This window comes from Panthera tigris, chromosome B2 (assembly GCF_018350195.1).
Source record: "Panthera tigris isolate Pti1 chromosome B2, P.tigris_Pti1_mat1.1, whole genome shotgun sequence".
NCBI lineage: Eukaryota > Metazoa > Chordata > Mammalia > Carnivora > Felidae > Panthera > Panthera tigris.
The window spans coordinates 80,583,944-80,728,122 of NC_056664.1; the positions used below are offsets into that span (position 1 = coordinate 80,583,944).

General features: G+C 36.4%; 2 protein-coding genes across 8 annotated transcripts; both read right to left on the reverse strand.

The window, feature by feature from the left end:
• Positions 1-5,130: 5,130 nt before the first annotated feature.
• MAP3K7 (mitogen-activated protein kinase kinase kinase 7) lies at positions 5,131-101,965 on the reverse strand. 7 transcript variants are annotated; one of them, XR_006217745.1, is made up of 19 exons: positions 101,632-101,965; positions 86,107-86,217; positions 82,125-82,190; positions 81,588-81,633; positions 80,374-80,512; positions 71,423-71,547; positions 65,517-65,645; positions 63,590-63,720; positions 61,931-62,012; positions 59,408-59,538; positions 58,649-58,778; positions 55,624-55,704; positions 46,939-47,003; positions 33,508-33,613; positions 28,144-28,205; positions 27,270-27,385; positions 23,270-24,903; positions 17,245-17,351; positions 5,131-5,167 (listed from the first exon to the last, which is right to left on the reverse strand). XR_006217745.1 is itself a non-coding variant. In XM_042986814.1 (17 exons), exons 1-17 carry the CDS (start codon positions 101,749-101,751, stop codon positions 24,723-24,725), a joined length of 1,821 nt encoding a protein of 606 aa, XP_042842748.1. In that variant the 5' UTR covers positions 101,752-101,965; the 3' UTR covers positions 21,895-24,722. The 7 variants fall into 7 exon arrangements, 2 of the variants coding, with proteins under 2 accessions (XP_042842748.1, XP_007076997.1); XR_006217746.1 differs by lacking the exon at positions 5,131-5,167 and having other exon boundaries at positions 17,139-17,351; positions 23,270-23,325; positions 24,137-24,903; XR_006217744.1 differs by lacking the exon at positions 5,131-5,167 and having other exon boundaries at positions 17,139-17,351.
• A 10,493-nt stretch (positions 101,966-112,458) lies between these two features.
• Positions 112,459-112,872, reverse strand: LOC102964009 (peptidyl-prolyl cis-trans isomerase NIMA-interacting 4-like). The gene has a single exon (XM_042985320.1). It carries the CDS (start codon positions 112,852-112,854, stop codon positions 112,459-112,461), a length of 396 nt encoding a protein of 131 aa, XP_042841254.1. The 5' UTR covers positions 112,855-112,872.
• Positions 112,873-144,179: the final 31,307 nt, after the last annotated feature.

The window sequence follows — 144,179 nt, forward strand, 5'->3', positions numbered from 1 at the left end:
ATGATGGCTTCAGAGAGTAAATAGATCTGCAACTGTTTGAGAATATGAAAAATTATTAATAGGTGTGGGTGATGAATCTGTTGGAGCATTCATTTTTAAAGGTGATAAATCTAGCTCTTCCTTGGCATTGTCTGTGGAGGTGGCAACCATCTCCTACTTGGTATCACGGCTGCCCTCAGACCTCTGGTGAAGTACTAGGTCATTAAAAAGAGGACCAAGAAGTTCATCTAGCACCAGACTGATCTATCAGAATGAAGCACAACTGGTGGAAACCCAGAGGCATGTGGGTGTGCATAGGGTGTGCAGAAAAATCAAGGGCCAGATCTTGATGCCCAGCATTGGTTAGGGGAGCAACAGGAAAACAAATAACATGCTGCCCAGTGGCTTCTGTAAGTTCCTAGTGTTAGAAATAAGCCCATCAACCCAAAGGAGGGACGCAGAGTCTCGGAGCACAGTGAAGTGAGGCTTTAATCAACATTCTTGCAAGAGCAGGTGTCTAACAGGCACACTTCGGCCAGTTATAGCATACAATTTATTTCTTAGCCTGAGTCCCTCCCCTGGTTCCTCATTGGCTGAGTACTACAGAGGTTACAGCCTTACCCTGATGTCATCTATGTCCACATAAGGCAAAAAGTAGTCTGATTAGAACAAATGCACATTCCCGGAGGTGATGCAGAGACTTTCAGTCTCTCCTCCCTTTGTTCTCTGGCACATGCTTATTGCAAAGCCCATGAAAAGAAGCCCGCAAAACAGAGAGGGAAAGAACAAGGAAGTGTCTAAGAGTTTGGGACTCCATTGTGGCCGGGGGTTCATACATATTTCCAATAGGTTGTTAAACCTGTTGTTAATTAGACAGCACAGCTTTTATTTGGTATTTCTGAAAATGAATCATCTCCCCTACTTCTCACACTAGTCCATAATGTGAGGGAGCTTGAAGTGCTGCTGATGTGCAACAAATCTCACTGTGCAGATTGCTCACCATGTCTCCCCCCAGAACTGCAAAGCCATTGTGGAAAGAGCAGCTCAGCTGGCCCTCAGAGTCACCAGTCCCTATGCCGGGCTGTGCAGCAAAGAAAATGAACAGACAGCTTATGTGCATGTTGTATTTGTGTTAATAAAACCATAAAACTACCAAAAAAAAAAAAAAAAAGTGATCATCTATCGACAAATGAAAAAAAGTACTAGGAGAAACAAATGGTTTTAAGAGAAAGGCAATATAATTACAGTCAGACCTTACTTGGCTTAGTTGTGAACACTAGTTATATAGTCATAATGCAATACTGAGTGATTTGATCCAAAATTGATCTAACTATATTGGGATGAAAGGGTAGGGGAAATGGGAGAGGTGTGCATAAATTGGTTAAATCCTCCACTACAATATGAAGTCGAAATTTTGGTGTGCAGAATTCAAAAGTAAATAGCAGTATAAACATACTATTTACAAGCATGGGGTTGTTAAAAAAGAAACAGACCCCAAAGGGAGTCACCTGTGCTAAGCCCCATTTCAGCATAATGGGTTAATACCTAACCTAACTGTGGTTGTTGTCTCTCCCAGGAGTGGAATTTGGAACCAATCTGTCAGAAATTCCTGGTCAACACTAGGGAGTTAATCTGCATAATAGACTCCTGCCCTTCCCCCTAGGGAAAGTGACGTTGCCTGAAATAACACTTTTTAAAAAATGACTTCCTTGTCCATACCCCCTTCTGGCTATAAAAGCCTTAAATTTTGTAGAGCTCCTCAAAGCTCCTTTCTACTTGCTAGATGTGATGTTGCTCAATTCATGAATTGCTGAATAAAGCCAATTAGATCTTCAAATCTACTCAGCTGAAAATGGATTTTAACAAGGTAAATAGACTGATAGTGAGAGGTGGGGCAAAAGTTGCTCATTTTGCTGGAAGATAAATTTGATTTTGAAACTAGGTGCACATATTACCTTAAAAAATTAAAATCCATCTGTAAAATGCATTTAAAAAGTCAGGCAAATTGTTAATTACTTGCTGAGGTGTATTCTGCTTCTTTGCTCTTGAAGCTCGCACCACCCCCTCCCCAACCTGTGGTCAGGCCACCATGGATGTGCTATACAATCAAGACCCTTAATGAGCTGACCCAGCAGGCAGAAATGGAGGAGGCGTCAGCATTTCAGGGCTTGTTTGGCCCTCTAGTTAAGCCGAGCTGAGTTCTGAGGAGTTTTAATTAAGCTCAAATTGGGAATGAAGGAAGGGGAGGAATTGGGAGAAGAGGGGGAAACTCCATGCCTTGTTCCAGCTTGCCTTGTCATACATTATTGCTTACATAGCAACGATCAGCCCTACTCAGCTACCACCAGGGAAATTATCATATGTAAATAAGAAACTCGGGATTACAAAAGGTCCTTGAATGCTCAAAGTGATTAGTGTTCAACTTAATCTTCAGGGATTACAATTTATGCCAAGTTAATAACTGAAAGGATATTCTGTAAATGACTCATTTAGTCATAGTGCACACTTACGGTTTTACACAAATAATCACTACAATTTATGATGATTAGAGTATTAAGTTCAATTTCCACTTATGTTTGGAGGCAGCTGTTTCTCCTGGCGTCCCTCAGGTTTAATACAGCAAGACTTACAAGGGGTCATATGCTGTATCTGGGAATGCTACCCTGCCATTTTATCAGAGACAGACTCTTTCCATCATGCTGGTCTTGCAAGCACATTCCTTGTGCAGAGCAGCAGTGATTTGGCCCAAATCCAGGACTCTCCCTACAGTCTTAAGAGATCTTCATTGGGAAGCCTGACTTTTACATCTGTTCACAGAACATTTACTGATTCCTAAATCAAGGTAACATTTTTAAAAGGACTATGAAGAATTTCTGTTAACATTGTTATTACTGTAAGCGAGAGGACTTAGAATCTTTCCGGAAGTGAGGAATCTACAAATACACATTCAATTCTATTTCCCCTCCCAATATTTTGATTCATTCTTCCTTATCATCAACACCTTGGGTCCATGTACTAGAAGAAAGGAATTTGCCCTAGTGGAGAAAGGAGTAGGTAACATTAATAATACCGAGGGTAAAGGCATTTAAAATCTGGCCTAGGCCATCCTGTGTATGGAAAGCAGGGCCAGCACCAGAGTCTGCCTCCCAGATCTTTTTCCTCCAGGGAATTGCTATTCCTTCACATAGTCAGCTATAACCCTCTCATTTTCAGGCTTGAAAGCGAAGCACATCTGATGACTGCACTTCCTTCCTAGCATCTGGGAGCAATCTGATGAATGCTGATACGGGAGAAAGCAGAAATGTACTTGTTACCATTACATCTACATTACATCCTACAGAATAGGATACCTATCTTGGAATTACAAATAATAAAAACTGGAGATTGTCATGTCAGTGAATAGTATGACCTTGTTCTCACTACTATGGTTCTCTTCCCTCCATTTCTTTATATATTAAAAAAAAAAAATCACTGAAAAAGCGAGATGGCTATTCACCAAAGTTAAGAAGTGTATCCACGTTTTCTTGAAATCAGTTTGTAGAGGAGTCTTATGAGATGAAATGTCACATTTTAATGGATAATAAAATGCCCCATTCCTAACAGCCAGCAGAATAAGAGAATTTGGAAGAAAAGTGGTAAAGGAAATCTTTTAAGGAACAAATATTTAATACTTCTAAGTCCCATTTGACTATTTTTAAGTATAAAATAAAACATTTCCCCCCAAATAACCAAAGCACTGTGTCTGAGTAGGGGTAAATTTTATTCTTTCATTTTAATGAACCTGCCTCTTGCTCATACATGGGCTGCAACAGACTACTTTTGCATTGCGGACCAACCACCTACACATTTGTCACTGTGACAGGTTGTTATTTAAGGGAAATGGCAGGTTGTTCAGCTCCCAAACAGTTTTAAGGGACAATTATAGCAATGTTTAAACATTTCAGGCAGCAAAACTGGCTCAGGTACTAGCCTGTTTAGGCAAAGAAAACTGTAAAAGCAGATTTCCTGTATTTTTCGATATATCAACCTACACGAAGGGTAGGTGCATTCTGCTGTTTTAAGATAGTCACTTATGTTAGCAGCATGTAGTTCTAACCGTGATAGTTGGCATGGCTAGTATAGGAAAAAGTAGACTCATCTGATGCTTCCTAAGTGTGAGAATAAATGAAAATAGCTTTAAAACTAAGGTATTTCTCTGCAGTATTTTCTCTGGTCTTTTGTCACATCCCCAAGTGGTTGACAAGTATCATCCACTGGCGGGGCTTGAAGGACAGCAGGAAACTCCCCCTTTACCACTTAAAGGGAGAGTAAGCAAAGTTAAAGGCCATTTCATTGCTAGTAAAGATATGTGCTCATGAAAAGGAACCAGCACCAGCTCCTTTGGTTCCTGGTTTCAGAGTCTGATCACATAGGCACAAAGGTGCTTTATCTATGCAAATTTTTTTGTCTACACCTGTATTCTGTTGATGGAGTCTGCTCCATCAACTCTATAACTCTATAAGCTGAGTGTCTCAGTGGCAGGCAGAGATTGGGATTTATTCCTCATTGATTTATGAATTTGTCTTCATTTCTTTCTCCCAAGGGAGACAATACACCATCCTGAAGCTTTCCTCATGTGCTTCAAACCAAAAACCTTATTGGGGTGCAGAGAGATTTATGATTCATTATATATGTGGCTGCAGAAGTACTCTGAGAAACTGCCAGTTGTAATTTGTTCTCTTCTAGATGGTTATAGACCAATTCATTATACTGTGCTTTTTTTAATATTTTCCTTCCTTCCCTCTTCATTTATTAGACTTTTTATCACTATTTATAGACTGTGGTAATCACAGAAGATCTATTAAAAAAGAAAAGAATATTCTTGATTATCTAAAAATAATTATCTTTGCAGGCTTTCCTCAGGTTGGTTACCTTATATATGCTATAAATGCTTATGAATACACTTTATGAAGCCCTATAATTATCTGATACAACTACTTTTAAAAGTATTATAATTTAAGGGGATCCAGAGTGGCTCAGTTGGTTAAACATCCGACTCTTCATATCAGCTCAGGCCATGGTCTTACAGTTCGTGGGATCCAGCTTGCACTGGGCTCTGTGCTGACAGCACAGACCCTGCTTGGGATTCGCTCTCTCCCTTTCTGCCACTCCTGGGGTTGCTCGCGCTCTCTCTCAAAATAAATAAACACTAAAAAAAAAAAAAAAAAAAAAAAAAAAAGTGTTAGAGAGGCACCTGGGTGGCTCAGTCAGTTGAGCTTCCAACTTTGGCTCAGGCCATGATCTCACGGTTCAGGAGTTTGAGCCCTGAATCGTATTCTCTGCTGTCAGCATGGAGCTGGCTTAGGATCATCTGTCCCCCATTTTCTCTGCACCTCCCTTGCTTGCTCTCTTTCTCTCAAAAATAAACAAACATTAAAAAAAAAGATTGGATTAACCTTAATATTAAAAAATTTAAAAATGAGGTATAATTGAAAACATTTAAAAAATGTAAATCTGGGATGGAGAACCATCTATCATGCTAATGGTCAACAAAAGAAAGCCAGAGTAGCCATACTTATATCAGACAATCTAGACTTTAAAATAAAGACTGTATCAAGAGATGCAGAAGGGCATTATGTCATAATCAAGGGGTCTATCCACCAAGAAGACCTAACAATTGTAAACATTTATGCGCCAAATGTGGAAACACCCAAATATATAAATCAATTAATCACAAACATAAAGAAACTCACTGATAGTAATACCATAATAGTAGGAGACTTCAACACTCCACTCACAGCAATGGACAGATCATCTAATCAAAAAATCAACAAGGAGACAATGGCTTTGAATGACACACTGGACCAGATGGACTTAACGGATATATTCAGAACATTTCATCCTAAAGCGGCAGAATATACATTCTTCTCCAGGGCACATGGAATGTTCTCCAGAATAGACCATATACTGGGACACAAATCAGCCCTAAGTAAGTACAAAAAGATCGAGAACATACCATGCATATGTTCAGACCATAACGCTATGAAACTCGAAATCAACCACAAGAAAAAATTTGGAAAGGTAACAAATACTTGGAGACTGAAGAACATCCTACAAAAGAATGAATGGGCTAACCAAGTAGTTAAAGAGGAAATTGAAAAGTATATGGAAATCAATGAAAATGATAACACCACAACCCAAAACCTCTGGGATGCAGCAAAGGTGGTCATAAGAGGAAAGTATAAAGCAATCCAGGCCTTCCTAAAGAAGGAAGAAAGATCTGACACACGACCTAACCTTACACCTTAAGGAGCGGGAAAAAGAACAGCAAATAAAACCTAAAATCAGCAGAAGACAGGAAATAATAAAGATTAGAGGCGAAATCAATGCTACCAAAACCAAAATAAACAGTGGAAGATCAATGAAACCAGGAGCTGGTTCTTTGAAAGAATTAACAAAATTGATACACCATTAGCCAGTTTGATCAAAAAGAAAAAGGAAAGGACCCAAATAAATAAAATCAAGAATGAAAGAGATCACAACCAACACAGCAGACATAAAAACAATAATAAGACAATATTATGAGCAATTATATGCCAATAAAATGGGCAATCTGGAAGAAATGGACAAATTCCTGGAAACATATACACTACCAAAACTGAAACAGGAAGAAATAGAAAATTTGAACAGACCCATAACCAGTAAGGAAATCAAATTAGTAATCAAAAATCTCCCCCAAAACAAGAGTCCAGGGCCAGATGGCTTTCCAGGGGAATTCTACCAAACATTTAAGAGTTAACTCTTATTCTCTTGAAACTGTTCCAAAAAATAGAAACGGAAGGAAAACTTCCTCTTTCTATGAAGCCAGTATTACCTTGATTCTGAAACCAGAGACCCCACTAAAAAGGAGGACTATAGACCAATTTCCCTGATGAACATGGATGCAAAAACACTCAACAAGATACCAGCCAACCGGATCCAACAATACATTAAAAAAATTATTCACCATGACCAAGTGGGATTTATACCTGGGATGCAGGGCTGGTTCAATATCCGCAAAACAATTAAGGTGATTCATCACATCAATAAAAGAAAGGATAAGAACCATATGATCTCAATAGATGCAGAGAAAGCATTTGACAAAATACAGCATCCTTTCTTGATAAAAACCTTCAAGGAGGGATAGAAGGAGCATACCTCAAGATCATAAAAACCATACATGAACGACCCAACACTAATATCATCCTCAATGGGGAAAAAATGAGAGCTTTCCCCCTAAGGTCAGGAACAAGACAGGGATGTCCACTCTTGCCACTGTTATTCAACACAGTACTGGAAGTCTTAGCCTCTGCAATCAGAAAACACAAAGAAATAAAAGGATGCTAATCGGCCAGGAGGAGGTCAAACTTTCACTCTTTGCATATGACATGATACTCTATCGTATTTCACCAAAAAACTTCTAGAATTCATCCATGAATTCAGCAAAGTTGCAGGATACAAAATCAATGCACAGAAATCAGTTGCATTCCTATACACCAACAATGAAGTGACAGAAAGAGAAATCAAGGAATTGATCTCATTTACAGTTGCACAAAAAAACATAAAATACCTAGGAATAAATCTAACCAAAGAGGTGAAAAATCTATACACTGAAAACTACAGAAAGTTTATGAAAGAAATTGAAGAAGACACAAAAAAATGGAAAAAAGATTCCATGCTCCTGGATAGGAAGAACAAATATTGTTAAAATGTCAATATTACCCAAAGCAATCTACATATTTAATGCAATCCCTATCAAAATAACACCACCATTCTTCACAGAGCTAGAAAAAGTAATCCGAAAATTTGTATGGAACCAGAAAAGACACCAAATAGCCAAAGCAATCTTGAAAAGGAAAATGAAAACAGGAGGCATCACAATCTTGGACTTCAAGCTATACTACAAAGCCCTAATCATCAAGATAGTATGGTACTGGCACAAGAACACTCAGATCAGTGGAACAGAATAGAGAACCCAGAAATGGACCCACAAACGGATGGCCAACTAGTCTTTGACAAAGCAGGAACGAATATCCAATAGAATAAAGACAGTCTCTTCAGCAAGTGGTGCTGGGAAAACTGGACAGTGACATGCAGAAGAAGGAACCTGGACCACTTTCTTACACCATACACAAAAATAAACTCAAAAATGGATGAAAGACCTAAATGTAAGACAGCAAGCCATCACAATACTCGAGGAGAAAGCAGGCAAAAACCTCTTTGATCTTGGACACAGCAACTTTCTTTCTTTTTATCTTTCTTTCTTTCTTTCTTTCTTTCTTTCTTTCTTTCTTTCTCTTTCTCTCTCTCTCTCTCTCTCTCTCTCTCTCTCTCTCTGGCTGCAGCAACTTCTTACTCAACATGTCTCTGGAGGCAATGGAAACAAAAGCAAAAATGAACTACTGGGACCTCATCAAAATAAAAAGCTTCTGCACAGCGAAGGAAACAATCAGCAAAACTCAAAGGCAACTGAAAGAATGGGAGAAGATATTTGCAAACAACATATCAGATAAAGGGTTAGTATCCCAAATCTATAAAGAACTTACCAAACTCAACACCCAAAAAGCAAATAATCCAGTGAAGAAATGGGCAAAAGACATGAATAGACACTTCTCCAAAGAAGACATCCAGATGGCCAACATATGAAAAAATGCTCAACTTCACTCATCATAAGGGAAATACAAATCAAAACCACCATGAGATACCACCTTACACACCTGTCAGAATGGCTAATATTAACAACTCAGGCAACAACAGATGCTGGCGAGGATGTGGAGAAAGAGGATCTCTTTTGCATTGTTGGTGGGAATGCAAGCTGGTGCAGCCACTCTGGAAAACAGTATGGATGTTCCTCAAAAAACTAAAAATAGAACTATCCTGTGACCCAGCAATTGCACTCTTAGGTATTTATCCAAGGGCTATAGGTGGCTGTTTCGAAGGGACACGTGCACCCTAATGTTTACAGAGGCACTATCAACAATAGCCAAAGTATGGAAAGAGCCCAAATGTCCATCAATGGATGAATGGATAAAGAAAATGTGGTGTGTATACAATGGAGTATTACTTGGCAGTCAAGAAGAATGAAATCTTGCCATTTGCAACTACTTGGATGAAACTGGAGGGTATTATGTTAAGTGAAATTAGTCAGTGAGAGAGAGACAAATATCATATGACTTCATTCATATGAAGACTTAAAGTGAAAACAGATGAATATAAGGGAAGAGAAACAAAAATAATATAAAAACAGGGAGGGTGACAAAACATGAGACTCATAAATATGGAGAACAAACTGAGGGTTACTGGAGGGGGTGTGGACTAAATGGGTAAGTAGCACTAAGGAATCTACTCCTGAAATCATTGTTGCACTATATGCTAACTAATCTGGATGTAAATTAAAAAAAAAAAAAAAATGGAAATCACTTTTTTGTAAACCAAGAAATTCTTATTTTTGTTGCAGAATCCTTTAGAAAATACAGACATACAAGGGTGCCTGGGTGGCACAGTTGGTTAAGTGTCTGACTGTTAATTTTGGCTCAAGTCATGATCTCACAGTTTATGAGTTCAAGCCCCACGTCAGGCTCTGTGCTGACAATGCGGAGCCTGGGGTGGGATTCTCTCTCAAAATAAGTAAGTAAACATTAAAGAAATACAGAAATACAAACCACCTGTAATTTCACCCTCCAACAGCAACCAGTGTTCCCATAGACCACTGCATCTTTTAATGCATGACTTCCCAATGTTGTCACTTCTGTCCTTCTTCAAACTTGCTGAGCTTTTTAAATTATAAAGTTATCTATTCTCATTAAACATGTGAAACAATTCACAATTACATAAAAAAGGTAATAATCTGTCCACTGTCATCTACCTTTTCTGGGATCACTACTTGTTAAGAGTATCCTTCATTACTGTTTTCAGTATTCAGATGCATGTCATATTATACACACAGGCTTTTTGTTTCACTTTAATTTTTTTTTTTTTTTTCTTCACTCAAACAGCATCATATATATGCTCTTCAGTGTCCTATTTTCATGTAGCCATAGGTCATGGACATTAATCCAGATCCACATATATAGACTTAATTCAGTCTTTTAAAAAAACTACATAGTTTACCATAACTTAATGTTTTCCCTATTAATAGACATTTTTGAGGTTTAGGGTATTTTTTAAATTAAAAAATATATTTGGTCATTATATAGTATTTCAAGTAACTTCCTGGTATTTATATTTTTATGTACAAGTGTTCTTAATCCTGTATTTCTCAAAATGGGAATGTTCTAAGAATATGATTTTACTTTGCATAGAAGCTACTAGACTACATGTCCAAGATCTCTACACTAAAAACTATAAAAACACTGCCTAGATAAATTAGAAAAGGTCTAAATAAACAGAGAAAATCACCCTGTTCACAGATTGGAAAATTCAATATTGTTAGTATGTCAACTCTCCCAAACTTGGTCTATATATTCAAGGCAATCTCAATCAAAAGTCCAATAAGCTAAATTTTTTGGTAGTAACTAGTAAGTTGATACTAAAATTTATATTAAAATTGTTAAAGCTTTAATTTTAATAAAGAACAAAGTTAAAGGACTAACCTTGATGATTTTAGGACTTGTTCTAAGGCTACAATTTGATATAAATCAATGGAAAGGAGTAGGAAAACCACGAACAGATTCACTTATATATGGTCAGTTGATTTCAACAAAGGTGCTTACTTAAGGTGATTCAATGGGGGAAAAAAAATCTTTTCAAAGAATAGGGCTAGAATACAACTGGATAGCTGTATAGAAAAATATGAACATTGATCCTTATTACACAATAGTCAAAATGGATCATAGACCTAATGTAAAAGCTAAAACTGGGAAACGTCTAAAGCAACACAGGAAGAAAAATCTTTTATTTAAAGATACTTTATTTTACTTTATTTAAGTAGGCTTCATGCCTAGCACGGAGCCCAGTGTGGGGCTTGAACTAATGACCCTGAGATCAAAACCTGAATTGAGATCAAGAGTCAGACGCTTAACTGACTGAGCCACCCAGGCACCCCCTTTTAGATTTTTCAGAACACAGAGAATGAAACATAAAATAAGAAAATTAATAAATAGACTTCATCAAAATTAAGACACTGAACAGCCAAAACAATCTTCAAACAGAAGAACAAAGCTGTAGGTATCACAATCCCAAATTCCAAGATATACTACAAAGGTGTAGTGATCAAAACAGGACAGTGCTGGCATAAAAAGAGACACAGACATCAATGGAACATAACAGAAAGCCCAGAAATAAACCCATGCTTTTATGGTCCATTAATTTGCGACAAGAAAGACAAGATATACAATCGGAAAAATGTAAAAAAGTCTCTTCAACAAATGGTGCCAGGGAAACTGGACAGCTACATGCAAAAAAAAAAAAAAAAAAAAAAAAAAAAAAAAAAGCTGAACCACTTTGTTACACCATATGTAAAAATAAACTCAAAATGGATTAAAGACCTAAATGTGAGACTTGAAACTATAAAATTCCTAAAAGAAAATAGGTAGTAATTTCTTTGACATCAGCTTTAGAAACATGTTTCTACATAGGTCTCCTTGGCAAGGGAAACAAAAGCAAAATTAAACTGCTAGGACTACACCAAAATAAAAAGCTTCTGCAAGTGAAAGAAACTATCAAAAAAATAAAACAGCAACCTATTGAATGGGAGATATCTGCAAATGATATATCCAATAAGGGATTAGTATCCAACATACATAAAGAACTTAACACCAAAAAACCCCCAAATAAGCAAATTAAAAATGGGCAGAGACCTGAACAGATATTTTTCCAAAGAAGACATACAGATAGCCAACAAACACATGAAAAGATGCTCAACATGACTAATGATCAGGTAAATGTAAATTAAAACTACAGTGAGATATCACTTTACGTCTGTCAGAATGGTTAAAATAAAAAACACAAGAAATAACAAGTGTTGGCAAGGATGCAAACTGATACAGCTACTGTGGGAACAGTATGGAGGTTTCTCATAAGATGAAAAAACAGAATCATCCTTTGATTCAGTGATTCTGCTACTGGGTACTTACCAAGGAAAATGAAAACATTAATACAAAGAGATATGTGCACACATGTTTATTGCAGCATTATTTATAATAGCCAAGATATGGGAGCAACCTATGTGTCCAATGATAGGTGAATGGATAAAGGAGATTTGGTGTATGTATGTGTATAAATACACATGTATACATATACATAGACACACACACACATGCACACACACACACACATGTGCACACACACACATACACACAGAATTATTACCTAGCCATAAAAAAGAATGAAGGCTTGCCATTTGCAACAACATGGATGGACCTAGAGTATATAATGCTAAGTGAAATAAGTCACAGAAAGACAAATAACGTATGATTTTACTCATATGTGGAATTTAAGAAACAAAACAAATTAACAACAACAACAAAAAGAGACAAACAGTCTCTTTAAGTACAGAGGATAAACTGGTGGTTGCCAGAGGAGAGATGGGTGAGAGGATGAGTGGAATACATAAAAGGGATTAGGGGTACACTTATCTTGATGAGCACTGAGAAATGTACAGAATTATCGTTTATACTGTACACCTGAAACTAATATATAACACTATTATATAATAAAAACTAAAAGCTTTTTCTCTTTGACAAATACTAAGAAAATGAAAAAGGCAAACCATGGACTGGGAGAAAATATTCACTGCACCAATATCAGACAAAAAACTGTAACAAGAGTACATAAAAGTCTTACAACTCAATATTAAGAAGAGAACAACTCAATTAAAAAACTGACAAAGGATTTTAACAGGCATTATGCAAAATAAACTATATGAAAGCCCAACAGGCACATGCCAAGATTAGTCATCAGGGAAATATTCAAATTAAAACTGCAGTAGGAGGGGCACCTGGGTAGCTCAGTCGGTTGAACGTCCGACTTCGGCCCAGGTCATGACCTCCCGGTTCGTGGGTTTGTGCCCCACGTCGGGCTCTTTGCTGACAGCTCAGAGCCTGGAGCCTGCTTGGGATTCTGTCTCTCCCTCTCTCTCGGCCCCTCCCCCACTCATGCTCTGTCTCTCCCTCTCTCAAAAGTGAATAAAGATTAAAAAAAAAAACTGCAGTAGGATACCACTAGACACTTATTCGAATGGCTAAAATTAAAAAAGACTGATCATACCAAATGTTGACAAGGATGTGGAGCAACTGAAACTCTAATACTGCTCTACTACTGCTGGTGGAAACATGGAATTGTACAGCTACTTTGGAGGTCTGCAGTTTCTTAACACGTTAAAACATATACCTACCATAAAACTCAGCTGTTACATTTCTAAGTATTTACTCCAAAGAAATCTACGTGAAGACTTGTACACAAATGTTCATAGATGCTTTAAGAGCCAAAAAGTGGAAACCGAAAATTATCCATCAGTAGTTGAGTGCATCAACAAAATTTGCTGCATCTGTACAATGGGACCCAGCTGAAAATAATAAAGGGACAAACCACTCATATACGCAGCAACTTAGGTGAATATCAAAATCATTATGCTGAGTGAAAAGCCAGCCAAAATAGACTATATTCTATAGGATTAAATTCTAGAAAATGCCAAATAATTAGTTAGAGCAAGCTGATTAATGGTTGTCTGGGAAAGGGGGTAGAGGAAGGATAGATTATCTAGGGGTACAAGGAAATTTCTGGAATTGGGGAGACTCTCAGTACCCTATGGTGATTTCACAGATGCATTCATCTTGCAAAACTTATCAAATTGTACACTTAAGTATGTTCAATCTGTATAAAGATTATATCTTAACTATTGAGCACTTATTTCCTAAGAACTTTAAAATCATTTTGTCCAGTTCAAACCAAACATACTCTCAACTCCACTGGATTTTTGACTAAAACTACATTAAACAAATAATCTGTAAGTACATACAGCTATGTAAGAATTTAATTTATTTTTTTATTTTAGAGAGAGAGTGCACTTAGGGCTGAAGAATCTCAAGCAGCCTCCATGCTCAGCACAGAGCCTGACTTGAGGCTTGATCCCACATTCTGGGATCATGACCTGAGTTGAAATCAAGAGTCCAATGCTCAACTGACTGAGCCACCCAGGTGCCCTTATGATATTGTTTTCTCATTTAGGAAAATGTTAATGTCTTGTTTTATATTAAGGCTATAGTGTTCATCGGCCCTATTTCCTTTAAACGTTTTCTTTGGTATTTTGTGGTATTATTGACATTGTCAGTAGGGCAAAGGAAAATCTCATTTCTACTTCTGGTTGTTATTATAGAAAAACTAATTTTGATACATATCAGATACAATCAATCAAATTAGTTTTGTGGGTTTTCTATATAGTTTTACATTCTGCAAATAAAGATAATCTTCTTATTTTCTAGTTATTATACTAATTATTCTATTTTGGGGTCTTTTCATGAGCTAAAACTTAAAAAAAATGTTGAATAATGACAGGGCATCTTTGCTTTGTTTCAGATTATAATGTTTCAGATTCATTAAAATGACAGTAATTTAACTATTTAATATGCTGTTGGTTTGGAGGAGTGATCTTTATCAAGTTTGGGAAATTCCATTTTAATCCTTCTCTTATTTGTAAATATTATCAAATATCCTTTAGGCATCTATTGGTAGAATTGTACAGTTCCTTTAATACATATAATGAATTACACTGGATTTTTTAAAATGTTACCTTTTTGCTATCAGTACTATTTCTTCATGTGCCAATCTTTTAATATTTTGAAGCACTCAATTTGGACAGCTTTATATACCAATTGTAGAACTATATTATACTGTCAACCTTAACACAGTTATTTTGCCAGCAAAAGGATTTGGGAATAGTAGAGGAATTGCAATTTGGGTCATGTAAGTGATGGCAAACCATAAATAAGTCAGATTAAAGGAAAATAATGATACTTCATAGAGAAAAGAAGGAAGTTGGGAGGGGTTGTTTTGAACCAAAGTCTATTGGAGGAAAGTGAGAGTTCAGGGTCGTGAGCGTTTCTCATTGGCTGAGTTGTGGTATTTTCTTATTGGCTGGGGTAGTTGCTGGCATGGAGAAATTCATTCTTCCTCCTGCTGGAGTAGTCAAGTAGGCCTCTTCCTATTGCAGGGAATGCAAGGTATGTCTCTCCCTGTTGGGGTGTGCAACTGATGGTGAGTGGTAGGGAATAAGAACACCCTCTTCTGGCTTCCCAACTTTTAAAGATTTTAAGTGATATCTACACCCTATGTGGGTCTTGAACTCACAACCCGAGATCAAAAGTCACATGCTCCACTGACTCAGCCAGCCAGGCACCCCTCCCAATTCCATTTTAAATGAGGTCTCCTTTATTCAGTTTCACAATACTTTTAAACAGACATATAGTATTACATGGTATAGATCTACTACAGTTTACTTAACACTGATTAACAGCTACTTAGGTTGCTTTTTAAAAATTAAAAATATTTTTTTAATGTTTATTTTTGAGAGAGAGACAGAGACAGAGCATGAGCAGGGGAGGGGCAGAGGCAGCAGGAGACACAGAATCCGAAGCAGGCTCCAGGCTCTGAACGGTCAGCACAGAGCCCAATGTGGGGCTCGAACCCACGAACTGTGAGATCAGTGACCTGAGCCAAAGTCAGACGCTTAACTGACTGAGCCACCCAGGGGCCCCTTAGGTTGCTTTTTAAAAACTCGATGCTGTGATAAACATAATTGTGTAACAGTATACCTCTAAAATGATTTCTGATTTCACCTTTACTTTTATGCTTCCTCTATAGAGAATGGAGTGGCGGAAAAGACAAAGTTCATATATTCAAAACTTCTTGAATTTCTGATGTTCAGATATCCCTCCTTATATAGAAAAGGCAGTTTTCTCCCCCAGGCTCAATTTACCTAAAGACATTGAGTTGACCTTCTATAGTTTTTGAAGCTCTGTCTCTACATCTTTCCTAATCTTTTCCTTATCTCCATGCAGCTACTTTTTGTGTATCTCAGGGATATGGCACATTTTATCTTTCACAGATTCATTCATGATTGTGAGTCCAATGTGTGGGCGTTTCCCCTCATGCCAAACAATTTGACACCAGCCAGATATCCTACAATTCAACTCAATTGTGATGTGATCTACTCAAGAGACAGTATAAGACTCCACAGGTTAAGGGTTCGGTCCTAGAAGACTGCCCCCCGCCCCCCTCCATTTCAGGCACAAATTGCAAGTCCAGGTTGTCACCTGTGCTTCTGACTGGCTATATAGATCAGAGGTTCCAACATCTGTTCCCTGGATTTGATTAGTACGCCAGGGCAGCTCACAGAACTTGGGAGAAACAGTTTACTTTTTAGGTCACCAGTTTGTTATAAAAGATAATCCAAGAACAGCCACATAGAAGAGATGCACAGGGAGAGGTATTTGGAAATGGTGTAGAGTTTCCATGCTTTCTGTGTGCATCACTCTCCCCACTCCCACCCCATCTTCACATGTTTACCAACTCAGGAACTCTATGAACCCTGTTCTTTTGGAGTTTTTATGGGGCGCTCCATTACACAGGCATGACCAATTAAATCATCGGCCTTTGGTGACTGAATTCCGTACCTCCAGCCCTTTTTCCCCTCCCTGAAGGTGGGGGTTGGGTGGGGCTAAGTTTTCTCACCTTCTAACTGGGTAGTTGGCTTCTGGGGCAACTAGCTCCCATTCTCATCTAGGGGCTTTCCCAAAAATTGCCTCATTACCATAACAAGACATCTTTATCGTTCTCACCACTTAAGGAATTTCAAAGGTTTTAGGTGCTGTGTACCAGAAACAGGGAAGAAGACCAAATATAGAATTTATTATAAATCACAATGTCACACTCCGCCTCTCAGCTTTCACAACACTAGATGGGTTAGAATCTAGAAAGTTGACAATGGCAATACCCTTTCTATCCACTCTATGGTATACGTAATTCTCAAATCTGTCGGTGTAACAGAATCACTTCAGGAACTGGATAAAAGTTTATATCCCTGAATAATAACCTGTCATTGTGAAGCAGAATTTCGAAGGTTGGCGCCCCTAGAGTGTGCATTGATATAATAATAATAATAATAATAATAATAATAATAATAATAATAAACTTAAAGCCATTAAAGTTCTGATTTATTTATTTTTTTACTCCTCTTGTTGAGACTATGCTTCATCTTCACCAAATCCATGGGACAACCTTTGGAAGCACTCCCTTTGGGTCCACCCCTACCTGCAGGGATCCAGGTTGGGGCCAGTAGTGGGAAGGGAAGTTCCTGCCCCTGTAGGATTCATGCAAGGGGTCCAATGGTTGTGCCCATGGCAAAGGGCCCTGAGTTCCTGCCAAAGAAACATGGTTTGTGTAAGGCTTTGTCCTCCTGGTTTTAATTTTTACTATGCAGAAAACAATAAAAAGCTAAAGAACTCTTAAAAGGAAAAAAATTACCACAATGTCAATACCTGAAGACAACCACCATGTCACTTTAGTATTTTCTCTCACAGTCTTTGTTGGAATTGTTCCATTCAATGGCATTATGATTTCATTTCCATTAAAGACCAGACTTTTATAAATATGCTTAGGAACCTAGTTTTCCTCCCCTTTATTAGGTCTATAAGAAAATGTATTCCAAGTTCTAAACTATTAAAATGAGATTTTTGTGAGCCTTGAAGCTAAGAAGACCTGGGTTTGAACTGCAGCCCATCATTTACTAGCTGGGCAAGTTTTAAACATCTCTGTTCATCACTTTATTTCTAAAGCAAGAGTAACATTTACAAAATGCCTAAAACATAGTATACACTTAGTAAGTGTTACTTTCTTTATGATACCTCCAAGTTTAAAATTTTTTTCCTCATAATATGGCTAATTTTGTTTTCTCATAATTTGTTCTACCAAAGTTTCTATTACTTCTTTCATTCGAGATATAAAGTTTCTTTTCTAAGGTGGATTGTCATTACTGAATATCTAAATTACTTCAAGTCTGATTTCCAACCAGTGTTCTAACTAAAGTGCTCTAACTTCACATTTTGAAGTTTTATTTTTCTTTAAACATACTATTTTTTAAATTTTTATTTTTGAGAGAGACAGAGAGCGAGCAGGGGAGGGGGAGGGAGGGAGGGAGAGAGAGAGAGAGAGAGAGAGAGAGAGAAAGAATCCAAAACAGGGTCCAGGATCCAAGCTGTCAGCACAGAGCCTGACACAGGGGTTGAACACACAAACTGCGAGATCATGACCTGAGCTGAAGTTGGTGCTTAACCGACTAAGTCCCCCAGGCGCCTCTGAAGTTTTATTTTTCTAAGCTGCATCAACTGTAAATATAGGGAAATCTTTAAGTATTATACACCATATTGATTGGATTTTTACATTAATGTCCATTCTTGTGAGGGGCCAGCTTTTCCTATTTCCATTTTTATTGTGGAGAACAGGGGCAGAGAAAATGGGGGAGGCAGTGGTCTATTTTCCTTTCCAAGAGTGTGAAGAAGGCTACTCATTGTCCTCTAAATCTTGATCCTTCGTTTGTAACTGAATTCCTCCCTTCCAGTTAGGCACACAGCTGCCCATTCATACAGACATTTCAGGCCTCAAAGAGGGTAGGGTTAAGGTGTGTGATTAAATTCTGGCAAATGGATGTGACCATAAGTGACCTGAACCTTTGGTGCTCTTGCCCTTTCCCTCTCCTCTTTGGCCAGGATGCAGATGAGCAAAACTATCATAGAAGCCATTATTTTGGGCAGCATCCAAATTTATGTCATTATGAATCATAGGCTACATGCAGCAGCACCAAGACTGGGGAATTTTCTGATATTGCTGAAAAAAAAAAAAGTGAAAAGGGAAGAAATATTCAGCTTAGGTCTAGGAACTTGGTACCACTTCCTCAAGTCCTATACATAAAATGTGGAATCATGAATGGGAGGACAGAATTAATGTGGTCAGACATGAGTTTTAGTATGAATTTTGAAGTTAAGACTATTGTCCAACAATGTACTAGTATATATTAGCCCTACTGTACAGAAACAGATTGTTTGTGAGCATATAAATTATAAATTGCATATGTGGCTTACAGAATAAAGACATGTTTCCAATCCTTAAATGATATCTGTTAAAAGGTTCTCATGGTATATGCAAAAGAAACAAATGGTACTGATTTTTGCAAGTAATATGCTCATGACATATGGATATTTAGGTAAGTATCTTTGCAGGAAATGGATTAAAAGTCAAAAAGGTGTATGAGGGAATATCAGCATTTTTTCTTCAACCACAAAAAAGTTACACTTGTTTTTAGGTTTCTTCATTCTCTAATTTGAATTTGGTAAAGTTATCAATGATTAATGTAGTCGTTCCTTTAATAACTAAAGAAGAGATTCCACAAAGAGAAACAGACAATAAGTCTGAGAAGCAACTGCATTTTGCAGATGACTTTTGCTTTTCAGAAGATTTCTGGTGTACTCAAAGCAATTATCGTGATGTTATGTGGCATCTATAAGATATCACTGACCATTAAATTACAGGATAAAAAATGCATTTCATTACTTGGAAATGATTTCACTGAAAAAACTGACATCAAGGGCAGGTCATTTCAACAAACTCAGTTTTGGTGGGACCTCATGGCAGGGATGAGAAGCTCTGAGAGCAGTTACTCATTACTGATGGAAAAGGAACACAGGTCCCGGCAGTAAGCAGTACATGATCTACCAATGTCATCTTAGTTATTCCCACGGGCACCGCAATAGTACACAGGACCACAGAGAGCATCAGTATGAGAGATCCCTATCAAATACTTTTTACCAAAGACTGTTTTGTTCAGTTAGAATACTGTCTCCCAGGTTTTTGAACGAGCAAAAAAGCAGCTGCAATCTAAATAAAAATGAAAAGCAGGATTTTTTTAAAAGTGACACTGGCCAATGACTATTTCCTGAAAACTACCATGAACCTACTAATGTGCTACTGTCCATGTCCATGTTGCATTTCTAACACCCAAATACAGAGATAAACGGGCTTACTTTACCAAACAATGCGAGGGATTTTGTAAGCAAAGTGTTAAGGTTCCCTAAAAACAAAAATAAAGCAATCTTAAATGTTTCAGAACCTGACAACAATGCACAATCAAGCTGGCCACAATGGACACATCTATAGCCTCTTAAAACCTATGTTTTCTCTTGAAGACTGATACTGAAAGGTTTTCAAGTATCACTAAAAGTGGTTTAATTAAAATTTCCTGTCAAAGGAATTAAAACAACTGTTCAAGAGGAGGAAAAAAAGCTTAAAAAGAATACATATTGAATGATTTCATTAATGTAACTAGAAAATGCAAACGAATTTATACTGTTAGAAAGCACATCAGGGTCTGGGGCTTAGGGCCTAGAGTGGAGGGAGGCAAGGACTACAAAGGGACATGGGAGACCCTGGGGAGGCGGGACGGAAATGTTCAGTATCTTGCTTGTTGGATGGACTCCCAAGTGTATACACATGTCAAAACTCAGTAAACTGCACTCATTTAAGTGGATGCAGTTTAGTGTGTAAATATTACATCCCAATTAAAAGACAAAGAACAAAGAGGTAAAAACAAAAATACAAAACAAACTAAAAATGGAAAAGCCTGAATTAAGCCTTTCCTAAGAGCAGAGAACAAATCTTTCTAGACCAAGCCTCACAATATCATTATTCGTATTTCCATTTTTAGCAGGTCTTTCAGCTGAGGGGAGTGAAAGAGTGACGACACCCCACCACATTGAATAAATAATGTGGAAACTGAAGCACTCAGCAAGTTTTAAATTATGGCAAAGTGGTATAGAGCACAGACTTGGGTTTAAAAGTGTTGGCTAGAGGACCTGGGTGGCTCGGTCTGTTAAGCATCTGACTGTTGGTTTCGGCTCAGGTTATGATCTCATGGTTTGTGGGATGGAGCCCTGTGTTGGACTCTGCACTGACAGATAGAGCCTGCTTGGGATTCTCCTTCCCTCTCTCTCTCTGCCTCTCCCCTGCTTGTGTTCTGTCTCTCAAAATAAATCAATAAACTTAAAAAAAAATAAAGTGTTGGTTTTGTTGTGATCTATAGAGTGGTCACAAAGCCTCTGTGCCTGCAAGTTACCTCAAATCCCCCCCTTCCCCCACTGACCATCTGCTACTCAGTTTACACATTTTCCCATGCTCTTCTTCACATCATGGGCTTATAGTGGCTACAGAGTCCCCTTGCATGAGATTCTGCCTAAAACAGCTGACGGGGGAAAAGTAGACTCAGGCCCAAGTCTTAACATTTAGGAGCCCATTTTTCCATCTGTGAAATGGGAGTACAATCTAACTACCATGTGACTAAAGAGAACATGTAACTTGGCATTAGCCATATGGGCTTCACTTATAATACATGCTCAATAAATATCTGTTAAAGAAATAAGTGAATCAATGAGCTGATTTACTAAAATGAAGATCGAGTTTATAAGAATGTGTATATGTGCACACAGGTGCTGGTTGGGGGGTTAGTAGGTAGATAATGGAATGAAATGCTTAATGTAACTTAGATATACTACAGGAAACCAGTTTCCTAATGAGAAGAATCACTCAGTGATGTATATACCATGTTGTACCTCATATAAATCATGATTTAATGAAATTGTGAAGAGCACCCATTTAACAAAAACTTTGAATGGTTAGATAGATTATGTTAAATGGCCAATCATCTAGCTTCTCAAAAATCATGATTATGTTACAACAGTGTTGAGTACTGTAAGAATACTCACTACTCAGTTTTTATTTGACTTTGTGTGAGGTAAACATATTGCAGAGCAGAACACCTCACAGCTTATTTGCTGATATAAATCATTAACCATTTTTGTAAACAAGTTTAGAATAACAATCTGAATTTTATTACAAACAAAAATAATCTAAAAAGCTTCCTTCAATTATACAGTATGCACAAGGATTTCTGCATTACATGGTTTTACATAAAATGTTTTGAATGATACAAGTGGGACTTCCTACCATTTGAAGAGGAGTTGACTGCTGAAAACCATACACTTAACAGAAAGAAAAAAGTTTCACAGGCAAAACCTATGATCTCTGGCTACAGGCAGGAGCGGAAACTAGGAACATAAAAGAAGCTTGGAGGAAAAAAAAGACAATAAATACTCCAAAATGCTTTAGCAAAAAGAGTCAAACATTTGTAAACAACTTTTAAACAAATCTCTTTACTATGTGGTGTTGCTATAAAGTCAAGTCTTAACTGATTTTCATTTGACTCAGAAAAGTTACTTTTACTGCTGAGTATTTCTCTCTAGACTTTGTTTTCTTTCCCTGGAGAATAAAATATAACTAGGTATTGTTCGAGATTCTGAATTTCTTAGAGGGGGGCCTTTGAGCCACTTGCTTGTCTTTTTGCTATTTCCACCCAAAAATGAGGGTTAGAGTGAAAGGTAAAACCAGAATCAATAAAAATTTTGGCTCCTTATTAGTCTCTGTTTGGAGGTTTAATGGGTGAGGATGCTGATAAAACTAGCTGTGGATTTTAATGATCCCTGCTGCACTTTTATGCCATCAGGGATAATCAGGACTTAAAAAGTATGAGCTTTGCAACACAACTACTTACAAACCATGTAGGCTGAGCTGCACTCAGTGTCTAGGACAATTACTGTTTGAGAACCCCCAGGAACTTACTGTAAACAAACAAGCAAGTGTTCAAGAGCCTGTTTTTGTACTTGGTACCATGACGTAACACTACTATTTTCTTTCGTTTTCCTACTTGAGACTTTTATGAAGTGATTACATGTAACAATAATAAATTTTCCCTTTAAGTATATATGATATATAGTAAAAACACATTAATGACTAAAATAAAATCTGAAGTCAAGCATTAGCATCCACACTTGAATGTCTTGTGCTCTGAGATAATCAGAAAAGTCTCTAAACACTGACTAGGTCCCTCTTGGTGAAGTGACACATGTATGTAACAAGCAGCAATGCTAGGAGTTATACTTTTCCTTAGTCTACAGGTATTTTCTGTGCCAATTTTATTTTACTATTAATGTGTTGAGACCAGTATCACTTTCAGCTAGGTAATCAAATTATTTGGGAATGATAACCTTTCTTTCATTTACATCAAGCAATGGTAGACATTTATTTACTGGAAACTTTCTAATAATAGATTTTGAGGAAGCTAAAAATGACACAGTTTAGTACAAACTGTCCTTTACCTTTATTGCTTGTATACACAGGAATACATTATAAAACTCAGTGGAAGGAGGAAAAAAATAACAGAAGAAAAAGTTACCTGCTTTAGCATTTTTTAAGAATAGTTTTGATAACTTCTTAGATCAACTTGCTTATCTGAAACAGAGCAGAACTACAATACAATCATGATATAATTCTAATAATCACAGAAATTATGCTTTCATTTTTAATTTTCTCTTCATAAAACATTAATGCTATAAAAATGAGGTTGATGACATCCTTATTTAAAAGACACCTTGTACTGGTATCAAAATGTGATTTATTTTAATACCAACTGAAAAAATAGAGCTTATATAGTCTATTATTTCAATGAATTTTTTTATTACTTTTATTTTCAAAGTTTACGGTAGCAAAGTTATTGTTAACAATATAAATTTTCTCTTTATAAGTGTTGAAATTCCCTTAAAAGTGTTGAAAGGCAGCAGGCATTCTAGGATGGGCTTGTAAGGAAAATTAATTATTCCAATGTTGATAAAGAGTATACTTGATGAATTTATATTTACTTCTTTAACTTCCTTACTAACTTCTCCTGATTTGCCAGGTTTTTTTTTTTATTTTTTACTCTTTTGGTATCATAAAAGAAATCTAAGCCCAAGCCTTTTAGTTGGAGCAATTATTTCCATTTTCCATCATTTCTCTTCAGTTTTTCAAATATACACTACAACAATCCAATAATCATTGCAGGAAGGAATGATCATTTAAGCTGGATCGTGTTCATTTACCTTTTAATTTCATTTAGGAGATATTAATATTAGAGTCATAAAGTCTTTACAGTCTCAACACACATACACACAATCACAGAATTAAAAATCTTTATATCTTAAAAAAAGGGTTCCATTTTGTTCAATGTATCATAATTTCAGTCCAATGAAATATGCTTTTATTAAATACAGCAGCCGCCACTTACCTTTAAATATTTTATGGATGGAACTAAGTTCAGTACTGATTGAAGGATGCTGGCATCAGAGCCCTCACTTTGGAACTATCTCTAAAGGTTCTGCATTTCTATAATGTACCACTGATTATTTTAGATTTTATAATACCCTGTCTTTAACTTGGTATATACCATCTTTTGGAAAAAAAAAATTATTTGTTTTTTGAGATGAGATACAAGAACAAAATCATTCTTGAGGTTCCACCTCGAAAAAAGGCGATGTTTGCACATAGCAGCTAGTTTGATACCCCGTTTTGTTAGGCTAGCCTTCACACAATGAGCATGCATATATAGCCATGGTTCACTGCATCTGTTTTGAAGTTGAGAACTGCTGCTTATTCAAGTCACAGATGCCCCCATGTTATGCAAGGAGACAGTTGAACTGCATGTCCACCATGAGAAAAAGAAAATAAACGATGAAACAAAATGCAGCAAATATAGGCAGTTGGCATTCAGAACACGCCCAAAAGCTAACACTCACGAATTGTCATTAGAAGGGCTTTTCTTTCCTTAAAAAAAAAAGTCTTTCTTTGCATATTTTAAAGAAGGTCCCAGAGAATCATGAAGTGCCTTGTCGTTTTTGCTGCTGGCTTCTGATGACCTCTAGTTGTTTTTTACATTGCTGGTAGTAAGTAGAAAGGCTTTTGTTTTCATCTAAAAGCTTTTTATGTTCCTGTACCAGACGAGATGTATTTTGCTGGTCCTTTTCATCCTGGTCCAGTTCTGCAACTAGTTCTTGCCTAAAAACAAATACCACATAATAAAATATAGTAAAAGATACACGATAGAAAAAATTTATACACTAATAACCAATGAGCTCAACTAATTAGAACTTTTATTCTGGCTCTGTCATTATGCATCTCAGGGACACCATGCAAATGTAACTGCGGGCTAGAATGGAGACTAGCATCCACTCTTCTGGTTTACCCATACAAACACCATAATCCTTTTATTTTAATAAGTAACTCTACTTAGACAATTAGTGAATACAGATAAAATGGTATAATTAAAGTTTCAGAAAATTTTATCTGGTATCCTTTTTGTGTAGGAAGAAAAAGGCTGGGGAAGGGCTCTGACCACAGGAAAATAACATGATGTTTTTACCATTCACATTCCACTTTTACACTCATGAACTTTTATTCATGTTTTGAAGTCACAGTTTTATTTAACCACAGTGCCAAGTGGGGGCTAATACAACATTTGCAAGCTAATTAAAATAGATGCTATCAACTTAAATCTGTTTCTTATTTTAAAACAGTGAGAACAATACAAAGTACCACTTTCAAATGAGTTATTCACTTTTAAGAACATTTTCAGGAAAGACCCTTAGAGACTTTCATAGCCTGATAAACTTTTTGAAGCCCTCTTTTATTTGGGAGATGTTCAATATTAGCTCCTATAGTGAAGTTACTGGATATAACTGAATAACGAAAAGCCTCCAAATGGTTTTCTTGTAATACTTCTCATTTTTAAAGTATTCAAGGGGTGCCTGGGTGGCTCAACTGGTTAAGTGTCCGACTTCAGCTCAGGTCATGATCTCATGGTCCGTGGGTTTGAGACCCATGTCAAACTCTTGTCCAGCTCAGAGCCTGGAGCCTGCTTTGGATTCTGTCTCTCCCTCTCTCTCTCTGCCCCTCCCCTGCTTCTGCTCTCTCTCTCAAAACTGAATACACGTTAAAAAAAAAATAAAGTATTTAAAATTGATTGAAACCATCATAGTTTTCACATTCCTTCAATCCACCATTTATTTTTTCCAGCACAGAACTCCTCTTTCAAATGAATAAAATATGAAAAAAAGTATAGGTTAAACATGTGAAATAAGAAAGTTTTTTTTTTTTTAAATAAAGTACTAACAGTTCTATAGTTAGCTCCATAATTTGCAGACTCTAATATTTATTTCCTATAAAGCTTTTAAGGTACTGAATTGAAATCATTTACATTGTTGTAACAATAAATTGTGATGGAGCTACTTTTTGTTTGTTTGTTTTTTTGGAAGTACAAAAAGAAATTATTCCAGGAAGCAAGAAATTTTCACTTATTTAGATTAAACTTAATAGAGGGAATCCTATTACCATATATACATATAGTTGCCATGAGTTTTTCCTATAGCACTTCATTTTAGTTACCACAATAACTCAGCTTCAGAGGTACAAAATTTCATGAGGTACAAAATTTCATGAGGTTCATGTTTAAGAAAACTGAAGTTTTGGGTTTCTTTAAGAATTTCAAATAAAGGAGTATGGGAATTGTAGTTCTTAAAAAAGCGAGGAAGGCAGCCTCCATAACTCTTAGAAAGACACATGTGAGTATAAAACTCCCAAGAAAAACACTCACAGGTATAAAATAAAGTAATTCTATTCTCCTAAACAGATACCTGGAGAGAACAGATCTACAAAATGTTTCTAAGATAAAGCACAAGTGAACATTAGTAAATCAAATTATTTCACTTATGTCCAAGGAAACAATAAATCTTTACAATTATAAATCTAAACAGCTTTTAATTTTAAAATTCTTAGAACATAAAACATGTTTATGTAGCACCAGTTTATTTTCCTTAGTTTTAATGTATGTAGTCAAAAAGGTTTAGTTTTGCAATAAAAATAGCCAAAAGGTGCTACAAACCGAAAGGCAGAACATATGTAGAACCTTCAAGTTACAAATATAGTTGAACAACATGGGTCTGAACTATATGTATCCACTTATACGTGGATTTTTGTATAGTACTGCAAATGTATTTCCCCTTCCTTTTGATTTCCTTAAAATTTTCTTTTCTCTAGCTTACTTTATTGTAAGAATACAGTACATAATACTCATAGCATATAAAATATATGTTAATTGACTGCTTATGTTATTGGTAAGGATTCTGGTCAACAATAAGGCCATTAGCAGTTATGTTTTTGCGGAGTCGGAAGTTACATGCAGATTTTTGAATGAGTGGGAGTTCACAACCCCAACCCCCAAGCTATTCAAGGAAGTCAAGTGCATGCTTAATGATTAATTCTAAAAATTAATACAGTTTTCATGTCTTTAAACAATATTTCACCTTAACATATTTTAGACCCAAAATACTAATGTGTTTTATTTTTATTCATAACAGTCAACTTACTTTCTCTGTAATAACAATGCAATTTCTGTTTGAACTTTCATATATTCTTGTGCCATTTTACAATGCTGCTCAAACACTGCCATAGATTCTTTGGAGTTTGGGCACGGTGCTAGAGGCTGAAAATAAATAAATAAAGTTAAAACATAATTAAATCAAATCTCAATATCAAGCTGAGAGTTAATATAGTGACTGTGATATATTTTTATAGCACTAAAGCAATGATCTTTTAAAAATAAGTGTTAACCCAGGGCCTAGAAAATTTCAGTGTCCTTTTGTCAGAGTTCACTCACAGCTTAAATTCACACCTGTGGTTTTAACACTTTCATTGTTATAGCGGATCATGACTAAAGTGATCACTGGCCTCTGGTTTTACATTTCAGGTTGCCAAACCGTATTATACCAAGAGGGTTTATGGCTCTCATACTCATGAGGAGACACTGAAGTGTATTACTTATATTTTCAGTCACAATGAACGTGACAGTGTATTACAAAATCTACTAAGTAGAAATGAGCTTAAGTAAATTTTATATTGTAGTGCACTGAAAGAGCAAAAATGCTATTCTTGGCATCCTTAAAGATATGGGAGTATTTTAAGACAATTGTTAAGAACATGATTTTGCCAATTTTAAACTTGATTAACTTAACTGAATGAATTATTTTAACTTGAATTTAGAAAGTTTGGGGAAGCCAACTAAAAGCATAAATAAATGAATATACGATGACAAGATATGAACACTTTCTAGGTAGATTCTAGAAAGATTCTCTAGCTTAGATAGCTTTCTAGATAGATTCTCTAAACTTTTTCTGGATAGATTCTCTAAACTTTTTCTATAAGGAAAAAGTAAAAACGGTCACTGAGAAACTACTCCTTTACCTGTAGTTGGTGATCCAGTGTAAGATAAGCCATTGGGATGGAGTTATCCGATCCATTGGTATCTGGAATTCAAGTATGTGTTTATTTATTTTCTATCATAAATAATTATAAACAAAAAGCAAGAAAGCTTCATGAGATATTGGCATTTTGTTCCTAAAGTAAACAACACATAAAATAAAAGTTATTGCTACTGGTAATGAAGAGTCTATTTCTGAATTTAAAGGTAAACACAGAACATCCAATTACCAGATAATCAGAATGCAATCATACTCTCATACAATTTAAGTTGGCTATAAATTACATAATATTAAAGCTTACAAATGCTTGTTCAATTAAAAACAAAAACAGTGGTATGGGACCTTTTTTAAATTTGGTCTTCACTCACCCCACCTAATCAAAGCTCGTATCTCTTTCTTTCCTTGACCATGCTAAGTTTGCTGTAAGGCTGTGTTAACCCCTTGAACATTCGTGCTCTTTAACGAAGAAAGAGGGGAAAATAAGAGATACATTCTCTTCCAATGGATTACCTTCAATTTATATATATTCTAGTGTGAACCCTCAACCCACCTCCCCTAATGAGAATCACTGCAGAAAATGAAAGATGTTTTTGATGGGAGTATGTTAAACACAGGTATAATGAACAGTTAGGTATATGGAAACTGTAGTTCAGTGTCCTGTGTGAAACAGTTAAATGGATTAAATCAAACAACTAGTCGATTTTACCAAATTGTTTGGACGGCTTTTGTTTGTATTTCATAAGAGGTAAACTGTCATAACTTGCATGAGTCACATGGGATTAACATTTATGCCTCCGGAAGCAGGCAGGATAACTGTGAAGTAATATGGACTTTTTATTTCAGAAGTAGCTGCCTTCCCACAGTTAGGAAAGAGTAAATGAGCTACACAAGTGAACTGTTCAGCCCTTTTCCTGACAAGTGACTCCTTGAAAGAGTGGTATAGATAAAGACAAGGTCAGGCTGACAGTAAGGCACTATATGCAATGCAATAAAAAACTAGGACAGTTTGATGGTTCACTAACCTCAATAATTTATTGTTGACTGATGAATATTCTAGTTTCCTTTTTTAAAGCCATTGAGAATGTGCTTGCAAGTAACTCTAAAAGCCAAGCTAAATCAGATGAAATAAGATAATGCATGTAAGAAATACCATGCAATGCTGGCATATGGTATGCAGTCAACACATGGTGGTGATGGTTACTATTACTGTAGTCGTTGTTGTTACTGATATAAAATGGGAGCATTAGAAAGGACAGGCAATTTAAATTCTAAAGTTTGTTTTTCCGATTGAAAAAGTAATGCTTATTAAATACCGGAGTGCAATAAAGAAAAATAACAGCATATTGCCTAGTAGAGTCCTACCTACCTTAAAATCATATACACTATCATAAATGTTTCCTGAAATGGTTAAACAAGAAATACACTTAATTTGTTATTTCCCTCACCAATTCTTTCCCCACCCACAACAAGACTTTCAAACTATGCTCCCATGGAACACTATTTTCCACAAAATTACAACTGATTGGGGCACCTGGGTGGCTCAGTTGGTTAAGTGTCAGACTCTTGGTTTTGGCTCAAGTCATGATTTTGCAGTTCGTGAGTTCAAGCCCAACACTGGGCTCCATGCTGATAGTGCAGAGTCTGCTTTGGATTCTCTCTTTCACTCTCTTTGACCCTCCCCTGCTCACACGCTCTCTCTCTCTCTCTCTCTCTCTCTTTCTAAATTCATTCATTCATTCCTTCATTCATTCCCCCTGGGGCACCTGGGTGGCTTAGTCAGTTAAGCACCTAACTTCAGCTCAGGTCTTGATCTCACGGATCGTGGGTTTGAGCCCCGCGTCGGGCTCTGTGCTGACAGCTCAGAGCCTGGAGCCTGCTCCGGATTCTGTGTCTCCCTCTTTCTCTGCACCTCCACTACTAGCACTCTGTCTCTCTCTCTCAAAAATGAATAAACATTAAAAAAAATTTTTTTTTAAAATTATTTCCCCCCGACTTTATAGGAAAAATTAAGTGTCTTGAACTCTTTTAAAAACACTTCTAGGGGCGCCTGGGTGGCTCAGTCGGTTGAGCGGCCGACTTCGGCTTAGGTCACGATCTCGCGGTCTGTGAGTTCGAGCCCCGCGTCGGGCTCTGTGCTGACAGCTCGGAGCCTGGAGCCTGTTTCCGATTCTGTGTCTCCCTCTCTCTGCCCCTCCCCTGCTCATGCTCTGTCTCTCTCTGTCTCAAAAATAAATAAACGTTAAAAAAAAAAAAATTAAAAAAAAAAAACAAAAACACTTCTATTCCTATTACTCTTTCTTAAATCTTTGGTATTTGAGGGCGCCTGGGTGGCTCAGTCGGTTGAGCATCCGACTTTGGCTCAGGTCATGATCTCGCGGTCTGTGGGTTCGAGCCCCCCATCAGGCTCTGTGCTGACAGCTCAGAGCCTGGAGCCTGCTTCGGATTCTGTGTCTCCCTCTCTCTCGGCCCCTCCCCCGCTCATGCTCTGTCTCTCTCTCTCTCTCTCTGTCAAAAATAAACATTAAAAATTTTTTTTAAATCTTTCATACTTGATGTATCTTATTAAATAAATACCCTGTATCTGATATGTATTTTAGAATTAAGTATACCAGTGTTTCACAGTATTCAGGGAATGGAAAAAAAAAGCCAAGGATTGTTATTAACTATTAAAGTACTCAGCTTACACTGCAAATATAGTAGTTTATTAAATTTATTAAATAAAGCATGCTAAGTTTATTTTTATTTTTAATGGGCCAGTATTCTGACTCTAATAATATTACAAGAAGTGGGCTCCATGTCTTATACTTCTGTCTTTGCAAACATTGAGTGTTTTCCCCCTCTGTGGCTCCCTCTACTGTGTCTAGCCATCTCTCTCACTAACTGCTCTTGGGTATGTGTCTGTCTTTATCCCCACTATTATAAATAGAAACCCAAAGGCCCTCATTATGTGCTGTGATTATTAAACTGATGTATGCTTTTTACTTTTCTCTGAAAATGCATAGAAATCCCTTCTCTTTTAAAGTAAAAACATCTGATTAATTTTTTTTAACTATGTATGTATGCATTTGTAATTTTTTCCTAAATCAGGGGCCTTCAAAGAAAAAGGATTTGCCAGTATCTCTTCCCTGTAATTTACTGTATTAGCTTGATCATCGATACTTTTCTTAGAAACAGTGCAAAGCTGAACTTCATTAAATATAAGGCTTAAACCACTCTCAACTTTTAAAATTATAGTAAAAATTATTTAAAAATGCCAAAGACAAATTTCAGTTGAATTCTGGACCCAGGTACAATTTCTAACTATTGGCATTTTGTGGTATCTTAGGTCCCAAAAAGAAAAAAATGAGACTGGGGTTGGAAGGTTGGAAGAACACGGGAAGCAGAAAAAACACAGCAGTTAAGTGAGAGGGACGTAAGAGGATTTTAATTTTACTTTAATGAGTTCACATCTGCCACATGGTGACTGGTATGTCTAGATCAGTCTAGGCTGAAGTCAGGAGGCCGAGTTGAGTACCTCCCTCACCAGAGGGCTGAAGACCCAAAAAGAGCTAACAGTACCTGAATGTTAATGATCAAGTCTGTCAAGAGCATTTCCCTATGTACCTCTGAGGAGAAGCACACAATGATGAATTCTGCACATGTGCTGCTGAGTACTGGTTAATGTTCTGGACAGTCCTAGGTTGGGCAATGCTAGGGGTGAGACTTAAAGGAGTTTTTGCCACCACTAAATTTAAACTTGCTAAAACTAGAGAGTACACCCTTGGCTAAAGATAGTTGTATCTTACACGAAACAGAGAAAAGCTACTCAGTTAATTTTTTATATTAAATTATGAACTTGACTAAGCCATGCCAAATATCTATAAATATTTGTAAGTAGTGTTTTTGTTTATAAAGACAGAAAGCTGACTTTTCAATTTGGATTTAATTGCCACTATTAATAACATAGTTGATCTTATACAAGATCCCAAATGATCTGATTTTCTAAGGTCTAAGAGATCATCTTTCCCTCGCTGACATAATAACATGTAATTAATAAATTTTTATAGAACCATACTGCTGAGTATTTATTAAGGAATTCTCTTAATGCTAAGGAAAAGTTAATTCCACTATGGCACATAATTTCCTGCTTGCCCATAATAAACCTATTCCATCATTAGATTTTATTTATTTTTTTTATTTTTATTTTAAAAAAAAATTTTTTTTTTCAACGTTTTTTATTTATTTTTGGGACAGAGAGAGACAGAGCATGAACGGGGGAGGGGCAGAGAGAGAGGGAGACACAGAATCGGAAACAGGCTCCAGGCTCCGAGCCATCAGCCCAGAGCCTGACGCGGGGCTCGAACTCACGGACCGCGAGATCGTGACCTGGCTGAAGTCGGACGCTTAACCGACTGCGCCACCCAGGCGCCCCCATCATTAGATTTTAATACTAATATTTTAACCAGTTAGTCATTCATGTTAAGGATTTTAGTGACTCTTCATAGGCTTTTTAAGGTCTAGTTAAAAATTTAGACATTTATTTATTTAAATTTAGAAATTTAAATTTCTAACTAGAAATTTATGTATCTGAAATGAAGTCTCCCTACCAGTCTCCCTACAAGTTAAAAACGATTCAAAAGGTCAATGGTCAGAAATTTTTTTTTCACTGAAGTGAGGTACTGGCATCTTGTGTCTTTAAAACAAAAGACTGAGATGAAGAGGATTATTATTCTGATTTTAGTTCTTTAAAAAATAATGACTTTACTACTATCATCTAGTAGGATGGATCAAAAATAGGAAAATCAGAGATGTAAGTTCAAGAATACAATATCTTCCTGTCTGTAAAAACCCCAAATCAAACCATGTTCAAAATACATGTTTAGTATCTGGGGGGAAATGAAGTATCTGGGGAAATGAAGTATCTGGGGAAATGAAGAGGGCAAGACAATCTCAGTACTCATAAAGTCATCTTTAAGTTTATTGCTAAATATTTGATTTTATTAGTATAAAAATCTAACCTATTGTAAAATGTCTGCCTTTATTTAAAAAAAATTTTTTTAATGTTTATTTATTTTGAAGAGAGAGGGAGAGAGACAGCGTGAGAAGAGCAGGGGCAGAGAGAGAGGCAGACACAGAATCCAAAGCAGACTCCAGGCTCTCAGCTGTCAGCACAGAGTCTGACGTGGGGCTTGAACCCACAAACCATGAGATCATGACCTGAGCCGAAGTCGGATGCTCAACCGACTGAGCCACCCAGGCACCCCCCAAAATGCCTGCCTTTATAAAGATCAGAGTCATAACACAAAGAAATGAAAACAAATATGATAAATTCAGCTTCGTAATTATAATGAGGAAATACACTGGTCACCTGTGGAATCATCAGGAGTCCATGGATGACTTCGACTTGGCTTTTCTGAGGTTGGTCCTGAGGTAGTGATCATTCTGACACTAGGACTGGATGACCTACTGCTTACCTGTAGGAAGAAGTAATAGAAGGAACAAAATGTGATGTTTATGTGGGAATAAAAAAAGGCAAGAGAAAATTTTTATTATAAAGCAAAAGACAGGCTTCCATTTCTATCAGCAGAGGTCCTAAAACACTCTTGCAAAAAATATATCCTCTAAAAAGATACCTCTTAAAACTTGGTAAGCTTTCAGAGCACCCAAGGTGGCTCTGTGGGTTAAGTGTCTGACTCTTGGTTTTGGCTTAGGTCATGATCTCACAGTTCATGAGTTTGAGCTCTGGTTCAGGCTCTGTGCTGCCAGCATAGAGCCTGCTTGGGATTCTCTCTCTCTCTCTCTCTCTCTCTCTCTTTCTGCCCCACCCCTGCTTGCACGCTCTCTCTCTCAATAAATGAACTTAAACAAACAAACAAAGAAACAAAACTGCTGAGCTTTCAAGAAAGTAAGAGAAATGCTCTGAGACCAGAAATAAAGCAGGAGCAGGAGTCTAGTAAGTGCTTAAGCTATTAGACGGGAATTTCAGTTGAACACCAATGACCTAGAGCTTTTGTTTTGCCTACTTTCTGTACTCAGAGGAATAAGCATAAAGTCTTGGGCCTTTGTAGGAAGGGAGTGAGACCAGAGAACTGCCTTGCTTAAAGCTAAAACCCAAGAAAGTCTTCACTCTTGGGGAAAAAGTAAACTAGGAAAAACATCTACCCTATAAAAGCAGATAGCAAATAAATTTGTCTGCATTGGTAGTGGCTCTGGGTGAAGGGGAGAAAATGTATACTGTGAATTCATAAAACATTTCCATAATTGATAGAAGATACAACAAATCCCAATGACAACCAATCCCAAGCAGAAAAAATAACAGAAAAGCTACAATAACTGAGTTAAACATGGGTCATATCATCGTCAAATTCTAGAAAACAAAGACAAATAGTAGATAGAAGGAGGCAGCCAGAGAAAGATTATCCACAAAAGAATACTAGTCAGATTCTAAACAGCAAAAAGGAAGCCAGAAGCCAGAAGAAAGTGGAATATCTTTAAGCTGCAAAAAGAGATTAACTGCCAACTTAGAATAGGTTAGCCAACAGAAATGTAAAGAATGAGGTCAAAATAACGTTCTTAGACAAGCAAAAAGGGAGTCTACCATCCATATACTCTTATTATAACAATATCTAAAGCATGAACTTTAGGGGTAAGAAAAGTTTTTCTCTGATGGAAGGGCCTAGTTACAATCAGGAATGTTGGTAAACACAAGGATGAATCTATACACAGAAAATATTAAACAATGGAAACATGACTAATTTACAAAATTACCAAGCAAAAAATAAATAAGATGGAACTAAAAACTGAACAAAAGCATAAGCAAAATAAGGAATGCTTTAAAAATGCTTATATTGTTGAGAATAAGAATAAAGATGTTAACTTTAGGTTCAGTATGAGTGTTAAAGTTTCTCAGGTAGTTACAAAACATAATACATATGACTCCAAATAAGAAAGACAAATAATGGAATGAGAAATGTATTTGTTCAATTCAAAGGAAGGAAGGCAAAAAAGGAGAAAAAAAGAGAAAAAAGCATAAAATAAGGAGGAGCAAACTTATCGATAATATAAATGGATTAAACTCTTCAGTTAAGATATTTAAAAAAATCAGAGTGTCAGGCTAGATTAAACGTTGTTATAAGAATTAGATCTAACAGATAGAGAAAACAGGAAGTTAAAGGATAAAAAAGGATAATCAGGCAAACCTACCCAAAATAAAGTTATTCAGCTATATTATATGAGAGAGGATACGTTTTAGGGCAAAAAAAAAAAAAAAATGATTAGAGAAGGAGATAAAATGATAAATGAGTCAATTCAGTCAATTCACTATGTAACAACAATTCAAAACTTATGTGCTCTACCTATTATACTACATGCTGTATCTATACATCGCTTCCAAATAGATAAAGCAATAAAACTGCAAGGAGAAAGGGACATATTCACCATTATTGTGAGATATTTTAATATTCCTCTGTAAATATTTTATAAAAGCAGACCAGGGGTGCCTGCGTGGCTCAGTCGGTTGGGCGGCCGACTTCGGCTCAGGTCATGATCTCGCGGTCCGTGAGTTCGAGCCCCGTGTCGGGCTCTGTGCTGACAGCTCAGAGCCTGGAGCCTGTTTCAGATTCTGTGTCTCCCTCTCTCTGACCCTCCCCCATTCATGCTCTCTCTCTGTCTCAAAAAATATAAATAAATGTTAAAAAAAATTTTTAATAAAAAAAAAAAGCAGACCAAAAAAAATATATATATAACACTAGTGAAACCTGAACTCCAAAAAAAGCAAGCTTGATCTAAACAAAAAGATATGACTAAAAATTGGAGAATATGCATTCTTTTTAAGCACCATGGAACATTTATGAAAACTGATCATGTACTAAACTATAAAGCAAATCTCAAAAAAGTTAAAAAAAATTATTACATAAACCATGTATTTTTGTACTGATTCAAAATTAACCTTAAAAATCTCATGTTTAGACATTAAAAAAATCTTTTTTAATGTTTTTATTTATTTTTGAAACAGAGAGAGACAGAGCATGAGCAGAGGAGGGGCAGAGGGAGAGGGAGACACAGAATCTGACGCAGGCTCCAGGCTCCGAGCTCTCAGCACAGAGTCCGATACAGGGCTCCAACTCACAGACTGTGAGATCATGACCTGAGCCGAAGTTGGACGCTCAACCGACTGAACCACCCAGGCGCCCCTGTTTAGACATTTAAAAATACTTCTAAATAACTCACTGGTCAAAGAAAACAAAGTGGAAATGAGAAAGTAAGTGATTTTTACCATGGAACACAGTAAAACCTGTGGGATGCAATTAAAGATGCACTTGAGAAAAATATTTAATTCTAAATATTTAGATGAAAAAAATCAGAAGTAGTGACAATTTACAAGATAGACATTTAACTTACAAAGTTAGAAAAAGAACAAAGTTACCAGTCCCCCCCTCCGATAACAAAATAAAAATGAGAATACTACAAAAATTTGGTGGTTAGTAAATTAAAAATAAAACAAAAAAAAATCAAGTGTAACAAATTCCAAAAAAATATAAATCACCAAAATTTCTATACATTAAAGAAAACACCAAGCCCAGAGGATTTTACAGTTGAGTTCTATCAAACAATCAAGAAAATATCACTTTCCATCTTAAAGAAATTATTCTAGAAAAAAGAAACACTTCTTGACTCATTCTGTGAAAGCAATAAACCTGATTAAGAAACAACAGAATAAGAAATACTACTAGCTAACCTCACTGATGAAAATATATGCAAAGTTAAAAGTCCTAAAAATTACACTAGCAAATTAAATTTGGCAATGTAAAGACAATAAAAATAATTTGAAAAATTGAGGGTATCCCACAAATGCAAAGGCCACTTGATGATAGGAATTCTATTAATCCAATTCATTATATTAACAGATTAAAGGAGAAAATTCTCAATAGATATATAAAAAGGCATTTGACAAAATTTAACAGCCATCTATGAAACTACATTTAACAAACTTAAATTCCATTTAAGAGAAGATAATTTCTTAACTGGAGATATTTATAAAAAGTCTAGAAATGTGGTCTGAGAGAAAAAGGTACTGTAGGCTGGTGGATGACAGGGAGGCCACAGGCAAGGAATACAAAGAAAAGACTCCTAGGCATCGATCATGTTCCATTTCCTAAGCTGTGTGGTGGATTCATGAGTGTCCATTTTATAATCAGCTTTCGCAACTTACATATTCATATATTCTTATCTATGTATTGTTATTTCATATATTAAAAAGTCTCAAAGGACATATGAACTAAAATGGATTTTATAAGAATCTTTTTTTTTAAAAGCACCTGTTTTTCTTGAAGTGTTAGTGAATACCCTACAGAAGACACAAAAAAGAATATGGAGTTATACAAAGTAAAACATAAAAAGCACATACATTCATGAAGAACCTTATGTCCAATTTCAATATGTAAACACAGAAAAACACTCAAAGGGCTGCCTGGGTGGCTCAGTTGGTTGGGCGTCTGACTTCGGCTCAGGTCATGATCTCACAGTTTGTAAGTTCGAGCCCCACACTGGACTCTGTGCTGGCAGCTCAGAGCCTGGAGTCTGCTTTGGATTCTGTGTCTCCCTCTCTCTCTCTGCCCCACCCCTGCTCACACTCTGTCTCTGTCTCTCTCAAGAAATGAATGAACATTAGAAAAAAAAAAAAGAAAAAAGGAAAACACTCAAAGACTGTATTAAGTAAAATGAGGGGCAATACAGCAGTGGAAAGTACCCTTGAGTAGAAATTAGCAGATGTGAAATCTAATTATAGTACAACGTCTGATTTAGTTTATTTGAAGAAGTCTCCTTTCTCTACAGAGGGGTTGGGGCTGGGTTAAAGATGTGATGACTTTTAGTGTATCATTCACTACTAACGTTCTGTTAAGTTTTGACAACTCACAATGAATTGAGGGTACTAAAAATAAAAGGCACTTTTATAACAAGTTCGGAAATAAATCATAAAATAATTGAAGAAATGACTGGTGGAATGTTACTCTCATCTTGGGTACCTACTGAAATTCCAAAAAGCTTTTCTATACCATAAACAATTTTCAACTCAATTATCAGACCGGTCTTTTCCAAAACCTTAGTTTATGCATGCCACACTTACGAAGGTGCCCTGTGTATAACAATACTCATTCAGTTCTCTCCTCCTTGCTAATTCCTCTCCATTCTGTAAGGCTCACCTCAGAGTCCCTTCCACATTAAATGCTCATTCTTGTTATATTCTTGGTTCTTTGAGCACAAAGCCAAACCCTGTGTTTGAAGACTGCTTTATTCTAGCAGTGTGTAAAGTACAAAATGTTCATTTACTGGTTGTTGTGGAATAATTCTGAAATTTTCACCCTGGCATTCCTGACCCTCCATTGGCAGGTTTTACCTTATCCAGATGTTCTCTACTCTGACAATTCCTTATGCCCCTCTTTCTCTCCCTGTTTTTAATCTTGACTCCATATTCATCCAAGGATTATATGGTCTAGTGCAAAGACCAAGTATGAAAACTGAACTATATGAAACTTTTTAAAAAAAAATGTTTATTTTTGAGAGAGAGAGAGCGCAAGCGAGCAAGCGCACACAAGCAGGGGAGGGGCACAGAGAGAGGGGGACAGAACCCAAAGCAGGGTCTGTGCTAACAGCAGATAGCCTGATGCAGGGCTTGAACTCACAAACTACAAGACCATGACCTGAGCTGAAGTTGGACGCTTAGCTGACTGAGCCACCCAGGAGCTCCAAAACTGACATTTTTAAACATCAAAATATCAGCAAACTCACATGATTTAGTCTAAATATATTTTGCAGACCTGGGCTTAAATCCCAGTTCTGCCATTGATAGCTGTGTAAACTTGAATAACTCAGCCCTTAAGCTCATTTATCAAGTGTGGATGAGAAGTAGTAGTAATAGTTTAAGAAGTCAGGCACTGGAGACAATAAAACACAGAACTGGAGTCTTTAGCTTGCCATTTATTAGCACTGTGGCTTTAGGTAAGTTATTTAACCTCTAAGACTCAACAGTAAAATGAGGACAGTATTACCCACTTCATCAGTTTGTAAAAAATCAAATGAAATAAAGTACCTGAAGGGGTTCTTGACACGATAAAAATGCTCACTAAATGAATGATAATTAGGTTGTATCACAATATAGGAATATATGAGTGCACTTGCAGCACCTAACAATTCCCTCTCAAGATCAAAATCACAGTTCTTTCTATAAAACATATTTAGTGACTAATTCCTATCACAAAGACATTTTTCTCCTTTGAAGTTTGGCTGTATTTATAGTCTGCTACTACATAAACTTAAACTTGAGCTGGAAATAGTTTATATTACCCTCAAAGGTTGCTATTCCTCAAAAGCATTATAATATCCTAAGGGGAGAAATCATGTATACTTTTATTTTGTACTCCCCAGGATTTAGGATATTGCTGAATATACAGTAACTACATAATAAATACTCACTGAATAAAATGATAACATAAACTGTTAGCACTCAGATATAAGATGGGTGTTTAGACTCGTTTACCTTTTGTACTCAGGAGAATTAGAATACACACCAAAGAGAACCAGTGATGAAATATGTAACTCTTCCTCTTAGGAAGTTGTTACCCTTGGTAAAACAAGTACAGACTCTATGACATTACTCACGAGTTCTTTAAACCTTCTCTGACTAAAAGAAAGTTTTGATGACTTAAGGATAAAATGATTTGGCCATAGTTATAATTTCTATTATAAACCAAGAACAATTTTTCTTCAAAATGCTGGCAGAGGGGGGTTTCAGAGTCAATCTAATTTTGTGCTAATATTCTTACTTTAATATTTTAAGAGGAGAAATAAATACAAGTGTTTGTGGACACGTGAGACTCAATATAAGTTATGAGAAATTAAACAAGATACAGTATAAGTAAGACTTGGGCTTACAAAAGATAAGAATGAATTTGTATTCAAAAAAAAAAAAAAAAAGCGGGGCATCTGGGTGGCTCAGTTGAGCTTCCGACTTCAGCTCAGGTAATGATCTCATGGTCTGTTGAGTTCGAGCCCTGTGTCGGGCTCTGTGCTGACAGCTCAGAGCCTGGAGCCTGCTTCGGCTTCTGTGTCTCCCTCTCTCTCTGACCCTCCCCTGTTCATGCTCTGTCTCTCTCTGTCTCAAAAATAAATAAACATTAAAAAAATTTTTTTAAAAAAGCCACTGACCATTTGTCATGTTAAAACACATATTCCTATCTGGACCTAGTACAAATTATAGTACCGTATTCCTTAAGTTTAAATCTTTCCCAGGAGAACTACTCATTTATTTTTCACTCTCTACTTTCCAAGAACATTTAGCACCCCAGGTGCATAATCATTTGTTCTACTTGAGATTTCCTATGGCTATAAAAACTAAGAAATAAGACTAATATTCTTAAGTCAAGTTTCAAAACTAGTCTTTCCTTAAAACTACAAAAAGACATGAGCTAAATTTATATCCTTAAATTAAATAAGTCTTCCTATTTCAAGAAATTGGTATCTCAAAGAATAACAATATGCTAAAATGTTCATATTAAAAAACTGAAGAAATATTTAAAAACAAGCCATAACTGTATTTTTTGAACACGTGAAAAATACATGATATAAGTAAGAGGATCAGGTAATATTTGACAGTGAAAAAAATCAAACGATTTTATGGGTTAAAGTTATGTTACTGCTTGCAAACTAAGGTATAGTCTTATTTTATAGTAGCTATTAAAAAAATCACTGGTGAAATTCTTACGATTATATATACTCTCAAACTATTAAAACTCATTTGGGTTCCTCCTTCCTTCAGGATATTTACAATTACTTTATTCTTATACAAACTGTAAAGTTTAAGCGAGACAGAGAAACTTGACTTACCACAGGATTGGATATGAAAGTGGTTACGAGAGTTCAGAAATGCCACAGTGCAATTTAAGGCAGCAAAAGAATACTAGCCCAAAATTAAACCAGAGGGCAAATTACCATCAGTGGACATGAAACAGAATTGGACTTTGCCCAGAACTTTATCGCTATATTTATAAAAAGGAATTGGGAGTTATTTTACAGACAAAAATAAAGCTTTGCTTTTTATGTCTCACCTGAACGACTGGGAAAATATTTTTATAAGAATTTATGGCCAGAGATACTATTTAGACTGAAATTTAAAAGCTATTTAAAACCCTTAGAAATTTTCTTACTTGCTAAGATTATACAAACACAAAACACAGAGATTAAATAGTGATTTATATAATAATTTTGCTGAAGTAACATCTGAATAATATAAACATTAAAAAGAAATGGGTATCAAGTTGGTGATGTGGTTTTACAAGGGTACTTCCTCCATTATAGCAGTCACAGATAATTCAATTAAATCCATACATGACAGGTAATACTGATAACATTCTTTCTAATCTGAAGGTATAGGCTCAGTCTAATTCTAGCTTCACTATAAGGAAATTCATTAACGAAATTTTAGAATTTTATTATTCTTATATGGTCTTTTGGTCTTTAAATTCTCCAAGAGAAAGGTGTACTATGAACCAGGAATTATTTAAATTTTTTTTAACATTTATTTATTATTGAGAGACAGAGAGAGACAGAGCATGAGCATGGGAGGGGCAGAGAGAGAGGGAGACACAGAATCTGAAGGAGGCTCCAGGCTCTGAGTTGTCAGCACAGAGCCTGATGTGGGGCTCAAACTCACAAACCCAGCAAGATCATGAGCTGAGCCAAAGTCAGACGTTCAACCAACTGAGCCACCCAGGCACCCCTGAGCCAGTAATTATTTAAAACTATTAAGGAAGTCTCTGATTTAGACCTTTAACAGAAAATTATCCTGACGGAGATGCAGACTGAGGATAAAGAAGTAGTATAATAAATTATATCCCTTGAATAAATAACAATTGATATGTGATTAAATTAGGTCTTTAAGGCAAATACTTTCTATGATCCTTAACAGAAGCTTCTCTTTGATATAGAAATAATTGAATGCCAATGGGATTTTACTTCTTTCTTAGTGCTATTTTTGTTTTATTTCTGGATAGTAATATACTATAGTGAGACATGTATGGAATCTGAGAAACTCAACAGATGAACACAGGGGAAGGGAAGGTACAATAAGATAAAAACAGTGAGGGAGGCAAACCGTAAGAGACTCTTAAACACAGAGAACAAACTGAGGGTTGCTGGAGGGGCAGTTGGTGGGGGGATGGGTTAAATGGGTGATGGCCATTAAGGAGGGCACTTTTTGGGATGTAAGAGATGAATCACTGGGTTCTACTCCTGAAGCCAAGACTACACTGTAGGTTAACTAACTTGAATTAAAAAATTGCCCCACTCCCCCCCCCCCAAAAAAGCCCCAAAACCAAAAAACTAAACCAAAACAAAAATATACTATAGTGAGAGCAAGGAAGTGGTAAGTACCCTGGGAAGTATACTATGGGGAGGTGGGTATACATTGCTAAACATATACAGTGTGTCTGGTACTTTTGCATGTTGTAAGAACCCCATGGGGTGAGTGTTATGGTCCCCGCTGGTACATAAGATTGCTAAACCTCAGGAAAATTAAAGAGCTTGCCTTGAGGTATATATCTGACTAATAAAAGTAGATTTTAAAGTCCATATAAAAATACAGCATGCCTAGTTCTCTAAGTAATCATAATCACATCATCTTGCAGTTGTGATTTTTACTGACTGCTGCCCCCTCCAAGAGACATCTTGAAAACAGATCTATATTGGATACAATTCTAGAAAGGACATGCAGACATACATGAAAATATTTAATTTTAGTAAAACATAGAAAGGCTTACCCAGATGTATAAAAAATAAATTTGTGCAGCCATCTGTAGAAATTTATTATCAAGGTGGATTAGCCTTGCTCAATAATATGGTAAAGCTAAAACTCATCATCACTGAAAACTACTTAAATTAGTAATCATGATGCAGACTACTGGAAGTCAAAACACTTGAAATGGAAGAGATATAGGATTACTTTAGCACACAATACATGCAGTTTTGCACGCAAGACAGAAGGACAGCGTAGTTTGTGTGTTCTGGAATTGATCTGGATTCATAACTTGGTTATACCCATTACTGGCAGTACAAGGGAAGACATTTAGGAATGTTTCTCTAGCCCTCAGTTTATTCATCTGCAAAATGAGGAAAATAAAAAGTACCAAATTTACAGGGTTAAGATTTAAATAACATAAAGGCCTGACTGGCACAAGGTGGTGCACAACAAATAAATGGTGGCTGTTACTACTATAGTTCTCTAATTGATCTGGGCATACGTCTGATGTGCCCAAAAACATCAGGGGGCTGGGACTTCTTAGGATTGTCAATGTTTCCTAGCCAAAGACCACCAGGAATATACCCATGGTGGGATGCAATGGGTTTAACATTCATTGCAATGAAGCACAGTGCTCACTATGGGGGACTGTGGGGTCTCTCTGAGAGGGTTTGAGAGAGAGCTTATAGATTTGGGGGCAGGCTCCAAGGAAGGAGGGGTTCACTCTAGATTGGCTACTGTCAGAAAGCAGAGGCAATTCTACAGGGAAGGCAGACTAGAGTGAGGATAAAGCTGCAGCTGGTAAAGTAGTCACTCACATCAGCTAGAAGGCAACGTTTGGTATTTTGTGTGTGCCACAGCGACCTTGGTTTTGTCTGTGCTGAGACAACATTATATGTTCTTGTTTTGCCTCATCTTATCATGGTCCTAGCATAACACTGTCTACTGGTGTTCTGAGAAATTATTATGTCCAGATTCTATAACAGTACTTGAGGCCTCAGTGTCAGATCAGTCCCTAGACATCCTGGGGCTGCTGTTTTCCTTCTCAGTATGTTTTCAAAGTATCTAAGATGCCAGATCCATTATGCGTGCTTAATAAGTTTCCTGATTAAATACAAACCTGAATTAATTTAAAAGTAAGTTGTAAGGATGCAATATTTTACACAAATACTTGCAACTACCTTTAATTCAGAAGCTTGCTTCATTCACTGTTCCACTCAAGAGAAATGGCAGTATGAAAACAACCAATTTAATTTTAATTTACGGATGTAAAGTCTAAGTGATTTTAAGTTGTTTTTTTTTTTTTTTTTTTTGAGAGAGGGCACAAATGAGCAAAGGGCAGACAGAGAAAGAGAGAGGGAGGGAGAGGGAGGGAGGGAGGGAGGGAGGGAGGGAGGGAGGGAGGAGAGTGGGAGGGAGGGAGAGAGAGAGAGAGAGGGAGAGAGAGAGAGAAGTGGGGCTGGTGCTCATCCGATGCAGGGCAGGGCTCGTGCTTACCTGAAGCAGGGCTTACCCGAAGCAGGGCTCGAGCTCACCCGATGTGGGACTCAAATTCACAAACCATGAGATCATAACCTGAGCTGAAGTCAGATGACTGGGACACCCAGATGCTCTAAGGTCAGTCTTGAATCAAGCTCCAAAGTATAAACTCTACTCACTTTACTTTTCTGTATAAGATGTAATCTTAATTTCTATTAATAAGTTTTCTCTCTTCCTCTGATGACTATACAGGATGGGCAAATTCTTTTCTTCATGTTCTTTATCAATTTCCATGGCTAAAACCAACCAACCAGCCAACCAACCAACCAACCAACCAACGAACCAACCAACCAAAACCTCCCATGGATGTTTTATCACTGTGTAGCCAGACTTTAAAAAGAAGTATACCTTCAATTCTGAAAATCCAGATTGTGCATACTTTTCTTTTCATATAATTAATGTTATTTTCATGAGTAATTAAAAAGATTTAATGGTCATTTGCCATTAAACATTTCAAGGGAAAATGTTTAGGATTTTCTAATCATTAGGATTATTATTTGCCATCCTCATCCCAAACTGACATTTTAAGTTTATAACACTTAAATAATTTTGAAAGAGTTGATCAATATTAACAACTGGCTGTACAATGGCTACATATCATCTGTCTTAGAACACGTTGCACTGCCACCCCAAATTCCCCCTCACTCGAAATCTATAGCGGTCCGTGACAATTCAGGCAAATGACTATCAAACAACCGTAGTGTGTCTCAGTTCCAGGATTTTCCTACTGAAGGTCTTGTAAATGAAAAGGGTAACAATCATAATCTCAAGAAATATAAAACTTATGAGGAAATAAGTAATGCTTGCTGTTGGTGAGGTCAGTCCTGAATTACAGCCAATGCCATTACTGTTGAGCACAGAGAAAAGCACTTGCACTAGCAGATGCTCCTGAATTGCCTTAGAGCAGGCTTCTCATTCCCAGTTGAAGGGAGAACACTTGGCGATAATTTCTCATAACTGGAATATCAATGGCAATAGTAAACAGAGTTTAAAAGGCTGAGCTCATCAAGCCTCTGAGGAATCAAAGCAAATACCAGAGGCCGAACTATCTGTTACTAAATGCCCTCATTAATACTTGACGTATTTGAGGGGGAGAAAGTGGGAAATTTCATCCAAAAGTTCTGGAGTTTCATAAAAGCAGATATACAGAAAAAGTCATAAAATAAAATAAAATAAAGTAAAATAAAATGACTGTATTCATTTACAATACCTTCAGATTTAGGGTCACTTACTATCATATATAATAAGTTAACATATATGTATAATGTATGTGTGTGTGTATAGGCATTGTGAGAAATAAAAATATTTCCAGATATAAATGAAGATCAAGGATCTTTATCATTTAAATATCTCAAGTGGTTTTTGTTAGTTAAGTTGATGGCTATAAAGGGCTTTCAAATTTTCATTAATGACTACAAAGATTCTCTAAAATTTAAAAGATTTATAAAAAATGAAGTAATAATAAAACACCTTTCTGGAATGAAAAGTACCACTACATTTTACCATAAGTTAAGTCACTTTGTTTATAATATATAATCCTGTAATTTTACATAAATATGGACTATAACGTGATATTTTTATGACTTCAGATATATGGCATACTCAAAATTTATTTGAACACAACTGAAAACAAATCAACAAATACCTCGTAATTCTCATTAATTTTAAAAATATATAAATTACATATGTCAAGTCTATTGATCTGAATAACAGAAAAAACAATGGCTGAGCTGCCACTTTTATATACTTGTTGGTTAAAAGTCTGTACTAGTCACTAATGGTTTAAATTATAGCACTGTCTGGATCATTTTGAAAGAAAGTGATAAAAAGGTAAGAGGAGTTTAGAAGAGCATCCAGAAATGTAAGATGAAGAAAATCTTAGCAAGTGTGATAGAAGCCTTTCTAGAATTTACCCATGTGCTTAGTAAACAGTCTTAAGCATATTTCACAAAAATAAAAATCCAGTGGATATGACAAAAATGAAAGATGTTAGAGTCATCTAGGTATGTTACTGCCTTATGTGATGCTACAGGAGTGACATTTTGTTGCGGAAATATTTATTAATAAGTATTAGTAATTATAGTAAAATAATTAGTAAAAAAAATCTTTTTGACCTTATTGCTAAAAAGGAGTCATTATGATTCACTTTAGAGACAGGGATAATGACAAAGTGTTGTATTACACAGTTGATACTTCCTTATTAAATCATATATAAAAACCATATAATATACATGGAGCACTATTGAATTAATCAACTTAGTTTGATAAATTATCCTTCAAGTTAACCTAATAATGGCATCTATACTTTTTTCTCCTAAGTATTTAAATTCAAGTGCCAATGAACTTTTCTACCACAATTTTAGATGAACTCATAAAATTACTTTTGCATTGTATATATATTATAGTTAATTCTTAACTTCTGCCCATTATTCTCCTTCAAAGACAGAGAATTCAAATGTCAAGTCTTACCTGACCAGGTTCTGTTCCAGTAACAGTCAAGTCTTGGATGGACCTACGTCTTGGCTGTCCGTTGCCTTTTAAAAGATAAAAAAAAAAAAAAAGTAGAATACTGAGATGTATTCAAACAGATAACAAGGTTGCTACTGCTATGTAGGAAGTTGGAATTTGTTGCTCCTTGGATCTACACAAAATGTTTGTGGGAAAAATAATTGAGTTTATTGCTTAAAAAAAAAAAAGAGAGAGAGAGAGAAGAGAATGATGTAAGAAAAGGAAGAGAAACAGCTGTAGAGTTTTAACTCAAAAATTGCTGGTCTACAATAAAGTAGGTTCTAATACAATAACCACTCCTACCACACGAATAGCTGCTGAACTCTCTTGCACCATCTTCTGTCATGTATTTAAATAGATAAATGCTTGTGGGCCAGGGCTGATGATGGCATCTATTTCAAGGGTCTTACGTTACAGTTTCTACAGCAAGACAGCTAGCCAGCAGGTTGTATGATGTGACTGACTTTAACCAACAGCAGTACCTTGTTCATTCAAGGCCAAAAAAGATGCTTAGGCTTAAACTTATTACAGAGTCACACTTACTTAATCCCATTAGTCTTTGTCAGAACCTAGCAATTTATTATTGGAGAACAACTCTTAATTTCCTACTGAAAATCAATGACTCTCATTCCATTCTCAAATATACAGCTTGTTGAAAGTTGTATATTGGGCTGTTGTGTTAATCTTGCTTTAGGAACTTCCATGCAAATAATAATTTAATCTAAAAATCAGTTTATGAAAAAATTCTACAAATGTAAGTTTTTAGCAAAGTAGAATGAATTAAGCAATAGCTTCACTCAGCACTTTTATTTGGGAATAGGGCTGTTTATATGGTATATCCAAGATGAGAGATCAGCTGTCTAAAAGGAAACACCAAAATATTGTAACAGCTGACATAATACTCAAAATTCTTTTGACTCTGAAAGCTATATTATATAATTTCTTAGCGAGGAGGCAGCACTCAGAACATGCGCTCTAACAGTTCTGGCCTGATTAGCAGACAGAATTTGTTCTTATAATTTTATATTTCTCTAATCCTAAATTTCTTATTTTAAACCAATCAGCAATATAACTTAGCATCTTAATCCATACGACTCCATTATTATTTTGCATGTAAACTAAAAGGACCTTACAAAAGAATAATGTTTAACGCAGTAATATATGCAGTAAGCATAAAAACTCAAGTTTATAGCCAACTCAAATTTATAAGGATATCATCACTTTTTTTTTCATTTTAAGCTATGTTTTAGAATTCTTTGCATAATTTTAGCTCAAATTTACTCCAAATTTCATTTTATTCCAAGTTCCAACTTTTGAATACGAATTAAAATAACAAAAAAATAGCACTTTTATTGAATCAGGCACACTAATATACTTTTGTGATAATTTTTAACTACCCCCTTTTCCCGGGGACAAAAAGATCCCACCACCATGAGTAATAAGCAATTTTAGGCACATTTCATTCAACACAATCATTCTAAAATTAGCCTAGATGAGACAGGCTTGTAAAAGTGTCTGGAATTCTCTTTTCAGATTAGCAACATTTGTGAATCTCAGGAACCACCCAGCACATGTGTCTAAAAATCATTACATCACCACTACAATAACACCAAAAACAAAATCAAATCTAGGTGGGGGTAGAAGGGGAATAAAAACTTTTAAGGAAGTAGGGTAAATAAGAGGTGACACAGTTAACAAATGCCATAAAATGAGAAACTTCAAGCTAAAACATGAGTCAAAGCAAGCAATATTAGGCAATGCATTTTAATTAGCATAACCATGGCAGAAACCATCTGGCAAATAGTTTAGACAAAGCAAAAAAGGACTGCAATCAACAAATACTTGTTGCTCCAATATTGTTTTTAAGTTTTAGAAATATGAATGTAAAAAAATAAAACTATTATTGCAAATGAACACTGGGTGTGTTCTTAGTAAATTTAACTTAATGCTGAATTTTCTTTGCAACTAAATACTAATTTAGAAACTCTCTTATTTTACATTTTTTTATGGTTCTTTGAAATGTACATACCTATATAACACATGGTAGTATAAATGAAAAAAAAGTAGAATCGAGGGCCAATATGATGTCAACAGATGCCTGATCAAGGAATCTGAATCCTGCCAATGATGTCCCGAGTATTCATTGTGTAATAAGTTCCAGAACTTTCATGACTTATGATAGAGAACGAGTGATATTTTTTTAGAACAACTTTTCTAAGTAACAGCAACAAAACAGCTACATCCCTAGCCCATCATAAGACCTACATTCCCCATCCCCCCCAAAAAGAAAGGGCAGTTGAAATAGCTTATAGGTCAATTCAGTTGTTTTTACAATGTCACAAAAACAGAATCAGTCTCTTCAAAAAGCTGCTCTTATAAGTACAACTTATTTCCTGAACTGGTATTTAAACAGAGTCCTTCCCAGACAGCCACTTCTGTGTTTTTTCTTAATGGTTTAAGTAAGCTCAATGTTTTCCTTATCTTAACTACTCTTATTTTTCTATCTCCCAAACTTCCTGAGACCCTTTTCATGTAAAAATCAACACTACATTTTCCTGGAGACATCTCTTAACCAAATGTTGGAAATTTTGAGATTCATAAGTTTTGAATATTGAAAATTGTGGGACACTGTTCTCTTGATGTGTAAAATACATAAGATTTTAAAAAATTGTATAGCACTACACTGCATTATATCACTGCTTCATGGTAAACTGAATATGTAATTTAAAAACATATGTTCTCATTTAAGCTACCACAAATTTCATTTTCTTTTACTTATTTCTACAAATTCTGGCTTATTCCTTAGAAGGAACGCCCTTCAGGGTGGGTTTTTTCCTCCTATCAAAGGAAAGTATTATTGATGAGTTTTGCTTTCTGATAAACCACCGTTATTAGGTTAGAGATCAACTTTTTATATTACAAAAAGTGATCTTGATACAATATAAAGAGACTACCTAAACATTCTCTTTAGGGTTGGTTACATGAACTTTCCTATTTAATTAGGCACAAATACAGAATTTCATTGAAGGTGAGGTGGCTACACATGGAGAAGCAGGTATATTTCAGCATAGCTCTCCTTGGGCCTCAGAATCCCTAATTCAAAGGTTTACAGCTGTTAATGACACCGTATGTCCAAGGTACGTAGGAACTTGAAAGATTTAGAAAAGTTTACTTCTTTTTATCTCACTGTTTCTTCACATTAGCACTACACTATTCAGGGGGAAAAACTACACCAATAATTTATGTACTACAGTTAAAGGATTTTTTAAACAAATTTTTTTAACATTTATTTATTTTTGAGACTGAGAGAGACAGAGCATGAACGGGGGAGGGTCAGAGAGAGAGGGAGACACAGAATCTGAAACAGGCTCCAGGCTCTGAGCTGTCAGCACAGAGCCCGACGCGGGGCTCGAACTCACAAACTGTGAGATCATGACCTGAGCCGAAGTCGGACACTTAACCGACTGAGCCACCCAGGCGCCCCTAAAGGATGTTTATAAACATTAGTACCTACTGATTCTTGAACCAAATACAGTATTAGAAAGGTTATATTCTTAACCTGATGGGAGAAAGCAAGATAGTGCCTAAGGGTCCTTGAACAGTATCAGCCTCCAGCTGTCCAGCATTCTACAAAACCCTTACTGCACCCTGCCTCATCTGTTTGCCAATTACCTAAGATATTTGAAACTTCTAAAAGAAAAAAAACTTTACATTAGTATTAGAAACTCAACTACCCATTTATGTTTGTTAAATATATTTGGGCTTTTCCATACTCCTCTTATGCTACTTAACTACTCATCATATTCTTGAAAAGCAACTAATAGAGGACTAAATGTGTCTGATTGAAGTTAAAAGTGAATATTCATTAAATTTTTGATATCTGAATGCAGCTGAAATCATAAGGACACCTAAAATTTCACTTTTAAAAAATTAAAAAATAAGTTTAATGTTTATCTTTGAGAGAGAGAGAGAGACAGAGAGAGAGAGAGAGAAACAGAGTGCAAGTGGGGGAGGGGCAGAGAGGGACAGAATCTGAAGCAGGCTCCAGGCTCTGAGCTCTCAGCTGAGAGCCAGATGCAGAGCTCGAACTCACAAACCATGAGATCATGACCTGAGCCGAAGTTGAATGCTTAACTGACTGAGCCACGCAGGTGCCCCCCCTCTTTTATTAGTGTTTATTTTTTGACAGACAGAGAGAGAGAGAAGAGAGTGAGAGAGTGCGCGTGCAAGCTGTGAGCTCAGAGCCTGATCTTTCAGCTTTAAGAATAATATTACAAACAAAAAAATATCAATTAAGTTCAGGCTCTTCAGGGACCTGGGTAAAAACATTTTATATGATTGACTAAAAGACATTTGTATATTCAATATTCTTTATTATTTAATATATCCTTAAAAACAGTATGTAAGAAAATCATCTTTGGTCAAAGCATTCTACGATTCTAAAATGTTATGCCATATTATTTTAGCTTTAAAATACATATACTACTAAAGTATCACTGTTCAAGGTTCTCAAATAGCACATTAAGGCAAATTCTTATTTACAGAATAAATGAGAATTTTCAAGTGTTTAAAATGAAGTCAAGCTCTATAATTAGTCTGAACTAAGAAATTCAGAAGTACTGAGTAAAACAGCATAAAAACTGTTTATTTGGAAAAATTTACTTTTGTAAGTCTCATATTGGAAACATATATCATTTCAGGGTAGCAATTAATCTGGTATAAACTATGTATAAGGAATTTCATATTAGAAAGGAAGTGCAGAAGACTAATGTTTCAATTAAATCTTTTACAGGTGGATATATATGTATGGATTTGTTAGTACCTTTTTCAGTGGCTTTCAAAATGCATTACAACAGGTGATTTCCTGAAGTGCTCTAACTACTCACACAAGGACTCCAGAATAGTTCATCTTTTTTGATTACCAAAGCTAGAGCCACAAACAAAATTTGCATAACTATCAGAGTCTCCTACTCCATGCTTTATTTTTTTTTTTTAATTTTTTAAAATGTCTATTCATTTTTTGATAGAGACACAGAGCACGTGGGGAAAGGGCAGAGAGAAGGGGAGACACAGAATCTGAAGCAGGCTCTAGGCCAGGAAGAGGTATAGAAAATTGTGTAGCTTGATCCGTAGGAACTTGTGAGGTATTAAAGGTCCATTTCTGCATGACCTGAGTGACTACTAAATTAATAAATGCTAGCCATAGGTTGCTTGCTCCTCCTCATTTGAATGATGGCAAGTATAAAATAGTGCTGAAGAGCAAGCAAACAACATGATTTGAATTTGTTTACCTGTGACTAGAATAGGGGTTTTAGTCACTCTAAAGATGTATTTAAAAAAAAATTCTTTAGAGTAATAGTGTGTATTTTACAATTTTAAAAACTTGGTAACTTTTAAAAAAATTCAAGAAGCAATATACACTTTAAAAAGATAGATTTGTATATTGCCAATAAGTACACATAAAAATTTTTGTGATGCTTAGATGAACACTCTTACTAAAAGAGGCAGTTCAGGAATGCCTAGGTAGCTCAGTCAGTTAAGCACTCGACTCTTGATTTTGGCTTAGGTCATGATTTCATGTTTTGTGGGATCCAGCACGGAGCCTGCTTAGGATCCTCCCTCTCTCTCCCTCTCTCTCTGCTCCTCCCTGCTCATGTACTTTCTCTTGCTCTTTGTCTCTTTCAAAATTATAAACTTAAAAAAAAAAAATCAGAATTAAAAAAAAGAAAAAGAGGCAGTTTATTCCAAGAAGTACATCAGACTCAGTATACTGCACTTGGCCAAAGGAAAGTTATTATTCAAACTACTTATTCATAACAGATAAGATAAAAAAAATCTATATTAAAAAAATGCTTACAACTGGGATCCAGTGCTAATGAATACCAGATTGGGTATATCAAGAGGCACTGTAATACCACACAGAACTTGTGGGAAACTGACTTCGAGGAAAAAAAAAATTCTAGAAGGTACTAAGAAATTTTGGGAATTAAGTAATGCCCTCCTTTATAGTTAAAATGGCCATGTAAGACATTTGAAATATTCCCAAAGCATGGGTTATATTTTCATATTTAATTCAATTTAAAAATAAACCTAAGAACACATTAATGTTTCGCTTTTATGTAGTAATTCGCTTTTATGTAGTAACAACTGTAGTAATTCCAGTGGTTATATTCTTTCATTAAAGAAAGCGAAGCTGATTAAGTTAATATTTGGATATCTGGGGGGAAAATCAACAAGAATATTTAATAAAATGTATTAATGAATACCATTTCTATTTGAACAGCATTGTTGCTCTGACAAATTAAGAGCAGAATTAAAGTTTCCTGACTCCATAAGGACTCAGTTACCATAAAAGAGCGTCTGCTGGCCAAAGAGCTCTCTTTAATGTGGACACTAAAGAGGAGCGAGGCAGAATTGCTCTATCTTCTCTGACTCAAACAAAAGAGGAGAAAATTGATGTGATTTGGTGTCAGATCTAAGTTGGGACCCTAGCTATGTGTTTCTGGGAAAACCACACAAAACCCATTTGATCGAAGTTCCTCATTTGTAAAATGGCTGTAATTTTATCTGGTAATCCAGTTATAAGACAGCTATGGACATCAATTAAGATGATGTACTTTTATTTAAACTACTTTAGAGTCACATAGAGCATCTATGTGAAACCAGTTTCTCAGCCTTGCCACTGTTGACATTTTAGCTGGATAATTCTTGGTTTGTGGAAGATTGGTACATTGCAGGATGTTTAGCAGCATCCTGGGCTCCTGCCTACTATATGCCCCCTGCCACTTGTGACAACCAAAAATGTTTCCAGATGTTGCCAAATATCCTGTAAGGAGCAAATTCATTCTGGTTGAGAACCACTGAGACTATTCTTTCTCTTCATTCTCCCTCATTATTGTGTACAGTACTGGCTACATCATTCGTTATGTGTGTATTTGTTAATGCTTATTCGTTAAGACATGGATTAAGATTATATTGCCATTTACCTAACTTCTCCTGATTCACTCAAACATTAATGATAATCACAGTTTAAAAGTTTAAATGTTGCCACTTTTTTAGTCAAAATATTATTCCCTTAAACATAGCACCTTTTGGTATGGAGGTAAAATGATTGCAAGTTAATTCTGCAAGCAGGCCATGACTCAATAAGTAAAACTACTATGTGAGAAGTGGGTTAACTCTTCTCTGAACAGCAATAGTGGTATTATAAAATAAATCACTTTGAAAAAATAAACATTAATTACTCTAATATAGTTTTATACAGACCAAATGCCAGGATCCTAAGAATTGTGTAATTTCTGTATTACACGTATTTATAATTTATACAGATTTTACATGTATCCTAGTTCCTAGCCATGGGAGGTCAATAATAGTTTGTTCAGTTAATAAGCACATATTTATTAAATGCAATGTGTGAGGCATCGTGCCAGATAACTCTGATACAATCAATAATAAGTAACAAAGGCATGGTGTCTATTCTGTTTTCATTTTACTATGGGAGAAAAAGACCTCTAGATATTCAACTACAATGCTATGCTAGAAATACAATCACAAGCAATACACACAGTGCTGAAGAATTCACCAAAATCACATCCATGAATGTGTGTAGGGAAAACTGTGTTTCTTTTTGGGAAGAGGTGGAGGAAAACCTAAAGCAGAGGAATAAATAAAAGATATATATTACTTTAAGTTTATATATTTATTCGGGGGGGGGGGAGCAAGGGCATGTACACATGAGGTGGGGAGGGGCAAAGAGAGAAGGAGAGAGAATCAGCACAGAGCCTGATGTGCAACTCGGTCTCATGAAACCTGCACTGAGATCAAGAGATGGATGCTTGCCTGACTAAGCAACCCAGGTGCCCGAATACAGGATCACTTTGGTGACATACGTTAACCGATATATGCCATTTAAATTTCTATCAAAAATGGTGATTTAGATTCATCTATGAAATTATCACCATGAGAAGAAATAAAAGCAATTTACCAATTTTAAGACACTGAAGTACCATGTGTGACTTAGGTATAAAAACATGTAATTTGCAAAAAGATTCTCCTAATAACACATAAGAATCAGAATTGACCACGATTCTTTGTCAAGACACCATGCAAAACAGCAAATCTCATTTAATTTTACTCTGTTTCTATTTTCTATGTTAAGGCAACATGGTATTTAGCAATTCTCTTTTCTCAACTTCATATTTCACTTGCTACCAACAGAAAGAGGCTTGGATAGGAAGCCTCAAGAGAGTCCAAAAAGGAGAAACCAAGGAAGGAAAAGAGCCCAGGACATCAAATATTTTTAAATAGTTGTTCCCTCTTTCTGCTGAGAGAAAACGTCTTGGTTCAGCTCATGTGCTCACTTAAAAGCAGGGAGGACGATGGTAGAATTCTGGGCTAGCATTCTCCCTTCTGTGAAAAGGTTTACTTTGCCTTCTATTTTACTCTCATTTTTGGAGATTTAAGGTATCCTGTCAAGCCTGCTTCATTGTATATAAATGTATAGTTTTCAATCTGTCTCCCTAGTTACTGTATGCAGGTGTCTATTTTCATGTCCTATAAAGATTGGAGCAAGAAGCATTTTATAAGTACCAGGGATCATTATTCCGGTCCCACAGCTATTAGACCAACTCAGGTGGTCTTTGATACCTGATATGACGATCTCAGGGACATCCAGAATGTTGCCAAATGAAGCAGTTTTACGGTGGCCCCGTTTAGGCTTGGAATAGGCTGCAAAAACATATATATACAGTATACATGCAAACAACCACAAACAGTAACACAGAAAATGATTAACTATAAAAACAGAATAATTTTCAAATAGCTATGTTAATAATACTTCATGCAGAATGGCATGCAGGACTGTCTAACTTTTCATCCATGCTTGGAAAAGGCGTGATTTAGGAGAAAACTATCAATAAAGACGTGTCACATACTGGTTTTAATTAGGAGAAAAAAAAAAGGACAGAGACACACAAAGCTGCAGGATAATGAGGAAGCAAAATTTCAAACATGTTCATAGAAACAATCTACCTAAGTGAAATCACTGATAAGCAATGGGGAGCTAGGATGAAAGTGGGAAGGGAGAGAGGAGTTAAAAAGAAATAAGCTGCCATATTTTTTTAATTACACAAACACAGGAATATATATTCCAGATAGACGTTTCTTGAAGTGTGCTATAAAGTAAAATTAGGTGATTAAATAGTAATTATTGAATCAAAGAATGAAATGTATATGCTTTTATAAATATAAATATTTATACATACTTCTATTAAACTGAATGTTACACATACTTCTATTAAACTGACTGTTTACTGTAGTTCTCAAAGTTCAAGGTGCATTCCCATTACATGTGAACAGTGTTAGAAGCTGGAGAATTCAAATATTTCAAAGTAAGACAATTCATTTAAAAAAATCTGAATTGTATGAATTCAATGGATGTGCAACAGCATCTATTCTACATTTAGAGAGTGAGATAATCTAAATGTGTGTGGTTGTTTTTTTACCTAGTGAAATATCACTTCTGTAAAGAATAATAATAAATCAGTACCTGACTAGAAAACTGACACTAGCAAAGATACAAAACTGTAATAATGACACTTATTTTAAGGCCATTATCTTAATAATGCCACTAGCCATCATAACTTAGCTGATCTAACTTGAATGACATCCCTGAAGGGAAAAAGGTTCCCCAAGTGTGAAGGTATGTCACTGTGTGCGCTGTTCACCTGACACCACACTGAGAAGCCCTCACTTGACAGAAAAACACTTATGACTCAGGGACCATGAAGGCTTGTTAGTGGCTAGTGAGCTCCATTCAACTTGATTATTTATGAAGATTCATCCATGTGGCAGAGACTCCGAGTCCCCTTCCAATCTCTATCTTTCCCATCTTTCTTAGCAACAGAACTCTGACTTTACTCAAGGCAGCAATGTTCCCAGATAAAAGATCACAGATCCTTCTTTCCTGTGCAGCCATCTGTAGCCATCTGACCATATTATGATGGCCAAAGGCATATATGGAAGTTGTTAGGGGGAACTTCTGATAAAGATCTTTGAAAGAGCTTGGGCATATACCCTTTGGCATTCCCCTAATTCTCCTTTCTTGCTGCCCTGACTGTGGATGTGATGACTAGAATTGTAATAGTTATTCAGCAACACAAAGTCTTTGAGGAGACAAGTCACGCAATATGGCTTGTGGCACAGAGACAGAGAAATTCAGCTGCCTAATGATCATGGAGCCTACCTTCAAATTTCTTTATTTAAGAAAAAAAAAAAAAAAAGCTTAGGTGTTAAAGACATAGCTATTTTGAATATTCTGCTATATCTAACTGATTCTAATGCTGATACAGTCAGTGATCATAATTAGATGAAGACAAGTACAGTATGACATTCCTCTGGAAAACTTCTTTCTGAAAAAAGCTCCACACAAAATGAGAATATTCCATTTAGAAAAAAAAAAATAAGAAAAATACCTAAAAAACAAAACAAAACAAAAAGCACACGAACCTGGTTAGCTAAGTTAAAGAATATATACGCTAATATACATGAAAATACACATGTATACACATATATGGCTTAAAAGACCAGAGGTAAATATATAAAATTGTTAAATGCTTCTCTCTGAGTGGGACAATTATAGAAAATTGTGGGTTTTTTGTTGTTTGTTTACATTTCCACATTTTCCACAAAAGAAATGTATTTACTTTTATAATTAGCTCCCCTCTACTCCTGGAAGAATTGGAAAGAAAACAAATTAAACCAGTATTACGACCCTTGAACAACATGAGTTTCAACTGCATGTATCCAATTATATGTGATTAAAGAAAAGATACAGTATAGTACTATAAATGTATTTCCCTTATAATATTCTTAATAACACTTTCTTTCTCTAGCTTATTTTAAGAATACAGTATATAATACATGTAACATGCAAAATATGTGTTCAGCAATTGTTTGTATTATTGTAAGGCTTCAGGTCAATGGTAGGTTATTAATAGTTAAGTTCTGGGGTAGTCAAAAGTTACATGTGGATTTTTGACTGCATGGCGGGTTAATGTCCCTAACCTCTACAATGTTCAAGAGTCAACTGTAACTGTTTTTGTGCTGACCAGTACCTCTGTAATTAATCATTTTAAGAAGTGAAAAAATGGAATTCAAATGCTAACTTTTCCAAGATTGAATGAAATTACCGTGATCTTTTATATTACAATTAGCTACACACAACTTATCTATTTTTGCTACCAGAAGGAGAAGGAGCAGACAGTAAAGCCAAACCACACTTGGATCTATAGTATATTTTTCTGCTAATTTCAAAATAAAATATTTGCCATTATGTGAAGTTAGCACAAATTCTAGTAGAATCACTCAAAATCCTCTAAACATACTAGTTGTGGCAAAATTTCAATTTCCCACTTAAATTTTCAGCTCATGTTTGAGCTGAATTACATTTGATAAAAATATAATTTATGATCCAAATAATTTTACAAGTCATACCTGCCTTATTTGGAACTGGAGAAAAACATAAATTATTGTTAGTAGCTTAGAAAGTCTACTGTAAGCCTACTTCCTGCTTTAAAAAAATTCATAACACAAAAAACCCCTGACATCGCCATAGGTAAAACAACTGAAACTACTCTTTCCACTCCTCTGCAGATTTTTACTTCCTTTTTACCTGTTGTCGCAGCAATCCTGGCTTCTATTTCAGACATGTCAGCACTCATCCTCTTGCCCTCAGAGGTGGGGGGCAAGCTCTCCACGCTGCTCCCACGGGAAGCTCCCAGGCTTAAACGTCCCGATTCACTCTGTTAAAATTACAGGTCAATTTGAATTATTGAAGTTCTTTAAATTTAAAAATCCTGGGCAACCTAGGAGGAGGAAGATATCAACTGAGATTCTTAGAGATTCTGTGCTGTTATGAAGGAAAAAGGAGGTTCTAAGGGAGAGCAAGCTACAAACACTGCCTTTAGGAAAGGGCAGTCACTAGAGTTGGAAGTTAAATGCTACGATTATTCTTTAACCTAAATGTATCATGTAAGATGAATAAAATCACTACTTAACATACTTTTAAACCAGTAACAGCAAAAACATAATAAATCTGAACAGTATGAAATGACAGACTGAGGACAAACTCCTTTAACTGAGTAGTAGAACCAAGAAATAAGCATCTTACATATTTAACCATTAAAGTTAGGGAACATCACAGGGAGGGAGTTGCGCTATTGGCAAAGGCAGCCATAATCAGAAGACAAAACAATTTGATCGGTAATAAACAGTAGGAGAATCTCATTTTATGTCTCTATTCTTATCTGCTTCAAGAATAAGACTCAGCACTTGTATAATGGAAGATGCCAAATAATTAATTTTAGTTAGCATAAAGTTGTGACTACTAGTAAGGTCATCACAGAATTTTACTTTTAGTAACAAAACAAACCTGTTGCTTTGCCTGATTTTTCAACAATTTTGATTCTAAGCGTTTAATAGTATCATTTGTTGCAGGAATTTGCTCCATATTAGTGTCACTTTTATTACTGGTATTTGTAGAAGCGATGTCCATGAATGAGCCTAGGAAAGCAGAAACATTTATGACTACAGGTTGGAATAATACAGATGCTTTATTCAATAATACATAACATAAATTATTTTCTAAACTAACAAGACATGAATATGAACAAAATAAGACTTTTCAAGTCAATAAAGATATCCAAACAAATCCATTTTAAATGGAATTTAAGGACAGCACAGAAAGGGAACCAAAATGCTTATTAGTCTTCTAATAGTACAAGGATGACTTTAAGGTTCTTAGCCTGAGCTGGTAAATCAGAGTGGCTATTAATCAAGATGGTGAAGACGATGGGAGAAGTAAGTTTGAAGGGACTATCAGAAGTTTAATTTGGAAAACATAAGTTTGATTTCCTATCAGGTATCAAGCAAGTAGGTGGATATAGGAGTACAAAGGTCAGGTCTGGGATGGAGCAAAATACCAGCAAATAGATGGTATATAAAACCATGATACTGGATGAGATCATGAAGGAGATGAGTGTAGAGAAATAAGCTAAAGGCTCAATGACTGAGCCCTAGGAATACTGACATGTGTAGGTTAGGAAGATAAAAAAATAACCAGCCTAGGAAACCATCAGAAAAGTGGCCAGAGATGGAAGATGAAATCCAGGCTACTATGGTATCCTGAAGATCAACTGAAGAACATGCTATAGAAGGAGAGAGTAATGAACTGTGTCAAATGTTACTGAAAGTCAAAAAAGAAGAGAACTAAAAATCATTCATTTCGATTTAGTTATGTGGAGACAACTGGTGACCTTGACAAGAGCAATTCTGGAGTAGCGGTATAATAAAAGCCTGAATGGACTGGGCACAGGAAAGAATGGGAAGAGGTAACAGAATGTAAGTACAGACTATACATGCCTTGGGAATGATTCCAGTAGAAAGGCTAACACTGATGAGGCAACAGACTGAGGGAAGAACAACTGGGAAGAGCAGATGGGATATAGTGCACAAGCAGACACGCCTGCCTTTGGTGAGAGCATGGAGAGCTTAGCCATTTTAACAGAAGAGAATGGAGAGCAGAAGGGCCCAGATACAGGTAGGTGGGCAGATGTAGTGGGGCAGCTTCTGGAAGCTATCTTTTCTGATTACTCCAATTTTGTCAAAGAAATAACAAATGGGATCAGCTGAAAGTGTGTAGTGAAGAGATGTTTGAAGTTTGAGGAGAGAGGCTAAAGTATACAATTAAGTCATCTAAGAGAGAGGAGATAGACTAAAATATGGCACAACTATCCAACGTCACTAAATCACTAAGGCATTTGAAGACCTTAAACATGAGTCGTCTCCAGACACATTCAGCTGCACTGCTATAGACAAGGGGAAACTGAGTGTCAGATTTAACAAATTAAGTTTAGCCAAACAAGCTTAAGATAAGAAATTATAATAACCAGCTGGAATTAAGTGAAGGGAGGATGAAAGGACGGACCTAAGAGAACTGCGGCTCAGTAAACAGAAGAATCAAAGGACTGAAGGTCACAGCACTTAAACAGAGAGAGGGTTTGGAAGCAGTGGTAGAAACACATGATGGAATTTTAGAGAAGTGCATTTAAGAATTCAGTGCAACTCCTTTTGGGATGAGCACTGGGTGTTGTATGGAAACCAATTTGACAATAAATTTCATATATTGGGGAAAAAAAAAGAATTCAGTGCAACTCAAAAGATTTTCGGTAAAAATGGAATTTGGGAACAACTATTAAACCAGATTAAAATAAATGCAATTATTTAGATCAGTAAAAATACTTGTCGGTAAAAATACAATTTTAAGTACAGGATAAATATTGTATATATACACACACAAGCCCTTTTGTTTTAATTAAATTAACAATGAATGCTTAAAATGCCATATAATTTGAGAGGCACAATTTTTCTAAGAGAGTTATTTCTATGGTCTTTTTTGATGATCACAAACTTCAATCCCACTACTACTTGATATTTAGAAAAGTAAGGAACTTTGAACTAAAAATAAGAGTTCTTAAATAAGAGTTTCTATAGACTCTTCTACAAAGACCAAAAAGTAGGGTGTTGTTCATGATGAAGAAATACGTTGTTTTTTATATTTACAATAATTTCTAATATTCTTTGATGTAGCAGTATCTGTGTAAAAACGATTTTTATTTTTCAAATAAAGAATGACATTCCCAGCAATACAATATCCCATCTTTTTATATATAACTATGCAAGAATTCTAAGACTTGGAAGCAAGTCTTTAGTAACTCTTTAATCTCGGTACCTTCATGAAGAATGATGCACCAGGAAACTCAAATTGCAGTCAATCATATGAAATGAAGAAATTAAAATGCAAATAGAGACATCATTCATTGCCTCTTGATTATAATTTCATAGGAACAGAGACACAAAAAAATTAGGTTATTACTCTTCCAATCTATCCATTTACCTGTACTGGTGGCAGAATTGCTCTGTCCTTCATCTGAGTACTGACAAGGATACTGTAATGGCTCATCTGCTCCTGGAAAGTACTATGTATGAAAAAGTAAATTACAATTTAAAATTTCTTTAATACAAATTAAATCCTGTAAGAATTAACTTGGAGAGTACACATTAATTATTTCTTTGTTCTGGGATTTGAAAGTAGGAAAGTGCTGCTTTATTTTCTGTAAGGCATACACTGAATTTACAGATACCTAAACTCAGTATGTTCCTTAAGTTTTTGATTTTACAAAGATGACGATAATGTGCTACTCTTTTGAATTTCCACTATGATCAATGCCATATATCTACTTAAGTATCTATTTTACATAGAGCCTAGATAGTTTTGAAGAAAACAACATACATTTCTGTAAAGGAACACAGGAAATAGTATGACTCCTCACAATGATATAAAACGTACTTATGTTCTCATAGTAGTGATATAAACTTCCAAACTGCTGAAATTATTGTTAGTCTGGCAACTGAGCCTGTTATGTCATAGAATAATTGTTAGAACTAATATTTTGAATATCAGAGATAGATTATGGCTGTTTCTCTATAAACTGGAGATGTAATATTGGAAATTTTTGCTGGATAAATATTAGAACTTAGGGGAAAAAAGGAAGGTCTTCTTTTCAAATCAGACAAAGCAAGTATAAGTACAATTTTAATTTGAACAATTTATGTATCCCAATGTTTTCAAGTATCTGACTATGGCGACTAAGTTGTTTTATTATGACCATATCTTTAGGGCTTGATGTATAGCTGGTATCCACATATGATGGGAAGTTTTAATCAGAGTAGTTCATGCTTGGTTTCAATAGAATAAACAGATCTTTGGCCATTTAGGAAGTATATATTTAAGGAGTTTGAAGGGTTCTTCTAGTGAGCAAATTGTTGTGAAATTCAGGGACTTTTCATAAGTATGTGAACTTTTAAAAGTCAAAGTAGCGTTTGATAGATTTTGCTAGTGCACCAAAAACCAGAGTCCTAAAATTATTCAAATAATTCTAAAAGTGTTTGTTTATAGACTAAGAAATTTTGATGATCATTTAACAGGGTTCTTCTAAATTTAAAAATTCCATAAATCCTAGAAGTTTAACTTTTTAATGGCAAATGAAAAGCTAAAAATATGCAATGAAAAACCAGAAGGTAAAAATCATTTAAATAAAGGTGTCTGGGAATGCAACCATTCTATTGTCCTGCAGATAAGTGATTGTTTGAAGAAGATCTGCACTCAAGAAAATTTAAAATTTAGTTTGGCAAGTATTAGAGTCAGAATATACCTAAGTCCTGTAAAGACATTTAATTCAGCTTCTCTCACATTACAGATGAGGCAACAGGCCCCCAAAACAAACACATCTGTCCACTAAGTTACACAGGAGGAAAAACCAAGTCCAGAAACCTAGTCTAGCTATCTTTCCAGTATAAAGAACTAGACTTTTTTTCTTTTCCAAAATAACATTTCTTCCTTTGATTATAGGAGTGATAAGTACCCATTCTAACTTGGACAATACAGAAAAGTATAAAGCAGAAAAAAGCAATAATGTCTCTTTATTTCAAAATCCCAAACTCAGTATATATCAAATTCCCCTAAATCCAAAACCCCTCAAGAGAAGGATTATACCCGCATCAAGTGAGTCATTATTTTCACAATCTCCTCCATTGAAGGGCGCTGAGAAGGATCTTTAGACCAACAACGAGTCATCAGGCTCTCAATGGGCTTAGGTAAATTTTTGATCAGTGGTGGTCGAGTACCTATAATTGAAAATTAGAGGGGGGGGGGGAAAGAATGTATTTACCCAAAGAATGGTGTAAGCTTTTTATATGTATTTCCAATACAGTAGTTATTTTATAGTTCTTGTAATTTAAGATTTATTTTGGAATAATAAAAGTACATTTCTTTTTGGTCTATTAGGTTAACATATTTTCATAAAGGGGAAGCTATACTTTTGGCAAAGTTAAATTAAAATTTTTATATGCATTATGGTTAAGAGTATATTATTTCTCATACTTATGAAAAATAATATTTCATTTGTTCTAATATTGTTCTTTTAACAAATAATAATGGCTTAGTGAGTGTTTTATTAAGAAAATAAAATGGTGGCTTGAGGTAATCTTCCTTGAACTGTATTTTCAGATTTACTGTAAAAATTTCAAATGTGTTTGAAAAATCTTCCATAGCAGAAAAGTCACATCACTGTGGTATCATACTCACTGACCTCCAAATGACTCTTTTGTTGGTGGCAGACATTTTTTGGCTGCTGTGAATCTGTCATTTCATAAGCTGAAAACTATCAACTTTTACGTAACTACCAAGACTGTAATATTATTAGTGAGGTCCCTATCTTAAAGAAAGCCTTAAATATAATGAAATTTTTGTAATTTCACCAACTAACAAGTTAGTTCTTTTATTCCTTACTTCACTGTCAATTATTTACTGACAACTGACAGAGAGAACATGAAACACTGTCTTGTCAGTGCTCTAGTACTCTCTACAATGACATTAAAGGTAGTAAAATGAAAGGTAGTACGGGAAACTGGTAAAAACACTTAAGATTACTCAGATGATGGCACTGTTTGACAAGTCTATTAATAACCTAATTAGGCAGGTATTTGTATGATTTGTGGAACAGTGTATTAAAATGCCAATAAAACTAAAATGCCATAATCAGAATGATTACAGCCAAATGATAAATTAGAGAGTGATGCAAAAATTAGGAAGGTTAAACAAGGTTTCCCTTCATGAAGAGTTTATTTTTCCAAATAAAATGTGAAGTAACTAGATTATGAAGAACATGTATTTTAACATCATAAGTGGTTAGAAACATAACTACAGGTCTAAAAGGAGCGGGAGGGATGCAAAGAAAGAGTTCATATATCAATATAATTTAAAAATATGGGCACCGAGAGTCACAAAGATCTGGATATGAATCCCAGCATTACCACTTACTAATCTAGTGACCTTGGGCAACTTCCTTTTCCTGTTTAGGTCTCAGTTTCCTAATCTATAAAACTGTAAAATGAGGAATAGTACTCCCTTCATAAGGATGGATGAGGAGATAAAAAGAAAGAGTATGTGATGAACTCTGTTTTGTCTTTGCGAATAGCTTAAGTAACAACTCTTATTATTATTCTTTGCTTCCTCAAGAGAAAAGGTTATACCTCCCTCAACTACCTTGATCATGAGAAGAGATTTTACTTATTTATTTAATTTTTAAATTTTATTTTCTCCACAGAGTCCAACCCAATGCTTTTCCATCCCCTGGAGAAAGCCATCCTAGGTAGTTGGCTCTGGCTGTACTGATGGCCTTTCCCAAATCAGCAGAATCAGCAGACCTCCTCAGCCTTGTTCTAAGGACAGGACCAGTCTCGGCACTGCCCTGATTTGGGGGGTGTGGGGAGGAGTGCAGGAGACTGATGGCAGCAAAGTATTCTGGCAACAAAGAACTGGATGTTTTAATGTTAGGGATAAATGATTTTCTTTGAGGTAGACACAATTTTCCAGACAGAAAATATGCAAAATAATTAAAGAAAAATTTCTTTTTACGAACCATTATGAACAGCCCACATGATACGGAAAGCTGGGCCACCAATCTCATCAAAGGGTTTCCGACGTGTTATTACTTCCCAAAGGATAATACCCCAGCTGAAGACGTCACATTTTTCACTGTAATTGCTACCTAGAAAAAAAGGTGGTATAATTTCAAGACTTTTTTCCACATGACTTACAGAAACAACTGTTTTCATAAATTTTAAGAGTGAGCACTGTGTACAGGAGGATGCTGCATGTAGAGCTGAGAAATTACTCTTTGTGAAATACCTTAAGTCTCTGCAACAAATATATTTATTTAATGAATTGAGTGTTAATGCACTAAAAAAATCACCTTAGAAAGTTGGTCATTTTCTACCTTTCATTCAGAGGCATAGGACCTTTCTTCTATTTTAGACTTATACTTTCCCTGGGACACAGTATGAAACATCTGTACATTACTTTCTGTAATTTTTTAATCTTAAATTTTCTTCTCCCATTCATTCTTTTGATGGATAGAACTACCCTACTAGCAAAGCAGGAGAAATTTCTAATTTAGTGATAAGATTTTCTTTTCAATATCTGGCAAGATAAAATTTAATTTGCAAACTTAAAAGTTGTAAGCAGTGAAAATTATGCATAACAAATTTATAGTAAGCAGATTACGCTGCCAAATTTGTAGGATCACTAAATCGGTGGGTGAATCAGCACAATAAACAGCTAAAACCCACAAAAAACCCACTGTAACAACGAACAATTATTATAGTGATAGCTACACATGTACTTAGCACGTGTATTACACATGCAACTAAGCTGCACACTGTAAGCATTAAGATGAGATTACAGTCGGACTTGGGCTACAGGTGCTGACATCTTTCAGAAATGAAGAAGTCTAGCTTAATAGTACGAGCTTTGTTACTCTAAATATTAAAAGTAACTTTTATTTCTGGGCTTTTTTGAATAAACAAATCTTTTTGCTTTCCATACTATAGTAATACTATATTATTTTAACACACAAAAAAGTATTTTAAATAGTTTTAAAACAATGTATTCTGTATATGAACTTAAAAACAGGAGGCATTATTTAATTTTGTATAATTTAACATTTGCTGGTCCATTCACTTTTTGATTGAATTTTAGGGCAAAATAGGTCCACTCAAGTGACCATGTGCACAGCAAATTTCTCTTTCCCTCAAGTGGCTATAAACAAAGAAACAAAAATCTTTAAATTCATCAAAAATAGAAGAAATAAGACATAAGCAGAACCTGATTACTAAACTGATTCTAAATTTTATGGACAGTCTTACTTCCTAATATACAAATCACACATCTTCAGTTCAACTTTACTCATTTAACAGATAGCTTGATGTTTTCATACAGAAACCTATCATGAATTTATAGACCATTCTTTTAGAACTTGCGTGAAATACAGAGATGTAAAAGAAAGCGAACAGGGGTGCCTGGGTGGCCCAGTCAGTTAAGCGTCTGACTCTTGATTTTGACTCAGGTCATGATCTCACGTTTCTTGAGATTGGGCCCTGTGTCCAGCTCAGTGCTGACAGCACTGGAGCTTGCTTGGGATACTCTCTCCCTCTCTGTCCCTCCCCCCACTTGTTCTTTCCCTCAAAATAAATAAACTTAAAAAAAGAAACTAAACATAAGATTTTTCTTTACTTGTCTTTCTTAGTTATCATATTTCTGCCAAATTACTTGTATTCCAAAGGCATGCTCATTTCAACTTTAGATGTCAATTTTTAACTGCTAGGAAACCAATACAAAAGTACAGTTGAGTCTTACTATTCCTGGTATTTATGTTCTATAAAGTTTCTGCGAAGACTGAAATTAGTGAATGCTGAATCATTTGCTCATAGGGGCAATCAGAGTTGGGTTCCTGTGAGGCTCTTAATGTCAACTGGTCAAAACATGGAAGTCTGGAAAACCTCCAAAAGCATGGAGGTTAAAGAACACCCTACTAAAGAATGAATGGGTCAACCAGGCAATTAGAGAATAAATTTTAAAAAATATGGAAACAAAAATGAAAATACAACAATCCAAATGCGTTGGGATGCAGCGAAGGCAGTCCTGAAAGGAAAATACATTGCAATCCAGGCCTATCTCAAGAAACAAGAAAAATCCCAAATACAGAATCTAACAGCACACCTAAAGGAAATAGAAGCAGAGGAGCAAAGACAACCCTAACCCAGCAGAAGAAGAGAAATAATAAAGATCAGAGCAGAAATAAACAATATAGAATCTAAAAAAACTGTAGAGCAGATCAATGAAACCAAGAGTTGGTTTTTTGAAAAAATAAACAAAATTGATAAACCTCTAGCCAGGCTTCTCAAAAAAGAAAAGGGAGATGACCCAAATAGATAAAATCATGAATGAAAATGGAATTATTACAACCAATCTCTCAGAAAAACAAGCAATTATCAGGGAATACTATGAAAAATTATATGCCAACAAACTGGACAACCTGGAAAAAATGGACAAATTCCTAAACACCCACACACTTCCAAAACTCAAACAGGAGGAAACAGAAAGCTTGAACAGACCCATAACCAGCGAAGAAATTGAATCAGTTATCAAAAATCTCCCAACAAATAAGAGTCCAGGACCAGATGGCTTCCCAGGGGAGTTCTACCAGACATTTAAAGCAGAGATAATAACTATCCTTCCCAAGCTATTCCAAAAAATAGAAAGGGAAGGAAAACTTCCAGACTCATTCTATGAAGCCAGTATTACTTTGAATCCTAAACCAGACAGAGACCCAGTAAAAAAAGAGAACTACAGGCCAATATCCCTGATGAATATGGATGCAAAAATTCTCAATAAGATACTAGCAAATCAAATTCAACAGCTTATAAAAAGAATTATTCACCATGATCAAGTGGGATTCATTCCTGGGATACAGGGCTGGTTCAACATTCGCAAGTCAATCAACGTGATACATCACATTAATAAAAGAAAAGAAAAGAACCATATGATCCTCTCAACTGATGCAGAAAAAGCATTTGACAAAATTCAGCATCCTTTCTTAATAAAAACCCTCAAGAAAGTCGGGATAGAAGGAACATACTTAAACATCATAAAAGCCATTTATGAAAAGCCCACAGCTAATATCATCCTCAATGGGGAAAAACTGAGAGCTTTCTCCCTGAGATCAGGAACACGACAGGGATGTCCATTCTGACCACTGTTGTTTAACATAGTTTTGGAAGTGCTAGCATCAGCAGACAACAAAAGGAAATCAAAGGCATCAAAATTGGCAAAGATGAAGTCAAGCTTTCACTTTTTGCAGATGACATGGTATATACATGGAAAATCCGATAGACTCCACCAAAAGTCTGCTAGAATGGATACATGAATTCAGTAAAGTTGCAGGATGCAAAATCAATGTACAGAAGTCAGTTGCATTCTTATACACTAATAATGAAGCAACAGAAAGATAAAGAAACTGATCCCATTCACAATTGCACCAAGATGCATAAAATACCTAGGAATAAATCTAACCAAAGATGTAAAAGATCTATATGCTGAAAACTATAGAAAGCTTATGAAGGAAATTGAAGAAGACACAGAGAAATGGAAAAACATTCCGTGCTCATGGGTTGGAAGAATAAATATTGTTAAAATGTCAATACTGCCCAAAGCTATCTACACATTCAATGCAATCCCAATCAAAATTTCACCAGCATTCTTCTCGAAGCTAGAACAAGCAATCCTAAAATTCATATGGAACCACAAAAGGCCCCGAATAGCCAAAGAAATTTTGAAGAAGAAGACCAAAGCAGGAGGCATCACAATCCCAGACTTTACCCTCTACTACAAAGCTGTAATCATCAAGACAGCATAGTATTGGCACAAAAACAGACACACAGACCAATGGAATAGAATAGAAACCCCAGAACTAGACCCACAAAAGTATGGCCACCTAATCTTGGACAAAGCAGGAAAGAATATCCAATGCAAAAAAGACGGTCTCTTTAACAAATGGCGCTGGGAGAACTGGACAGCAACATGCAGAAGAATGAAACTAGACCACTTTCTTATACCATTCACAAAAATAAACTAAAAATGGATAAAGGACCTGAATGTGAGACAGGAAACCATCAAAACACTAGAGGAGAAAGCAGGAAAAGACCTCTCTGACCTCAGTCGCAGCAATTTCTTACTTGACACATCCCCAAAGGCAAGGGAATTAAAAGCAAAAATGAACTATTGGGACCTCATGAAGATAAAAAGCTTCTGCACAGCAAAGAAAACAACCAACAGAATGGAAAAAGATATTTGCAAATGACATATCGGACAAAGGGCTAGTATCCAAAATCTATAAAGAGCTCACCAAACTCCACACCCAAAAAACAAATAACCCAGTGAAGAAATGGGCAGAAAACATGAATAGACACTTCTCTAAAGAAGACATCCGGATGGCCAACAGGCACATGAAAAGATGCTCAACGTCGCTCCTCATCAGGGAAATACAAGTCAAAACCACACTCAGATATCACCTCACGCCAGTCAGAGTGGCCAAAATGAACAAATCAGAAGACTATAGATGCTGGCGAGGATGTGGAGAAACGGGAACCCTCTTGCACTGTTGGCGGGAATGCAAATTGGTGCAGCCGCTCTGGAAAACAGTGTGGAGGTTCCTCAAAAAATTAAAAATAGACCTACCCTATGACCCAGAAATACCACTGCTAGGAATTTACCCAAGGGATACAGGAGTACTGATGCATAGGGGCACTTGTACCCCAATGTTTATAGCAGCACTCTCAACAATAGCCAAATTATGGAACGAACCTAAATGTCCATCAACTGATGAATGGATAAAGAAATTGTGGTTTATACACACAATGGAGTACTACGTGGCAATGAGAAAGAATGAAATATGGCCCTTTGTAGCAACATGGATGGAACTGGAGAGTGTTATGCTAAGTGAAATAACTCAGAGAGAGAAAGACAGATACCATATGTTTTCACTCTTATGTGGATCCTGAGAAACTTAACAGAAACCCATGGGGGAGGGGAAGGAAAAAAAAAAAGAGGTTAGAGTGGGAGAGAGCCAAAGCATAAGAGACTCTTAAAAACTGAGAACAAACTGAGGGTTGATGGGGGGTGGGAGGGAGGAGAGGGTAGGTGATGGGCATTGAAGAGGGCATCTTTTGGGATGAGCACTGGGTGTTGTATGGAAACTAATTTGACAGTAAATTTCATATATTAAAAAAAAACAAAAAAAAACCCCGCATAACCTTGTTTTATGTGTGTTTCTGTTTAAAACACCTTATTCATACATGACCACAAATAACCATGAAAGCACCATGAATACTGATTTTAGGGTTACAAATAGGTGATTTTTACAGTTGCAATACGTAGAATATGAAAATGAGGATTGAACATATACTTGAATTTGCACAGAATGTTGCTAGACAATATAAATCTTACTATGATCTAGGGCTGTATTTGTTTACTACCTCCTTAGACTTTAGTACAGCTGACCCATGAATACTAGATTTATACACACATTTTTTTTTTTTTTTGACAAATACAGTTTAACACCATAAGTGTGTTTTCCTTATTATCTTAATAACATTTTCTTTTCTCAGCTTACTTTATTGTAAGAGTACGGTATATAATACATATATAAAATATGTGTTAATCAAATGTTTGTTATTACTAAGGCTTCTGGTCAACAGTAGACTTTCAGTAGTTAAGTTTGGGGGAGTCAAAAGTTACACGTGGATTTTCAACTGCATGGGGCAGTGGTGCCATTAACCGTCTGCATTGTTCAAGGGTTAACTGTATACTTTATGATATGTACTATGCAGGAGTAAAACCATGGAAACAGGGTAAAGCCATAAACACATACTGGATATACACGGAGTAAGAAGGAAGATTATCAATCACAACATGCTTTTGTCATTTTACCTTCAAAAACTTCAGGTGCCATCCAAGCAGCACTGCCCTTGTTATTGGTCATGTGTGTCTGAATGTCACAGGCTGTACCAAAGTCACAGATTTTTAAAACTGTCCCCCCTGCAACCAGCAACAAGCTGTTTACAAAAAAACAAAAACAAAGGGTATTAGACCAATACTTGATTCCTACAAAAAAAGAAGAGACATTTGTGGAAACAGAAAGTGTTAAGCAAAATGTCACTATTCAACTTCTGTCAAATGCTTCCTGGTCACCCTAACAGCTTAACAGTTCAGAGGAATATTAGCAAAGATTAACTGACCTTAACCTAGTTCTCTTAGGGAGACTGCTAGACCCACATTTTGATGTCTCCATCTCTATCTCCATAATCTTTCCTGACTATATGTCTCTCTGGGCCAAAATTAAACATGGGGTTTTAAAAAGTTCTAGGTCAACGTTACGGTGTCCTGAAATGAAAGTGGATGGATTTCAATACCTTCATAAATCACTTGCACCCTAAACTTAATCTACCCTTTGCAGTGTTTTTCAAGCTGCAGGCAGAAACCTAGTCATAAAATATAGATCATAAAATCTAGCCCAAAGATCTGGAAACCTAGGTCACAAAATTGATTCAGTAGACTATGACAGCATTTTAAAAAATAGAATAGAAAATACCAAAGTGTGTCACAAACAGATTAAATACCGTTTCATGTATGTTGTTTCAGTTTTATACACATTAATATGTACACGATAGACTATGAAGTATGTCTTACCATGGATCATGGTCCAAACGTTTATAGACTTGTTATTAATCTTATGGCGAAACAGATATGAATCTTTAGTTTAGCGTAATGTATCCAGACTGGTTAACTGTTCACTGACCCTATTTCCTTTCCCTCCTGGGCAAAAAGATTAGATTTTTTAGATTTCTGAGCAGTTAGATGGGGCTGTTCGTCCATTCTAGCCAATGGATTGTGGGTAGAAGTTATGTACTTCACTTTCAAGCCTGGCCATAAAAATCTCCCACATACAAATTTACTCCTTCTTTTCCTCATATGCCACTGCATGCAGAGGATTTTGAATTACAAGACAGAAGAAGCCTGGGATTCTGAGCCACCAATGTGAAAAACTCACTAATCAGAAACACTCATTTTGGACTTCATACGAGTGAAGGAAAAAAAAATATTTTGTAAAGCCATGAGATTTCAGAGCTTACCTATTATAACAGTGCCACTCTAACTAATACGAGAAAATGGTACAGAAGTGGGTGGTGGTGTAACAAAAATCTAATATACTGTATTTGATATGAGCTTAGTAGTAGGCACAAGAAAGCTAAAATTGGAGGCTGGAAAAATCCATGTAATGACATGGCAAAACATTTGGTAAAATCTGTCTCCTACGATAATTTGTGGTCCTAAAGGACTACAAAAGCTGACTGCTTCTGGATTCCAAACAGAAGGAAGTAAGACTGACAAAGGTCCACGAAGACTCAGTACTGCAGCAAAAAACACATTAAAAGAGAGTACTTCCCACGAAATTTAATGGCTTCAGGGTGCCACTATTCAGTTGAGAAAATGCGATGTGGCCAGAAATCAAATAAACCAGGTTCAAGATTTTGCCTAACAAAGAATTCTGGTAATAGTTATAGGCACATGAAACTGACTGGAACCAGAGATCACAAACCTACTTTTGAAGAAATTAATATTGCCAAAGGAACAAGTTTCTAGTTAAAAGTTTGATTGTTTTGAGTCTTAACAACAATCCTCAGGACCCCAGATCTACATAAGCAGATGTAGGTTATATAAACTGTAGGGCTTCTGAGGACAGTCTATGCCAAAACCCACGTCTGACGTGGTATGAAAATGCACAAGGAGTCTAGATAAGGGTGAAAGTTGGAGTCATGAGCAATGGATAAGGGAGTTCCTTTCCAAGGGTAAAATCAAGGTCTGATCAAGACCACACTCACAAATCCAGGGCAGAGGGACCAGACAATGCAGGACTTCATTCCTACACACCAGTAACTGCTATATGCCTCCATGCTTCTCTTTTCCCAGTGGAAATTTTACTGATTGTCCTGTCTTTCTGCCATTATGTATTGTGTGAGTTGGGAGAAAGAGGTGAAGAGGTGACAGATAAACTTGTCCTTTTAATTGCTTTCCAAATGAATTAAACGGACCACACCCAGACCAGTTGGAGAGCACGGTACGTCATCCTGAGATCCTGGATGGTGAACTAGATGGTGACTGGAAGAGCCTTTGGGATGTTTAACTGGCAAAGAACAGTAAGCAGTTCTAATCTGTGGTTAGAGCAGTAAATAAATACTTTGGGTGACCGGGACTGGCCGACTGCTCATAAAAGCCACCCCCAACTTCCTCTACTTTTCTGAACTTCTAGATGTAGCTAAGACTGAGTTGTGGCCACTGATATGTGGGTAGAGGGAGGGTTACTTCTAGGTGTGGCCCAAAAAATCTCTCACATGATCTCCATTCTCTTTATCTGCTGGCTGAATGCCTACGTTCCCAAAGTCCTGGAGGATAGCAGAAATACAAGATGGAGGGAGCCTAACTGGGTCCTTGAATGACTACATGGAAGACCATCTGCCAAAGAAGAACACCTGTTTTGGATTTTACATGCACAAAAAATACATTTCGACTGTGATAAGCCCAGTATGAGCTACAGCAGCTGGTGTTAAAATAGCTAATATTCTCAGCTATTAAGATTCCAAAGACCCTGATACTCAGAGTCTTAAGCTTCTTATATCCCAATGTAACTTGTTAGTCCTATAAGAACTGAAATATATAAAGCATTCTGAAAGTGTAAAAAGACAATTTTTATTAGTTTGTTATTAAAGAGTTAATTAAACATTTAAAAATAAATGTGTGAGACACTCTCTAATATCCTTACCTAAAAGACTTATAGTCATGTTGGTTAATCTGTAAACAAGTAGAAATAATTCTTTATTTTGAATCCCCTTCTTACACGCAAAAAGGTATTTGTTTTATATGGCCAACATTTATCTTAATGTATGTTTACTCATTTTGTTTCACCATTCCTTCTTGAACCTTATACTTGTCTACGTAATCATTTTCTTTCTTTCCCAAATACCTTCAATTAAGGTCCATGTATTGTAAATTCTCTCAGGTTTTCTATCAAAATGTCTTTAACTTGCACCTTTCTCCTTAAAAATAATTTAGGGCAGGTACACAATTCTGCGTAGGTAACTATTTTTTCTCAGCTCTGTGAAGTTATGATTCTAGTTTTCTAGCTTCCATTAATGGTATTGGAAACTATACTTCAGTCTACCTGACAATCCTTTGTAGGTAATCTCTTTTCTGATTAGCTGATTTAAAAATCTCCCCTTTGTTTTTGTTGTTCTGTAGCCTCCTTAAGGTGTGTCACAGGGTAGACTCCTTTTCATTTATCCTATTTACAATTCATAACTTTGTCCAGAAAATTCTTGGCCGATACCTCTGAAGTTATAATATCTCCCCATCCTATTTTCTTCACTGGAGTTCTATGTTGTTAGTCTTTTCCTTTTTCCTATGTTCCTTAACCTATCATTTTTCTCATCTATTTGTGTTGCATTCTGGGTAACCGCAGATATCTTACAGCTTACTGATTTTCTTGTCACCTATTCCAGATCTATTGAAATTTTTTAATTATTCCAAAATGTTGTGTTTAGTTCTTTTGGTCATTTTGAATAGTTTTTACTCCTTGAACATTTTAATTCCTTTTTTTAAATTAGCATACTTATTTTATATTCCATATTGATAATTTCAAATATTTGGAGTCTTAATATTTGAGGGCTTAATTCTGTTCTATGTTATTTCTACTGACATTCACTCATGGTAACCTGAATGCTTACGGGTGCAGTAATTTTTTTTTTTTTTTTTTTTTGAGAGGAGGGGGGGGAGAGAGAGAGAGAGGGCATAGCACACGTGAGCATAAGCATAGGAGGAGCAGAGGTAGAGGAAGAAAAAGAATCTTAAGCAGGTTCCAAGTTCAGCATGGAGCCCGACACAAGGTTTAATCCCACAACCTGGGGATCATGGCCTGAGCCGAAATCAAGAATCGGACGCTCAACCGAGTCCAGCAGGCGCCCCACAGGTGTCATAATCTTTATTGTGGCTTTATGATTTGATCAGTTTTAATCTGCAATAATTAACAGTCTGGACTGAAAGAATAAGACTTTAAAATGGAGTTTCACTTACTATTAGATGCCCTCCCTGGTACACTACCAATCCCCAAAACAGTTTTAACCTGTCTTGCTGGGATTTTTCTTGATTGTGCAAGTAGGGCAAATTCAAACTCAGGACAGCAGGAAGGGAGACAGCTCTGTTAAGAAATAAGAAATAAAAGCTCTGCCTAGTTAGAAAACTGATTTTTTTCCTAGCCTACTTTTAAGTTGTTCTCTCCAAAGACACTGACTTTATAGAGAGGTCTCAGGTCTGCTACTTTACCTGGTGCAGAACAAAGGACCTGTCTCCAGTTACATAAGAGCCATTAAAACTGGGGACTCTACATTTTTTATACTGAAAGAAGCTCACAGTAGACTCCCTGGCTTCCAGGCCTGGTTTAGTTCTTTCAGGATTCAGTTCTCTCCATCTTTTGCCCTGATGATTTCCCTCATCTTCTTGTGAGATCACCTATGCATGTAAAAAGATGTTTGTTGCTGGGGCTCCTGGGTGGCTCAGCTGGTTGAGCATCTGACTTTGGCTTAGGTCATGATCTTATGGTTGGTGGGTTCAAGCCCTGCATAGGGCTCTGTGCAGACAGCTCGGAGCCTGGAGACTGCTTTGGATTCTGTGTCTCCCTCTCTCTCTCTGCTTTTCCCCCACTCATGCTCTGTTTCTCTCTTTCTCAAAACTAAATAAACATTAAAAAAAAAAAAAAAAAGAGGTCTGTTGTAATATGTAGTATCTCTGGGTGTTTGTTGTAGGATGATTTTTCAGTTGATCTGGTTTGCCACATTGCTGGAGGGTCAAAATTCTTACCATGTGAGCATAAGAATCAAAGCCACATTTGTATACAATTTCTATCAGCACACATAGGTTGTCAGGATTTAAATGCATAGCTTTAAAGGCTTCACTTTATGTGTTTTTCAAACTAGGGTATGAAACCTTGCAAGTATGTCAGTGTATGCCAAGGTAAGTGGTAGGGAGCCCACAGAGCCCCAGGTCAAAGCTAGCACTTCTCCCTGGACTATCACGTTTACACAGCTGTGAGTATTTCTAACATCCCAAGATTGACTTGAAAACAAACTACACAATATATGAAGTTGAATGCAAAATTTGCACGCAATATTCCTTAAGAAGGCTTATTGGGCTCTGTCCCTAGTAGAACACTGAAGTTATATCATTACTTTGTTCTAGGCAGTGGGAAAGTTTGAGAAGCACCAATTTTGGGCATTGAAAACTATACAGAATCTCAAAATGTCAAGTGATTCAGTAGCATTGTATTTTCTGAAAACAGCTCTATAAATCAAGTCTTCCAAGTCTAAGATTGCTTACATGAACAGAAATAGTTTCAAATACTTGCTTAGAAAGTAATAAGAAATTCTGTTTATTAAAAATAAAGAGGTAAATATCTGAATATACTGACATGAAAAGATGTCCATGTAAGTGAAAAAAAGCAACATTATATATAACATAACCCATACATGCTTAAAAAATGAAATAAGACCGAGGTTACCTTTGAGGAGCAGAAACAGGAAGCAGGAAAATATTGCTTTATATTTTTCTGTGCTTTTTGAATTTGTTTTCAATCATGAATATATTTATTTGAAAATAACAACATACACTTTAATTAAAGAAAAAAGGTAAAATAAACCAATATAGAAGGAAAAATGATCTTTATTTTAAATGTCCTTATTATTAAGAAAAAAATTTTTTTAACGTTTATTCATTTTTAAGAAACAGAGACAGAGTGCGAGTGGGGGAGGGGCAGAAAGAGGGGGAGAAACAAACCAAAGCAGGCTCCAGGCTCTGAGCTGTCAGGACAAAGCCTGACGTAGGGCTTGAACCCACAAACCATGAGATCATGAACTGAGCTGAAGTCAGATGCTTAAGCAACTGAGGTACCCAAGCACTCCTTAAATGTCCTTACTTTTAACGTCCTTCTAAAAAATTTTTTTTATGTTTAGAACGTGTGTACAGGAGGAACATAACTCTATTACAGTTAAAATGACCTAATGAAAGATTTCCAGAAAAATTTTCTGAACTTAAGATTCTGCCTTTCCTAAGTGCTTTATTAACCAAGTACAATCACCAAGTAGCATGCTCTTACTTAGGTTTTCCTCTTCATGACAAACAGGAAATAAAGATAATCTGTACCATCACATTGTAGTAATATTCGAAAGCAGAAATGGAATTCATTCAAATTATAAATTTTATAAATTCTTTGTATATAATTTTATACTAAAATTCTAACTGGAGAGTTTCTTTTCAGTCCAGCATGACTAGGATAAACCAGATAAACTACTATATACATCTGCATTAGGTCACAAATACTTCTATGCTAACTGAAGTGGAAAGAATGTTAAATGCAATTTATCTTTATATGTCCTTCAACAAAAAGTTTCCTGTTTTACTGTTCTTGTTCCAGCTCTACTCTTTACCCAAGATAAGAACTCTAACTGGTTTCCTTGTTTCATATTGGTATATCAAGGTAGTTTATTCTGAATGACTTTTATATTATTATTATTATTATTATTACAATTAGTACTCCTTTACTCATAAGATTTTGATAGGTCATCAGCCATGAGCATGACATTCAAGGTTCACTGAAATATGAACCTAAGTGATCTTTGCAGGCTTACATTCATTCACACAGCTGGGACCAAAACACATTTTTATTTCTGAAGTATTACACAAATGAACCTGCAAAAGAAGAATAAAATAGGGGTACAAACACAAGTCGATATTCTATAAAACACCTAACCAAATCATCAGTTGCCTTTTTTTTAAGTTCAATTATTTTGAGGGGGGGGCAGGCAGAGAGAGAGAGAGAAAGAGAGAGAGAGAGAGAGAGAGAGAGAGAATATCTCAAGCAGGTTCCACACTGTCCATGCACAGTTTGATGTGGGGCTTGAACTCACGAACCATGAGATCATGACGTGAGCTGAAATCGAGTTGGAAGCTTAACCGACTGAGTCACCCATTCTGTGGAACTCCTCTCGACCACAGAATTCAGTTTTCCAGTGATAATAATAGAGCATGTGGACTTGTATATATAATTATTTATGTAAGCATAGCCATTCCAAAGAATTTTCTTCTCCCCACTACATTCTGAAAAATCAATTCTAACTCTAAAGCCCAATTTGTGCATTAAGTGCCCCAAAGACAATCTGCAATACTATAGGATGAGTACAATCAGAAGGATGACCAAGAGGAATGAATGACTTAGGCCAGACTTCTTGTAAGTATACTGATGGTATTTAAGACAAAAGGAAGAGTTCCTATTCACAAATGATTTTAGTAGGACATATCCAGTCTAAGTAGGTTGGCTAAATAAACCTAACATTTATGGATTTATGGGGTATAGGTAGATGGAGAATGAAGGCAGTCACTTAAGTTGTATAATTATGGAATAGAAAAGATATTGGAAAACTGAAAGCACTTCCTTTTGTATTTTCATGTACATTGTTTTGTTATTCCAAAGCCAAAACATGCCCTAATAGAAGAAAAGGGATATTTTTGGAAGTTCCATCTGATGGTTTCTGGCTTCTCCAGAAAAAAGATGCTTTGTACCTGATGCTTGCCCGGATCCTTTGAATCAATAGTCAATTTGTTGTTGGATAAGAGCTATGATTCTCATGAGTTTGTTTTGATAATTCAGCTGTATGTTAATTAAGAGAGGAAAAACAGGACTCGATCTTCATAAACAGGAAAAAAAAAAGACAAAGTGATTTCTTCTTCACTAGGCAAAACAGGTTGCTAAGGTACTAGCCTCTGGAGTCAAGTTAAAAAAATAAAGGTGTCATGAATCTGGGTCTTAAACATTATTTGACCAGGGACCTGGGGAAAGAGAAATCAGTTTAAGCCTGGGAGTAGAAATAAGGTACACTAGTGAGAACAAGTGATTCCAAGAGCTGAAACCTATGTAGAATGTATCAGATTAGACATGAGAGTGACAAGTTGTACCCAGAAGGGGCACTTTAATGCTTTAAACCTGCATCAAGAGAACGGAATACTTGAAACTGATTTCCTAGGGGAAACCTCTTATATGAGGCTGATGTGGTGGCTGGGGGTAGAGAACGAGAGAATGGCATGTGGAGACTCTGTCACAAGTGGATAAAGAAGAAAATAATCAGAGAGAAAAGGGGACAATACCTGTATGTTTTCTTTAACTGAATACCTATATAAACAAAAAAAACCCCCAAAGTTTCACTCTTTAAAATACTTATTCAGGGAATTGTGATCCTAGGATCCTCAATATGGAGAAATCCAGAAGATTTTCAATTTCTACCCAGATGCCAGAAACGTTCTTTTGCCTTCCTCTAAAAGGGCAAATAATAACCACTCTGTAAATTTTTGTAAAATGTCTACTATGTGTGGACATTGTGCTAGCTGTTAGGGATATAGTAGGGAACAAGACAAACTTGTCTCTTATCTCATGGAACTGTCTAGGGGCAATGATATATACAGCAGGCACAAAATAAATTTATAGCCTTACCAATTCTAGAAGTTTGCAAATCCATAGCAAGAATTATTAAAAATAAAAATTCAACTAAAATTAAAATCCTACTAAAGAGAACATTTTAAAATGCAAGCTTAAATAACTAAATAATGAAGGTGAGTTAAAAATAAACACTCTCAAACAAGCCAAAGGGAAGAGAAAAGAGAATATCATGTGCAACAATTAGCTTGAATTAGAAAGTGGTGGGGGGGAGGGAGTGGTGTGGTGGAGGGATGGAGAGAGAGAGAGAGAGAGAAGGAGAGTGAGACACGGCACTATTAGAACTTACTTTGGTGGTTTCAGGTCCCTGTGAATTAGAGCTTTGGGTTGCATGCTGTGAAGATAAGCCACTCCTTGGGAACACTGTAAACACCAACTCATTGCGTGGGCAGCAGTGTAATATGGCAATGGTTCAGCACCATGCAGCACTGCAAAAGAAAGGCACAAACTAAAAAGAACTTTATTGCATATAACAAAAGACACAGGGTGAATGCAAGCACTGTCGGAACACATGACCAGGTCTATTTCTACATATGTTCCCATCAGTCCTGCTTTTAATTATTTTCTAAATATAAAGATAGAAATATCTAGTAATTTCAAATGGATACATACCACATAAATACCTAAAATCTAATAGTACTTCTAGTAAAGGTTATATATATGCTCTATCTAGCAAAATCAATATATATTACCACTTTTCCACTGATAGATACTGTCTTTCACAAAATAATGTAAATTATAAACAATATGATAGTATACTATTGTAACAGAAATATAGAGAAGTAGTACAGAAGGAAATAAAACAATGTAAATCAAGATGTTTACAATTATGCTTTCTACAATAGCTAAAAACTAGAAATAGTTCAATCAAATAAAACAATGGAGTATGAGAGCTACCCATTAACAATGATGAACACAGTAAATATAAATAAAAATTTAAATAAAATACTAACTTAAAAAATAGAATGCAACAATTTATTTTATATAAATGCAACAATATATTTACTACACTGGTGTTTTGCAAGAGTGAAAAAGTTAGCTCTGTTCTATAAAAATAACTAAATGACACAGTGTCCTTCATTGTTAAAACGTTCTGTGAAGGGAGTTTTCACAATTTTATTTTTCTAAAGAGAGCAAATTATGCAGAATGAAATGGAAGTATGGTTAAAGAGTTCTCAAATGAGGAGGCTCAAAGCTAAGAGAGGGCAAAAAACAAAAACACTAAAAGTATGAAGATATTTTAAAATCTGTTTAAAAAGCAAATTTTACCTTACTTAAATGCTTTTAGTATTATGAAAAGTACCACTTAGACTTCTAAATTTCATATACCAATGCTGTAGCATTTCATCTTTTCATTTCTAATCTTTAGCAGCTTTTTTTTAATTACCTCCTTTTGGGATTCTGAGGGTAAACTGTGAAGAACATTAAGCAACTAACAGTGTATATTAAGATCTCTTCAATGATTTTATTCTACTAGATAAAGACAAGTCTAATGACACTCACCATTATATAAAGAGCCCCCTTCAGCGTATTCCATCACAAGACACACCTAAAAGAAACACATGTCAGAATAATTAACTACAGTGTTGTGGCACCTTACGTGATTTGGGCCAGATAGTTCAGTTCAATCTTTAATTTTATAAATGCATTAAAAATTCTTTTGGTCTCTAGTATGTGAATGGTATTAACGGAAAGAAAAGGGGACCCAAGACTCTGTCTTGTATACAAGGGGCCCACTGTCTAAGAGTGGAAATGAATGTGAACACATAATCACAAGATCTTTGAGAACTTTCTCCAGTGCTGAGTAGATGCTGTCACAGGATGTCATAAATCTCATAACACGATGAGTTTACTGGATGAGACCACCTAAGATAATTCCTCCAATATACTGTGTTGTTAACAGACTAGAAACAAATACATAAAGTGCAATTTTTTTGAAATAATCTAACAGATCAAAACAGCTTCAAAAACTACATCCCCTCAAACATTTACCGTGTCACTGCTTACAGATGGGTGACAATGAAAAAGTGACAAACTTACTGGATTCAAGCAGGCCCCATACAGCTTTACAATATTAGGATGGTTCACGCGGGATAACTGTCGAAGCTGTAACAAATTAAGGTTTCTTTTAAAAGGTGCTAACTTATGAGAAACTGATTTCACAGCATCATTGTAATTTCATGGTTGTACAAAACATTAGTTCAATCACTCAACTATCATCATTCACTATGTAAGCAGGCACTGTGGTCATAAATGCCTGCCCAGGATGGCAAAGATTCCCTGCCCTAGAGCTCTCACGCTTTGAGAGATGGACATGTAAACAAATAATTAAGGTAATGTGCAAAGTGCTGTAACAGGAGTTATGAACAAGTCATGGTAAGTACAAATAAGAATAAACTTTGCCAAGAAATGTTAGGACACTATCCCAGAGATGGCACTGAGCTGAGTTATTGAAGCCAGAAGAAGCCCTGTCATTGTCATCATCTTCATAACTATGGCTGAATAGTCTATCTACTCTGTGCCGGGCATTGGGGGGTACTTTATAGATACCATATAATTCTCACAACTCTGCAAGGTAGGTATTGTCATTTCTACCTTAAAAGAAGAGGGACCTTTAAGATAAAGCTCAGAGAGGGTTAAGTGAGCTGTTAAATATCGTACAGCTAGGAAGCGGTATAGCCAGGGTTTGAACTTTGGTTTATCTGACTTAAAATCTGCACTTTCTGCATATGTGTGCTGTCTTCCCTATTTCCTTCTCCTATCTCTTGAATTAATTGCCTCCTCTGCATTCCCACTACCATTGCCTTAGTAACATGACTGCTGTAGTAATTGCCGTGTGTTCTCCTAGCTATTCTTCCTACTTCCAGCTTTAATCTTCCCCAATCCAATGAATCACACTAAGGTCAGTGAGAGGTTTGGCTATACTGTTTCTCTTGCTCTACATCTCAAACATCTGTTTATGTGTCCCTCCAAACTGCACCTTACTCTCTTTCTTCTCTCTTTTATGTCTTTTCCTTTCTCTTCCTCTTATTATTTACATTATACTGCTGGCTCATATGAAGTCCAAAAAGATAAACCTTTTTACTATATGCTAGTAGAAAGCTATATTTTTCTACAGCCAACATCTGTGTATTTTCAGTCCTAACACAAGAATATCACTATTTATTATATTCATTTATTATAAATACATATTTATTATATTTCATCTTAAGGTTCAGGACTGAGCTTCAGATAGCAGATTATGTAAGTATTCCTGCTCCCTCCTCAAATCCTACTAAGACATTAAAGGCATTTTTTCAAGGCACAAAGAAGTATAAAGAGAATGTGAAATGAGAAGACAACAACACATTTTTGAAGTTGGAAAGCAAATGATTAGCAGTATCGGACACAGCAGATCTAAAAAAAAAAAAAGAAAAGAAAAGAAAAAATGAGAAGCAATGAGATTTATCTCATAAAATCTCCAAAGGGTTGGGAGTACCAGGTAAATAAGTTTACCTCCAAAGGGTTGGGAGTACCATGCAAATAAGGCAATAATGGAACAGAGAGACTGGCTGAAAGGTAGACCAAAGATTCCCTCCCTTCCTGACTTCAAACAGCTTAGTGATGCCTCTGTATCATCCCAAAGATTAGAGGCTGTTTCTTTGATATAGCAAAGAGTCTCTGGATTGGGGGATACCAAAGAAAAGTAAGGAATGAGCTCAAAGTAGTTGCCTCTGAGAAGCAGAAAACTTGATGGGAAGGAGGGTAAGGGAATAAAAGTTTTCAAAGTAAGAACATGTAGAGGACTCACATCCAATGTGGCTGATCCAAAGCCCAGTGTGCATCTCTCTCCTCTAGTTTCTTCCCCTCCTTCTCTCCTTGGTTTGAGAAAGTCTAGGCTGTGGTTGTTGGGAGCCTAGGCCTTCAACCAAAAGTACTGTACTCACTTGTTGGGGGCAGAGGCCAGGGTGATGACACAAAGGAGTCTGAACCAGGATCTCTGTCTGGGTCTTACTGAAAGTTTGTCTGAGAGACATAACTCAGTGGAAGGGATGATGGATTGAAGGTAGCAGCCTGTGAGAACACCTATTGCTCTTTTTAGGTAGGATGATAATATATAAAGGAAGAGCCAAGGTCTTTCCAGAAGTGACCTGATAGAATTCATCACGTGGTTTTCATAGGGGAGGTGCACACTGGGCTAGTGCTATAAAGTCTTTATTAATTATTTTATTTTTACACTTAAAAATTTTTTTTACTTGTTTTTGAGAGAGAGACAGAGCACAAGCAGGAGAGGGGCAGAGAGACAGAGGGAGACACAGAATCCGAAGCCGGCTCCAGGCTTCGAGCTGTCAGCATAGAGCCCAATGTGGCGCTCGAACTCACGGACTGCGAGATCATGACCTGGGCCGAAGTTGGACGCCCAGCCAACTGAGCCATCCAGGCGCCCCTATTTATTTTATTTTTAAATTCTGATGTCTGAATGTCTCTCTGGAAGAGATGTGTCTCTGATAAACTATCTGGAGTTGAGAGATGGGATTAGAAGGGATTGGCTGCAGGCAAGGGAGTTAAAGATCTGTAAATGAAAGAAATTGAATTTGAAGGTGAGAGAGACACACAGAGGAGGTGGGGTAGAGGGAAGACCAATTGCTTTGTGGGAGACTGGAGCCCAAGGTCTCAGAACTAATGAAGGAAGAAGTGTGTCCCAACCTTGTGAATCTCTTAAAAACCATTCAGTTGTACTTCCAACAGGTGAATTTTATGGTACATAAAATAAAGCTTTAAAAAAAGAAAAAAAAAAAAAGAATATGTGGACTATCTGACAATCTCAATTATATGTATATATAACCTTGATAAAAAATTTTTATCCAAGCTATTATAATCTTTTCAAGTCCTGATTCCTAGTGTTTAACACATATGCTTTTACCTAGTTTTGTGAAAGTGCCAATACACTTTTAGACCTTATCTAAACCATAAACAAATATCATGAGTAAGGCAAGGCTGAGGCCAGACTCTCGGAGCATACTATTAGAGATCATCTTTTCTTCATGATGACCCCAAACTATCAGCATTTCTCAACTCATTCAATTAATTACAAAAATCCACTTAGTCATATCCCAACTAGGTTCTCAGTCTCCATGTTATACATTTAAAAATATCATAAAGTATATTTTGAAATTATAATTAAATATAATCACAAACATAAATTCAGAAAGGTTTGTAAGATAAAGACCACTTATCCACTGGTTAAAAAGTGATAAAACCACTGATATTTTTTTAAAGTTTATTTTTGAGAGAGAGAGGCAGAAGAGAGCTGTGCATGAGTTGGAAAGGGGCAAAGAGAGAAAGAATCCAAGCAGGCTCTGCAAGAACGTCTCAGAGCCTGACATGTGGCTCTAACCCACAAACCATGAGTTCATGACCTGAGCAGAAACCAGTCAGACCCTTAACCGACTGAGCCACCCAGGCACCCCAAAACCGGACTTAATGAACTACTATAATTTAATATACAACATAGTACAAAATTAAGAATAAATCTGACAATAGAATAATCTCAATTACTGAATTCTCCATCATCAAATCTGTAAGAGAATAGTTGCAGATTTTCATGCTAAATGTGAAATAATCAAATTTGAAATTTTTCCCTGTAAAATGATCTCATTTGAATTTCTAAAAATATTCAGTCAAAAATGAATGCATAAAATTTCCCTTAATTTTAGATAATGGGAGAAAATATCATTTCTTTTCTATTTTAAAATTTAAATTCTGTGTCTTGAAATAGATCTGAATCACATGGATGAGACTATATTTTAATAAAGGGATGATTCATTTATGTAGTTAGTTAAGAGTCTTTTCCTCTACTTTTTAATCAGAATTAAGAGTGTGAATGAAAAATGTTTCCATGGCATTATCTCTGGATCTACCAAATTGCTGAAGTTGAAGTATACAGAGAAGTGACAACTGAGAAACAACTTCTTTCACAATATTAAATTCATAGAGTATCTTAGGTAAAGAATTACACAACGGAAATAAGATCTCAACTTACCTCTACAATAAAAGCTTTCCTCTCAGATTCACTTTCTATTTGTTTAATGGCAACATCTTTTGCTCTCCATTTAGCTTTGCAGACTACTCCAAAGGCTCCTCTTCCAACAACCTGAGTTAAAAAACAACAACAACAACAACAACAACAACAACAACAACAACAAATCACCCATGAGAATCAGAAATAAATAGATCCAGCCCAACATATAACACTGAAGCTGACTTGAAAGATTTGGAAAAGATTTTAGAAATCATCACTCCCTGGATTTGCCACTGAGCATGTATGAAGTTTCACTGAAGTGAGAAAATACTGAACTTGTCTCTATCTTTTGAAAGTTTATGACCTAGACAGCTCTTCATTGTCAAGTAAAACCAAAACAACAAATAAAAAAGACTCCTGGAACAAGAAGAAAAGAAAAGAAAAGAAAAGAAAAGAAAAGAAAAGAAAAGAAAAGAAAAGAAAAGAAAAGAAAAGAGACAAGATGAACAAGGAGAGAGAGAGATGGTTTGGGAAAAGAAAAATAAAAAGCAGGAACATACAATCGGTGTTTAAGCTATCATACTTATGAAATTAAAAATAGCTTTTGAATAATTCAGTAGGGGTATGAAACAGAGGGAAAAGGACAAAAATACAGATGATAAAAGATTGGCCCCTGTGACAGTAGACAAAACTTAGTATTACCTATATAATGGAATACACTTGGAATCCATCAAGAAAAAGAAATGAACTGCTGATTGATAAATGCTACAACATGGATGAACTTCAAAAAACACTGTGCTAAATGAAAGAAGCTACATACAAGAGACCACACACTATGATTCCACTGACGTGAAATGTCCAGAAAAGTTAAATCCATAGAGATAGAAAGTAGATCAGTGGTTGCCTAGAACTGAGAGTGAAAATTGGGATTAACTGTAAATGGGTAGGAGGAATATTACCAAGGGGGTGAAAATGTCTGAAAACTGATTTATGATGATAGGTGCATAACTTGGCATATTTGTACAAATGACCGAATACTTCAAATTGGTGAATTTCATAATATGTAAAATATTTCATTAAAGTTATTTTTTTTCAGTTATAAAAGGTTGGCCATGTATTTTATTATTGTTGACAGCTAACTGATAGGGACCTCATGGGTTCATTGCTCTCTCATGCTATTTGCTTTACTTTTACAAATGTTTGAAATTTGCCATAATATAAAAACAACAGAATAGCTTTTGAAGCTTGTTAAGATTTTATTATTGTAAATGACCTTAGTTAAGTGCCATCTACTCCAATTTTTCAGCTTCCAATGTATCTAAGTACCTTGTGGCAATGCTTTTTCCTTAAGTGAAATATCTGTCTACACCTCTCATTTATGTACTTTCTTTTTTTTTTTTTTAAAGTTTATTTATTTTTGACAGAGAGACACAGCATGAGCGGGGGAGGGGCAGAGAGCGGGAGACACAGAATCTGAAGCAGGCTCCAGGCTCTGAGCTGTCAGCACAGATCCTGATGCGGGGCTTGAACTCACGGACCGCGAGATCATGACCTGAGCCGAAGTCGGCCGCTCAACCAACTGAGCCACCCAGGCGCCCCTCATTTATGTACTTTCTATGTTTTGCTTTCATACGTTACCTCATTTACACAACCATAGGAGGTACATACTAATGTTATTCTTATTTTACAGATAAAGCTTCTAGCTTTAAAGAAGTAAACTAACTTGCTCAAAGCTATATTAGTAAAGAGCAAGTACAAGTACGTATTGATCCCAGAGAAGTTAACACCAGAATGTGAAGGATCCTAATATGTACACATATAACTCTATTCTATGCCAGAACAGGGGGCACAGAGAGAGGGAGACACAGAATTTGAAGGAGGCTCCAGGCTCTGAGCTGTCAGCACAGAGCCCTACGTGCAGCTCAAACCAATGAACCGTGAGATTGTGACCGGAGCCAAAGCCGGATGCTTAACCGACTGAGCCACCCAGACACCCCAAGGAGCTTTCACTTTAGACAAACTTACAAGAACAAATCCATGGGCACAAAGCTCTTCTGTAACAAAGTTGGCTCTAGCTAGGCGGATCAGATAATTTATTATTTACATCAGAACTCTTTTTAGAGTAAGAAGTAAGTTCCAATAATAACCACGAGGACAGTAGCTGTAAATGGGGATGTATGGCCAGTTTAGCAATAGCTCAAATTCTATTTCATACATTACACAAAACAGTATGGCTATTTCTCATGTTACATAATGTATAAAAACACCCAAATGGTTAACATTTATTGAATGTTTCCATTTTATTTTATTTTGTCATCTCTATTTTTTGTTTTCAATTTTAATTCCAGTATAGTTAACATATGGTGTTATATTAACTTCAAGTGTACACTACAGTGATTCAAGAATTCTACACATTATTCAGTGCTCATCATGATAAGTGTACTCTTTAATCCCCTTCATAAATCTACCTCTCCTCTGGTAACCATCAGTTTGCTCTCTTGGTATTTCTCTTGTTTTTTCCCTTTGCTCCTTTTTTTTTTTTTTTTTAATTTTTTAAATGTTCTATATATTTTTGAGAAGAAAGCACAAGTGGGGAAGGGACAGAGAGATAAAGAGAAAGGGGAATAGAAGATCTGAAGCAGGATCTGTGCTGACAGCAGCAAACCCAATGAGGGGCTCGAACTCACAAACTGTGAGATCATGACCTGAGCTGATGTCAGATGCTCAACCAACTGAGCCACCCAGGTGCCGCCTATATTTTGTTTCTTAAATTCCACACGTGAGTGAAATCATATGGTATCTGTCTTTCTCTGACTTATTTCACTTAGCATAATACTCTCTAGCTCTATCCAGGTTGCAAATGGCAAGGTTTCATTGTTTTTTTTTTACGGCTGAAAAATATTCCATCGCTTGTGTGTGTGTGTGTGTGTGTGTGTGTGTGTATCATATCTTCCTTATCCATTCATTTATCAATGGACACTTGGGCTGCTTCCATATCTTGACTATGGTAAATAATGCTGCAATAAACATAAGGGTTCATGTATCCCTTTTTAGGGTAAATACCCAGTATAGTGCAATTACTGGATCACAGGGCAGTTCTATTTTTAACCTTTTAAGGAGCTTCCGTACTATTTTTCACAGTGGATATACCAGTTTGTATTCCCACCAATAGTGCATTAGGGTTCCTTTTTTCTCAACATCCTCACCAACATTTGTTTCTTGTTTTTGAGTTTAGCTACTCTGACAGGTGTGAGGTGATATCGCATTATAGTTTTGACTTGCATTTCCCTGATGATGGGTGATGCTAAGCATCTTTTCATGTGTCTGTTGGCCATCTGGATGTCTTCTTTGAAAAAAATGTCTGTTTACGTATTCAGCCCATTTTTTAATTGGGTTCTTTGCTTTTTGGGTGTTGAGTTGTATCTCTCATATGAGAAAGAAACCAACATCAGTCATTTGCACTAGTCATCCAGTTACTTTAACATGAATGGGTATTGACTAAACCTGGCACCATCAGAGTAATGGAAAGAGCACACCCGGGCTCTGAAATTCAACAGACTCGAGTTTGAATAAAGGTTCTACCTATTAGCTATTAATGCTGGGCAGAGTAACATCTCTGAGCTTCTGTTTTCTCAGCAGTAAAGGGGAGATGCTTACAATCTCCTCAGTGGTATCTACAGGATTCATACTCAAACCAAAACCATGTAGTTTCTTATATCCTACAAAAGAATAATAAGTGCTTAGAGTTAGGTATGAATCAATGTAAGGAGCTGTACAATTAACCATGATGAATAGCAAACAGGTCTTAAAACAAATTTCAACTTTACGGCAACATTAGACTAAGAAGGTATGGATGGAGAACAGATTACCTATTGATATGATAATGAAATAATGATTATGAATTCAAAATATTCTTCAACCATGTATTTACAAAGCAACTGTACTTAGTAGGTGTCCTCCTGTTTCATTTTCCTATTTTAAGTAAAGTCCACGTAGGGATTCCAAACATTGTATTTGTAGATCATTCGCTTGTCACAAAAACCGTTAGGTGTTATATGACTAGTTGTGATGCACAAGTGCCATCTAGTGCTGAGATGATGGCTGACTCTGAGTTTTCAACTTAAAATCATGGGAACAAAATGTGGAGAAATAAGGACATGATAAACCTTCTTCTATTTGCTCAAGAAAGCAGCAATTTTTTAAACACTTTGAAATATAAAACAGGCACATTTAGGTAAGAAGAGAGCCAATGGCTTTAAGAAGCCTCCACTCATGTTAGGGGTCTAAGATATTTCACAGGTATGGTAAAACAACAGATATAAAATGATAGTAAAGAAAAGTACAAGATGCCTAAGGATGTACACATAAAGTGAAATGCATGATTAAAAAAAAAATAATAACTGAATTCAAAGGAGTGAGGTTAGAGGCACTGGGTGTTATATGTAGGGGATGAATCACTGGATTCTACTCCTGAAATCATTATTGTACTATATGCTAACTAACTTGAAAATAAATCAAAAAATAAACAAGTACATTAAAAAAAAAAAAAAAGGAAGCAGAGTCAATGCTTAAAGAATTAAACCTTTGTGTATCTAATGATTCTGAATACTAATTCCAATGAACGAAAGGGGTTTTTCCCAAACCACCAAAGAAATTCTCAGATACCAACCAGCTGGGTGTCCTACAATTCAATTCAACTCTGACACTATCTATCTGGACACAAGTATCAGATCCTGCAGGTTAAGGGCTCAGGTCTATAAGACTGTCCCTCCTTCCACAACTTCAGATGCCAGTCACAAGTCCAGGATGTCACTTGTGCTTCTGACCAATGGCTACAGATTGGAGGTTCCAATGACTCCCTCCTTGGGTTCAATCAATTTGCTGGAGTGGCTCACAAAACTGAAACATTTTCCTTACTGTATTACCAGTTTATTATAAAAGGACATAACCCAGGAACTGCCAGATAAAAGAGAACCAGAGGGCAAGATATGCAGAAAGCGTGCAAAGCTTCCATAACCTCTCTAGGCAAGTCACTCTCCTTGAACCTCTATGTGTTCACCAACCTGGAAGTTCTCCAACCCTGGCCTTTTGGGTTTTTATGGAGGCTTCATTAGACAGGTATGATTGATTACATCTTTGGTCAATGGCAAATGATCTGACCTCCAGCTCCTCTCCTTTCTACACTCCCTTCTTTGGAGGTCAGGGGGATGGGACTGAAAGTTCCAACCCTCTAACCAAAAAGTAGGTTCTCCTAGCAACTAGCCCCCATCCTGTAGTAGGGTTAAAAAGTACCCTGAACAGGGGCGTCTGGGTGGCTCAGTCGGTTAAGCGTCCGACTTCGGCTCAGGTCATGTTCTCACAGTTTGTGAGTTCGAGCCCCGCGTCAGGCTCTGTGTTGACAGCTCAGAGCCTGGAGCCTGCTTTGGGTTATGTGTCTCCTTCTCTCTCTGCCCCTCCCCAACTTGTGCCCTGTCCCTTTGTCTCTCAAAAAAATAAGTAAATGTAAAAGTAACCTCAACATAACGAGAGAGAGAAACAGAAACATTTTTATTTTTCTTCCCTTAGGAAATTCGGAAAGTTTTGGGAGCTGTGAATGAGGAACTGTGGACAAAGACCAAGTATATATGACAGAAATACACATTTGGTCATTCATTTTTTATAATTGTATTCTTTTTTTTTTTTTTTTAATGTTTACTTATTTTTGAGAGAGACCGAGTACGAGTGAGGAAGGGGCAGAGAGAAGAGGAGGAGACACAGAATCTGTAGCAGGGTCCAGGTGCTGAGCTGTCAGCAGAGCCTGATGCGGGGCTTGAACTCACAAGCCATGAGATCATACCTGAGCTGAAGTCAGACACTTAACCGACCAAGCCACATAGGTGCCCCTATGTTTGGTCATTCAGATGACCAAATGTATATTCCTTATAAATCATCACACTGCAATATAAAAAAAAAAAAAAAAAAAAAAGACTTTCCATTTTTTCAAGTGGCATAAATGTAGAGATATTAAGAGTAAAAAATATATATATATAAAGAATTGACTTTTGGGGCGCCTGGGTGGCTCAGTCGGTTAAGCGGCCGACTTCGGCTCAGGTCATGATCTCTCGGTCCATGAGTTCAAGCCCCGCGTCGAGCTCTGTGCTGACAGCTCAGAGCCTGGAGCCTGTTTCAGATTCTGTGTCTTCCACTCTCTGACCCTCCCCTGTTCATGCTCTGTCTCTCCCTGTCTCAAAAATAAATAAAACGTTAAAAAAAATAATAATAAAAAAAAAGAATTGACTTTTGCCTTCATGGAATAAAAGTGAGGTAGAGAAAAAATTCAAGACAACAGTACTTAAATCATTTTTTAAATACTTACTAGCTTAAGTGAGCCAAAGGTAAGTCTATAATGGTGGTTAAAGAAACACCTCATCCCCTTCAGGGATAGGCTTAGAGATTCAGGACAGGCTTAGGAATTTGAGGGCAGAAAGGACTTATCCTTCCCACTTCTCAAAGAGATTTTTAAGAGAGGGCAGCCTCACACAGCTTAGCCACCCTGGAAAGCTACAGATGATTAAAAATGCAAGGGGAGAGGGCCTAGATGGCTTAATTGGTTAAGCATCCCACTCTTCATTTTGGCTCAGGTCATGATCTTGCAGTTTGTGGGATCAAGCCCTGTGTCAGGCTCCAAGGTGACATCACGGAGCTTGCTTGGGATTCTCTCTCTCCCAACAGAATATGGAAATGATAACAACAACAACAACAACAACAACAAAAACTGCAAAACAAAACAAAAAAAACTCTTGCCAAAAGAAAAGTGAAGAAACTGAAATTAGAGTCTCTTGGACTATAGGGAGGAGGCTGTTTTGGGCAAAATGTTGGAACCTGTATCTCAGGCTGTGGGATAGTAGACAGCTCAAATACAGGGAGCTAAATAGAGATCAGCTGAGTTTTGGAGAATCGATGAAGGCCAAAGGGGAAGGCCTAGTCAGTAAGCAAGGGAGAAATGGGTAAGTTCTCCTTTCAAAGGTGTGAAGGTAAGGATCATACCAAGAAAACAATGAACTTCATTTGTTTACTCCTTAAATCAGTTTTTGAACGTCTACTATATTCAGCTACCATTTAGCTTATCAGAGATATAGCAATAAATAAGACAAAGACTATGATCTACATGGAATGTGTTTTCAATTAATGGAGGGGAAAGATAATCAATAGGCAAAAAGATGAATAAGAAGAATATCAGATTGCAAAAAAATGCTATGTAGAAAACAAAAAAGAAGGATGATAGGACAAAGAGACTGGTGGAAGCTTTGGGACAGATAGTATGGGAAGGCTATCTGAGGAGGTTACTAACTTGATATTTGAATGATACAAGGAACCAACCAAAGAAGAAGAAATAATCTGAAGGCCCTAAGGGGGAAAAAACCCTCATTCCCTATTCAATAATATTTCAACCTCAGCTATAGATTAGGTGCTACCTTAGACACTCAAGATATAGAAGTGAACAAAATAAACCATAATCTTTGTTTCTACTGCTTATATTCTTGTGGAGAGAGACAAAGTAAAAACATGTAATATTTGGTAAATAACCAGTGTGCTAAAAAGTAAAGGGACAAAATCTTGTGTGTGTGTACACACATGTATGCACTACCCCCACCCAATTTTAAACAGTCGTCCTGTAAAGCCGCACTGAGAAAGGAGACATTTTAGTGATGACCTAGAGAAATACTTGGAGTGTTTGGTGTGGGCGGTGCATAGTGGGAGAAGGGAAGAGAAATACAAGATAAGACTGGAGAGACAGGCAGAATACATCCTGAATGGCTTTCTGCATCACAAAAAGGAGTTTGGATTTCAGTCTAAGTGCAGTAAGAAGCAACAGGAGAAATTTAAGAAGGAAAGATGTGATACGATTTTACATTAAAAAAATAATTCTAGCTCTTATGTGAAAAATGGATTTTAGGGAAGCTAGAACATATACAGAGACCAGATAGAAGGCTAACAGCAGCCCAAGTAAGAAAGAATAGCTGTGAGGACAAGGCTGAAGGCAGTGCAGAAAAACGGGCAGATCCAGGATATGTTTTATAGGTAGGGTCAAAAGAGCTTGCTGATGGCACGCATGTATGCAGGAGGGGCAGAGAGGAAGAGATGAATCAAGGATAACGTCTAGGTTAGGCAACAGTTTAATGAAGGAAAACAAAGAACAGAGCAAGCAGATTTTTTTTTTTAATAACACAGAGTTGTGTTTTAGTCATACAAAGTTTAAGATGTCTATTAGATACCCAAGGGAGATATCAAGAAAGAAAATAGAAACATGAGTCAAGGAGAAGTCAGGCAGGCAAATCATCAGCATTTAGTTGATTATTTCTGGTCAATCAACTGGATGAGAGATTACCAAAAAATACTATGGGGAACTGGAACTGAGCTCTGAAGAACCTCTATATCTAGAAAACAGAGGAGAAAGAAGAAGCAAAAACTGGAAAGAACAGTCAATAATATAGCAAGCAAACCAGAAGAGTATCTCAAGAAGCCAAGGGAAGATTTCCAAAATGAAAGCAAATGCAAAAACAGCAAAAGCATTAATCCAATGGCTCTCAAAATGGATCAAAAGCATCAGCATGACCTGGATATTTGTGGAAAATATAAATCCCCAGGTTCCAACCCAAAAGTACTGAGTCTGAGGGTAGGGCCCAGCAATCTGTGTTTTAAGAAACTCTGAAGGTGATTCTGGTTTGAGAACAATATTAGGTTATATTAAAAACATAACTAACGGTGAAACAAGGGACTTCGGTGGAAACCATCACATAGATCACGGAGCCCTCAACTGCTGTGGATATTATTTTTTCTTTTTTATTTTTTTTTAAATGTTTACTTCTGAGAGAGACAGAGTGCGAGTGGGGGAGGTGCAGAGAGAGAGAGAGAGAGAGAGGGAGACACAGAATCTGAAGCAGGCTCCAGGCTCTGAGCTGTCAGAACAGGGTTCAAACCCATGAACCGCAAGATCATGACCTTAGCTGAAGTCAGATGCTAGTCATTACCTGAGCCGAAGTCCAACGCTCAACTAACTGAGCCACCCAGGCGCCTCTGCTGTGGATATTACTTATCAAAGTTTTCCAGAGCACTAAATGCCATCTTGGGCATGAAGAAAGAAAAAGGGGGATTCTTGTGAACAACCCAATGTTTTTCTTGAAACACAGATTGACAGAAACTAGTGGCATAGAGGGCAAATTGAGACACTGGCATCTGAGGTATGAAAATCCTCATATTCAAACTAAAAACAAGGAAAGGAAGTTACTTTTTACTTACAATCTAACTTCTAATTCAAGTTCACAAATCAAATATGCTTTTTGGATTGCATTCATATCTGAATAACCTAAGTTTCTTTGACACATTGGGTCATTAACAATTATTTTGAATTTACTGCTTTCCCCAAAGACCAATTTCCACCAAGAGTGTAAAAAAGGGCACACATCTAAATTATAAGTATCTCCCCATCACTTGCATCCATACAAAACGGTGAACCTAGAAATAAATATTAGATATTTTTCACAGTCCCTCATCTGTAAAAATAGAAGAACAGAGGAATGCAAAGAGGACTTTGGTTTTAAAAGGGAAGTCAACCTAGAATTATTTCCTTCTAAATTTATGAATGCTTTCTAAATTATTCTTAGATTAATTCTCTTATGATGTGCATCTTTCCCCCTGTGGTGTAGTGATTTTGGGTCCACGACTTTAATCTCAAATTTTAAAGCAGATTTAAATGTATTTTTTAAATAAAAATAGAACAGAAGAATATGAGATAGTATGTAAAATATTTCCATATAATTAGTATTAAAAAGCACAAGTATCAAAATCAGAATTCATTTTGTGTGTTTAAAGAAAGCAACTCCTTTAAAAACTTATTTCTTGATGATGAGTGATGTTGAGCATTTTTTCATGGGTCAGTGAGGACTTTAAGATACAAAACAGATGAACATAAGGGAAGGGAAGCAAAAATAATATAAAAACAGGGAGAGGAACAAAACATAAGAGACTCTTAAATATAGAGAACAGAGGGTTACTGGAGAGGTTTTGGGAGGGGAGGTGGGCTAAATGGGTAAGGGGCATTAAGGAATCTAGTCCTGAAATCATTGTTGCACTATATAACTAACTTGAATGTAAATTTAAAAAAATAAATTAAATTTAAAAAAAAGCTAATTTCTTCAGGATGGAAGACTATTCTTTCATCCAAGTCATGTTATTAAAAACAAACACAAACCCACCTGAACTACACTAAACGGGAAAGGATGACCTTGTGTTCTTAATTTACTATGAAATAATTCTTCTTAATTGTCCCCAATTCATGTTATTTTTAGTTCAGTGACTATAGTTGTCACTTTGGTTTGGCCCTGCTCTTTGGACTATGTGAATGGATCCTGGCTATGTTGCCACTGCTCTGGCTAGAAATTTGGAACATGACAGAACAAGCATAGATCATATATTTATTTGTTAGAACTTAGAGCCTCCAACTATTTCAGAACTTAGAACTTCAATATCTATTAATACACTGTGGCAGAGGAGAACTGCCATCTGCTGACAAGGCAGACTTGATAACATGAAAGTAAAGCTTTTATTATTCAAACTTACTTTTGAATTTTTGTGCAATCTTTTAAAACCTGCCATAGACACCTGACCCAGTTAGTAGGCCTTTCTTTCAAATACATGCCATGTCATCTTCTAAGCTACACAGGCACAATTTAAGAGTTATCGTGTGACTATCTCTTTACTGTGGTAACAATTCCAGATTTCTAATGAAATCAATGATAATTAAGTTTCACATGAAGAGTTTATTAATAATTTTGGATATCCCACAATTAAATACTGAGTATAACAAATCTACAGACTCAGTTTAAGAAGACCACTATAAATAAGGTTTTTCTCCAATATCAGATGCCCATCTACCTCTAAAAACTACAAAATATCATGGCCAAAGTTCTTTCTAGATTTCCCTTTAAAACAAAACCTTTGGGTCTCTATAATGAAGCTTAAGAACATATAAACAATGCAGTGATTATATGTGCCTTGCTTAGATTACACTTGAGGTCAACACTGTGGGTCTCCCTTTTAAAAAGCAGCCATGCCAAAAATAGGATCTTTGTAATATTTTAGTAGAAGCCCACCAATACATGGTTTACTTACAGCACCTGCCCCTTTACAGCATTTTTTACCCCAAATGAACATATTTGCTAGGTATAATAGTAATGGAATCAACATTTGGAAAGAGAATCAGATTTCATTTCTAGTGTAAATGCTGCCTTAGCCAAATCACAAACTTACTGCAACCTCTGGTTTTATCACATGCAATGTAAAAGAACTAGATGAGCACTAAATCCTCACAATTATGCTGTGATAACTTCATTTACTCATTCAACAAATATTTATTGAAAAACATGGTGCTAGACATTGGGGTTACAAGTGTGAATAAGGCACCTTACATTGTGCTGCAGGACACACAATTTTGCTTACTGGTAAGTGCCACAAAGGATAATAGAAGTGACAAAATCTAGGTTGCTCAGGGAAAGTTTCCCTGTGGAATAAACATTTGAGGTGAGACTTGAATGGTGAGAGGTGCCAGCCATGTGAAGTTCTTGAGGGAAAAGCATGCTGGGCAGGGGAGGGAACAACTGCAAAGACAATTCACCTTTGTGCCTTTCCCAATCTATGATGCTTACTTTATTCCAAATCTATTTTCAAATTATTTTCCATTCAACAAAGTGTTCTGTGATTAACCCTACTTTCAAATTATAGCTTCAGTGCTCAGTTTACATTATAGTCATAGTTCTAAATTAGTGGTTCTGAAAATGTTAATTATTAACTGTTCTGTGTTTATTCTAGTCTCCTAATAATAAAAAATTTCAAGGAGAGAATCCTAGAATTCTTCTGTTCATCTTCCACAGTACCTTAGCAATATTGTGCACAGAAGAGAATGTTCATTACATGCGTAGCACCAACTACTGCAAAGGAAATCAGTATTTTGTTTCTCCATTTTCAGAATAAGGTTTGGTCAGAGTGCTTCAGAAAGAAACAAAGCAACACTGTAAATCTAGTAGAAAGAGTAAGTGACTCACGAGTAAGAAATCTCAAATTCAATTCTCAGCTCTACCATTTACTACACAAGAGGTTTCTAGTAAATCAATCTCTATGACCAATGTCAATATCTGTAAAATGGGGATATTTGTCCTGTCTAACCAGGATTAGTTGGTTACCAACTACCTTCCACAAGAGATCATATGATGCTTATTGTGGAAACAGAGCATTAATACTGGAATAAATGTGTTTTCATTTCAGAGCTGGAAGAGACTTTAAATAATCATGTTCAGGCCTTCACTTCACATGAGAAATCAGACCCAGAAAAATGAAATTACCTGATCCAAGTTACTTAAATATATTATGGCACAATGGGTATGGCATCCAAATTTTTTAAATACCCAGCCCAGTACACTTTTTACCACACCACACTGCCTTTACCACTTCTTGCAACCTAGTCCTCAATGTACATACTTCACAATTTATTCTAACGTTCTCTACACTCAGCCCCAGAATGGTAAAAACTAGGTGATTTTTTTTTTTTAAGTACCTACCTAGGTTTCTGAGGCCAAGGTCTCACATAATTTGCTATCAGAACTGAATTTAGGAAGTGCTACACTAATTAGGAATGTATGGATTAGAATCAGCTGATAACCTTAAAGATATATATCTACTAAATGACTACATATTTGGCCTGTGGTTGGAGTAGTTTTCATACATAGTTTCTAACTGAATCAGTATAATGCTGTTTCAGTTACACTGTTATTTGGGAAATACAGAACATGATTCTATTTATAGACAACATATTTGTACTATGTAAAATACTGAAAGCAATATAAAAATACTTTTTGTTTCTAGCCATCTTTCTTCTCTTATTTATGATTTTAACCAAAAGTAAAATCTAAGTTAAGAAATAGTTATTGAAGGGGCGTCTGGGTGGCTCAGTCGGTTGAGCGTCTGACTTCGGCTCAGGTCATGATCTCACGGTCTGTGAGTTCGAGCCCCGCGTTGGGCTCTGTGCTGACAGCTCAGAGCCTGGAGCCTGCTTCATATTCTGTGTCCCCCTCTCTCTCTGCCCCTCCCCCACTCATGCTCTGTCTCTCTCTGTCTCAGAAATAAATAAACATTAAAAAAAATTAAAAAAAAAGAAATGGTTATTGAATGCCTATAGTGCACTCTGTATTATATAACACTGTTTTAATGTGCACAAATACAATGGGAATTATGTAATACTTTCAACGTTAGAAAGGTCTGAATTCAATCTTTAAAGTGAAAATAAACTGGGTACTCAAAAATAAAAACTAAACTAGAGAACCAGCTAATACTAGAAATTTTCATTTGAAAACAAAAATTTACTCCTCAGGAATGTCTTAAATATACTTAAAAAAGGTTGAAACAATATCTAAACTGAAAGAAAAATCTTTGGAAACGTAAAAGTCTAATCAGAAGTTAAGTGGCTTTCCAGGAAGAGCAGTAAAATGATGACTCTCTCCTCAGTAACTTCCATTCTTCCAAGAAGAACGTAAAATGCTTTAGAAAGTAGTGTGAGAAAATGAAGGCTGTAAGAATAAATGATGTAAGTCTGTGGAAGCATTTGTTAGACCATGAAGTACAAGTTATTATTACATAACAATTTGTAGTCTACAAGCAGAGCAGTTTGCCACAGAGTAGACGTAAATGCTTATTTAAAAACTGCAATTCTTTTATACTGACTCACTGAATTTTTATTCTTAAAAAAGAAAGTTAGCCATGAAAGCTGGATCAACTATCCATTTCTGAAAAAGGAATTTATCATAGCCTCAATAGAAAACACACACCCACACATAAATAAATTCCCCTCTCTTTTCAAAATATTGGTCCTTCTTCTTTTAGCATGTGACCTTAAAGCAGGTTACTGTTCTCTGGAATTCAGTTTCCTAGTCATAAGTATCAGGTACTGTGTTGGGTATTTTGATCATATTGTCTAATAGGATGTTATACAGGTAAAATTAAATAGAAATTATTATCCCTGTTTTATAGTTAAGGAAACTATAAAGCTTAAAGGGGTTAGTTAGGAAGCTCGCTTCACATCACATGGCTAATAAGTGGTATGTACACCTGATATACTGAACCTCCCTCTAACTCCAAAGGCCTTGTTTATGTTATCTTGTAAAATGACGTTGTTCTCAGTGATTACCTTATGCAATAGAAAGACATGATTTAGGAATCCATTATTCTTCCAAAATATGCACAGAAAAAAATGTATTTGTTGAATGGTAATTATCTGGCTACTTTAGCTTGCCACTATTTAAAAATAATTTTGGATTTTTAAAGTAAAGATAATTCACTGAAAGCCTGTAACATGGGTCTTGCCACACATTGTTCTTTGTGGCATATGTTAAGCAAAATATTTAATAAATTTTAAAAATGAGTAAGTGGTAATTGATAGTATTTTCTTTTTAATGTTTATTAATTTATTTTTGAGAGAGGGAAAGAATGGGGGAGGGGCAGAGAGAGAGAGAGAGGGAGACAGAGAATCCAAAAGGAGGCTCTGCACTCTCAGCGCAGAGCCCCAGGCAGGGCTTGAACCCCAGGAATCATGAGATCATGACCTGAGCATAAGTCCACACTTAACCAATTGCTTAAATGACTAATCCACCTAGGTGGCCCATGATAAGTATTACTTCCAACCAAAGTTTGAACACTTTCTAAAATGTGTGTTTAAAACAGATACAGTTTTTACTTTTCTACATTTTATGATTTTTAGAATCAATCTATTATGTATATTTGAAAAGAAGCAATATATTAAAAGCATATTACTACCTTTCCCTAAAATAACTTACTACAGAATAAAGAATGGATTTGGGTTTTCTAACAGCGATTTCTGTTATACTGCGGTCGTCACAGAAATCGTAAGTTTCTCTTCGGAATATGCTGCTTGAGACATCTTTTCACTGTAGTCTACATTACTAATGGTAAGAATTATCCAAATTAGTCCAACTGAAGGCAGAATATTTAATATTACGACTACTGCTCTATCGAATCGGCGAAACTGAGAAGCATTCAGTACTGAGGCGGACACTTCATTAGACATGATGATATATTTGCCAAGTATTTATCGAACACACACTACATACCAGACACTGAGCTAGAAGTCGAACATAATACAAACTTTGGCCCTTAAGAACACCAAGTCTTAGTGAACTTAAACTCCAGGACGGTCATGGTGTTTGGTGAATTTACTATTTACATATATAAGAACTGGTGCTCCACAACATCTCACCAGTTCATCTTGGTGTTTGAGATGACCCAATTCCGGTAACAGACCAAACTCAAGAGTGCCGAAATGAGGGAAAAAGAAAGCTTCCCAGAGCATTTGAACGCAGAGTCCCCTCTACACCTGGCCTCGGTGGGGACTCCCGGGTAGACTCCGCAGGGCCCCGAGAATCAGAGAGGCCGGGGAAGCACCTTAAGAGTCGGGACCAGGCAAAGGCGGAGACAGGCGCCTCCGTGCCGGGCCTCACTCACCTCTTCCACTTCGATCTCCTTGTAGTCAATCTCTTCAAAGTTGAGGACTTGGGAGGGGGCTTCGATCATCTCACCGGCCGAAGATGAGGAAGAGGAGGAAGCGGCGGAGGCTGTAGACATGATCCTTCGCGGAGCCCGGGGGGCCCGGGGAGGCTGCCACCCGGACACTCCGGGGGAGACCCGCGCCCACCCGCCTCCGGACCGACCTTCAGTCTGAAGCCACGGCGCTCCGTGGCGTGGACAGGGGCAGTGGCCACAGCCGAATCCCGGCTCCGGCTCCGCAGCGTTTTCCGCCGCCGGGCCCCGCCCACTGAACTTCCGGTTCCGGCCTGAAATCGGAAACAGAAGGAGAGCTGTGAGCTCAAGAAAGGGGAGGGAAGAATTTTGTGATTGAGACCGGGAAAGGAAGGGCAGGTTGGGGGTGGGGGAAAGTGAGGCTAGCTTGGAGCTGTAGAACAAATTTCGCGAGATCTTTATTAAGGGGACCTCAACATCGGGTGATACCGCGAGAGCTGATATGCTGACGTAATTAAAATGCGCAAACGGAAGTGGCGCGTAGCTTGACGGTGTATCAGTGCGGTTGGTCGTTCAGAGACTTGCGGGAAAGTTAAAAACTAACGTTTCAAGTCTGCTTCGTAAACTGTTGTGACCCTGATCCCTTTTCTCTCAGAGACCTGCAGACGGGTGGAGTAGAGTTGGACTCAGTTTTTGTGACGAAGCTTACTTTTCACTTTCACCTCTAAGCTAAACTGAATGATTTCTTTAAGAAGCCGTGGAAAATGTGTTTCCCTCAATGCGGTATATGGAAGGAAGGAGTTGCTACTGTTGATTTGAGCCAGTCCCTGACGCTATGAGAGATTCTAAGGGAAATAATACTGAGCGAGCCAGCGCATGTAACCTGAATAACACTATGTAGACTGAGTGCTCAGGAACAGAAGTTAATATTAGGTAAGGTAGATATTTATAACTTGGCGTAATTTGTGTTCATCTGAAGTTATGAATTGTGTTAATTGTATGCATCGAGTGCGGAGCACTTAGATCCTTTACATTTATAATGTAATCATTAATAATACCCTTGCAAATTAAATATTTTGGCTGCCATTTTAAGGTCATGAGAAAACAGGCTCAGAGAGAGGAAAAAAATTATGCATTTCAAAAGCTAGTAGAACCTAAGGCAATGTAGCTCCAAGGTGGATAGTGTTGCCTGTATTGTACTATCAACACAATTTTTAGTTTTAAACTAGCTTTTAATTAAGCTTTATTTAGTCGGTGTGACCTGAAGCCTAACTAGAAAAATTGGAAGTTAGAAATGAAGGCTTACCAACCAAGGATGAAAACCCTGTAAATGTCAAATTCTAAGACTCTTTTGTAAGAGACAGAAAAGGAACAGAAAGGGGAATGGTGATCAGAATATCACTGGAGGAGAGCTTTCCAATTAAAGACCAGCCAATTAAAGACCAGCCAACCCAATAAATGCTGTACAAAAGTAAGGTAAACACATTTGGGATTGCACAAAGGTCTTTGGATTTGGCAATTAAGTTATGGACTGAAAAACATCTCTCTCTCTTTTTTTTTTTTTTTTTTTGTAATTCTAGTAATAATGATAGTTTGATGAATGGATATAAAAGAATGAAAGAAACTTTTCTCACTATACACTCTGGATGATAATCTTGATGACACATCAGTGACTACTGCCGATCTCTCCCGATGCTCAAATACTTCCTGAATTTCCAGCCTGTTGGACATCTTTATTTAGGTGCAACATAAACACCTAAACTTCAAGATTCCTAAAGTCAATGCAAAAGTTACCCACCACAGATATCTTTTTCCATGTGCGTTTTCTGTCTCTCTAAAGGATACCATCATCTACTCCCTTGTCCAAGTGAGAAATCAGAGCTTTATTTGTACATTTAAAATGATGCTTAGTGCACTAATAACTAAATAGAAGCAGATTAAGTCAATGAGATAACCATTTTCACCTGTCATTTCTCTACTTGATTTCCCAAACCAGGATGGTCATCTCTTAACCTCATGCTATTCACTCTGCAGGTCATTTCTGATTTCTCTTTAACACCTTGATCTTAATTCAGTGGATGCTACCAAGTGGAAATTCGAGGAACATTTGTTATATGCTCTGGATGAATGAAGAGCTTTTTGCCATTCTCTCTTTGCCTGGAGTGTAAGGTCTGTTTTCTGTACCTTCAGTTTAGAACTAGAATCCTGCTGATGGACTAATCATTACAGCCATGGTGCTATTCTGCTTGATTCCCCCCGCCCTGGCCTGCCCCACCTCAACATTTTGTTAGAAAAATATCAAACATACAGAAAAGAAAGAATTTTACAGTGAATACCTATATACTTACCACCAAGATTCTAATGTTAACATTTTGCCACACTTGGGCAAGTGTGTATTTGTCCATCTATTCATCCACCCATACACACATACTTCTATCATTTTTTTGTTGGATACATTTCTAGGTGGATTTCCTACAATGATTTTGAAATCTCAATTATTTCTGCTTCTATATTTTATCCACTGATTTGGACTTATGATATTGATACTAAAGTCAGTTCTCCCATTTGCTTGAAGACTGCTTTTTGTTTTGGGGTGTGGTGTGGTGGGGAGATCTGCCTGGCACCTTTTCACTAGCTTCTGATGAAGTCCCAGCGCTGTTCATGTCTGGATCTAGTCATCCCCAAGGTCCAATCCTTCTCTCCTTCCCTCTCCTCCCCTCCCCTCCCCTCCCCTCTCCCCTCCCCTCCTCTCCCCTCTCCTCTCCTCTTCTCCCCTCTCCTCCCTTCCCCGCCCCTCTCCTCTCCTCTCATTATGTGAGGTGGTAAATTCCCATTTTTCATTTGAGTCAAGTTCTATTTTTGTTACTCACGACCAAAGATTCCTAAGTAATACAGTTTGAACCCAGAGAAATGAGGAAGGGGTGTGCTGAAACCATCTTAATTCATGTCAATTTTTACTTTGCATTCCCTTTAACTTCCTTAATTTTCATGAGTTGAGAATGGAAGGTTGGGCCTCATAATTTCATGTCAACTTCGGTTACCAGGTCTATTGTGTCTACACAGATTTCCAGAGATAACATACAAGGTGGTCTCCTTGAAGTCCCTCCAGTCTGAGCACTCTCCGCCAACCACCCTCATGTAAACGTCCTAATAACTATTCTTTAACCTTCACCCCTGTCTTCAATTTTAAGTCTTTTGCACTATCCATGGGATGAGCACCAAGAGTTTTGAAATCCATTTCCCACTATCTCTTTGCATGGTTTTTTTTTTTTTCTTTTTTTAATGTGTGTTTATTTTGAGAGAGAGAGAGAGAGAGCGAGAGCAAGGGCCGGGGAGGGGCAGAGAGAGGAGAGAATCCCAAAGAGGCTCCATATTCAGCACAGAGCCCGATGTGGAGCTCAGTCTCACAACTGAGATCATGACCTGAGCCAAAATCAAGAGTCAGATGCTCCACCAACTGAGCCACCCAGACACCTCTTTTTGCATGGGGTTCTCATCTTACTTGGCTCCCTTTGGTTATGAGGATATCTGGCACCTATATTCATGAAGGCTTAACAGAGACAGACTAAAATAGTTCCACTTTAATGTTCTGTTGCATTGGCCATGTAATTAAAGAGTTCCATATTTTGTCAGTTAATATGACATTTGTTATGACTTACAGGAAACAATACAAAATAGCTTCAACAGTAAAGGGAATATATTTGCTTAGTTAAATGGAAAGTCAAGAGCTAGAACAGGTTTTAGGTGTCATAAACTTTTTTATTTAAAATTTTTTTTTAACGTTTATTTATTTTTGAGACAGAGCATGAGCAGGGGAGGGTCAGAGAGAGAGGGAGACACAGAATCTGAAATGGGCTCCAGGCTCTGAGCTGTCAGCACAGAGCCCGACGCAGGGTTCGAACTCACGGACCGTGAGATCATGACCTGAGCTGAAGTCGGCCGCTTAACCGACTGAGCCACCCAGGCGCCCCAGGTGTCATAAACTTTGACTTAAAAACTTAATGATAGCATCAATAATTTAGTTTCCATTATTGTCTTCTGCCTTTGGTGGTATCTGCCATTTCTCTAGAACAGTGTTTCTCAACCTTTTCGTTATATTGCTCCCTTAAGGAGCCTTTTAAGATTTTTTTCTCAATGCCCCCCCCCCCCAAGTCTTAATACCACAGGTATTGTGCATATCTGTTTATATACTGTATGTCTATTTTATGCTTTCTACATAGAAAGTATGATTTTTTCCTCTCCCCAATTTTCATCCCCTCAGAGGAGATATCACCCCCATTGAGAATATAGGCTCTAGCAGTTTCATTTTTCATATGACATACATACTCCAGTACAATGGCAGAGAGTGTCTCTTTTGGTAGCTATTTCAGATGAGCAGGGAACTTTCTTTTACTAAAAGCCCTTGGCAGCTGTACCCTTGAATGAGCAATAGCGCATAGGAAGTTTGAGGTTGCAAATATCTTGTATAACTTACATTGAAGACTCGTGGGATCATAGGCTTTGAGAAGTAGGAGCTCCCAAGCAGAAAAAAAATCTGGACTCCCACGAGGAGCAAAGCAGGGAATGGTTGTTTGCTTTGCAATCAACAGTTGTTCATTATTCATCTGTCTATTCAGGTTGAGCTGTATACCTAGAAAGTGCTATATTTACTGCCTATCCTAGAACCAAACTAGCCCAACCTGATCAAACGTTATTCTTTCCAGGAAGTTCAGAAATAGTTTTCTGGTGTACTGTATGCAAAACTGCAGTACACAGAGGATAGCCAACTCCTTAGCAGTTCAGTGACACTGCTGGAGAGCAGCTCCCTAAATTCATGCATTTCTCAAATATCTGAGTTTATTCCATATTTTCTGCTCCCCACATCTTCATCCTAAGTCTTTTGCAGGCAATGGAGCTGCTGTTCTAGGCATTCACAGTGTGGATGGTGAAGATAGGCCTTTGAGAGGGGAGTAGAGGCAGGTGCAGCTCCAGAGCATTCTCTGACATTACATATAACTGACATTTCTGTTTGCAGATAACTCATGTTTTATTTTTTACTCTTTCAGCTGAGCTAGCTGCAAGGCAGCTGCTTTGATGGTGCCTGTGTGTCCTGCAGATAAAATCTCCATTGTTTTTGAAATATTTGATGTGAAAACGTTCAACTGGTTTCAAAATTCATTCATATTATCACGAGAAATTTGAACATCACATTTGCATTTAAAAGGGAAGAGCTGTTAGAGTCTTAAATATTTCAACTGTTGCAAATTTTAAAATGGTTCTGGAAGTATTTAAACACTTTTTTCATTTCTTTTTGTGAGCGAAGTTTCTCTTTGATCATGACTATCAAGAGTTTAAAGAGAACATCCTTAAAGGCCTTGATCAGGAAGTGATAGTAGGCATTTTAAGCAGAAAATCTTATATTAAAAAAATTATGAAGGAAAGCTTACTGAAAATTCCTATTAAACTTTTGAAAAATATACTTGATATTTCTTTTTTTTATTATTTTTTTTTTGTTTATTTATTTTTGAGAGAGACAGAGACAGGATGTGAGTGAGTTAGGGGCAGAGAGAGAGGGAGACACAGAATCTGAAGCAGGCTCCAGGCTCTGAGCTGTCAGCACAGAGCCCAACACGGGGCTCGAACTCATGAGCTGTGAGATCATGACCTGAGCAGAAGTCAGACGCTTCACTGACTGAGCCACCCAGGTGCCCCTATACTTGATATTTATATAAGTTCAGTGTTTAACATGGTCTCTGTTTTGTGTTTATTTTTCAAAATTACATACTATGAGAAAAGCAATTGTGTATTTTTTATTAAGGCCCAAATAGATAACCTCCAGATCCTTGACAGTTCATTTCAGAGTATCTTACCGTGTTATTCTCTCCCTGCCCCATGACATGAAAAAGTTTAAGAAGCATAAGGTTAGGGGCTGTTGCAGTAGTCAAGGAAAGAATTAATAGTGGTTTGAACAATATAGATAGTGGCCTTAGGGGTCATAAATAAATGGATAGATTTGAGAGATACTGGGGAAATGGAACTGGTAGAATTAGTGATTGGATGTGGAGAAAGGAAGTAAAGAAAAGGGCAATGTGAAGAATTCCCAAATTTCTCACTTGTGCAACTTGGATAGGAAGGGTGCTATTTACAGAAGCAGAGAAAGATTGGAACAAGGTTGGGGGAGAAAAAAATAAATCAGTTTAGACATGTTGAGTAGAGGGACTTGAGAGACTTCCAGGTGTAATTATCAAACAGTCTTAGGGAAAAACACGGCATTAGGGAAATAGATACAGGCCTGCTGACAATAAGTCCTGGAAATGAATTAGGTCACGTAGGGAAGATGTGCAAAGTAATAAAGGATAGGACTTAAAACAGAGCCTTAAGAAATAAAATATTTAAAGCATGAGTGGAGGCAGAAGAATTGTTAAAGAAATTTATGGAAAACTAAAAATGTTGATGTGGAAACCAAGGTAAAAGGCTGTTTCAATGTTGAATACTTCCAAGAAGTTAAACATAAGGTATACACATGTGGGTGGGTAAGGTTCCTTACAGTATAGACTTGAGCCTGAGGAGAGGAGGAGGCTAGGTCAGGAGCTGAAGGCAGACTGCTCACTCATATCACTACATTCTGGTGAAGGTAATATTGTCAAAGGAAGAGGTTGGAATATATTTCCTTTACCAGCTTGTTATCTCAAGTTACAACTTATAAGGCCTGTCGTATGTGAGCCTTCATTTGTATTCTTGCCCTGGACTCCATAAATGGTAGGGGAAGGTCTGTTTTTTTTATGTTAGATTTCTATTCCTATATACTAGTGGTCTACAGGTAAGCTGTTCTCAACTTGGATTTGTAATTTCCCCATTTTCCTACGGATGTGTCAGCTCAGTCACCACCCTAGAAGTAACGATGTTAGCCTTCCTTCAGCAACTTTCCCCTTTGCTTTCTATCCATTACTCAATTTTATTTTTTTTCTAACCCTTTACCTATCTGACATTATTTTATTTAATTATTTGCTGTCTTGTTTATTTTCTGTCCTCCCACCCCTCCCCACTCCTGCCTTTGGTTGTTAGTTCCACTGGGACAGGGATTATAAGCGTTGTGCTCAGCAGTTTGTTGGGATTTACAACAGTACCTGAGCTGTACCAGGCACTTAGTAATTTTTTTTTTTTTTTTTTTTAGTAATTTTCTAAAATGTAAATGAGTATCTTTATCACTAAGTAAATACTGTTTAATTTATTTCAGGTATAAGAAATGGGTTAACCAAGTATTTTTTATAATCATTGAGATAAGATTTAATAAATTGCATATCAAGTGTTTATCATAGAGATTTCTTAAGTATTTGAGAGTTTTGAAATGCTTTGTTCTCCTGGTCAATTTAAATCTTTCTCTAACCTTAAAATTACTGATTTTTAACATATTTCTCTTTCTAGAATTTGCAAGGATAAACTTTAGTTCCTCTTTCCAAACACACATTATTATTTAATGCACTTAAATTGCTTATTGAAATTTATTAATAAGGTGTTATTGTGGTGCTAATGATTGCTTTCAGAAATAATTGGTATTTTAACTAAAATAGATGTAAAATTAGGGATGCCTGGCTGGCTCAGTCAGTAGAGCATGTGACTCTTGATCTCAGGGTCCTGAGTTCAAGCCCTATGTTGGGCCCTAAGTAGGGCTTACTTTAAAAAAATAAAATAAAAGAGATGTAAAATCAGACAGAATAGGCGGATTTTTATTTTCTAAGCTTCTGAGGCAAGCTTAAAACTCATGATATACTTCATCCGTTTTAAAAAGCAAAAACTTAATCAGATAAGAACATACTTCAGAAATAAAAATAATCTTCATAGAAATAATGTTGTTCACTACAAAAGTGCATTCATTAAATGTTTTATTTCACAGACTAATATGTCAAATCAGTGTTCTTAGATGGTCTTTCTCAGAAGAAATTCCAGAAGCAATTTGGTTTCATTTACGGGAATAAATAAGAGTGTTTTATTTCACACAGCCTCAGGGAATCACAAATTAAAACTTTCCACTAAAATGGATGCCATCTACTATTCATTATTTTAACAAACAAACCACTCCACTCTGCTGAAGTTGCAATCAGGGTAAGGGACACATAGTGCTGGAAACCTGCAAGGCTGAGAGGGCCTACTTTGCATTCTTATTCGCAAGCAGCCCATTTCATGTCTTCCTCTGAGTTCCCCAGCACCCCACAGAGCTACTCTCAGTAGTGCAAAGCTCCATTAAGTAAATAGAGGCTCTGTATTTAAAGCCATCTCTGGGAGTTCAAAGTGTTGAGAGGGAAATTGGTACTATCAAGATTAAGGTATTAATGAAAAGTTCTGTTAAATTTCTGTTGGGATGCTAATTAATCTTCTAAAAATTGTCAATCAATTCAATTATGTAATGCACTTAAACTTTAACACATGGTACAGGAAAAAAAAAAAAAACAAAAAAACAGGGTTTTTCAGTTATGCCCAGAGGCTTTCTGAAAGTTAAGGGAAATAGTCTAAACAAAAATCACCTCCAAATGGTGTTTTAGTTTGATCTTCAATATTCACTTGTTTTATCACATTTGATAAGTTTGGGAAATCAATATTTAAAGCTCAGATATTTGAAGAAATATTGGAAGTATTAGAAGAATCCAGGAAATGGAATTATGACAATTATTCTTTAAATGGAATCTCCTACTTGTAGTGCAGAAGACAATTTTAGCCTGGATTATTAAACTCATGCTGATAGCTTTAGCTTGAAATGTTAAACAGTAGCATAATTGTTTAATATTTGAAGCCTGCCTACCTACACTGTCAGTATTGAACTAAATAAGTAACACTGTAAGTTATAGTATATTCCTATTAATATTAAAACATTTTGTTTGTGTCTTATGAATCATATCAAAGTTGTTAAATATTAAAATGTCAATCCAGATCTTAATGTATATGAAACTGTATGTAAAAGTATATATAGCACAGTGCTTAGAGAATATGTGGTGTTCAGAAATGTTAATGTGAATGTAATACTAGATAGAGGAACAGAAGTAGATGACATGATGTGACAACAAAAGTTAGCCACAGCCTAAAGATCTGTCAGTGAGTGTCACTCCTGGAGAATCTGATTGGGTAGGTCTAAAATGTGGCTGAGGCAGCCTTAGTTTCTATTTCACAGCCTTGTCAGAGTGAGAACTGTTAAGGTCACACATAAGACAGCAGCATGCATTTTAACAAATAATTTTCATAATTCATTTTGAAGAAGTAAAAATTGTAACATTTTAATCTTGGGCCTATTTTTCTATTTAAAAGAAGAAAGTTGATGTTAGTGATTCTGTTCTGATTTGTAATACATTTGGTTTGGACACAGTTGAAGACTGTTTCTAGTAGCATCTATGGAACAATTCACCTTGATTACAGCACATTGATCTTTGTTGTATCTTTGGTTTTATACATTCAGTAACTCACTTTTATTGGTTCACTCAAAGGATGATTATGCTTTAGATTCCTGCTTGTCAAAACCATTAGTGACCATATGAATTAAAAAGCCAATACTATATACTAGTTCTTTGGAGTGAAGGGCTGGAGAAAGGGAGCCTAGTTAAAGCAGGAGACCATTATAATAGAGTAGATTAACAAAAGGAGGCTTTAAAGGGGTGGCGTATCAATGCAGGTTTGATGAACTCACTTTTGTCCTATAAAATCATTTTATCAACATTCTCTGAACACTTTTGAAAAGACAATAACTAGCTTTGTAACCATAGGAAGACATCTTATTTTAGTGGACCAGTGAGGTTCTTTGTAAAATCACCAAAATCTATTTACCTGAAAGCTTAGAGCCAGATTAGTAGTCCTATCTTCTATTGAGCTATTGAATTAGATTCCACTACTAGTTCTAGCTGCTAGACAATCAGGTCCTGGGCTTTTGCCTATTAAGCTATCAGATGATCAAATTGCTTCTGGGTATATTGGAGTCCCTTAAGAAAAATGATTAATTATAGATTAATTATTGCAGGATGTTTTTTGAATAAGGCCTTCTCCAGAAAAGTATGGAACCTTTTCTATTTATTTATTTCATGAGATAATTATACATTAGGATTGTATCATCATGATTTTCCTAATAGTATTTTCTTTCTTATCATTTACTATGAATTTAGGGCCAATTATGCTTAAAACTTGGGGATGGATGGTGTGGTAAGATTCTTTGGTTTCAGGGAGAAGAAATTAAAGTTGGAATTTAGGCAGAGTAAAATATTTTAAGGAGCACAAGGTCAATCATTAAGAATGAATCTTCAAGGATGTTTAGGAATGTAAATGTTTATGTTTAGGAATGTCGTACTCTAACGAGTGCATCAAATGTAATATTGTTATACTGATGGCGATTAGGTAGAAGTTAGTAATTTGGGGAGGATGAAGAATATTATCATTCAGTTTATGTTAGGGTTTTGAATCTCTAAATTTTTTAACTTTCCTGGTAAATAGGAAATGGCAATGTCCTTGAGAAATAGAAATGTCTTAAGGTGAGTATGTCATTATTCTCATCCAAACTGGATTCACAGCCTAAAGGGAAATTTCATTCTGATATCAAAAGAAGCAATTCTTGATCAATCTAAACGAGAGTAGGTTTTACACCTCCCCATATCCAGACAATTCAAAAGTTTATAAAAATAAGGTATCTTCCTTAAAAGAAAAACAGTAGCATATTTGAATTGACATATGGTGTTTATTAAACTTATAAAAATGGAGTTGTCTTTGGTTTCAATTTCATATAATATTGCTTACCTTAACTTTCTTGCCCAGAATTGATTTCTACTTTTTCTTTTTTTTTTTTCAGTCTTGCGTACAATTTTATTTTCTCCCTTCAACCATAATAATATGATATCCAAATTTTGTCTTAACCGGAGGGTCTGTAAACACAGGCTTATCCAGCCCACTTGTGGGCAAGGCAAATGCTGCTTCTTGGAATGGTCCCACCATGGTACCTCTGGTCATCCAACCCAAGTCACCCCCTTGCCTGGCTTTATCTTCACTATACTGTATGGCCACTTCATTGAATCTCATTCCAGACTTCAACTTTTCCATGGCTTCCATGATTTTCCCATGTTTTTCACACAGAATGTGTCTGACTTTTACTGCATTGCCACTATCTTTGGGATCCTGAGCCTTCTTGTCAGAACTGTCACTCCCAGAGGCTGCTCCCCCTTTCCCCCCTTTCCCGGAACGGCTTTTTCCCTTGGGCGGCATCTTCGAATCTTGGGGCTGTACTCTATTTCTGCTTTTTCTAAAGGACTCATTATCAACTTTAATAAACCTCAGATTGATCCCCTTTGGAAAACAATACCTTACTTCCTGTGTCTCTAGCTTAATTTACAAAAAACAAAACAAAACAAAAAACCAAACATATATCAGAATTGATAATTCACCTCTAATTGAAGAATATTGAACTGACATATACAATATTTCTGGGGGCGCCTAGGTGCCTCAGTCCGTTAAGTGTCCCACTCTTGGTTTTGGCTCAGGTCATGATCTCAGGTTTAGGAATTAGAGCCCCAAATTGTGCTTGGTGCTGATGGCGTGGAGCCTGCTTGGGATTTTCTGTCTCCCTCTCTCTCTTCCTCTCTCTCTTATTCTCGAAAATAAATAAGTAAACTTAAAAAGTTTTTTGAAAGCAAAATTTAGCTGTAGGACTGTATGTAATAAGATGTGAAATCTGGGTTAAAAATTTAGTCTTGAAATGCCATTAGATTTTGAGAAAGAATGTGGGAGATTTAGGATATGCAGAGAATAAGAAGTTAAATGACTGCACTTCTTTCGAGATGCTTTTTTATTTTAGATTTTTAGTTGACTTTATAATTGTGTTTATATTAGGAAAAATTGTTAGTGTTTAATCTATCATCTTTATTTTTGGCATTCTATGGCTAAATGGAGTATATAACTGTTTGTTAGAAGAAAAGTCCTATGTGAGAACCATCCCCTCATAGCTAGGTTGTCAAGAGTGAACTTTCAAAAATAAAATTCAGAGCTCAGTGCAGTTGGGCTGCTTTGGCTATGTGTGCTGTTCTGGTGTATCTGTTCCTGGATAGCTCAGTCTTAAATTCATTTATCCACTCTTCCATCAAGCAGCAGTGATTTACTGAGTGTGGACAATAGTAGGCTGTTTAGCATGGTGCTATGAAGTTACAGTTTTATTTTATTATCGTCTCTTTTTACTCTAGAGGCTTTTCCGTTCACATACCAATTGCCATTTCTTGCCTTTTATAGCAGACACTATGAGTGCCACACTCATATCCTTTCAGATTCTCTTAGTATTTCCAGGCATGCCCGCTTGATTTTTAAGGGCCAGCAAATACATCTTTGTTGGGGGCTAACTTTGGGCTACCAAAACTCAGTTTGCCTACATGCTTGTGCAGGCTGAAAGTATGTGAGAAGTAGTATTCCTTAGGCGATGGCCCTTAACCCAGTGACTTACGGTTATAGAGGTATAAATACCAGGCTCCTCACCCCTTTACTGGAATAATTACAGAGCTTCCCTGTGGTGTCCATTGTGGTAGTTGGCTTAAATAATGCACCCTGTAATAGCTGCCTTTACTTTTCTGTATTTTCATTTCCCTGTCAAGGTCACTATTTCAAGTAAACAATGTGTATTCAGTCCTTGTCTCAGAATATGCCTTTAGGGGAAACCTAACATAGAACTTGGTATTCTGTAAACAATACAGATAGAATCTTGGTTGTAGCCATAAAAGTCTACGAAATACAAATAGTAGGTATGATTTTTGTTACTTTCTCAGACCTGAAAACTTATATACCCCAACATATGACTGGCAGAATCTTACTGGGTATAGTTAATTATAATTTCACATTCACGTAAATTCTGTATTGGGTTCACCAAATGAGGAGTGTCTGGGTGGCTCAGTTGATTAAGCATCAAACTCTTGATCTCAGCTCAGGTCTTGATCTCAGGGTGGTGAGTTCAAGCTCCGTGTTGGGATTCTACACTGGGCATGAAGCCTATTTAAAAAAAAAGACAAAGAGTGAATGGATTCACCAAATGATATGCCAAATTGTTCTCTTTTAATTAATGAAAGTAACTGGGCAGAGTGGTTACATATTCTGTTTTTTAATTGAACAAAACACATTGAATGTCCACTGTATGCCAGGTACTATTCTAGGCTTTGGCGATATAGCAATTAATAAGACTATTGATTACTTAGTCTTAACTTTTTCTTAGTCACCCTTTTATGGAAGCTTAAAGTTGAGCTTATTTTGTTGTTTTCAGCTATATTGACATACTATTCTTGCAAATCTTAATAGTCGTTAATAGTATATTATTGGTTTTACTCAATGTGTTTAATACTTTTCCCTGTTACTAGCATTGCAAGACTCAAAAGTTGTATTATATTTCCTCTGTCGTGCTTTTCCATCTTGATTGTAGCTTACTGATTTTGCATATCTGGTAGTTGTAGTTCTCCTTAATCAGTTCTTTTTTTTTTTTTTCTCTTCAGTTTCAGTCATTCTCTTTAAAGAATGACTTCATTATTGTAGAATTTGTTTCAAAGTCTACTTTATTATTCCAGTAATGTTTCACAGCAATTAGCATTTTTCAATGTTCTCATATTTGGTTCAGCCAGATTTACTCTTAAGATTTTTGAAGCTTTTGATTAAGTATAAAGATTCTCAAAACAGTATATTTTTGATTAAGTAAATAAGTGGTCCAAAACACAAGTAATTCTTAATACTATGCAGATAGCATATAGCAGTTTGAGATAAGTTCCACATTTAGCTTTTCACATTGTAACAATATTCAGCTTAATTTTAAAATATTAATTTAAAAATTCCTTAGAAATGCATAAAATTCTCATAAATGGTTATTGCTTTCCCGTCGCATGTCAGGATAAACATAAATTGAAAGCTGTGGTTTTTTTTCCAAGTGCATGCATTGATTGGAGTGTTCACTTGAAATTTGCACCCAGCTGAACCTTGAGAAAATAACAGGAAGTTTATATACACAGAGTCTGTTATTTAAAGGTTTTTACTCATATCATATGTGTGTTCCTTTGAAAAAACCAATTGTTTATTAGTCATTCTCTGCCTTCCATATTTTTTCGCATAGAAATGATTCTTAACACTATGTAGTTGGCTTTTTACTTGTCTACCCAACATTTGCTTCCCTTTCTTTTGGCATTAGCATCTTGGTTTTCCCTTAGAGAATGACCCCTCTCTGTACGTGGGTTTCAGGCGAGGTTGACTGCTCTCCCCTGCTTCAGTGGTGGGAAAACCATCTAGTTGTGGCCACAAAGCATAGTACCTTCTTTTGGTCACAGTGATTGGTTCAGGAGTAGATATGTAAACCAAATCAGGCCAATCAGAGCCAATAGAGTGACTAAAACTATGGGAAAGAGGCATTCTCTTTTTACTAGGGTTGCTAGACTGGTAGTCTGTATACCCAGAGCTACTACCAGCTGACCTTATGACCATTTGGGAAGACCTTATTTGAGAATAAAGCCTGTAAGGGGAATTGGAGCATGGATGGGAAGAGACAGGATTGTAATGACAATGCCTGAACATCTTGGCTGGAGATCTACCTCTGAACTCTTACTTACGTGAACCATTAACTTTCAGCTTTCCACCAATACTCTCCTACCACTCCTTCACAATTTGCATTTTTTCTTACTTGCAACTGTAGGTTTCGTAATACTTACTATATACACTATATGAAACCATTGTTCTCCCTCCCCAACAAGACTGTTGTGACCAAAACACCAAATAGATAGACTTCTATTTTAAAAAGCTTTTGGCTCTTGGGATATATGCTTGAGGGTTAAACTTTCTTTTTGGTGAAGCTTTCTTTTCTATGATGCTGAAACCATAGTTAGATGCTTAGAGGAGGGCAGAGCCATTGAAACTGAGTATGACCTAAATCTGCAGTCATAAAGAAGACCTATTGTCCTTAGAGACAATACTGGTTACTCAAAAATGTATACCAACTTCCTGCTATTTTAGGCATGGGAATAGAGCAGCGAGCAATAGAGATAAAAATCTGAACTCTTGGAGCTGACATTCTTGTGTTGATCCAGAAGACTTGGTACCCAGAACTGGAGCCATTTCTGGGGCAGATGGCACTCAGGAAGACTTCATACCTCTGCCTAAAACCCAGTGGTTTCCCACTGTACTTAAGTCCAGAGGCCTTAACACAGAGTAGTACCGCAAAGGTCTGGCCCATGTTCGCTTGTCTAAAACCTTATCCAAGAACTTACACTCCCTTTTTCATGCTGCTCCAGGCAAACAAGCTCTCTTCCCTTCTTTGAACATTCATCTCTCTCAAATATTCACATCTTCTGCTTTCCATCTTGTCCATCTCTATCCCTGACACTTCACATGGTCACAGCTTAAATGACACTTCTTCAGAGACATTCTCTCCCCACCCAGTCTAAAGTGGATCTCCTTAATATTTGATCTCTTTTGTCATAATGAATTTAATATATATGTATATGTATTTGTATATATTTCTTTTTTAGTGTTTATTTACTACCTCTCCCACCAATGTAAGCTTTGTGAGGTCAGAGACTGTATTTGTTTTGTTCACCACTGGACTGCAATAGTGCCTAGCACATTGTAGGGACTTAAATATATTGTATAACTGTGTGGCTTGACCTCAGCCTCTTTAGATGTAGCTTCTACTGTCTTAACCCTTTTTTCAGCCTCATGCTTTCCAAGTCAAGGACCCTTTGTAGCCTTCTTCTTTAAGCTGCCTATCCTAGAGGTAATTCTGGTACAGCAGTCACCATCTATTTATGTTATAGGCTGGGCCACAGGCACCAACTGGGAGAGTGACCACAGAAACCTGATGAGATAACTTGAACCAAAACAGAAACTCTGCCCTTTCAACTAGAGCTTTTCAGAACTGGAATCAAAAGGGGCAGGGTAATCCCAGAAACCCAGTGGTGATTATGGGAGCACTGAATCCCAAACTGACTGTGGGCTAAAGAGACTCAGGCAACAACGTGGAAGCCAGTGAGGAGACTGGGAATATGGGCAAGTGTGTCAGCTTGTAAGCTTGTTTGTTTGGAGTGTGATGTTTGTGTTGAGTTGGGAGGGGTATAGTGGACAGCTGTAACTTTTTGCATACTGACTGCCTGACACACACAGAATGTCTGGATAACCAGGCAAAGTAGACCCTCCAGGTGGCAGAATCAACATAACCTGAGGTGCTGGGGGGTGCTGGGGGGAATTGGAGGCAGTGGAAATGAGATGAGCTGACATACTGCTCTTGCCTATTCCCATTCCATACTGGTTCTTTGCTGGTTTTGGATGAGGTATAAACAGATCCAGTCAGCCTACTCTGGTCCCTTTTAGACTTCAGACTTTCTTAGAGCCAAGATACTAATTTTTCTCCCTTATGTTTTATTATGAAAGTTTTCAAATGTTCAGCAAACTTGAAAATATTTTACTGTGGAATTCGAACATTTTCCACCTAGATTCTAACAGTAACATTTTAATTTTGCTTGTTTTATTACAAGCATCTATTTAGCCCTTTATCTACCTACTAATACATCTTAATTTTTGATATATTCACTGGTGAAAGTAATCGTAGACATTGATATATTTTCCTTTAAGTGCTTCAGCATTCATATCATTAGCAAGAGTTCAATATTTTTTACAATTTTTTCTTTTGAGGTAAATTTTACATGTAAAAAATGCACAAATCTTTATTATCCATTTGCTGGCTTTTGACAAGTGAATACCCTTATATAATTCAAACCCTATCAAGTTGTAAAACATTGTCATCATCCCTGTAAATTCCCTTATACCCTCTACCAGTCAATTCCTGCCCCGACCCTTGGAGGCCAGGGCTGGCTGTTCTGTTTTGTTTTTTTGTTTTGTTGTTTTTCCCTATCATATTTTGAAGACATCAGCTTATACTGGTTAGGGTCGTTAATGAGCCCTTAATCTTTCTATAGTATCTGTTCTTCTCATGATTCAAATAAAAACTCTACTTCTAAAATGAAAAATCAACCAAAACTTGAAAGAAAGAACTTGGTACAGTGTCTTCTTCATAATGGATTTCCCTAGTTAGGGCCTAGTGTTGTGTTATCTAACTCACATTTCCACAGGGTGCACCAGATACAGAAAAGTAGGATCAAGGGTCACAAGTTCACTTTAACAGAAACAAAACAAACAGTATTTCTGTGGTATTACCTCCTCTCTATTTTCCCCCCACTACCTAGGTCACTCCAAGGTCATTCTGGCCTCTTCTTACCAGTGCTTTGAAGAAGTCTCCATGCATGTTGTATATAATCTTGACCAAAATCATACCTCTGTGAACACTAGGTTTTTACCCTTACTTGGGTTAAACTGGTACTCCTAAAGTCTCTGCTAACCTAAAGATGTATTTCCCAGGAGCATGCTTGGCCTTTTTAAGAATAGACCTTCAGTGGCCAAATCCCACTTGTTTTCTAGATATGTATACTCAGACACGTCTGAATTTTCTGTGGGTTCATAGCTTAGCTTCATCCTTGGTGTCTGTTGCTATAATTACAGATGACATCTTTGAAAACTAAACCACTGATAAGGACCACAACTTTATTCTAGCTGTTACTCCAATACAGTGGAAAGAACTTTTTGTTTTATGTTGGCCTTTAGCTTTCATACATTCCTTTTCATATATTAAAGTGAAGATTTTAATACATTAAACATTAACACATGCAGACTACCTTCTGTACCTTGAATTTGGACTCTTTTACACCATCTTCTCATCAATGATTTAGAAACAGTGCAGCCAAAAATTTAGCTTCACCTATCTTCTTGGCTGTACCCAAGTAGCAGTGTTTGTTTAATTCTTTGATATCCTACTATATTTTATCCTTATTTGAAAAATGAATTCACAATAGAAAAATGAATGGGCTGGTTAAGAAACTAGGGCCTAAATATCTTAATACACTTAGGACAAAGACTAAAATCATTGAATGAGTTGAAAGGACTGACTTGTCAATCTCAGCCAAAGGTTTGTTAGATTTGAAGGGATTTGTATGTTGAGGTATATTTTTTGAAAAAGAAAGAACATATGTGGAACACTTTGGAAATACACCACCAAAGATTGAGTTTAAAAGGTAAGCATAGCATTTTTTAGCTCTTTAAGAAGAAAACCCAATGTTAAAATAGTTTATCATAATGTAATTTTCATATTTATCAAAATTAATAATGACAACATACTATCTGATTATTTATCCAGTGTGGATTTATCCCAATACACTATAATCTCCCTAGGCTTTTTTTTTCTCCTTCTTTTAACTACTCTTTCATGAGAACCTAGAAAAATGACTAGCATTTACATGGGTTCAATAAATGTGTTGAAAGAATTAACAAATTTGTGTGAATATTCCTATAGAAAAGCTACAGGGCTATTAGGTTGAAAGATATGCACATTTTAAATATTGATAGGTGCAGCCAAATTGCTCTCCAAAAAGCATAAATTCCATTCTTGGGGTAGTAGGAAAATCTAAAAAGGATGTAGATTTATTATTCTCATGTGAAGAAATTAATATGCTTTAAAAAAATCCTGTATTGTTTAAAATGTTCAGGTAAAGAAGTATGTTGTATTGAGAAACTGTTTTAAAATTTTGAAGTTGTTGCTTCTTATAGGTTGGTAGTGTGGTTATGCAGAGGTAACATAAAAAACTGAAACTTGCATGTGTAGATGTTGGCCAGGTGTAGTGTAGGAAATGTATTTTAGATAGAGGGAAGAGCAAGTGCAAATACATGATATACAAACAATATCCAAATATTCAGCAATTGAGATGAGGTTAAGTATATACATCCATACCTTGAATGATAATGTGGAGAAATTTATAAATGAGGTGGTTCTGTAGGTATTGACACTAAAGGATACTTTTTAATTTAAGGAGAAACACAGGTGATAAGCAGTTGTTTTGAAACAAATACTGTGTGTGTTTGTGTGTGTACCCACACACGTTTGTATCTGTCCTCACAGAGATAAAGTATCTGGGAGGTTACAAACCAAATTGTTAACTATGTTATTCCTGGGGAAGTGAGTGGGTTGAGGTTGTGATACAGAGATTTTTTATTTAATATAATTAGGTTTTAATTGAGTTTTTTAAACAGCCAAACTGTATACATTTTGTAGTGAACTGTTTTTTAAAGAAAAAGAATGTGTTATGTGGAAACATGGTGGGCTGTTCCTAAAATACATTTGTTAATAAATGTGCAGGAAGCATTAGGACATTTCTTGTAGCAATTCTTTACTAATCTTTCACAAAATAGGCTAGGTTAGATTAGTGATTTTTTGGCATTTTTAAAGCCATGGAGTCTATTGTTTGAACTCAATCCTAGGCAGAATTCTTGTATGTGAAAACGATGAAATCAGAGTCAGTTGGTGGAACCTCAGAGTGAGGGGCCTCTGTCAGTGTTCCCCTCCCCTTATAATCTTTTGACAGACCCTAGGGCTTGCTGAACACAGTTTGAAATACACTGTTCTCTTCCCGGGATGCTTTTGATTTAGTCCTTCCTGAAGGTCAGAGGGATATACCAGCTCTGTGATTCTAAAGCACAGAGAATAAAGAATGCCTACAGGTAACCCCAGAATTCTCTCTTGCCTTGCAGAAAACACGTTTAGAGCAGGAGATATTCATGTCATGTAAGATAGTTCCAGATGTACAATAAGAGACAGTTTTTATTTTGCATTTCTTGGCTTTGGAGTCTTATAATCTTCTTAAAAATCCAAGCTTTATGATCTATGCCCTTTTTATATCCACAAAGTGATGAGAACAGTTGTTAAACTAACAAATATAGCTTCTATACATGTCTGACTTCTTTGCCAATGTTAAACGTAGTGAAATAAACAACTTTAAAAAGGAAGATATTATTTTGTATTTGTCTAAGAATATCCCTCTTTCAGGTCCAAGCAACTGAACAAAGAAATTAAAAAGCATAATTAGTATTTAATAGTGAAATTTAAACCAACTTTTGAAAGAATTATTCTTCTTTTGGGATGCGTACATAATTTTATATTTAGTGTTTCATGCCTAACATTTGATTTCTGGGCTTAGTATTAGAAGCAAAATTTCTTAATGCCATATATCATTATGCTAGTTTGTTAATAAAAGTTATTTTGATCTAAACATGCTAGTGTGTTTAAAATAATAGAGAAGACATATTGTCATAGTTTATTCACATAGACCCACGTTTTTGTTCTGTGCTTTAAATGGTTTTATTTACTTTTATTTAAAATTTGTGCATGTACGTATGACTATATAGTAGAGGAAAAGAAAACAGCCATAATATAGAAGATGAAAAAAATCTCTTTTCCCCACAAGGTGGTACTGTGGTTCTTTTACTCTTGCAAAAATCTAAGCACAGAATTGATATTTCTGTACTTGTCTTCCTTCCCCCAACATTTTACAGGTGATCTACAATTAGATTCTAATAAAAATGAGAAATAATTTCAAAGGAAATTTGATACTTTTAAGTTTGAGGTAAATGGCAAGCAACTAAAAATTCTCTAGCCTTCTAATAAGAGTTTCCCCCCCTAACTTTTTGCTTCTTTTTAAAAAGTTCATGTACAAATTTTGGTTATAGTTTATGGTATTTTATGTACACTCTTTATACTATATATACTATGATAGTGTAGCAGTTTTTGCTATTATAAAAAGTATTAGCAGACATCTTTAAAATGTTTCAATTAATGAGCATAAATGCAACTCCTCATTTTTAGGCAATTCGATTTTCTCCCTCTTCTAAGCAATATCAATAAAGAACTTCCCTCAGTTCTATAAGTAAAAATTACAGAACATGGCTTAAAAAAAGACAAAACACTTGAGTAGATATTGTGTTATTTCTTTTTACACTGTATCTTTCAGCTTATTTGAAGATTAAAAACTATGTTCGTATATAAATATGGAACATCATATATGTTTGTTTTTCTCTGTAGTAAGAAATCAAGGCAAGTCATTGCATGATTGGGTTCCAGCCTCAACTTCTTGGTTCTGCCCCCTGGTAGCTTGTGACATTTGTTGAGACCTTGCATAGATTTCTGGGCCTGGCAGAGGGGACATGATGACAGAGGTGCCACAGCGGCCCTTGCCCTCAGGGCAGCGGTGGTCTCAGGGGTCCTGCATAAAAATTAAGTGGGGCGAGAGCAAGTGTGTCTTGAGACTGCATTCACAGAGTAAGCAGAGCTCTTCCTAGACTCTGCCCGATTATTTTGGGGTGGCCCGGGGAGCGGGCTGATGGAGATTATGCGGATTTGCCGTGGGAATCCCAGAGTCTAGGAAGTGGAAACAAATCTTTGATGAATTTGTTGGCTACAATAATGAACATGGGAGGAAAAGAAAGGAGAAAAGGTATTCTACGAGAGATTGGGGAGAGAAAACCAAGGGAAAAAACAGGATCAAAAATGACAGTAAACGCCGGGGAAGAGAAAAGGCAGAACATAGAAAAGAAGAGCAAGAGCGGAATTGAACGAAGACGGGGCAGGACACTAGGAGCCGGAGGCTGGGCATCCGGCCTCTCATTTCATCCCACAGGGAGCCCGCGGAGAAGGCGTCTTCGGTCCCGTTTCACGGGTTGGAAACATCGACCTTAAGAGGTTAGATAACTGCTCAAGGTCACCGAGCTAAATAGCAGAGCCAGGATTCTCACCCCTCCTCAACCTAGATCCAGGGTCTGGCTGGATCGTGCCAGCCGCCCAGGGAAAGGGTCCGCAGGGCGGGCAGAGCGCAGGACGCGCCGGGCTGGAGTCGCAGCTCCATGAGCGTGCAGCAGAGGCGACCGGGCAGGGATCGGTCATTACCTCCCCAAGCAAGGGCGCGGCTCGGGGGCCTCTCTAGACATCCTCTCCACAGCGCGAGTCTGGGCAGAGCAGGGAGGGCGAGCGGCGCTGGGCTCCTGCAAGGGGAGAGTCACCCCATCCCTCCGCTCCCGGTCGCATCCAGCCTCTTCCTGGCTCCGCACTGGGATCTCCCAGCCACGCCAACGCGGGGGCCCCTGTGTTCGCCTCTCCCGGCCAGCACCTCCAGACCCACACAACTCCACCAACGCGCCCTGAGGGCTGCGGGCGGGCGCTGCATGGGATGCGTGCAGAAGTTAACCATACGCCTCAGGCAGGGCTCAGAGGACAGTGTTTCCAGGCGCCTGGGCTCAAGCTTTGCGGTGGAGCGTACCTGCCAGTGAGACCAGACTCAGACACAGGGAAGCCGGGGATGTTTACTAACCTAACTGTAACTTACATGAACCTACACAAGTACGTTAAAAGTAGAGATGTGTGCACCCTCACAGGAGGTAAAAACAAAAGTCACAGGGAATAATGCCTAGTTTGTATTGTAAATCGGTGCAGTTTGGATGTTATGAGCACCCCATTCGACGAATAGCTCCTGCCAATTCTTACTGATTATTCAATGATTATTAATTGACGAGACACCTTTCACCTGAAAAATGGCTTGTCTGCATTGTCTTTCTTCTCAGAGAACTGCGAATTAAAGTTTCTTTGTTAGGGAGAACAAAGAAGAATCCAAATTATTTTAAGGCGGCTTTAGCATTTGACTTGGCAAACCCTTTTGCTAAAAGATCAACCTTCCCTCTTTGACTCGCCCCCTCTCTGTCACAGCCTCAGTGTGGGGTTGTCTTTGCAACAAGGCTAATGCTCCCAGCTGGTTTGGGGCCCCTCTCTTTCAGAATTTAGCAGTTTAGAAGTAAGAAGAGATTTAGAAGCCTCCTACCACATACAACCTTTTACTTTCACATCGGAGGTAAAAGAGGCCTGGAGAAGTTAAGGGCATGCTTGCAAGTTTGTGCCAAAGCACGGGTCGACTCCCCGTCCCACCCTTGTTCCTTGGAGTGGTGGCCACCTGCTCCCATTTCCTCCCTTCACTTGGCCCCCATCCTATGTTCATCTTCCCTCTTGGGAGCCCAGGAAAAACTCCCTTCTTGAAAGTTTGTCAAGCAGGCAATGTCTTCTTCCTTTTCATCTTAAAAAATTATTTTCTTTTGCTGTCAGATTCATTCTGACATAGATCAGGGGTGGAAAAGTGTGTGGTATAGAATAGAGTCATTAGTAAATCCATCTCGTTTTTTGTTTCATTTGACAGCAACACATTAAATTAATCCCTGTCCAAAAGAATCACATTAAGGGAGCTGTCAATGCTAATCCCCAGCTCATTGTTGCTACCTAGCTCAGGGTTGACTTTAATAGGTCGCGCTGACATTTGTTTCTTGAGAGGCACATCGGTGACTTCATCCAGACCCAAATCTGTTCTCATCAAAAAGTGGAGGCACTGGCAAGTTTTTACAGACTCTGAATTCTCTGGGTTTCTAGCTTGGGGTTTGGGCTCTTGTTGGAAACATTGATTTACATTTAGCTTTTAACAATGAAAAGAAGATAAGGTAGAATCCTCTTTGAGAAAAACAAAAAGCTGACTAAAAAAACCTAAAACTAGAATATTATTGTTCTTATGCTTATTTGTATCATCCTATATTAGCTACTACTGTTATCTATAGATCTGATTGTATACACGCCAGATGTAAGGTGAAAAACAAATGAGAAAAAATAAAATGTTGAGTCTATTCTTGAGAATAGACTGCATAGACTAATGAAAAGGGTAGAAGCAAGGATGAGAAAACCTGGAATATAAAAGACCTATAGAAAAGCTGGAGGGAAAAAAGGGGAATTTACTGGCAAGGAAAAGTAACATTTAAGCAATAATTTGGATAGAAAGAATTCGGGCAGTATAGAAACTAGGAAAAAATACATTACAAAAAGGGCAAAACATTCCTTTAACCAACATTTAGAAACTATGATTATAAAAAAAATTTTTTTTAATGTTATTGCTCTGCCTCTCTGTCCTCTGTTTTCCACACCTTCCCCCAACCCCTGCACACTGATATGGATTATCCAGCTTTGTGCTTATGACATTTATGGATTCCAGATCTGACAATCATATATTAGCCTTTGTCTGGGCAGCTAAGAAAAAGCAGAAGACTGACCCGATCTTAAATCATTTAACCTGTTCTTAAAATATGCCTCTCACCTGGTTATTCTTATTTTTGTGGGTATTTGGCAACATTTTGAAGATGAAGTGGGAGCTAAAAATTGAGAAGTGGGTATCCATTATTTAACAAACATATTGAGTGAAGTGTACAAATACTACAGATTTGCTATATCCATATATGCCAGAAAATAACTATGTATATTCTATTTTTACTAATTGAGTCATACTTTATTCATATTGCAAGGTGATATTATAAATCTTTTTATTAACTGAAAACTCACCTCTACCTCAATTTTTTCTTCTGAAAATCTGTATTTTCAAGTAAACATGGCACATTTAAACCTTTTACTTTCAGGATTTTTGTTATTTCACTTTTATTATAGTTTTTATTCCTTTTGCTCCCTTTATGTCCTCAGAATTACCTCTGGACATAACCATTAAAAAATTACTTTTCTATAATCTCTGTAAAACACAAAACTATCTATTGAAGGCAATTTCATTTATTTGAATGATTGAACAACTGAGGCTAATTCTCAGAAAATGGGCTAGGGTTTTTGTGGTCCACATAATAAGACTAGTAAGGATCAGTAAGAAAAGAACTATGCATGCATTCAACAATCTCCAGACAAATGCCAGGAGTATGAGGAATAAGAACTTAGCTTCATAGTGCATCAGTGGACTAAGACCTAGTTGACATTTTAGAAATTGGTGGGTTAGAGCAGACATGAATGGAATGCTAAAACTCTAGGTACTCCAAGGCTTTGTACTCAGCACGATCGATGTCTTCTACATAGTAGGCATTCAGTGGACAATTTTTACCTCAATAATGAATGTTTGTGTAACATGCATGGAGAAAGAATGCAGGACAGAAAGAATACAGATAGGAAACAGAAAGGAGAAGGCCAGAGGAGGTGGCAGAGTGGGACATTGTTAGTTGTCGAAGGGGGCATAATCGGTGGTGCTTTGCTGGGTTGCAATGACTGAGGAACCGGATCTGGGAATTAAAGCAGAAAGGTGAAGCCAGTAGGCAATTATGCAGTGGAGATAGGAGTATTTATCCTTTGGAAATGCATCCATATGCACTGTTCACTATATTAATGCTCAGATAAGAGCTTTACCTTCAAGGAATATGTATTTCAAAGGGAAAACATATGTTTTTGAATTTAGATAAGTTGTTATGTGTAATGATGTATCAGGAAATAACTTTCAACGATTGTGAACTTCTGTGTGCACCTCATGATTCTGCGCAATCAGGAAGAGCTCCTCCCTTTCTTCTTTGCTGAGATGCTCTAATGACAAACCATTGGTAGTGGATCCCAAGGCCACTGGTGGAGGCTGGGGTGGGACCTGGGAGATGGGAAATGTTTTAGTAGAGTGAACCCCCAGTCACTCTCTGGAAGCTAAGACCATATCCTAATCCCCCATCCCATCCACCAGTCCTCCTACTGTTGTTTTCTTTATTGGCCCGAGGGTTGGTCTGCCTGCTTTCCTTCTCCACATCTGTCTCCTATGGTTTTTGTGTGGGCTTTTCTTCATCCTGTTGTGGAATAGAGCCCTGATTCACTGCTTTTGCCCTATCACCCATCTGACCTTGAGGCAAGCACAGCATTTTTTTATTTTTGAAAAGGAGTATTTTAAATAGTAATGATGGGAAAAGAGGGGATAAATAGAGGTGTGAGGGTATCCCCATTTTACCTTTCTTTTATACAACTAGATTTTTATGGAATCAAAATATATACAGAAGGACCTAAATCAGAGGGTAAGCTTCAGATTTCACGTTAGTTATTTGTCACAGGAGTTGGAGTAGATGTCGGGGGAGGCACAAGGCTTCTGAAAGGATGGTGAAGATTTGCAGTGGGGGTGTGGGCGCTGCTGGCAATGTCACACCTTGGACTGGGTGGGGTAAGGACAGGGAAGAGAAAGTCAGTTCTGGGGCTTTACTCTCCAGTCAACTCTCCTCACTTGCTACTGCTTCTGAACACAGGCTCCCCAGTGCCCATCTCCCTGCCCCCTTCAAGTCTAGGACAGCAGGGAGCAGCAGGGTGAGAAGTCAGACACACAGGGTTGTTTCTAAGTGTTGATAATTTTCTCTGAGCTCTTGATGGCCTCTCATTACTGACCTGTGGCACGTTTCCACAATATTGTTTTCTGGGTTAGTAGACCAAGCTACTTGGAATATAAAGAAGACCCAAGGGGAGAAAGGGATGGATAGGAACTTATATACTTTTAGTTTTTGTTCTATTGCTTCTAAGCCTTTGGAAAAGGCTGTAACTGACAACTACAACCCATTTTCAAACTTAAATTATATCTGTGCAATTTAGGTAGAAAGCCCCTGGGCCGGTATGGTACTTTTTTTCTGTGCCTGCCAGGGTACCAAGCACATTGAAGGCATTTAACAAATAATGATAATAATTTAAAGCAATGGGAGCATTGGGTGTATAGGGAGATAAGAAACTGGAAGACTAGGGCCCACTAATAATTAATAATGTCTCAGGAGGTGGTCCTACTGTTTTTGGATTTTAAATCCCCTTGTTCAATTTCTTGCTGGAGTGAATTCCACACAAAAAAGAATAATCTTTAATTTGATACTTAGTCACTTCAGTGTCCTGTGCTGAGCTGGCTAAGATTGCATATTCTTATGAAAATATACGCATTCATAATCAGTCTGATAATGTTGCTCCCCAGGGCTTCTAAATGCAAAAGCAAGAGATCATATATTCAGATATGTGTCTTCAAAGTCATAGGATCATCTGAGAAGTTTGCATTTCTCATTTTTCACTTTTTATTCTTGGAATTGAAAAGAAAACAACACCATGAAAACTTCTAATTAAATACATAACAAAACAAGGCCCAGCACCCATGAGTTAAGGCCTCACCAGGAATGAATTCTTGTCCTTTAATGTGATAGGCTGAATTGACAGACATTGTCATAAAATGACAGGATAACTAGAGTATGCTTTTGATTAAGGTTTGATTAGCAATTATTTTCTGCTTCTTGTGCTTATATTCTGAAGATTCGGAGTCTGCATTTCTTTATGTGGTTGAAATATTCAGAGACCATAGGAAAGGCTACACCCCAGGGAAAGACTGGAAAGAATGCAAAGCACGTCTTCTGTGTCCATCCCTTCTTCCAATGTGTTCTTTTTCTTATGTCTAGAGCATCCTTTAGCACCTGTCTTGGTTTGGATTTAGACTTTCATTCTCTTCTCTGGGTCAAAGCTTGTTATTCTTTGCTTTTCTGAACTGACTCCATTTCATATTAGATTCTGCTTTCATAATATTCTTGAATCCTTCCTCTCCTCTATATCCTCTTTACCACGGTCTTATTTTGAAACTACACCATCTCTTTTGTAGTAGCTATTGAATTACTCCAATAGCTTCTTTCCATCCTTCACCTGCTGTTAGGGTTTTTGTTTCTTTTCTTCCTTTTTTTTTTTTTTGAGAAAGAACAAGGAATCTTTAATGTTCATTTATTTTTGAGAGAGAGACAGAGTGTGAACAGGGTGAGGGACAGAAAGACAGGGAGACAGAATCTGAAGCAGGCTCCAGGCTCTGAGCTGTCAGCACAGAGCCCAACGTGGGGCTTGAATCCACAAACTGTAAGATCATGACCTGAGCCAAACTCAGAGGCTTAACTGACTGAGCCACCCAGGCACCCCTATTTATTTTTTCCCTTAAAACACAGGTCTGCTTTTGTCTCTCCTCTGGTTAAAAATTTTGACACCTTGGGGCACCTGGGTGGCTCAGTCGGTTGAGCATCTGACTATTGATTTTGGCTCAGGTCATGATCCAAGGGTCCTGGGATTGAGCTCTGCATCAGGCTCCGTGGTGAGTGTGGAGCCTGCTTAAGATTCTCTCTCTCTCTATCTCTCTCTTCCTCTCCTTCTGGCCCTCCCAACTCACTTTCTCTCTAAAAAAATTTTTTGGACACCACACTCATCAGTTCTCAAATAAAAATCATAATCTTTAGCAGAATATAAAAAGAACTTTGTTGTCTGGTCCCTGGCTATCTTCCCAGCATCATCAGTTGCTACCTGACTGTGGATCTTTGTACATGTGTCTTTATAAGCTATTTTGCTCCGTCCATACCTTTGAATATGATAGTCTGTCTGCTTGGATTGCATTTTTCCCTTTGTTTCTCTGAAAGATGCCTGACTTTCCTTCAAGGCTCACCTTGAAATTACCTTATTGTATTGAAGATGGCAATTATTTCCTCTTCATTCCCACACTTCCTTTTAGGAGAATCTGTCCTTGGACTGGTGTAGGATGAAGTTAGATTCTCTTCCAAAAATTGATATGGGGATAGAGAGAGAGTGAATTAGCTGGCTATGGATGTTGAATAAGTAAGGATTAGGGTCTCAAGGGTTGATATGGTCATATGTACAAGCCAAAAAAGTTGATCTATGGCAAAAGGTAGGGAAATGGGGCAAATTGCAGGAAAAAGTATATATGAAAGATACGCTTAGAAAGGGAACACCAGTAGGTTCTTGTTTATCGACTCTTATCAGAGTCCCTCTTGAGACTGCATTTTCCTTTTAGAAACTCTTATCTATTTATGCTAATATATTCTTATTTTATTAAAAAGATTTTTTTAATCTTTATTCTTGAGAGAGAGACAGCGTGTGAGCAGGGGAGGAGCAGAGAGAGAGAGGGAGACAGAATCGGAAGCAGGCTCCAGGCTCCGAGCTGTCAGTACAGAGCCCAACGCAGGGCCCCAACTCACAAACCATGGGATCATGACCTGAGCCGAAGTCGGATGCCTAGCCGACTGAGCCACCCAGGCGCCCCTAATATGTTCTTTATGTAACTTGTCCAGCTGAGTTTCTATTTTTTGTTATAAAATGATTCCTTATTAAGACTGATCTAATATATGCGATAAAATTATTGCATACATATCCGTCTTCTCCACCAGACAGTAAACTCCCTGACAGTTAGGACACTGTTTTATTTATCTTGAGATTCCCAGCAATTAGTCTAGCTGTGGTAGATTGACAATATATGTTTGAATGAATGAATACTAACCTCATTTTTTCACTGCCTTTTCTGACAAAGAGCTTAGGAAATTACAAAGTTGGTGTTGCTATCATAGTGGATGATAAAGTGTTAGTTCTTCCAGTAACATATTGTATTTTTAATAAGGGTTTTCTGGAATCAATCCTTTGAGGTACAGGAAAAGCCGTAAAAGTGGGAATTTATCAGTATTGGATTTCATGGGGAGGTATTTAGGATCCTTTCAATGTCTGAAATTATACCTTTGTTCAGGGCCAGTGGGGAGTAGGGCCAACAGCAGGAGGAACTGTCTGAAGGACAGATGGACACCCTTCCTGCAGGGACTGATGAAGTGGGAACAGGAGTGGGACCTTACTTCCCAGAACTGCATTTAATTCCTTCCTGATGGTTTCCTATAAACACAGATCATCCAGGAAGAACAGAAAATAGTCTTAGAGGAACCTTTCAAAATACTGAGTTCCTTGAGGTTATATCACAATGTGGAAAGTTCGCTTTGTGAATCAGTATATTGCTCTTTAAATATTTTTATTTCTAATAATACATTCTCTTCCACTTTCTGTGTTAGTATTACTAATCAAATGGCACTTAACAGAAATCAAATAAACAATTATTTTCTATGGCATAAATTAAAGATGATGTCATATTATAGCTGAGACCTCACTATAGGAAAATCAAATGTGATGGATCATTGAAATCAGCCTGAGATGAATGTTTCCCTCTCCCAAATGTAACCTTCCAAGATTTTTAGGTCATAGAATTGTTGATCTCTACTTTTAATTGTGAGGTGTACATTTTTACCTTCTTTTCTTCCTAGTCTACAGTATTAATAAGCCTTCCCTTTCTTTGGCTATACCAAGACTCTTCTTGGTTTTTGTTGTTGTTGTTGGTTGAACCAGGGCAGTGAAACTATCGTCCTCATTAACTGGCATTTCTCTTGGTGCAGATACATTTGAGAACATCAGCATTAATGTGACCAAAGCCTATTTTAGCAAGTCCCCTTCTAGACAAAACTTTAAACAGGGAATTCATCCTTTTTTTTTTTTTTTGAAAAAAAATTTTTAATATTTATTTATTTTTGAGAGAGAGAGAGAGAGAGCGAACATGAGTGGGGGATGGGCACAGAGAGAGGAGGACAGAGGGTCCAAAGTGGGCTCTGTGCTGACAGCAGAGAGCCCGCTGTGGGGCTCAAACTCATGAACCGTGAGATCATGACCTGAGCCGAAGTCAGATATTTAACCAACTAAACCAACTAAGCCCCAAACAGGGAATTCATCTTTCTTAATGCTGTTCTGTTAAATGTGCCAGGCATTAGAGGCTAGCTTTATTTGAGGACTTAGTAAATTCTACATGTGGTTTAAGGTGATGTTTCTTTTAACATTAAATGTAATTATAATAGGGTAGAGGTGCAATGTAGGCATGTTGTTGGATAAACACATAAATTTATGGGTGCTCAACAGATTCTGTGCTTATTCCTGCCTAGTGAAAATGTTTCTCAGCTCCAGTAAAACATATATCTGCTATCCTCTAGAGAATCTAAGAACATAAATGGAAGTTAAACAGCTGGACAGAATGCCAATGTTTTAAAATATAGCTAGGAATCAGAGTTAGAAAGCAGAAAGACCTCTTTAGCTTCAAAGGTAGCCAATTAAGTTGCAAACACTATTGATAATAGTTGCTGTATTCAGAGCCTTATTATATAAAACACCATGCTGTCTTGAAACTGAAGAGGTTGCCATGCAGTTGTCTCCAAAATCCATAATTGAAAGAATCATAAATGTAACAATTATTTCCCTCTATGATTGCTTTCACAATTTCTTGTTCTCTGCAGGATCCTTGTGTTTTTTTTTTTTTCTTTCAGCTCATTGCAACGATCAAGCAATTATAGTGTGATTCATATTTAAGATTAAATTTTGCATGTCTACTGAGGTATAATTGTGAACTATGTTTACATAATCAATCAACTTTTTAAGTAAGTAGTATTGATTGCAACATATCCTTTGTAAGTAATATCTATTTGGCCTAAGTTTTACAAATTATATCAATCAATGACTTATAACAAAACAATGTGATTAAAGATGGACATAAATAGTATAATATTCAAATTGGAAAAGCTACTCTGAATGATGGAAAAGAGATAAGAAATAAAAGCAATTCCCATATGTTGTATTTTAATCTAATCTTAAGAAGTCCTGTCATCCTCCAGAAGATATTTCTAGCTTTAAGTACTTTAAAATGTTGGTAATGAACTAAACGAAGATGTTATTACTTCTCAGGTTTGATATTGTCATTCTGTACCTATCACGCAGTGACAGACAATGCTTACAAATCTATTAATCAAATCAGTTAATATCAGTTACAAATCAGGCAAATCAGTTACTATTTGTTTAGGAGTGATTGCTCACCAGGCTTAGATTGGAGACTGGCCAGCTTCTGTAAGAGCCCTGATTTAATGGGTGAGTTTAACGAGAGCAGTTAAGTTCTCTTTCTCCTTGCTCACTCCCCACTCCACCTCATGTCTACTGGGAGAAGAGGGAGTGAGACCACCTAGGGAAGAGGAGAGGAAAAGTTAAAGGGGAATGAGGGCACAGTTCCAGAGGGGTTCTCATGCATTTTGAACGAGTGAAACAAAAGTAGCTCCCTACATGTAAGTTCAAACTCTTCTGTGAAAAAAGAGAAAAGCCATCAAAGTATGTCATCTTAACCAAAGCTAATAGCACTTTATAATATTTTAGACTTAATAAAGCATTCAAATATTTCTTTCCATGTATAACCCATCTATTTTAATGAAAACTCTCACATTTTACTTAACTTCAGAGGCCATCTAATTCATTCTCCTGATTGTACAGGAGAACTGACTTTCTATATTATAATTGAAGCGGTTACATACTTTATTGTCCAGATTTGGACACTGAAAATAAAAGAGGTTGCTATTAATAATTACCCCAGGACAACAGGTATGAACTGGGGAACTAGGACTTATGAGCACGTTGACGTTGATTATAAAAAATAGAATAGTTGAGTCTTTAAAATGAATTTTTTTATTGTTCTGCCATTATGATAGAGGAAACAGTTAAATTAGCTATTCTAATAATAGTTAACATATTTAGATCAGTTATTATATACCAAGCAATATTATGAGTATTTTATTTGTAAAAACATGATTAATCCTCATAATAACTCCATGGGGTTACTACTCTCATCCCTATTTCATAGATAAGGAAACTGAGGTCTAGAGAGGTTAAATTGCTTGTCCAAAGTCACAAAACTAGTACTAAAAGAGGTGGGATTCAAACCTAGTTATTTTGCCTCCAGAGTATATGCCTTTCATGCATCTAGCACTAATGGTTGTGGAGGCAGGTCTTGAAAAGCAGTAATGTTTGAAGGGCTGAGCAGATCTCATAAGTTTGCAATCCTGGGGGCCATAAAAAATTAGAAGCCTGGGGTGGGAGGTTGTGAAGTGGATGCTTAGGGACCAATAAAAGTATCTGGTATTATAAATGAGAAATTACAGAATGAAACTGCAGTTATGGATGACCCTTGGTGTGCTTCTTAAGGTGTGGATTTTACACATGCTTCAAGGAAGTAGGAATGATAACCACATGGTGAACCCACCAGGGCAAGCAGAGGCAAAAGGAACATCTGACTTAGGTGAGGAATAAAGGTAGGGAATGGAGATTCCTGACCATTCTTTTGGGCTACACGTGAGCTATATACATAACCTTGGCTTCAGTTTTTGTTGATAGAAGGGAACGACTTGCTCTTACTTCCAGGGAACAAAAGAATGAAAGATAGCTGGGTGGGACAAAGGTAGGTTTTTAGTCAATGCACTGAGACCCCTTGGCTCAGCCTTCCATCCTGGCTACCATTAAACTGCTGGAGACCAAACAGAAGTTCTACAATGCTGAGTTTGTGAGAAATCACAGAGAAACCACTGGATCTATTATTCCTTGATTTTCAGCTCTCTTTATAGTACGAAATTATGAGATTCAAGCACTGGGTGCAATATGCTGCCAGTTCTAATGTGGGTTGTGTTGGTCTTTTAGGCAATTATTTTCATCCATATCAACCAACATATCTTTGGTTCTAATCATTTATCATCATATTTATTTTGGGGCAAACATGTACTTAACATATACTTTTAATCTCTTTGACATATTGTTTCTAAGTTTTCCTTTAAGAACATGAGACTACATTCATTCACTTCTTTTATTGATAGTTTACTCACCTGGTCTCAGTTATTTGTATTCATTAAACTGCCAAACTTAATCTTGATTGTGTTGGTCAATCTTACTGAGGATCTTTTTATTGAATAATGATACCATGAGAAGAAAATAATTCTTGTCTTCAAAGTATACAAGTCCCAACGCAAAACAAAACAAAAACAAAAGATAACGTAATCGAAAGCAAAATAAACAAGGGCAGATGATAGTAGGATTCACTTATATTAACTCTCAGTGGTTATAGTTTAAAAGGGTATTCACCAGATATTTTCGCCTATACTCGCCTGTTTGAGTATTATCGAGTGTTTTTGCAAAATGGTCAAGTACAATGATAAAAATAGTAAAGAAAAAGTTATAGTATCTTTAAAAAGCTAAATAAAATCCAGAATTTTAGATTATATTCATAAAATGCCTGCATATTCTTTTCATGTGTACTATTTAAAAAAAAAACCCTTTAGTTTTAAATTAGAAGAGAGATCAGAGGTTACCTAATTCAGTCTCCTTTATAGGGCGAGCAACTGAGGATCAAAATCTTTTATGCCTTGCTCAAGTTCGCTTGAAAGCACAAACAGAAACAGGGTCCCTTAGGCTGCAGCCCTTTTAATAGTTTTGTATTCACTTAAAATTAAAAAATTAATATCATATAAATAGAATACAGAATGTACTCTATAAAGCTAGTACTGAAAGATAAAGGCAGAAATCTAATTCAGGAAAATGTAATTTTTTTCTCTAACAAAGTAACACATTCCTGTGTGCCAAAATCAGCAAACTGCATAAATAATTCTAAATTCTAATCTTGCTTTTGTCACTGTCTTTGTATAGTATTTGGTAGGACAGTTCACCTCAGTGACAGTAACCCCATGTATATAATAGGAAAAGTATTGTTTTTACTTCTAAGGCAGAGAAAATGCTGATATCTCTCTTTTTTAATGCATCAACAATTGAAAGGGTTAAAAATTCCACATTATGAACATACTATCATGTTTTGATAAGAAGCAAATTATTTGAAGTACTAAGAATAATACTTAAGCAAGGCTGAAAATCATTAAGTTTGATATTCTTTGTTTATGCCCATGACTTTAATTTTACTCTTTTAGATAGAATTAAATATATTTTCTGTATATATGTTTTTCTGTCTTGACCAAATTCTTGTCAGAAATAAATTGTGTTGTAAAACTACAATAACTTTCTGGAACTTAGTAAGCCAAGCCAAATCATTCAAGCAATTTCTTCTTCCTGATTTCCTGCCTTAGCTCAATGGACTGTTGCCATTGGTCACATTAACTGGGTAATTACTGAATCTCCATTACTTTCTGACATTACAGCTGAACCAAAAATAAGAGCACAAACATTGAGGGTAAGTTGTGAACAAATAGCACAGCTATTTAAGTCTTTTTGTGTACATGTATTTATATTTTTTTAGAAGTTAAGGACAGGCTTTCATTTTAGGTTAGAAAAATAAAAATGAAGGAAGAACCAAAATAATCTATTTTGGAGTAATATCTTTCTTAAATTAAATGTTTAAATTATAATATTAGAAGAGGCATAATCCCAATCCATAATTCAACTTCAGTGCATGCAAAGAGTTAATTATAGACATTATTAAAAATACTTGATGCCTTTTTATGGGAGCTAATGTTTAAATCTATTTGACAAAGTTCTGTTTGCTGCACCTCATTTGCATTGCCTATCATACAGAACAGATAAAATGCATAGTCGTCTTGTTCTTTATTAAAGGCAAATCTATTTTCATCTTGAAGACATAGGTTTGAGTCAAAGAATTATCTTTTAAATAGAATTAGTCCTTGAAGTTAATGTGTTGGCACTTCTTTTATGGTTCTGATTGTATTTTTATTTTAACCATTAGAGGGCACGTTAGTCCAAGAAATATTAAACAAAAAGCACAGCAACAAGAAGGAAATAGAAGTAGTAGGCAGTAAAAATTTATATATTTATGCTTATTTTCCCTCATTGTCATTTGCAACATAATTTACCAGATTTTTTTCTTAATCTGAAAATAATTCAGGTATATATAGTTTCTTGCGAGAAATAACTAGACTTTTTATTACTAGTTACTTCTCCTAGGAGAATAAGGTTGGCCTAGTTGAATTTGGCAAGGTTGACTATTATGTGACCAAGGAGGACATAATAAATCATGGCATTTGAAGAACATCCTGAGTTCAAAGTTACATACGATTAGATTATTATAAAGTAAGTAAATGCCAGCCCCTGGTTTTGTAGTTAAAAAAACCCAAAAAACCAAAAAAAACCTATGTGTGAATGAATGTAGCTCAGCAACTATGCTTCACTGCGAGTATTTATAACCTTTAAAATTTGGTACAAATTACAGAGAGAACAATAGATGGCCCCAGAGTGAACACAAGGCTTTATTTCACTAGAAAGGCTTGGCTGAGGTCATAAACTGCAAGAGGGCAGGCAGCTCAAGAGGCTTATGAATGACTGCGGAGTCTCAGAATGAGTTCATTTGTTTTCAATCTACAGCAAACTGTTATTATTTCTAATGTTCAGTCTTTTGCTCTAAAGGCTGCAGGTTTTAATCTGTAAGGCTGAAATAGATACCAGCTAGTATTTAACAATAATGCTTTTATGACGTTAAGTTAAAGGAATACTTTAAATGACTAATTCATTAATTTATTTAATAAAACAAATTGAGCACCTGCTAAATTTCAACTTCTGGGCTAGGTGCTAGGGAATAAAGATAGATCAATACATTGTCCTTGGCTTGAAAATAAGCTTTTTTTAAAAATACCCTTTGATTTACAAAGAAATAAATCAGCATATAGCTGTAGTATATGATAACTTTATGTATTAGTGGGAAAAGAGAAAAGAGACTTACCAAGCCTACCGCAAAAAATATCTTACATTACATTTTTAAGGGAACTAAAGGTATAGGCAAAGTTATTAGTATATATTATCTTCAGTTTAAGACTGCAGAACTGCTCTGGTAATATTTTTTTTCTGAAAGTCAATTATACAATAAATCGTAGTAATTAGTTGCATAAAACAAGGTAATAATGTAATTAAAACCAAAATATTTACTTGCTATAGAAGATACTTTTATGCATCTTAATTCTGCTCCTTGCAAGCTAATAATACTCTATAGGAATTTCTGTGTGGCTTTTACATCTGCTGGTTGTGGAATTAGCATGTACAAAGAGAGCTCAGAATTATGCTTTAATTATGATTTGAATGATGATTTGAGTCTGAGCATGAGTTGTCAACAGAATTGTGAGCTGGGGGAAAAAGAGATAAGGACTGTTAGTGGGATTAAAAAGTATATTTGCAGTCACTTACTTTAAAGTGCCTTTTGTTTTAAAAGAAGTAATTAATGTTAGGAATTAATTGGTTCAGATTCTTGATTTTAAAGTTATCACTTGGTTGCTAAGATGAAGCCTTTTCGGAATTACTACACGATGTGCAATGACAGGAACATTTCAGTTGAAAGGTAGAAAACATAATTGAAAAGCTAGCTTTTGAGTGCCTGCTTATCACCCTAATTGATAGCAGATGAGCCCACGGAACTAAATGCTGTAGTTTAATAAAAAATTTATTTAGTTGGATTTCACATTATGATGTACTATACATCAGCTTTCCTCTAAGAGCTAAACACTTTTGCTGATGTTTTTATATAATAGTAGGCTTTAAGTGGATCCTGGTCAGTATGCATTAACTATTATGAAGCAATTAGTCAAAATTATATGCAAAAAATGGATCTAGGTATAGTATCTAAAAATCTTTTAAGGTTAGGAAAACCAAATTTAGGGTATTCATAAAATGCAGCCATAAAAAATGATGTTTCAGGTATGCATTTATTGACATAGATATCATGTTACAAAACAGGCTGTATAGTCTGAGGCCTGCTACTGTAAGAAAAAAGAACATATGTAGGAATGGGGAAAACCAGAAAGGACATATACCAGTGTTAATAGTGGTCATCTAAGGCAGTGGATTTGTAAGAGATTTTTATTTTCATTAGGCATATCTGTACTTTTTAAATTTTTTTACAACAAACATATTTAATAATGCAATAAATTATGATATATTAATATCACATATTATTCTGGTCTACCTAATGTTTAGCAGCAAAATCTTCATATGACTTTAGCTATGTACACTTGTTGATATTTAGTTGGTCCTAACATATATTTACAATTCCTGTTTATTCATTTGTCTTATGCTTTTGTATTTATACATTTTACGATAATGAATATTAAACATTTAGCAAAATATATCATAGGTAATACCTAATTTTTCTCATACAAATGAGAATATAGAGTGAATTCATAACTAGAAAACAAAAAGGACAGTTGAACAATGGATCTGAATTTAAGCTTTGAGAATATAGGAGAAGGGAATACTTAAGATAACATGAAGGAAATTATGTACTGGATGTGACCTGGGCATATAGAAAGAATGAAATGAAAGGAAATAGATCCATATTATATCACATTTTGAATCTGCACATGGGGAGGAGGATAATAGAACTATTGGTAACGATTGATCAAACCAGTCAGGAAAGAAGGTGTGACTATTTGAAAAAAGATGATGCATGGGGCGCCTGGGTGGCTTGGTCGGTTAAGCGTCCGATTTCGGCTGGGGTCATGATCTCACGGTCTGTGAGTTCGAGCCCCGCATCGGGCTCTGTGCTGACAGCTGAGAGCCTGGAGCCTGTTTCAGATTCTGTGTCTCCCTCTCTCTCTCTGCCCCTCCCCTGTTCATGCTCTGTCTCAAAAATAAATAAACGTTAAAAAAAAAAATTGAAAAAAAAAAAAAAGAAAAAAAGATGATGGTTTGGCTAACACCTGCCTGCCTTTCTATAAGGTTAAATCCCTTTGAGGAGGAAACATGGTCCAATTGATCTGCTCAAGAAGTTTATTTTCTTACTTCTATTTAAAAGCGTAGCATTTGGCAGGTGTATTCTCAGGGTACTGTAATTCAGGCAACACATCAGTGTAAACAGTTGAACCACACATACAAAAATCAAATGAGATGGGTGGATTTGAGTGGAAGCTAAGCAGGAATTTCTATTTTAGGAAGAGCAGAAATGACCTCTATGTGAATTACTTGGGAAACACACACACACACACACACACACACACACACACACACACACACACACACACACAATGACTCTAGGTCAAGAAGGATCAAGCTATAAAAGAAAAAGATTGCTTTTGGGGCTCTTGGGTGGTTCGGTCCGTTAGGCGTCCGATTTTGGCTCAGGTCACGATCTAGCGGTTTTTGAGTTTGAGCCCCGAGTCAGGCTCTGTGCTGACAGCTCAGAGCCTGGAGCCTGCTTCAGATTCTGTGTCTCCCTCTCTCTCTGCCCCTCCCCTGCTCATGCTCTGTCTCTCTCTGTCTCAAAAATAAATTAAAAAATTTTAAAAATTTTAAAAAAGAAAAAGATTGCTTTCCTAGTTGAGTTTAATAGTTAATCATGAGGTAAGTATTTATTAATTTTTTGCAAGTAAATGTTATAAAATCAAAGTTTAAGGGAAGAAGTTATGTTTCTGGGGACACAGTATTAAGCTTCTTTCTTTCCTTTGCGATTAAACGAGATACTCTAGTGGGTGTTTTGTTTTTTCTGCTTCATAGGCTGTCTTCATTCTGATATGTGCAAAACAGCTTTTAACTACTAGCGAATAATCAATTTCCATTACAATTTTATTAACAGTAAGTAATTAACGAGTCTCACAATTTTATTTAGAATGTTGGTTCAAATATCCGGCTGTAATTTTTTTCAGCCCAAATGATAATTTGTAAACCAACCATGTTTCAAATTGGTCCTTTATCCGATGAACTGATTTTCTTGGGAGGGAAAGCTTAGAAAAATTTCTAATTAGTGCTAAGACCTGATTTTCTGTGGCTCACTGCTTCATGTATTCTACTTCTTCAAATTATGCTGTAGGAAATGTCTTTAGAGGTTGGTGTTTTCTATTGATCTCTACAATTGTCCTCAGTAATTTAGAAGTTAACTGTGCAGTGATTTTTCAAGAATGTGCCGGAGCTTTGAGTCAGCACACACTCCTCTCCACCGAGCCAGGGGACAAAGATCCTTGTAGCCCCTCACTGGCTCCAAGCATAAGAGTGGGACGCCTGGACTCCAGCTGTCAGTTCATTTCCTCTGTGTAACTCTCCTGTTCTTTCAGCTTGCAGTTCACTTCTTAAATGCCTCTTTCCTTATAAGCTGAGAAGGGATTTGTGCAGCATGAGCTTACCTGAGAAACTAAAGATCATTAATTAGAAAGGTGCTTCTGGGCAACAGGAAATTTTTCATTGGAAAGGTTTCAAATCTAAGAAAGTAATTAATTTCTCTGTGGAAGAAGATCACATTTTTCTCTTCTGATGTCCTTCCCAATTGCAATTGAATGGTTTAAGGCACAACAGAGGGAATATGACTCCTCTCTCATTAACCCTCACAGTTTGGCTTCCTCTTTTCTATCTCTTTCCTTTCCTCTTCCATTTTGGCATTAGTGGTGCCTTCTAGGGATTTTGGATGACATTTTATTTTATTTTTGTAAGGAAAAGTTAAAGAATATGTTTGAAGGAATATAACACAATAAGTATTTTTCTTAATGTGTATTTAGTGTCAGAAGGAGTTTTTAAACTAAAAAGTTCCTGTTTATTAAAAATGACAAATTAGGAAAAATGGTTGCAGTAAATATGATGAAGTTTTGTTAAAAGGAAAATAGCAAGTTAGGAAAATAGTTGCAATAAATACAATAAATCTTCGCCATCATGTATCTATCTGATATATATATATATATATGGAGAGAGAGCTTATAGTCTTATAAAAGATACTGAAGTTTTGTTAAAAGGAAAATAGCAAGTTAGGAAAATAGCTGCAATAAATACAATAAGGCTTCGCCATCATATATCTATCTGATATATATATATATATATATATATATATATAGAGAGAGAGAGAGAGAGAGAGAGAGAGAGCTTATAGTCTTATAAAAGATACTGAAACTCCAATCAAAATAAGAAGAAAACATGGCAGACATTTCAAGGAAGAAATAAAAGGATCTAAAATTTATTATTAGTAGTAATCGAAGATTAATATTGAAACAAGATATACTAGAAAAGTTTATGTATGTATGTATCTGTCTACCATCTATCATTATCATTGTCATCTAGTACCAGTATGGACTCAAGGATCCCTATTTTATTCATTGGATTATAATTCTTACTATGTTTATTTTCATGCTCAGATTGCCCCAGATTTGGTGAGTGGGAGGCCCTTTAAGCTGGCTTTGTGTTTTTCTGACATGCTTCCATCATTTTTTTGAGTGCTTTCTTATTTTCTGGTATAAAAAGGTGTGTAAGACTGATCTCAAACTTTTCCTACCACAGACCTAGAGTTAGCATTTCTGCAAGGAGCTATTGTTCCGTTTAGTAGCATTTAGAAACAAAGATGAGATGTTCAATGTGCTCAGTCCAAATTCACAAAGTTCTTTACTTGCCTTTCTCTCTTTCATATTTGCATGTTTCTTCTGCAGGCAGAACTCTGGCTCTGGCCACATCAATACATTTACTCATTTGGTTATCCCTTCAATGCACATAAACTAGTTTAAGAATTCATGTACCTTTACCACCACAAAAACAAACCTGTTAAGATGAGATCCAGATTTGTTTGTAGTTATTTGCTAGCCAGTGCTCAAAAGTAATTTAGATTAGTTCTGTTTTTCTCACACGGTATGCTTATATTATTTATTCAAAATACAGTTTGGATCACTTATTTATGTTTGGATTTAATTTTATAGTTTTCCTTATATCTGTTGATTTATGTATATTTTTTGAATATATTGAACATTAACACGCTTTCAAAAGTATCCAAATAGATATACTTAGGTATCCTCAATCCCTCTTCTATCCCTTTCATTCCATTACCCCTCACCTCTTTATAAGCAATCAGTTTCATGATTTTCTAGTTGGTCTTTTCTGTGGCTTTTCTAAAAACAAGCATATTCCTGTATATTTCCTAGTTTTCCTTCTTAAGCAAAGGTAGTGTACTGTATATGCATTTTTGCATTGATATGAAAATCAATGCATATCAGTTCATAGATATTCTCTTTATTCTTTTCTTACTGTTACATGATACTTCATTGTGTTTTTGTACCATAATTCATTCAATCTTTTGCGTTTGGGTTTTGGATTTTTTAATTGCAAATAATGTGGAAATGAATAATCTCATATTGTTGGAGTTGTAACTTCTCAGTAAAAATTCTGGAAATGGGATCATTGGATTGAAAGGTAAATGTGTTTGCAGTTTTGTTATGTATTATTAAATTTCCCTCCATAGGCTTGTATCATTTTGCATCCCAGGAGTTTTGTATGAAAGTGCTTTTCTGCATAATTTTATGAAAAGAGTATATTGTTAAGCTTTTGAATTTTTGCCAGTTTGATGGGTGAAAAGTGGTATTTCAGTGTACTTTTAATTTTCTATTACGAGTGAAGTTGGACATCTTTTCATATGTTTAGAGTCATTAAAAACTTTTTTTGGTGAGTTACTGTTCATGTCTTTTGTCTACTTTTCCAGAGGATTTTTGTCATTATTTATTTATTTCTTTTTATGTCAGAGATATCACCCCTTTATCTGTGATACATGTTACAGATTTTTCTCCCGTCTATCATTTGTCTTTTGTTTTTGTCTTGTGATGTCTTATGTCAAGCAAATGGCATCTTATTTTTATGCAGTAAAACTTTTCAAATTTTCTTTTATTGTACCTGGAGTTTGTCATTATTAATAAGTCTTTCCCTATAGCCAAATTGTAAAGGAATCTACCTGTGTTTTCTTATAGTGCTTGTGTTGTTTCATTTGTTTTAATGTATGTGTTAGGGATGATTTAATTTTATCTTTTCCAAAAGCTATTAAGTTGTCCCAATACCATTTATTAAAACATTCATCATCATTCCAGTAATCTGAGAAATCACCTTTATTATATACTAAATTTCCATATACAGGTGGCCCTGTTCCTGAACTTTTTATTCTAGTCAATTGGTCTGTCTATTCATGCATTAGTAGTATACTATTCTATGGTATCTTTTAATATCTGGTAGGGATAGTACCCTCTCATAGCTTTTCTTTTCCTGTGGTAATCTTTCATGTTTATTTGTGTTAAGTTTTTATTTAGATTCCAGTTAGTTAACATACAGTGTAATATTGGTTTCAGGTGTATAATATACTGATTCAACACTTCCATATATCACCTGGTGCTCAACACAGCAAGTGCACTCCTTAATCCCCATCACCTATTTAACCTATCCCCCCACCCACCTCCCTTCTAGTAACCATCAGTTTGTTCTCTCTAGTTAA

Excerpts from the sequence above, each read along its gene's own strand:
- MAP3K7 (XM_042986814.1), bottom strand. The coding sequence starts at position 101,751 with ATGTCTACAGCCTCCGCCGCTTCCTCCTCTTCCTCATCTTCGGCCGGT. Across the intron at positions 81,634-82,124 it reads ATGGGGCCTGCTTGAATCCA|GTGTGTCTTGTGATGGAATA; the intron begins GTAAGTTTGTCA and ends TGTTTCTTTTAG. Across the intron at positions 63,721-65,516 it reads CATGTGGGCTGTTCATAATG|GTACTCGACCACCACTGATC; the intron begins GTTCGTAAAAAG and ends TTTCAATTATAG.
- LOC102964009 (XM_042985320.1), bottom strand. The coding sequence starts at position 112,854 with ATGCCGCCCAAGGGAAAAAGCCGTTCCGGGAAAGGGGGGAAAGGGGGA.